The sequence below is a fragment of the Mustelus asterias genome, chromosome 9 (genome assembly GCF_964213995.1).
Source record: "Mustelus asterias chromosome 9, sMusAst1.hap1.1, whole genome shotgun sequence".
NCBI lineage: Eukaryota > Metazoa > Chordata > Chondrichthyes > Carcharhiniformes > Triakidae > Mustelus > Mustelus asterias.
Genome location: NC_135809.1, coordinates 21,191,599 through 21,335,777, shown reverse-complemented (window position 1 = coordinate 21,335,777; position 144,179 = coordinate 21,191,599). Strand labels below are relative to the sequence as shown.

The following is a 144,179-nucleotide window of genomic DNA, read 5'->3' as shown; positions in this document are numbered from 1 at the left end:
AACACTGTGGCTACAAGTGCAGGTCAGAGGTTCGGAATACTGCAGCGAATAACTCACCTCCTGAATCCCCAAAGCCTATCCACCATCTACAAGGAACAAATCAGGAGTGTGATGGAATACTCCCCACTTGCCTGGATGGGTGCAGTTCCAAGAACACTCAGGAAGCTTGACACCATCCAGGACAAAGCAGCCCATTTGATTGACACCGCATCCACAAATATCCACTCCCTCCACCACTGATGCTCAGTAGCAGCAGTGTGTACTATCTACAAGATGCACCGCAGCAATTCACCAAAGATCCTTAGACAGCAGCTTCCAAACCCATGACCACTTCCATATAGAAAGACAAGGGCAACAGATACATGGGAACACTACCACCTACAAGTTCCCCTCCAAGCCACTCACCATTCTGACTTGGAAATATATTGCGGTTCCTTTGCAGTCACTGGGGTCAAAATCTTGGAATTCCCTTCCTAACGGCATTGTGGGTCAACCCACAGCATGTGAACTGCAGCGATTCAAGAAGGCAGCTCACTACCACCTTCTCAAGAGTAATTAGGGATGGGCAATAAATGCTGGCCAGCCAGCGATGCCCTTGTCCCACAAATGAATTAAAAACAAAAATTATACATCACTTCTACAGGTAATAAAGGATTCATGGGATCCAGCTCACAAACAATTTATGCCTGCAGTCAAACTCAAGGGAACAAATCTGACCCAGAAACAGATGCTCAAACAATTAGATGCAACTTTAGCCCTTAACTCCAGGCACGAAAGAGTCTCCAAGGAACCATGATGGGCCCTTGAACTGCAAAGCCAGTTTAACCCTCCTTGAGTGCAAGATCCTGCCTCAGTCAAGAGGTTGAAGTGCATATTAGTAAGAAGCATAATCCCTGCTATCAAGATAGATGCCAAAAAGGACCAAGGCTTAAACCTAGGTAATTTTGTGGGCCTGGGATGAAGGAATGGTGTTCATTCCTGAACCTTCCCACAACTCGCAATTGGGAATTCAGGGGACTTGCTACTGAAAATCCCCAAACCCATTTTGCCTTTGGCAGCACAGGCATCAGCCCTTACTAAAACCCTCATCATCCATTATCTTCCATATTGCCTTCAAAAGCCTGTTCAAAACATATTGGGATCAAGATTCACAACACCTGGGTGTGGTCCTGTCATAAATCTGACAAGAGTTTGGTTGAAGGGCTGGAAGTTAAGTCAGGATGTGAATATGTTGAGTGTTAGTCTTATTTTTAAACAGTGACCCCTTGTTCTAGATTCTCTGACAGGTGGAAACATCCCCTCCGCATTCATCCTGTCAATATCCCTCGAGGTATTGCCCTGTGAGGAGCGATGTGTGGGATGACCAATGATGGGGACATGCCCAAGGCAACTGAAGGTCAGAGGTGATGAAACAATAGAATCAAGGAATGGTTAGAGCAGAGAAGGAGGTCATTCAGCCTATCAGGTCTGTGCCGGGTTCTTTGCAAGAGCAACCTGCCTAGTCTCAGTACCCCCACCTTTTCCTCATAGCCCAGCAAATCTTCTCTCTTCAGATAATTATCCCGTTCTCTTCAGGAATAACCTCCAGGGAAATGTCCAGCCAGTGCGACAAGCCTAACATGTTAGAATGGGCGGGAGGGGGGTGCAGGGGATTCATAATTCACAAATTGCTATCCGTGGCCTAGGAACACATTACTGATCAGTGTACGCAATGCTTGTAGCATTGTTTTGCTTTGAGCTAACATATATGGTGCTCATCTAGGGCTCTAAGCCTGAAATATGGCCTGAACCTCCAGATTTTAAACTTCTTAGAAACAATTTGAAGTCCCAGCCACTCTAGATGAGGCCGTGTTTTCCCAGACTGGGAACCACCAGTCAATGCCCACATCCACACCCATCCCTCCCCACAGCCCCTCCCAGACAAAACAAGCCACCTCATTTTGCAGCAGCCATCGATTGTTGGGGTAGTGACACAGATACTGTTACAGGTTACTGAACGGATTGAACTTTCTCCCTTAGCCACCACACTCTGCTGGGGTTAGTGCTGGTGGTTCCTGTGGACACATCCTGGCACTTTGAGAGCCATTCTTTCAGTCGAGTTTTCGCTCAGCTTTCCTCCCTCAATCCTGACTCGTTTCTCCTCCCTAAAAAAACCTTTGGGATATTTTCAACATTTTGAGGTTCCAAGCGACAAAGCTTGTTATCAGGCCAAGGGGTGTTTGCCATGTTTGCATCAGACGATTCAAATTTTACAGTTAGATTTCAGTCACAAATGTACAAGAAAACTTACCTGCTTCTTGGACTGCTCATGAAGCTCAACTTTTTTAAGTGATTGTGAACTATATCTTCAAGAATGTCTGTGTCCCCGTGGATGATAACAGGGATTACTGATGACCAGTATGCGTAGTAACCTGGGTACAAATAAAAAGCACATTACCGAGCAGAAAGCTTTCAAACACAATGGATGCAGTACACAATAGAATAATAGCATGATGTTTCCAGTATTTGATGCCACACTGAAAATAAGAATAAGTTAAGAAATTGCGACGACATCGTTTATATTTTTAGAACATTAATTTCTGTTTGTCATCGTTTATTAGGATCATAGAATCCTACAGTGCAGAAGGAGGCCTTTTGGCCCATCGAGTCTGCACCAATCACGATCCCACCCAGGCCCTATCCCCAAGACCCCATGCATTTACCCTAGCTAGCCCCCCTGATACTAAGGGGCAATTTAGCATGGCCAATCCACCGAACGCACACATCTTTTGATTTGCAGGATGCAGGCTGAATTTCAATCATCACTCAGACTCGGAAAATGTAAGCATGTTTACTACAGGGAAACTCTGTGAGATTCCAAACAAAAATAAATCTCACCATCCGTACTTCTATTAATAACTAAATTGTGACCTCCTTTTCACATGAATGCGGTTTTACCCTCCGTGACAGACAAGCGGCAGCCAATGGTTGATAATCACAGAGACATGCAACATTTCTGAAGACTATCAGGACTCATGTTCGGACTATTCATGATGTGCCTCAGGTTATTCTGTTGAAAGGGGAATGTTACTGGGTGAGGAGGTGAGTGAAATATTACAATTTGGGCTTGACCCAAAACACTTTATTCATGCTCATCACAAAAGGCAGTTTCCATGGACTGGGCTGCATGTTCTATGAACTGAAATGTATTCTTTACACGCAATAAACAAGATGCACCATGCCTTAGAGCTAACAGCTTACCCTTCACACTGGAAATAATTTCATAGAATAGAAATAGAAATGGAATAGAAACAGAAATGGAATAGAAATTTCATAAAATAGATAATGTAGGATTCCTGTCATATACCCTGATCTCCCGAGTTGTTGTAAAAGCACTGTACCGTAATCTATGTCAGCGCATACGAACACTGAATTAAAATATAGAGCAAGACTAAATTTATGTTGAAACCACTGATACTTCAATCCGTTTTCTGAGAATGCTGGAATTTTACTGTGCCGCCTGCCACGGGAATCGGAGCAGTCGAGGGGTGAACCATGGAAAGGTCTGTTGACCTCGGGGGCGGGATTTTAGAGTTTTGGGACGAGTGAGGTCGTAAAATCCCACCCAAAATGTTTTGAGGTTCATAAGAAATAGAAATAGGTGTAGGCAATTCAGATCATCAAGCTTGTGCCACCATTCAATAAGATCATGGCTAATCTGATTGTGGCTTTAATCCCATTCCCCTGCCTATTCCCCAGAACCTTTAACTGCCTTCTCAATCAAAAATCTGTCTAACTCATCCTTGAATATGTTCAATGACCCAGCCTCCACTACTCTCACTGGGAGAGAATTCCCAAAGGCTAATGACCCTCTGAGAAAATAAATTTTGCCTCATTTCCATCTTAAATGGTAAACACCTTATTGTTAAACTGGTGGCAGTAGAGGCAGAAAGCTTCTAAAACATGCAGTGCATGATTATCCATTATAGGTAGCATGATCTGCGGGGCTACTGCCAAGGGCTGAAAAATGAATCTCTTTCAGCCGGCAGACATCTGATGGGCTGAATGGCCGCCTCCTCTGCTATTATTTTCTATAAATCCTTAGCCAATCTCCTCACTTCATCCAATGAGACCCTCAGAAGGACCATTCATATTAGTTAAATAAGACATCAAAATAAATTTGCCATTGACATAGAGATGATGGTGCAGAATCTTGTCAATTTGAACATTGGCTCATTTGATGTTTCATCGGCTCCTGGAAGCTTCCCAAGTCTGAATTTTGTTGTGGCTCCTTTGGCTTTGAGATTGACCTTAGAGTTATGACAATACCACACTTAACAAATATGTCAGATCCTACATATGAAGACTATGAATTAAAACACACGTCTCTTTCTAAGTGATTTTGCTTTCTCCTCAACAATGTGCACCTTCTTAAGAGCTGTGAACAATATTTCAATGTGATCCATTGGTACTCTGGAACATGATAAGCTGCTATGCCAGAATGCAAGTCCTTTTATGATGGGTTTTCTCATCATTTTCAGCATCTATGAGTGAGATTGTAGGCAGTTGGTCACCATGAGTTGTGTAAGGGCTGCTACTGGGCTAACTCTCCCTCCCTCTGTGGGGAGTAGATACCTTCCAATGATTAGATAAAATTGGAAACTCGCGAGGCTCTATATGTGCTAATCTATATCTCTCTGCCTTATTGTTTACAAGCTCAAACCCCAGTGTACTGTGCCACCTTAATGCTCCTGCACTAGATACAATTTTAGAATTAAACCTCATTCTATTATCATGGATATGTGTGAAAGATAGAACCATTGAGACACAGTTGTCATGGAGAAAACTACAGGTTTGGTTCAGTTACATTAGATATTTCAAATGGACACTGCGTGGAACATCTAATTGGTTTTGTGATGAACTACATTTTTGGGGAGTAGTTCAGTTACTGGCTTCAGTGATTTTTTTCTGGGTTTTTGCTGCAGTAGAAGCTGTCAGAGGTAAATCCACGGTTATAACTCAGAAAGATTGGTCTCATAAAAGATTTAACATGAAATGCTTCCTGCATTAATGTGAGCCTGGGTTATTCTTCCTTCAGTTAACCTAAGAGAAGGAAAAGCAGGAAGCGTTCCTGAATGTCAGCTGGACAGCTGATTGCCCATTAATGAGGCTCACACATCTGGCGTGTTTGCTCCATCGTGATTCACGGGGGGAGCATTTGTTTCTGTTTTAAAGTTGTTGAATCCCACCTCAGTAGCGTTACCAGTACCAGTTGGAAATGCACTGATTCTCCCCCTGGCGGCAGCACTTAAATTTCATTCGGGAGAATCGCAGCCTTAATTATTTTTTCAATCCCATTTCATAAACGTGTCCTCTGAGATCGGTCCAGAGTGGATGTTGGGTGGGTAGCTATTGCAATGCCACGGGGGAGCATGGAGAGGACATGGAGAAAATAAGGGAGCATAGGGATTATAGGGAAAGTGGAGGGGACAGGGAAATGTGAGGAAACATGGGGCATGATGAGCTTTTGGGGTTGGGGTGACAGTTAGGATTTGAGGTCATCATTAAAACCAAGCTGAGGTACCAGTAAACAGAGGAAGAAGATCTAACCTGCCAGCCTGGCCGTTCACTCAACTCCTCAGGCTAGCCTCAGGATGCAGCAGGCCCATCTCCGTTCTGCCCCACCCAGCTAGAGTGAAAATATGGCAGATGGGGAGCTGTTTATGTGATAGTAGACTGCCGGGTTGGTAAGTTTCTCAACTCGATCTTCCCACCTCCTCCAAAAAAATCCTGTCCAGAAACTTCCATTTCTTCCTTTACAGCTGTTGTTTGAGTATCAAAAGACAGGTGTCTCTCTCTGTCTCTCTCTCTCCAGAATGTTCAAAAGCTCTAGGACTGGTAACAAGTAAAAACACATAAGCCTGTTATTTGCTAACTAATTTGAAGAGGAGTTTAACGCTATAGAAGGATTATTTCTTAAATTGGAACTAATAGAGATAGGTTAGCAGTTAAGAATCATGTTTAAGTATTAAATGTTTTATCAATTGATAAAAGTTAAGCTAATTCATTTGTTATAGTTAAACTGTATTGTTAAATAAAGTTTGTTTTGATAAAAAGCTTCCTAGTGTGTCAATAGAATCACACCTGGAGTGAAATACCTTATCCTTACACTAATGCCAAAATAGAAAAATTGTTGGGGTCTGGTCTAACTTCATAAAATACTTGGGTTTTCTGCTCTGGTATTCTAACACTAGCTAAGATTTGCCCTGCTTTTGTACAACAACCTTTAGTGGAGTTGTTATATAATAACCCCAAGCATTTAGAAATGAGAAAATAAAACAACGTGACTGCTTCAGATGTAATTTTTCAGAAGAAATTGTGGACAAATGGAATCATTTTCCTGAATCTAAAGGTTTACATCATTAATAGTTGAGCGTCTTCAAGACAGAAATTGATAAATTCTTGATTTCTCGAGGAATTAAGGGCTATGGGGAGAGAGCGGGTAAATGGAGTTGAAATCAACCATGATTGAATGGTGGAGTGGACTCGATGGGCCGAATGGCCTTACTTCCGCTCCTATGTCTTATGGTCTTATAGTCTTTGAACTTGGGAATCATTTTGGAAACGGCCAAAGTCAAAGGTCCAATGTGAAAGAGAAACATCAACGTATTTCACAACCAACTACAGAAAAATAAGCCATCTTACTCAGTACGAACTTTCTGAATTTTTCACTTCGAATGCCATCAAATGCTGTGTGGTTTTTCAAATCCTTTGCTTGCACGTCACATCCCCATTCAATTAACAGCTGTTAAATGATGCCATAAAATAAAAACAATGTAATAAATAAAATGCAACTAAATTTGATCAAAATGTAGACTATATACAAATAACATTTAGGCATGCTATAATGGATTCATTATATGCAAGAATAACAAATAATTAAGAATTCAAGATAGCCGAGCTGGAACACTGCTCATAAATATGTGAACACACTCATACATCCGCTAAATTAAAAGTAAAGTAAAGTTTATTTATTAGTCACAAGTAAGGCTTACATTAACACCAATGAAATTACTGTGAAATTCCCCTAGTCGCCACACTCCGGTGCCTGTTCGGGTCAATGCACCTAACCAGCACATCTTTCAGATTGTGGGAGGAAACCAGAGCACCTGAAGGAAACCCACACAGACACAGGGAGAATGTGCAAACTCCACATAGACAGTGACCCAAGCCAGGAATCAAACCCAGGTCCCTGGCACTGTGAGGTAGCAGTGCTAACAACTGTGCCACTGTAAATTGGTGATTCCATTCTTGAAATTTTTTTAAGTGTGGGAAAAACATTTTCAAAACTCTTATTTTGATTCAGGTCGTGGCTTTTGGAACTTTCTAAAATATTGCAACTTACTGTGGGGCACAATCCTGAGATTGTAGGATCACAACTCACAAAAGTGTTGGCCTAAATGTAAAATTATTGTAATGACGTTGGGCGGGATTTTCTGGCTGCGCTCGCCCCAAGACCGGAAAATCCCACCTGAGGTCAACGGACCTTTGCAAGATCTGTGTCCTGCCTGCTACAATTGCCGTGATGGGCGGGACGGGAAAATTCTGCCCATTGTCACTAAAATTTAAATTTTAAAGTTTATTTATTAGTGCCACAAGCAGGCTTACATTAATATTGGAATGAAGTTACTATGAAAATGAATAGCAGGTAATGGAGATTCACATGATATATTAAGATTTTGTATACTTCTATCTCATAGTAATTTTGAACTATTTGTTTTTTTGAAAGTCATTGCACTTGTGTGAAATCAGATGCATCCTTTCCATTTGAATTAATGACAAACCACAGAGCATGCAATGAGAGCATTTCTGTAATTACTGCCTTTTATTCTCAGTGGTATTTTAATTATATTCTCTCAGAAAGGTCTTGTTGGTTTATTTTTAGCCTGCACATGATAAATTACTAATTAAAAAAGGTAACGCTTCTTTATTTTATGTAAACTAAAACATCATTTTAAACAAACCATGTCATCATTCTATGGACTTCAATATTCTCTCAGCCTGCCACTTGTAAGAGAAATATCAAAAATCTCAGCCAGTGCATATTTTGGGGTGTTGACCTATTTTGCTGTTTTATTTAATTAAAAAAATCCAACAACTCACATGTCTCTAAAAGTTAACCCTAGCAGAGAATGTAGGACATAGGACATAGCCCCAAGACCAGAAAAGGTCAATATAGAGCTTTGCCTGATCTGCCCCCTCTCGCTACAATTCCCATGGTGGATGGGATGGGAAAATTCCCCCCTTATTGTCCTTCCTATATAATTTTATTGCCAGCAATAAGGTTATGCATCTTACTATGACAAGTAGGAGATTAATTAGCTCAGTTAGCTAGACATCTGGTTCATGATGCAGAGCAATGCCAATAGCATGGACTCAATTCCTGTACCGGCTAGGCCCCAACCTCTCAACCTTGCCCCCTGCCTGAGGTGTGGTGACCCTCAGGTTAAAATCACTACCAGTCAGCTTTCTCTCAAAGGGGAGAGCGGACCATGGCGACATTTCTTTAATTATAAAATGTAAAAGCACATTATTGTACTCAAAGCACTAGCCACTAGGCATTTCACCCTTCAAGTGATTCATGAGGCTTAACCAAGAATTAATATTATACTTATATATTTATATTTTTTATCATTGGCATACTCTGTTCTTGTCACTGATGTGTGTATTTGCAGAAGCTATGATTGATGTTTTTCAGCAGTGCAGATCTCACTTGGTAGGTAAATTTGACGTAAGAAATAGCAACCAGAGTAGACCATATGACTTTCTGTGCCTTCTTGAATTAGATGATTTGAGTGTTCACTGAAAAGAGTACCTTCTTGATTAATAAGAATTAATAAAAGTATTCATTAAATTTATATTTCATAAAATCACAGAATCCCTATAGTGCAGAAGGAAGCCATCTGACCCATCGAGTCTGCACCAACTCTCTCTGACAGATTCCCTTATCCAGGCCCTTTCTCCCGCCCTATCCCTGTAACCCCGCGCATTCACCATAACTAATCCACCTAACCTACAAACCCTGGGACACAAAGGGGCAATTTAGCACAGCCAATCTAGCTCACCTGAGAATTCAAATTGAGAATTGTATTTCCTCCTTGTAATCACCACTTTTAGTCAATACCTGTTAACAGAACTGTTTTACAAAGTTATAAAATATTTCCCACCTGGCATATTTTACGATGTTGTCTCTCTGCTGCAATGAAGAATGGTGTTAATCCATTGGCATTTTTTGCATCAAGGGAGACTCCATTCTCTAACAGTTCCTGAACGATATCCTGTTAACCAAATATAGCATGCATAAAAATCCACTGAACAATTCATTGAAAAGTGAGCAATGTTAACCCTTCAAACATTGAAATACAAATCAGAAATAGCTGCTTTATTTTTGACTCTGAAATTTCTCAGCCATCACACCCCAAATTATTTTGCATAGTTGGGGATGGCAGGGTTTCACTTGATGCTTTAAGGAAGTAAACACCCCAACAGTCAGAAGGATGTGCTGGATGATTGCAACAATTAGGAAAGGAAATACCCTATATATCAGAGACATGTAGGAGGTAAAGCAAGTAGATTCCATAGAAAAAGAGAGGCTACACCACAAAATATTTAGCATGAATGGTTCCAATGCAATTGGAGCCAATATAACACTTGGGATTTGCTGCAGAGTATAACTAAAAAACAAAATAGACAAACTTGTAAGCCTCAATAAAAGGAAAATCATTGCCACTGTCTTTACATTGGATATATGCATGTGGCAGTCACAAACACTGCCCGTACTTATTCATATTTACATATTTTAATCCTTTCATTCGCATAGCTTGAATGAGGTCAGGAGGCACTTTAATATTTACTATTTAATTACAAGCTTCTTCTCATTTCTCCCCAGAGATGACTGACTGATATTTTAATTGCTAAGTGGGAATAGAATCAAAAATAGCCAGATACAGCCTCAGAAACATTTACATCATTCTGTGGTGATAACCCATTGTTAGCAGTTGGATTTTAAAAACAATAGTTAGCAGGCCTTCAGGAAGGATCATGCTGCCATTTCACCCTCCCACAATTCTTTCTTTGCTGGCCAACTCATATCTTCTGCTGATGTGTCCCTTGGTCGGTACAATTTGAGCACCTTCCAACATCAATCCATATTACAGTGACCAGCAGAAATTACAGGGCTAAAACCAGTGGGGAGTGGTTTCACCATCCATCACTTATAGCAGGTAAATTGCATGAACAACAGTGTGCTACAAGCAGTGGGAACAGTATTAAGCTTGTAGATCTTGTTAATTAATACACTTCAGTGTCCAATTCAATTTCAAGTATAAATCAAGTTGCACCTTATTCAGCGTTTACTGTAACTGGTCTGGCACAGGTACAGGGCGGCACGGTGGCACAGTGGTTAGCACTGCTTCCTCACAGTGCCAAGGACCCAGGTTTGATTCCCGGCTTAGGTCACCATCTGTGTGGAGTTTGCATGTTCTCCCCTTGTCTGCGTGGGTTTCCTTCGGGTGCTCCGATTTCCTCCCATAGTCTAAAAGACGTGCTGGTTAGGTGCATTGACCTGAACAGGCACAGGATTGTTGCGACTTGGGGAATTTCACAGTAATTTCATTGCAGTTTTAATGTCAGCCTTACTTGTGACTAATAAATAAACTTTCACTTTAAATATCAATATAATTATATATTCCAGATATGAATGGCAGGTCCCAATCCAATCTCCTATATCTATGATTTAGGAAAAAGAGAAAAGATCACCTGATATGATGGATCAAATGTTATAAACTGAGCATTTTGATACAGTAAGAGTGAAATTGGAAAGAGCTAGCCTACTGATGCAATGTGGACAGAGAACAATCATTTTACTATGGTTAGGCCTCAGGCACGCACAATATCGACACTGTGCCTCATATTAATTAGACTAGAAAGCTGCAAAATCTTGCTTGCGAGACTCGAGCAGCTTGCTGGTGAAAATCAATGTAAATTTCAGGCCCTCGGGTAGGTCAGACAAGGAGTTGGGCCTGCCAGTTTGAGAGGCTGGGTGCACTGGGGAAGAAGAAAAGGTAGGGGATCGAGTCTAGCACTTTCACATTTCTGCGATATGAAATAATTCCTCTGGCTGCTACATGTGCTAATGTCATTTGATAATTTAATAAACAGTAATTGTCTTTTCTGGGTTTAGCTATGATTCAATTGGTAAATAGCAAGTTCCTCCCACTCTGCAGAGCAAGTACCAGTAATGTTTCACTGAAGTACATCAAGCACCATCAGCTTACCGATGGTAGGTGTTAATAGCTTTCAGAAACAAAAGGAAAAATCAGCAACCTGCTTGCACCTGTTAGCAAATGGACTATGCTGGGCGTAAATGGAAACATACTGGTGGAAAAACATCACAGGAAAATATATTTCTAAAGAACATAAGATGCAGGTGAATAGAAACATCATACCAATACTTACAAAATGGCCTTTCCGACATGCCAAATGCAGAGGCCCATTGCTGGAGGCTGTTTCTTTTGAATGGATAACATCAAGACCTGAATCCTTGAAAAACTGAAGCATATTTTTCACAACTTGGAAGTCACTGTTTTTCACAGCTTGGAAGAAAAGTTGCTGCCAGTGGTCTGGGCTGCCAGGAAATACTTGGTACAAAACGCTGTTATAAAAATGTATTTTGTCATAGGAATGTTTTCCTTTAAATAAAGGAATTGTGTGAACTTCAAATCTCACATTCAAATCTCTCACAATACTATGGAGGGTATATAAACTATGAATCTAATTCACAGATACATTTGTTATAAACAGCATATTCATCTATCCCAAGACATTTAATATATTTCCAGACCTTTCAAAAAATAGATAGAAATATGTCAGTCAGGATTCCAAATAACTCGTTGAATAAATGCACTCATTGTATAGAACCAAGCCATAAAAACAGATAGGTCCTTAAATCAATCTATGGAGACCTTCCCTCTTTTTAATCTTCAGATTAAGGATGGGGTAGATGAACTGGTCAGGGTTCCTGCTCTTAGGTGCCACCCAGTATTCTCCTAATGTTGTTGAATACCCGTAAGTGCTGGATGAGGCAGGGTTGGACTAGATTGCAATGTTCTCACAAAAGAATAACCGATCTCCCTCCATGTCCTCACTTAATGTTAAATCACTTATTCACTAGGCTACAGGCTGGAATTCTCTGGCCATTTATGCTGGTGGGATTCTCCAGTGCCGCCAACAATGCACCCCCATCCATGGGTTTCCCGCCAACGTGGAGTGACATCAATGGGAATTCCCATTGACAGCGGTGGGACCAGAGAATCCCACTGCTTGCAAGTAACATGACACCTCCCGCTGGTGGGAAACACGTGGCTGGGAGGCCAGAGAATCTCACCCACGGGCTCTGCTTTGAGTACACACACTATTTCCAGTGCAAACTGTCCCCAGTTTGCACCTGTTTTAAAAAGTATTTATTTTCCCTGAGTTTCTGCTCCAACTAATTTGCACAGTACCAAATACAAAATTTGCCATGAGTCTGAACAATCAGGTAGCATTTTCAAATGTAATCTAAGAAATGCTTTAAAAATATCACTTAAAAATGATGTCTAATATCTTGTGGGAAAGAGAAGAAAATACGCAGGACGGAAACAAAAGAACTAGCCAACTGAGTGCATCCAACCCGAAAAGCTGATCCCAAGTTTGTTTTGGGAAGGAAATCTGCCATCCTTACCGGGTTTGGCCTATATGTGACTCCAGGTCCACAGTAATGTGGTCGATTCTTAAAATGCCCACTGAAATGCACTCACCTCAGGGGCAATTAGGGATGGACAATAAATGCTGACCCCACAAGTGATGTCCACATCTCATGAATGAATAGAAAAACAACATTTTGAAAGACTTCTCTGAACTGCAATACAAGGTTGCGATACAAGTGATTATCAGCATTATTACTGTACTTACCACATGTTCATCTTCAGTTTCTTATTTTTTGTTTTACATTCAAAGAATAACTATCAGCAAAACAAAATGAACTTTAGTCTACGTAATATGACAAAATTAATATACAACACAAAACGAAGTTATCTCAATATTGTACTTACATGATAATCTGGATAAGCATTTGGATTGATCTCAACCACACCAGTTAATGGAAGTTTCAAGATTTTTCGAACTGAAACTAGGTATGAAAACGCAATGAAAGTAAGTCATTGCACATAATCGACTCTTTCACAGAATTCTTACACCATTCCAAAATATACAAAATCTTCATCTTTCCAAAACTTGAAAAAGAAGAAAACGATTCCTCCAGAATTTGCTGGAGCAAGGTATCTTATGGAAATTCTTATCTTCTTTAGCCCTAGTTGATGGAAGTGTGGGGTGATAATGGTGGAAAAGGCAATGAGAAATCTCAGACCTGGGTGAGTGACAGCAGCAACAGTGTATCTTCCAATGACCAGTTCCAATTTTCCAATATAACCAATGAGTTTTAAGGGTTGAGAAATAAACAAAAGGAAGGATTGAGAAAGGGGGTTCAAAATTTACGTCCTTTTCACAGCAAGCTGCTTGAGTTGTGCAACAGGATTTCGCAACTTGCTGATCTAATTAAAGTGAGGCAAGGTGTCAATATTAAATGTGCTTCAAGCCTAATCATTTTGGTGCATTGATTGTTCTCTGTCCAAATGTTCATTGATGAATATGTATCCAAGACACTGGGGATGACTCCCCTACTCTTCTTCAAAATATCGCCACAGGATCTTTTGTGTCTACCTGAGAGGACAGACAGAGCCTTGGTTTAACATCTCATCTGAAAGCTAGTGCCTCCAGCACTGTAGCATTCCTTCAGTACTATACTGGAATGACAGCCTAGATTTCAAATCATGGAATGGAATTTGAATCCACAACCTACAGATTCAGAATCATGAGCGCAACCAACTAAGCAATCACTAACACCATAAGAGTAAGCAGACATCAATGCCCAACTTTCAAAATTTAAGTTGAGATACACTGTACATTTTAATACAATATGAGATGTATAGATCGTTAAGTAAAATTCTTCCGCAGAAATAATGTACAAATCATTGGATCGCGTTGACAAAATATAATATTCTGCTTTTGAACGATGGAAAATTTTCGGACTGGAAACCGGTTACCAGCGGAGTGCCGCAGGGATCAGTGCTTGGTCCTCTGTTATTTGTCATTTTTATAAATGACTTGGAGGAGGGGGCTGAAGGGTGGATCAGTAAATTTGCTGATGACACCAAGATTGGTGGAGTAGTGGATGAGGTGGAGGGCTGTTGTAGGCTGCAAAGAGACATAGATAGGATGCAGAGCTGGGCTGAAGAATGGCAAATGGAGTTTAACCCTGACAAATGCGAGGTGATTCATTTTGGTAGGACAAATTTAAATGTGGATTACAGGGTCAAAGGTAGGGTTCTGAAGAATGTGGAGGAACAGAGAGATCTTGGGGTTCATATCCATAGATCTCTAAAGGTTGCCACTCAAATGGATAGAGCCGTGAAGAAGGCCTATAGTGTGTTGGCGTTCATTAACAGGGGGTTTGAGTTTAAGAGCCGTGGGGTTATGCTGCAACTGTACAGGACCTTGGTGAGACCACATTTGGAATATTGTGTGCAGTTCTGGTCACCTCACTACAAGAAGGATGTGGAGACACTGGAAAGATTGCAAAGGAGATTTACCAGGATGCTGCCTGGTTTGGAGGGTAGGTCTTATGAGGAAAGGTTGAGGGAGCTTGGGCTTTTCTCTTTGGAGAGGAGGAGGTTGAGAGGAGACTTGATAGAGGTTTATAAGATGATGAGGGGGATAGATAGAGTGAACATTCAAAGACTATTTCCTCGGGTGAATGGAGCGGTAACTAGGGGGCATAACTATAGGGTTCATGGTGGGAGATATAGGAAGGATGTCCGAGGTAGGTTTTTTACTCAGAGAGTGGTTGGGGTGTGGAATGGACTGCCTGCAGGGATAGTGGAGTCAGAAACTTTAGGAACATTTAAGAAGCTATTGGATAGGCACATGGAGCACTTCGGGATGATAGGGAGGAAATAGCTTGATCTGGGTTTCAGACAAAGCTCGGCACAACATCATGGGCCGAAGGGCCTGTTCTGTGCTGTACTGTTCTATGTTCTAAATCTGAGTGGTTAATTTAGTAATCTGCATTCCTGGCAGGTATTAGTCGGACCCCCTTTAAATCCATTTGATTCAGAAGTACATAAGGAATACCTGAAGCGCCTTTCTATCTGAAACAAAATTGCGTATCATCAAGATACAATGAAATGTTAATTTTGGAAAGAGAAGTGGAAACTGGACATTCAGCAAATTCCATATCATAAAACTATTTTTAGTGTGCAGATTAATTTGTCACCCAACAGTTATAAATGTGCAATATAGGCAAATGTTGACTTGTGATTATTACCATTAGGTTGATATCCTGAAAAATCTTCTGTAAATTTCTTAGTCTTCTTGTCCTGAAGGACTATTTTCCTGCTTTCTGGGAAGGTTTCTTTCTCGGTTGCAAGATAGAAGCAATTTGTCTGGTTGAAAGCAATTGCCGATGACAAGCACAGACCATTCATCGACATATTTCTGAAAACAAAAGAAACAAAAACACAAAAATAAATTCCAATCACTTCCTCTTCTCTTTAATTCCCATCTCCTATCGTTTAGGCCTTCCCCATAAGGTGAATCATTCCTTGACTGAGGCAGAAAATATACAGATCCAAATGTCACTTCCAAGGTGACTACGGAGGCTGGCCCACTAAGGGATATCTCTGAATGTCAGTTGCTCCTAGGGGGGATAATAGTTGGCCCTCTCCTGGGCGCCTTCCAATGGAGTGAAGAATGGTTCCTGCTGTGCTCACTGTGCATGGATGGTCTTTAAATATGGTGCCTGGATCATCGAAGTGCTGAGTTGATGGAGAGGGGTGGGGGGGCAGGGGGCTTGGGATTGGTGGTGGTGAATCAGAAGCCACCTGCCAACGATATATCACGGAACCTCTGCCTGGCTTCATTTTCAACTAAGTCCCTCAATATATGGTGTAAGACGCCACCATTGCCATTGGCGGCCTCAACGTTGCTTTTCCCGCCCGACATCGGACTTTGCCAGTATTGGAGAAATTTCCGGCCGATGAGTTTCAGCTAAATTGGCTAAAGTCAGACAATATTACAGAAATGGAAATATGCTGCCTTGTCGGTAGTTAGGAAATGGGTTTGAAGTTCAGTTGAGGCTCTGAAGGTGATAGCTTTGATCTTCCCAGCATTCAACTGGCGAAATGTTTGGCTTATCCATTGTGTTGTTAATCAGCAGTAGGCTGAGAGAGTAAACTGGAGATCTGCTTTGCCATCTAATATTTATATTATTGCAAAATCCCATTAACAGGGTGCTTAAACACAATGCAATGTTAATCCAATAATAATAGTGTGAAATGTATGAAATTTCCTGGAACAGAGCACGAAATAAGGTTCCTATCATGTTATTCAAACAATACTTAATTAAAATCTTGTGAGGAATGCCAAGGAGATGAACAGCTGGACCCAATCTGTGAATCTATTTGCCTCTATAATGTTCGTCCATGTATGAATAGATGCATCATCATTACCAAATGAAGACACTTCCCTTTGTAATGCTTGTAGATTTAGCAACACAAAAATCGGCATCCATAAGTTGCTATGAGCCATTGAGAGCAGCAAGACTAGACATGACCATAATTTCACGATCGACCACATCTCTTAATCCTGTATTATTGTCAAACTCACCATCAGCCTTTGTTCAATGGGAAGTATATAAGCGTGTGCCAAAAGCATCATCATCAGATTTACCAACCCATCCAAAATTGCCCAACTATTTTCCTGAATGGGGGCATGAATCTTGCAGGTGTTGCTGCTGGGTTTTTATATGTCTGCTATCCACAGGATGCAGTAAAGCAGCTCAGTAAACATATTTGGACAGCACCTTCCAGACCCATCCCTTCCACTACCAAGGATAAGAACAGCAATGTCATGGGAACAGGTTTGCCTTGACGTTATATATTATCCCAAAGTGCACACATCCTGCTATTCCTTGGTCTCAATCCTGAAATTTCATCTATTATTGATTTGATTTGATTTGATTTGATTTATTGTTGTCACATGTATTAGCATAGAGCGAAAAGTATTGTTTCTTGCGCGCTATACAGACAAAGCACATCGTTCATAGAGAAGGAAAGGAGAGAGTGCAGAATGTAGTGTTACAGTCATAGCTAGGGTGGAGAGAAAGGTCAACTTAATGCGAGATAGATCCATTCAGAAGTCTGATGGCAGCAGGGAAGAAGCTGTTCTTGAGTCGGTTGGTACGTGACCTCAGATTTTTATATCTTTTTCCTGATAGAAGAAGATGGAAGAGAGAATTGTGGGGAGCACCTTCCGCAAAGGGAATGCAGAGGACTAAGGAGAAAGCCTTCCACCAATTCATGAGGATTTTTGGGGATGGTCACAAATGCAGATTTTGCAGCCATGGCCGGAATTCTCTGGGCCATTCAGATCCCACCGCCATTGCTAGCGAGAACGGAGAATTTGGCGCATAGCCAAATCTCCATTCACTGTAGCGGGACTGGAGAATCCCAACTGCCAGCCAGGCCAGGAGAATCCGGTTCCATATCCCAAGTACAAGTTTTTGCATTTCATTTCAGCTCTCGTTACGTTATCGTCAATACACCGACACTGATTTTTTAAAATGTTGTTTGCTACTTGCTAATGATTTGCTGGCCAAAATAGTTTATTTAATTTTAACCAGAGAGAACCCATGTTAAAAAAGCTGTAAAATCATAGAATCCCGACAGTGGCCTCCCTAAGGATGGGATCCCTTGGGTTCATGTCACACTATCATGACTTGCCTGGGCTTGCAAAATCTCACTAACTGTCCTGTCTGGAGACAATACACACCTCTTTAACCTGTGCTTAACGCTCCCTCCACTCATATTGTCTGTACCTTTAAGACTTGATTACCTGTAAAGACTCGCATTCCAACCATTGTTTTGTAAATTGAGTTTGAGTCTTTATATGCCCTGTTTGTGAACAGAACTCCCACTTACCTGACGAAGGGGCAGCGCTCCGAAAGCTCATGGCTTTTGCTACCAAATAAACCTGTTGGACTTTAACCTGGTGTTGTGAGACTTCTTACTCCCTAAGGAGGCCACGTGGCCTTTCGAATCTGTACCGACCACAATCCCACCCTGGCCCTATTCCCGTAACCCCAATGCATTTACCCAGCTAATCCCCTGATACTAGGGTCAATTTAGCATGGCCAATCAACCTAACCCGCACATCTTTGGACAAAGATGGATAAAGATATCTTACTCCAGAGGATAAACAAGTTCTTGGTGTAGGCTTGAGCAGCACTCGACCGCAAAGGGTAAGATACAGCATGGTTTACCAGATAAAAGGCTGGAGATTCAGGGATAAATATCTGATGTTATGCAAAGTTGAATAATTGCATTGTGTCTCAGCTCAGTGCTGGGAAATAGCTCATTGCCAGGCTAGCTGTAGAGTGAAATGTGAAGTAGCACTAATTCAGTGTTGAACAATGGGTTTATGGACAAAATAAACGTCCTGTCGAGAATAGGTGACATTTTTGAAATTGACATTGGTTTCTTGTTGACAGACAATATCGAAAATAGACATAGAAATTGTAAATCCCCATACGAAAGAAAGAATATGAAATGGATTCTCTTGCTTTGATTACAGATGTACAAAACATGATCACAGGCTTTTCCAACCTTAATACATCTATTCAAATGCTTTCAAGCAGCACCAGTTACAATTAACATTCGCCTGCAAGCAAAGTACACCCTTTTACCATCACAATAAACCTGTCTGATTTACAGAAAGGTTTAATTACTGTTAGACTATTACAGTCAGCAAAGCATTTTGTGCTAAAAGATGCATTACACCATCCTTTTTTATTCCAGGCATAAGATTATTTTGACAGTGCTGACAGCAGTTCCTGCTGTTGGGAATGCCCCCAGGAGATCACTGTGACAACCACACACTGCAAGCACGCTGACTCAAATAGGATCTGCCTAAAAGGCAACATTTGTGTTTTGTTTTCTCCAATTATTATTTTCTCTGGGTTTTTTTTTGCCTTCTCACTCCCCATTCCTACACTAAAAATGTGCATCATTGCCCAGAGGAATTTGCTGGAATCTACTTCCCGGCATCTGCCAATCCTGACACTTAAGGAGCTGCTGAAAGAATGATCCAGGTTACTCCCCTCCATTCTGTGGGGAGCCTTCAGTTTTCATTTGTTGCCACCTCCAATCAGCAGGGCTGGAAGTTAAAAACTTGCCACGTAGGACGGGTTGGGGGAAGGGAACTATGTTTTATTCAGTAAACTTGTGCTTTGCTGAAGCATTCGCGACCACAAAATGATCTCATCTGTTCTCTCCACAGATGCCGCCTGACCTATTTATTCTATTTCAATTCCCAACTCCCTCTTGCCTGCCAGGGTTGGGGTTGGAAGGAGTGGTGAGGCAGGGGGAGGGGAGGGGGGGGGGGCTGCTGAAGGGTGTTGTTGATCGTTAAAATTGAGCTGTCTTAGAACCATAGAACATTACAGCACAGAAACAGGCCTTTTGGCCCTTCTTGACTGTGCCGATCCATTTTTCTGCCTAGTCCCACTGACCTGCACCTGGACCATATCCCTCCACATCCCTCTCATCCATGTACCTGTCCAAGTTTTTCTCAAATGTTAAAAGTGAGCCCGCATTCACCACTTCATCTGGCAGCTCACTCCACACTCCCACCACTCGCTGTGTGAAGAAGCCCCCCCCTAATATTCCCTTTAAACTTTTCACCCTTAACCCATGTCCTCTAGTTTTTTTGATGAAAATATTTCCAGAGGCGGATTGGACACGGTTCTTGGAAACTTCCCAGCCTATGGGTGGAATTCTCCTTACTGGGGGCTAAGTCCAATGGCAGGGTAGGAATGTGGAGTGTTTCCCGCTGCGGAGGCTGGCGGGAAAACATGCCAAATCCTCCGGCACCGACCTCATTAATTATGCAGCTGGGGGTTTTATATCATATTCTGTGGAGGGACAGGCCTGGATGACACATGGTCTGACGTCCTATCTGGGGGCCATATTGAAAAGACGCCAACATCACTGACCCACTGTTGAAGAAAGAAGGTGGAGCTCCTGAAAACGAAGATGGATCTCCGGGAGAACTCCGAGGCTGGAGGTTGGACCCCCTGAGAAAGATGAGGGATCTCCAGAAACATTCCAAGGCTGGAAGATGGACCCCCTCCAAGACATCGAATCTGGAAGGTCCACCTGTTGATGCTCCCCCAAAGCCAATGGCTGTTTCAGGGACTAGGTTCGCCATCAGTCTCCATTCTGAATTCCCAAGGCATTGTTCAGGTGAGTCCCGACATTGGCATCCCACATTGTTCTAAATGTGTTTCACACCAGCGTGTTTTCCCGCTAGCGCCGTGAAGAATCAGGCATGTGTGGTCGGATCTTTAGCTGCATCCACTAGCAGGACACAAATGAGTTTCACACCGGCCTACAGAGAGTTTCACGATATGCCACAGTGGGCACCAATGGAAGATCCCATTTTAAATTCACGCTGATATTTGGGCTCCCTGCCTGCTATTGAACCCGTCGCCGGGCTTAGAAGAATTCCACACTATGTTTCCTTCACTCATTTGCAACATGTCACGATTGTGAGTGGACAGGGTCTGGACAAATCCATTTAGATCCTTTCCTTTTCACGTAATGTATGATTGTCTCCACAACTGTCTTCAGTGCTTTTGATCTTTGTAATATCTCATGGAGCTTCTTTGATTTTTACCAAATGCTGTCTTCAGAAAACTGCACCTAGTGTAGAAAAATCTATTTTTTGATCAAGACAATGCCATTGCCAACAGTGAGTTTAATCTTTTCTTTGATTTGAGCAGTGATTGGAAGAGGTGACTATTGTGTTAAACTTGTTTCTTCAACAGAGTTGAGTTTAGAATTTAGCAAGTGGGAGTCTTCAATTCAATGAAAATATATCCTTCATTCCACAATGGCTACTGTACGAGGACACCGTGAATACAGATCAACATTGTTACTGCTCTTCCTTGTAAAACTAATTGCAAATAAGAATATCAAAAGAATGGGGGAAATAATCGTATTGGAGTGTAGAATAGCACCATCTCCTGGTGTAGGAAGTCATTCCTACTGCACAAATGTCCTGTAATTCGGCCTTGGTTTGATGGTGAACTGTTGCCATCATTGCCCCTCTGAAACTGACCGCAATGTCAAGGTGCCAGGGAATGAGCAGATTAGCATGGAATTCCTGAAAGTTGTGGCCTAGTCGCTGAGGGTTCTGACACAGGCTGCACTATTGACAATCTATGAAATCAGCTAGAAATCTCCCATCTTCACATTGCTGTTAGAAACCTCTCAAAAGAGTTCATCTTATTCAATCAGGTATAACTGAATTCTTAATGGTGATGTGATTAATAAACATTGATGAACAACAGCAGTGGGCCTGAAAATTTAATGTTATAATTATGCAGAGTTGTTAAATGATTAATCAGTGGGACCTTTAAGCTAATTGTTTTCAATTTTAAAAAAAATTCCAGATCGTTTTTGGATGACTTATTTTAATTGCTTGCGCTGTTAATTTTTTTTGAACTTTTTTCAACACGTGTCACCTTTTGTAATTACCCCTCCACACACAGCACATACCCGGGAGCAGAGAGAGGCTAAGGAACAATTTCTAGGCCTCTGCCAGTGAAGCTTAATAACCAGCTGCTCAGAGGCACACAACAGTAATTTGAGCCTACTCACCCTTCAATTTTCTATCCATTATGAAATCCAGCGCTGATACTTAAAAAAAAATTGCTGAGAAGAAATATCCCCGTTGAACACATGAAAATGCCATCCCACTCGACTCAATTTTCAATATGTGCACTAATTTTGTTTGAAACAAAGACTTGCAATTTCGGCTGGAGCTAATTTTCCGAAGATTTTGGCATTTTGAGCGAATGTGCTGGGAACTTTGCACCTTCGCATACTGCACATGGCTGGTCCTCAAGGCCAGCCTTAATTATACATTAAGGAATCCTGTTGACAGCCCTTACAATGGGAGAACAACATAATCCAGTTTTGCTGCCGTGAACTGATGTGAGCATTTAATAATAAGAGGCAGCATGTGAAGGGCAGCATTTTATCAATCTGCCCAAAATCACTGTGTGGCAAAAATGAAGGGCAGCGAAATGATGTTGGAGGTCAAAACGTATTCAGCAAGGAGGAGCCTTGCCAATGGGAAAATAAATCGCTGGTAGAAAAAAAGGAAAGCAATAAATGTAGTCCCCGGGCAAAATATAGAGCCGCCCCATTTGATGGATGGTGAACTAGAAATGCCGCCACATAAAATGTTATCAAGTCATAGAGGCACATGGTGGGATTTTCCAGCCGCACACACCCCAAAACTGGAAAATCCTGCCTGGGGTCAATGGCCCTTTGCATGGTCCATCCCAGGCAGAACGGGTCCACCCATAGAGTCATGCAGTACAGAAAAGATCCTTCAGCCCATCAAGCCTGCACTGACAATAGCGACCACTAAAGTCACGCTAATCCCATTTTCCAGCACTTGTCCCATATCCTTGAATGTTATTATATTTCAAGTGCTCATCCAATTATTTTTTAAAGGTTGAAAGGTTTCTGGCCTCCACTACCTTCCCATGCAGTGCGTTCCAGATTCCCACAACCCTCTGAGTGAAAATGTTTTTTCTCAAATCCCCTCTGCCTCGCCCTCAAACTATTCCTCCTTGTGATTGATGCTTCAACTAAGGGGAACAGCTGCTTCCTATTCACCCTGTCCACATTCCTCAGAATTTTATACCACTCAGTCATTTCCCCCCTCAGCCTTCTCTGCTCGAGAGAAAACAATCCAAGCCTATCCACTCTCTCCTTATGGCTTAAATGTTCCATCCCAGGCAACATCCTGACATTAAATCGGTAATTAAAAAAAAAAAATTATACTTGTTTTATCTTTTTATATCTATATTTATATATTTTTAGATATTGGTGCAGACTCAATGGACCAAATGGCCTCCTTCTGCACTACAGGGATTCTATGAGTCTATGGGTGGGATCTTCTGGCCGCACTTGTCAAAAGACGGAAAATCTCGTCCGAGGTCAATGAACCTTTGCATGGTCTGTGTCCCGCCCGCTATGATACCTGTAGTGGGCGGGACGGGAAAATTCTGGTGTGTGAATCTATTATAGAATCATAGCATCACTACAGTGTAGAAGGAAGCCATTCGGCCCATCAAGCCTCCACTGACAACTATCCCACCCAGGCCCTATTCCCGTAGCCCCACACGTTTACCCTGCTAATCCCCCTGACACAAGAATTAATTTAGCATGGCCAATCACCCTGCACATCTTTGGACTGTGAGAGGAAACGGGAGCACCTGGAGGAAACTCACGCAGGCGTAGGGAGAACGTGCAAACTCCACACAGTCCCCCGAGGTCAGAATTGAATCCGGGAGTCTCCAAACAAGTACAGTTAACATAGAACATAGAACATAGAACAGTACAGCACAGAACAGGCCCTTCGGCCCACGATGTTGTGCCGAGCTTTATCTGAAACCAAGATCAAGCTATCCCACTCCCTGTCATCCTGGTGTGCTCCATGTGCCTATCCAATAACCGCTTAAATGTTCCTAAAGTGTCTGACTCCACTATCACTGCAGGCAGTCCATTGCACACCCCAAACACTCTCTGCGTAAAGAACCTACCTCTGATATCCTTCCTATATCTCCCACCACGAACCCTATAGTTATGCCCCCTTGTAATAGCTCCATCCACCCGAGGAAATAGTCTTTGAACGTTCACTCTATCTATCCCCTTCATCATGAGGCAGCAGTACTAACCACTGTGCCACCGTGCCGTCCATATGAGTCTTCTATGACCATATCCCTGGGCTGTAAGTTAACAATCTACCCCTGCGTTTATCATCATGTGTGCTTCATGCAGTGTATTGAGCATCTGATACAATCCCATTGTAATGGACAAGAAATCAGTGCTAGCTCATTTGCAAACAAGGTATTTTGAAAAATTATATAGGAAATTATTTTTGCAACTTCAATAAACTGTTCAATCCATAACTCTGGCAGGATCAGGAAATTTTGCCCATAGTCGACTGGAAGAGCTGCCACTTCAGAAGGGGAAACATCAAGAAGATGGGGCAGAATGTCTCTGTGAAGGAATGGATTGACAATTGTGCTGTAAGTCACATAGACTACCAGGCAGGCATGGTGGCACAGTGGTTAGCACTGCTGCCTCACAGCACCAGGGACCCAGGTTCGATTCCTGGCTTGGGTCACTGTCTGTGTGGAGTTTGCATGGTCTCCCTGTGTCTGCATCGGTTTCCTCCCACAGTCTGAAAGATGTGCTGGTTAGGTGCTTTGGCTGCGCTAACTTCTCCCTCAGTGTATCTGAACAGGTGCTGGAGTGTGGCAACTGGGAGATTTTCATAGTAACTTCATTACAGTGTTAATGTAAGCCTACCTGTGACAGTAATAAATAAACTTTAAGGTCGGCAGAGGGAAACTGAACAAGACAGTGGGCCGACTTCAGCCTGTAAAACCACCTGCTGCTGCATCAGAGGATGCTTTTGCATAAATACAATCCGCGTAATCATTTTGAGGACATACTCATCCACAATATGGAGTAAGTCACAGAATTTCTATTTTGCGGACAGTAAACAACACACAGTAAACAAATTGCAGAGTTTAAATGAATAAATGCATCTGCAAGTAATCAAAGATCAGTAAAGCACATTAATTGTAGAAGAAAAATTAATAAAATACTGGTTGCAATTCATTACCTTGGCACCATAACTGTCTCAAACCGCTCTGTCAATTTCTGAGAAATAGTCTCCTTTGTCTGTTTTTGTACCTTGTAAGCAAGTTCACTCCAATTCTGACAGAAACGCACATCATATGCAGCATGAAGCCATCTCAGCTCTGCAATACAAGTGGTTAATTTTCAATATTATGCCAGATTTTCTGTGCCATTGCTTCCAGAAGTTATTCTATTCTACGTACTATGCAACATATTTTTTAATGGCTCAGGTAAGTGCAGGAAAACACCAGAAGATTTTGTCTCCCACTGCACCTTAAAATCTGGTCGTAATTTTAAGGGACTCTCCAAACAAGTACAGTTAACATAGAACATAGAACAGTACAGCACAGAACAGGCCCTTCGGTCGACGATGTTGTGCCGAGCCTTATCTGAAACCAAGATCAAGCTATCCCACTCCCTATCATCCTGGTGTGCTCCATGTGCCTATCCAATAACTGCTTAAATGTTCCTAAAGTGTCTGACTCCACTATCACTGCAGGCAGTCCATTCCACACCCCAACCACTCTCTGCGTAAAGAACCTACCTCTGATATCCTTCCTATATGTCCCACCACGAAACCTATAGTTATGCCCCCTTGTAATAGCCCCATCCACCCGAGGAAATAGTCTGTGAACGTTCACTCTATCTATCCCCTTCATCATTTTATAAACCTCTATTAAGTCTCCCCTCAGCCTCCTCCACTCCAGAGAGAACAGCCCTAGCTCCCTCAACCTTTCCTCATAAGACCTACCCTCCAAACCAGGCAGCATCCTGGTAAATCTCCTCTGCACTCTTTCCAGCGCTTCCACATCCTTCTTATAGTGAGGTGACCAGAACTGCACACAATATTCCAAATGTGGTCTCACCAAGGTCCTGTACCGTTGCAGCATAACCCCATGGCTCTTAAACTCCAACCCCCTGTTAATAAAAGCTAACACACTATAGGCCTTCTTCACGGCTCTATCCACTTGAGTGGCAACCTTTAGAGATCTGTGGATATGGACCCCAAGATCTCTCTGTTCCTCCACAGTCTTCAGAACCCTACCTTTGACCCTGTAATCCACATTTAAATTAGTCCTACCAAAATGAATCACCTCACATTTATCAGGGTTAAACTCCATTTACCATTTTTCAGCCCAGCTTTGCATCCTATCTATGTCTCTTTGCAGCCTACAACAGCCCTCTACCTCATCCACTACTCCACCAATCTTGGTGTCATCAGCAAATTTACTGATCCACCCTTCAGCCCCCTCCTCTAAGTCATTAATAAAAATCACAAAGAGCAGAGGACCAAGCACTGATCCCTGTGGCACTCCGCTAGCAACCTGCCTCCAATCCGAAAATTTTCCATCCACCACCACCCTCTGTCTTCGATCAGACAGCCAGTTACCTATCCAATCGCCCAACTTTCCCTCTATCTCACACCTCCTCACTTTCATCAGAAGCCGACCATGGGGGATCTTATCAAACGCCTTACTAAAATCCATGTATATGACATCAACTGCCCTACCTTCATCAACACACTTAGTTACCTCCTCAAAAAATTCTATCAAATTTGTGAGGCACGACTTGCCCTTCACGAATCCGTGCTGACTATCCCGGATTAATCCGCATCTTTCTAAATGGTCGTAAATCCCATCCCTAAGGACCTTTTCCATCAATTTACCAACCACCGAAGTAAGACTAACTGGTCTATAATTACCAGGGTCATTTCTATTCCCTTTCTTAAACAGAAGAACAACATTTGCCAGTCTCCAGTCCTCTGGCACCATCCCCGTGGACAGTGAGGACCCAAAGATCAAAGCCAAAGGCTCTGCAATCTCATCCCTTGCCTCCCAAAGAATCCTAGGATATATTTCATCAGGCCCAGGGGACTTATCGACCTTCAGTTTATTCAAAACTGCCAGGACATCCTCCCTCCGAACATCTATTTCCTCCAGCCTATTAGCCTGTAACACCTTCTCTTCCTCAAAAACATGGCCCCTCTCCTTGGTGAACACTGAAGAAAAGTATTCATTCATCACCTCGCCTATCTCTACTGACTCCATACACAAGTTCCCACTACTGTCCTTGACCGGCCCTAACCTCACCCTGGTCATTCTTTTATTCCTCACATAAGAGTAAAAAGCCTTGGGGTTTTCCTTGATCCGACCCGCCAAGGACTTCTCATGTCCCCTCCTAGGTCTCCTAAGCCCCTTTTTCAGCTCGTTCCTTGCTAACTTGTAACCCTCAATCGAGCCATCTGAACCTTGTTTCCTCATCCCTACATAAGCTTCCCTCTTCCTTTTCACAAGACATTCCACCTCTTTTGTGAACCATGGTTCCCTCACTCGGCCATTTCCTCCCTGCCTGACAGGGACATACCTATCAAGAACACCCAGTATTTGTTCCTTGAAAAAGTTCCACTTTTCATTAGTGCCTTTCCCTGACAGTTTCTGTTCCCAATTTATGCCCCCTAATTCTTGCCTAATCGCATCATAATTACCTCTCCCCCAATTGTAAACCTTGCCCTGCCGTACGGCCCTATCCCTCTCCATTGCAATGACAAAAGACACCGAATTGTGGTCACTTCTCCAAAGTGCTCTCCCACAACCAAATCTAAACTTGGCCCGGTTCATTTCCCAGTACCAAGTCCAATGTGGCCTCACCTCTTGTCGGCCTATCCACATATTGTGTCAGGAAACCCTCCTGCACACACTGCACAAAAACTGCCCCATCCGAACTATTTGACCTACAAAGGTTCCAATCAATATTTGGAAAGTTAAAGTCCCCCGTGACAACTACCCTGTGACCCCCACACATATCCATAATCTGCTTAGCCATTTCTTCCTCCACATCTCTATTACTATTTGGGGGCCTATAGTAAACTCCTAACAACTTGACCGCTCCGTCAAAAACTCATTTAAAGTTTTGAATAACTTGAGGACAGATCAATGTAAATCAATTGGGCCTTAATAATTATTTTATGGTTGTTTACAGAACTTGTTGCATTCTGGACAAGAGGCTCTGAAAGAGATTGGGGACGATGTTCCAGGTTGCAAATAGGTAGTAGATGGGTAGCTGTAATGGGAGAGACAGTAACTTCATGTGAGGGGGTCATTGATTGAGGTATCTGTTTACAATGAGTGGGATTGGTGGGAAAGCAGATCATTAGTGGGCGACAGGGTTTAAAGTTTATTTATTAGTGTCACAAGTAGGCTTATATTAACACTGCAATGAAGTTACTGTGAAAATCCCCAAGCTGGCTGGAAATTCACTGGTGGTTCAGTGGTTAGCACTGCAGCCTCACAGTGCCAGGGGCCCAGGTTCAATTCCAGCTTTGGGTCACTGTCTGTACGGAGTTTGCATGGTTGCCCTGTGTGGGTTTCCTCCAGGTGCTCTGGTTTCCTCCCACAGTCCAAAGATATGCAGGTAAGGTGCATTGACCATGCTAAATTGTGCCTTAGTGTTCAAAGATGTGTAGGTCAGGGGCAAATATGTGGGGTTATGGGAATATGTCCTGGGTGGGATGCTCTTTCAGAGAGTAGGTGCAAACTCAATGGGCCAAAAACCCTCCTTCGGCACTGTAAGGATTCTATAAGTATTGGGACATGTTGCAAAGTATCTCCTTAAGTCCTGAGATTTGTGTTTTATTCACTCGCGGCATGTTGGCATCATGGGTGAAACAAACGTTTATTGTTGAACGCGAACCATCCAGGACATGACAGGGTAAGGCCATTTTAGAGACAGTTAAGAGTCAACCATTTTATGAGACTGCAGAAATATGGCAGTTTTCCTTCCCCAAAGGACATTAGTGAAACAGATGGGTTTTTGCAAGAACCCATTAGTTTCAAAGTCATCATTATTGGGCACTATTTTTTTATTCCAGGCTAATTTAACTGAAATTAAGTTATTTAACTTGGCTATATTTGAACTCAGATCTCTGGATCATGGTCTCTGGATAACTAGTTGAGGAACATAACCACTCTGTTACCTTACCCAAATGTGGGAAGCGATTCAAGGATGAGAAGTAGTGGGAGTGATGCATTGGAAGCAGATCATTGTGGCTACAGCACGGGGTAATGTTGGGGTGTGGAACCATAGGGGTTGGCAGTTGTGGGTGTGGGAGGTGGTTGAGGAGGGCTTTATTTGTATGTGGAAGTATTGGAAAGGGAATCCTATAGATGGTAACAGGAAGAGGAGGCAGTTTTCAGGAATACAAAGGGCAGAATTTTCCTTTCCAGGCCTAGGTCCTGTGGCGGGGGCGAGAATCGGGAGTGTTTCCCACCATGGGAGGCAATGGCCTAGTGGTGTTATCGCTGGACTATTAATCCAGAAACTCAGCTAATGTTCTGGGGACCCGGATTCAAATCCCGCCACGGCAGATGGTGGAATTTGAATTCAACAAAAACATATCTGGAATTAAGAATCTACTGATGACCATGAAACCATTGTCGATTGTCGGAAAAACCCGTCTGGTTCACTAATGTCCTTTAGGAAAGGAAATCTGCCATCCTTACCTGGCCTAGCCTATATAAAACTCCAGAGCCACAGCAATGTGGTTGACTCTCAACTGCCCTCCAAGGGCAACTAGGAATGGGCAATAAATGCTGGCAAGCCAGCGATGCCCATGCCGCACGAAAGAATTTTTTAAAATGGAGACCGACGTGAATTTGCGCTGAATCGCACAATGCTGATCTAAATAACTATGCAGTGGAGGGTTTCCCGATGTATTGTATAATGGGGTGGCTGTGTGATGTGCGCCCTGCTATCAAATACAGGCATCATACTTAAAAGGTGCCTGGACATTAACTTCTTTGTCATGTTCCCACTATTGAAGGAGGAGATGGCCTGCTAATCCCAGGGAGCTCCGACCTCCAAATTCACCAATGCTTCCCTCAAAGTGCCACTCAATGCAATGGAGGCCAGAGTGGGTGTCCTCAACTCTGAGGATGGAAGGTGGAGGCGAGCTGTGTGACCAACCCTACATGGCAGAAAGGCGCCAGGATGGTCAGTGCCCATGGCCTCCACAAGAGGGCTGCCCTGCAATGCTGGAAGTGGATGAATGGCCTCATCTGCACTGCCAGTGTAAGTGAACCCTCAACTTCTCATACTCACCTCACTGAATGGCACAGGGAGCATGGGCCTCTGTGACAAGGGCTCCATTTGTGCGGCCAGGTGTAAAAGAGTTACTGTGATAGGGTGATGCCTCATAGCCCCATTACAGTCCAGTCATCTGGAGTGCAGGTGGAGTGGCAGAGGTCAATTCCCATTGAACCTTCATCTGCATCCCATAAAGGGACGCAAGATGGCTTCACAGCAGCCTCTGGGTAAATGATGACTTGCCATGACAGGCAGGAGAATACGTTCCCATCATCATTTCACGCTGGCTGGAAATTGATTTTTCAGCTGCATTGTCCGCGCACCCCACAAACCACAATTAAACCTGTTGTGGGAGGGACTGGAAAATACACGCCAAATAATATTTTGTTGAAGGGCTGGACGCAATGAAAACAGGAGCCTGAGATAAGCAGATTGCTGCTGGATTCTTTGATCACTAGTGAAGAGGATAGTTGTGCTTGGGCTTTCCGTAAGGGGAGTCCTGGGGGGTGGCAATCTTACCTTCTCGTTCCGCTGGTCGATGGGCGGGGTGAGCCAGTAAGATTGCGCGAGAGGCAAAAAACTGAGTTTGCACCTGATTTCTTGCCTCTTACAATCTTACCAGGCCCGATTTCTGGTGAGATCAGCCTCATGCCTAGGAAGGGTGCGAGACTGATCTCAATAATTAGATCCATGGATTTAAATATTATTAGTGATCCTAGGATAGAATTGTCCGGGATTACTTGCCTAAGCAGCCTCACTGGTGGAGGCCCTCACTGGCGAGGATCATGTATGGTCCATCAACAGGGGAGAACACCTGTCGTGATGGTCTCGATGGTGATACCGGAGGCCATTGAGGCTCCCCAGGAGGTCAGAGGAAGGCGTGCCATGCCCCTTAACAGCCTGGCACTGTCAGCCTGGCACACTGGCAGTGCTCACTGGGCACTGGGCAAAGCCAAGGTGACGAGACCTGAGGGTGGCCTAAGGGGAGAGGTGGGTCCTCGATGGGAGTGGAGCCTAAGGGGTCATGGGTGGTGGGGAACCTGCGCATTCTACAACAGGGATTGGCCAGGTGGGGGAGGAAAGCTGTACACTCTGCAACCGGTGATTGACCAGGCCAAGCTGGTGGGGGTAAGGCGGGGGGGGGGAGGGTTTCTGCCAGGCCTGCCACGCCCTCTACTGTGAGCTACTGGCTTTCTGGCGAGCTGAGTATCAGCCCCTCCCCCTGACAGGTGGGAAACAGATTGTGCATTATTTTTTGCACAGAATGGCATAAGATTGGACTTGTGGCCTCACCAAAAAAAGCGGATGTGAAACTCTCCCATTTTCATTCTCATTCAGGATTTTTGGTAAGATCACCTCCTTGGGTTCTGCACACATTGGTGATGGTTCATTGACTTGGGGAAGTCAAAGGATTTGGGAGATTGGGACCGTGGTTCAAAGGGGAAAGTTATAGCAAACAGGGGTGAGAAGAGGTTGCAGATAGGAGTTGGGAGAAAAAAAGTATTTGCATTGGACAATGGATCCAATTTTCACAGGGTTCAAGTGGATTGGAATGTAGAGAACAACATCACCCATGTTGGAGATATATTTTGGGAGCTGAGAAGTAATGGAGCTGCAGTCAATCATATAGGAGCAACAAGCTTGCATATATTTCAATTTGGGTAGGTGTTTTTCAAATCATCCCACGTAACTTTGGCAGGAGACTACGGAAAATCTGGCAAAATAGCATAAAGCTGTTTACAACATTCCTCCGGGGTTTCAACAGATATTTCATCTAAGTTGCGACGAACAATCAGAAGATATCCTCTGGAAACTCATTGTCAACAAATGTAGGCGTGACAGCCTGCAAACGGACAAATTGAATGAAAATATCAGGAAAGGCAAGTATTATTGGGCCTACGCGGCAGAAGCAAGACAAATTACATCTTATTTATCCATGCTTCATTTCATGGACTGTAATTTGTAAATTGCACACGTTGGAATGGGTCCCATTGGCACAGAATCTTGTAAGTGGTCAGCTAGCAAAATGCTCAAGAGCCGTACAATTTAAAACATTTTAACAAACAAACTAAATGACATGCAGATCCCTACATTTCTGTTTGACAATTAGAAATCCTTTGAATAAAATTCACCTCTCTTGCATTATTGAAAGTTAAAATAAATGTCCAAAGGAACAGATAATAAAATTGATAGGCAAAAAGGTTACACACAAGGTGAACAGTTTGTACTTTTGTGATGTAAACAACCAGTCCATTTACCATTTTTTGTTTCCTCCAGTTTCTTCTGTAACTTGTTCTTTTGAATAGACTGATCTGACTCCAGGTCATTGACAGCGAAGGTTTTCAGTTGTGACTCTAGCTTATTCACTAAAAGATACAGCTCTCTCTGACACAAAGAAAGAAATAGTTTATTCCAAAACAGCTCACCAAACGCACCACATCAAGTTTTTATATCGACTGTTCGCACTCAAGTTTCCCACCATCAATTTGACTTAACTGAAAGTAACTTTGCGTCTGGTGAAAGGATGTGGGGTCAAGCGTCCATTCAACAATTGATTGTACAATTTAGGCTGAAACACTTCTGCAATGCTGAATAACTGCTGTAATTTGGATGTGACAATCCCTTCTGCCAGTTCTCATGGCCTAACCTAATGTTAAAAATCTAACAGCATTATATTCAAAGGTGAACAGACATTCACCCACTGGCTTCTAGTGAGGAATGGGTGTTGCATTTTCCTACAATAAAACAGTCACTGCATTAAGTGAAATGAAGTCCAAAGATGTGCAGGTTAGATGGACTGGCCATGCTAAATTGTCTCTTGGTGTCAGGGGGATTAACAGGGTAAATACATGGGGTTGCGGTGATAGGGTCATTGTGGGAATGTTGTCAGTGCAGACTCAATGGGCTGGCATGGTGGCACAGTGGTTAGCACTGCTGCCTCACAGTGCCAGGGTCCCAGGTTTGATTCCTGGTTTGGGTCACTGTCTGTGCGGAATCTGCATGTTCCCCCTGTGTCTGCATGAGTTTCCTCCGGGTGCTCCGGTTTCCTCCCATAGTCTGAAAGGTGTGCTGGTTAGGTGGATTAGCCATGTTAAATTCTCCCTCAGTTTATCCGAACAGGTGCTGGAGTGTGACGACGAGGGAATTTTCACAGTAATTTCAATTCAGTGTTAATGTAAGCCTGCTTATGACAATAAATAAACTTAAACAATGGACTGAATGGCCTACTTCTGCACTATAGGGATTCTAAGTTTCTATTTCAAATATTGCAACATAATAATTGACATTACAAATATAAGCATTATTTATTATGTTTTGTTTGAATGTTTCTTTTTTTTTTACTTATGTATGTTTACAGGGTTGTTAAAAAGGATATTTTTCCAAAGAAAAGCAAAGAATTCCCTGAGCTGGATTGGAAGAAAGAATTGAAAATCTTCTAACTGGTGCATTAAATGTACACATTCCGTTTGTGTGTCTATCTGGGATTTCTGCCAAAGTTACTGCAGAGCCCCGGAGTAAATTCCTAGCGTAAGATTCATAGTGGGAGATATTTAATTCACTGCCTCCATTTTGCATCTGAGAAATGAACAGCTAGGAGTGACCCCTGAAGGTCAAGGCTCATCCAATGCCATAATGAGTGCAGTCTGTAAATAGGCAGGCAGATAGCTTGCCTGAGAAAGAGGCAGAGTTGCTTTCTAATTGGTGTTCCATGGTGGTTGTCAGAACACAATGCTTACATCACATAAATTCTGCCAGGGCTTGAATGACCAAACCAGCAGTCCTTAAAGCTACTACTCTGGACGATGCTCAAAAAATGGCCACAATTTTTTTTTCAAAGCTTTTTTTTGGATTCAAGAGGAGTCCAAGTGTCCCTATGGGCCCTAGAAAATCAAAGTGGGTCAATGGCCTGGGTCTAGCAATCTTGATGCTGCTACCATTTCTCTCTCTGTATCCAGGAGTCTTTCAACCAGCACCCTTGGTGTTAGGGTTAGCTAAAAGTTGTCAGGCCTTGACTGGTGAGCTTCATCAGGACCCCAGTACACTGCTTCCATTCAATTGAACTCAACTGATGGGTTTGGACAAATATCAAAATTTTGCCTCATAGATTAGAGTGACAGAGAGATGGAGGGGTGTCAGCACATTTAGAGCTGGAATAGAGGCAGAAAAGGTAATTGGAAAGGCAAATGGGATTTTGATGTATACAGGCACTGAATGTAACTGCAAGAAAAGGACTTGAATTTTTACAGCTATTTGTTAGGATACAGTTATCGCATTGTGTGCAGCTTTGAACACATTATCAGCAGAATATCAGAACCATGGAGAGGGTGTATTGAAAATTAATTTGAGCACTGAAGAATTAGAGAAGCTCGAAATATTGGAGATTTTCCACTGGAACAGCAGAAGTCAGGGCTGATCGAATATATGCTTTCAAAATTATGAGAGATTTTGTCAGGATAAGTTTCCACAGATTACACGGGGCACAGTTTCAGTATTATCAGCAGTTAACTATGAGAGTTGGGAGTGACCGTTCTCCGACTAATGGTCATTGGAAGAAATGGATACTGATGGAGAGAATAAAATTTAAAAGGAAAGTGAATAAGTATCTGAAAAGGCAAAATATGAAAATTGACAATGAAAAGGCAAGAAAATGGGCGTAGAGTAGATAGCCCTTCAATGAAACCCAAACAGATGCAATGGTACAATGGCTTCTCTCTGTTTGTAATTTCTATGATTCTACTCACAATGCAGTTTGTAACTGCTCTGGATTGTTTGAACTTGTAGCCACACATAAAGATAAAACACATATAGGCACAGAGAGCCTTAGTATCCGCCTTCAAAGAAAAATAAATGAAAATTAATTTTAAAAACATTACATGACAGCAATACAAAGGTAATTTTTCTTGCTTTTTGTTCCCTATGCAATTTTCATGTTGTTACCTCAAGCAGATCTTGTGATGTAAAAGAGGTTGAGGTAGAAATAAGTTCTTCCATTGTTTTTAGTGCAAGATTTGTAGTCCATCTATGAAATTAATCACATTTGAAGGATAAAAAAGGAGTACAGAGAAAAAATAAGTCATGCTGTACTAGGGTGGCACGTTCGCACAGTGTTTAACACAGCTGCCTCACAGCGCTAGGGATCTGAGTTTGACTCCCAGCTTGGGTCACTGTGTGGAGTCTGCATGTTCTCACCGTGTCTGCGTGGGTTTCCTCCGGGTGCTCCAATTTCCTCCCACAGTTTGAAAGACGTGCTGGTTAGGTGTATTGGCCATGCTAAATTCTCCCTCAGTGTGCCCAAACAGGCGCCGGAGTGTGGCGACTAGGGGATTTCACAGTAACTTCATTGCACTGTTAATGTAAGCCTACTTGTGACACTAATAAATAAGTCATCATGAAGAGTCTGACCTGTCATATGGCAGCACTTCCACGATAAATGTGCCAGGCATGAAGGAATTTACCAGATAGCACCAGGCATGACTATCTACCAAGTCACTTAAATCTTTCACAAGGATTGTCTGGCTTGCAGACGCCATCTGTATTAAGGATAGAAAATCAGGAATGAACTTTAATGGATTGTGACGAATTTGATAAAAAGTCATATTCTGAAGGAGGGACTAGTAAAACTTTGGGCCAGAAATTCACAGCATTGAACAGTGTTTCGGAACACTCAGGTGGAGCAAGATCTAAAAGCTTTGAGGAAGAGGAGAGTTCAGCAGCATTGAACAGGAGTAATGCAGCATGGGACTGACAGCAGCCAGGTATTATGTTTGTGGGCCTCCTGCACGTCAGGCCACACAAAAATAAAAATTATAAACATATTCAAACTATGTTTGAGTGGCCTTAAAACAGACGAGTGTTTGGCATCAACTAATATATAGCTATATAAGACCCTCATAGCTATATAAGACCCTCGTCAGACCCCACTTGGAGTACTGTGCTCAGTTCTGGTCGCCTCACTACAGGAAGGATGTGGAAAAGATTGAAAGGGTGCAGAGGAGATTTACAAGGATGTTGCCTGGATTGAGTGGCATGCCTTATGAGGATAGGCTGAGGGAGCTCGGTCTTTTCTACTTGGAGAGAAGAAGGATGAAAGGAGACCTAATAGAGGTGTATAAGATGTTGAGAGGCATAGATCGGGTGGACTCTCAGAGGCTTTTTCCCAGGGTGGAAATGTCTGCTACAAGAGGACACAGGTTTAGGGTGCTGGGGGGTAGGTACAGGGGAGATGTTAGGGGGAAGTTTTTCACACAGAGGGTGGTGGGCGAGTGGAATCGGCTGCCGTCAGTGGTGGTGGAGGCAAACTCAATAGGGTCTTTTAAGAGACTCCTGGATGAGTACATGGAGCGTAATAGGATGGAGGGTTATAGGTAGGTCTAGAAGGTAGGGATGTGTTCGGCACAACTTATGGGCCGAAGGGCCTGTTTGTGCTGTAGTTTTTCTATGTTTCTCTAATATGATGGTATAATCAAGAATATTCAAAAATAAATCTTACGACAGTTTAACATCGACTTGAAATCAACTTTGCTTTAGATAAAACTGGACACTAATGTCCAAATGATGTAATATCATTAATAATACAACAGTAATTACTTTTTATAACATTTCAGTAATGATATTTGCACTATATTCTATGACTATATGAAAAATAATTGCCGCTGTGTTGAATGAAAGCACCTGTAGATGGGCATTAATGAGATCCAGAATACATTCAACTGCAGAAGGATAGTAATCCCAGCCTCTTTTAGGAATCTTCTTGTTAAATATTTTAGCCAGCTCACAACCTTGGAGACAGAACGCATACAATAAAAATTAATTTATACTTTTTAAATCCTTGGACAACTAGCATTTCTCATGAAGAAACATTATGGCAACATTATGGTAAGAGGTTGTGCTCTCGATGCCAACTATTGTCTGGAGACTGAACCCACCAAGGTGCGTGCCAAATATTCCATGCCAGATTCCATTGCAGCAGTGCTTTGTCCCACAAAATTGTATTCACTCATATATAGAAAGTAAAAAGCACTGGAATCACTTAGGAAATACTTTCCCTTCTTCTAGACGTTAGATAATAATGGCTGACATCTTCATATAAAGGGAGCAATCTTACCAGCTCACTGTGCCCGCTTATCAGTGTGGCAGGCCAGGAAAATAGCATGAGAGGCTAAAAGTCCAATTCATGCCGGGAATATGGGGGGTACGCGGGGGGGGGGTACGCAGGAAAGCAAAGTCGAGGCAGAAAGTCAACCATGATCGTGTTGAATGGCGGAGCGGGCTCTATCTACTCATGTTCCTATTTCTCATGTTCTTAATACAGCAGAAACTAGTTAAGGCAATTTATCAATGAATAAAACAATAAACACCGGAATTCTACCGTTCTGCCTGCCATGGAATCAGAGCAGGCGAGGGGCGGACAACAGAAATGTCCGTTGACCTCGGGTGGGAATTTCCAGTCTCACTCGAGCGAGGCCGTAAAATCCCGACCATAGTATTTGTGCTTAAAGTCTAAGATTGTGACAAATTACCTGGAAAAGGCTCAAAGTCTTCCCGTTTTAATGAGTCAATCAGAGAAGAAATAGAAGATATTTCTGTGTCGCTTAATGAGGCTTGAAGATCAGCAAAAAAGGATGGAGGTGCTCTCATTTGTTGCTCAGGCTTCTCTTGGTCTGGTGATTGAACTATTGGGGTCCACTAAATCCAAAACACAAACACAATTTCCTTACCCTGGATCCCTATTCCATAATTATCACAGAAAACAGTGGCAACGTTACAAGGAATGTGTGTCCCATTCAGCAAATTGCTTCTATTTTCTATTTGAATCATAGAATCCTACAGTGCAGAAGCAGGCCATTCGGCCCATCGAGTCTGCACTGACCACAATCCCACCCAGACCCTATCCCCACAACCCCATGCATTTACCCTAGCTGGTCCCCCTGACACTAAGGGGCAATTTAGCATGGCCAATCCACCTAACCCGCACATCTTTGGACTGTGGGAGGAAACTGGAGCACCCGGAGGAAACCCACACAGACACGGGGAGAATGTGTAAACTCCACACAGACAGTGACCCAAGCTGTGAATCGAACCTGGACCCCTGGTGTTGTGAGGCAGCAGTGCTAACCACTGTGTCACCGTGACGCCCCATTTGTGTCAAGAGTATTTTTAATATTAAAAATGGCCAATAGCATCAAAATTCTACATTTCTGTCTTTAATGTGCCTGCTGTTCGCAATGATATTTTAATAAACATGCTAAGTTTGATTCAAAATGAGACCTTCAAGGATTATAGCAAAGTTTATATCAATGATGGAACAGACAGAAATATTGCAACATCACACTGAAAAGCAATTATTTAAAGTGTCCAACAAAATTCCAAACCCCATTATCCCACATTTGAATTTAATATGAATAGATCAGATATTCAAAAAGTAAATAGATTATATCCCTATTCCATACCAACAACATGTCGAATGAGTAGCTGTGAACATTTACAGAATGCCAATAGTCATCTTTGTACCTTGAAACAAACAGAACAGACCAGTTTGTTGTTGTTGAGCTGCAGTTGGCTTGATCTTTCCCAGGTAAATCGGATGTCATACACTATTAATTTCCACAGCAGTTCCGCTATCTGAAGCACAAGTCAAAATGCATTCCTCACAACATATGCCGACATTGTGCAATCTAAGTGTTAATTGTCAAGAATCAGTAAATAACACTGGTATCAGCTGATCCATTTAAGTAAAATAGTCACACAAATACATTAGCCTGGACTTTGCAGTTGTAATGGTGGCACAATTGTCACCATTCATTGTTATAATCCTGGAAATTGACAACAATGTCTGGCGTCCACATGTATGCAGTTAAATGTTCAAATCCAGAAGTAGATGGCCAGATCACCAATAACCTGTCCCAATCCCTTCACGACGCACCATAGTTACGAAAGCCCACTAACACCTGTATTTTCTCAGGAGGCTAAGGAAGTTTGGGATGCCCGCTACGACTCTCACTAATTTTTACAGATGCACCATAGAAAGCATCCTTTCCGATGTATCAACAGCTTGGTATGGCTCCTGCTCCGATTAAGACCATGAGAAACTGCAAAGTGTTGTGAACATAGCCCAGTCCATCACGCAAATCAGCCTTCCATCCATAGACTTTTTTTACACTTCCTGCTGCCTCGGAAAAGCAGCCAGCATAATCAAGGATCCCACGCACCCCGGACATCCTCTCTTCCACCTTCTTCAGTCGGGAAAAAGGTACAAAAGTCTGAGATCGCATACTAACTGACTCAAGTACAGCTTCTTGCTTGCTGTTGTCAGACCCTTCAATGGACCTACCTTATACTAAGTTGATCTTTCTCTACAGCCTAGCTATTACTGCAACATTCCATTCTGCACCCTCTCCTTTCCTTCTCCCCCATGTACTCTATGAACAGTATGCTTTGTCTGTATAGTGTGCAAGAAACAATACTTTTCACTGTATACCAATACATTTGACAATAATAAATCAAATCAAATCAAATCAATAAAGTTGTTATGATGAATCCTTGGACATCCATAGGATGCCCTGTTATATATTTGAACTGATGCAAAATTACTTTTAAAACTGTTAAAAATATGAGAAGTGTACATATGACGAATGCAGTAAAAGTGGGTTTTTAATGGCATACTAAGTCATACATACTGCAAAGCAATCTCTCTGGCCCAGGGGAACTAACCTTATATTTGCATAATGTCCCAATCTTTATTTTGTTCTCTTTACAGTTGATAAGAAGTGAAAGATAATCAGTGCATTTTACTTCCAGGTTTATTGTCTGGGTATTACTTCACTTTCATGACTGCAATCCTTATTACAATGGCAGCAAGAGCAATGAGGAGCAACTTCAGTATTCTTACAGACAACAGGCTTTTTACTCTGCTTGATGATATCACAGTTACTGATGCCTGAAGATCCTTTTGCCTTGGTGCCAGATTAACACTAGAAAAGATAGAAACCATGCCACAGAGATTGCTATATTTTTTGAGGGCAGCTTTCTTTGTGGTCAGCACTGAGCACGACTGATTTGTCGCTGAGAGCAAAATCTGGGTCAATAAATCATTTAAATATTTTTCCATCAATAACGAACTAATACTGAATTGCATTTTCTGCAATGCAACATTGAAGGATAAATGCATCATCATCGGAAGAAGTTTTGGAAGAGAATGGGGGGGATGGGAACAGCAGCAAATGGTCGTGAATTTCTCACCATTGGCCAACATAGCAGCTTGTCAATTCCATCCCACCCCCTGGGCCATTTTCTGGAATGTCACATAGCTTCTTCAATTAATTAACAAGTCAGTTAAGGCCATTGATCAGAGGTCTCCTATAGACCGTCCTGCAGAGAGAGTCCACCTGCCACTCTTAATTGGACAGTGAGTGAGCATTCTAACCATTAATTGGCCAATCAATAATTGATGTCGAGTGACTGCTCTAATATGGTGCTTTTAATCCTGGCAAAGCGGAAAATCCTGCCCCATGCTAACAAGTTGCAGGATCATCACCACACTTGCAAAGTTGAAGGATATGTAACTGGAATATGGAACTGGCAGCAGGGTGGCACAGTGGTTAGCACTGCTGCCTCACAGAGCCAGAGACCCAGATTCATTTACAGCCTTGGGAGACTGTCTGTCTGGACTCTACCTGTGTCTGTGTGGGTTTTCTCCCACAGTCCAAAGATGTGCAGGCTAGGTTGATTGGCCATGCTAAGTTGCCCCTTAGTGTCCCAAGAGGTGTAGGTTAGATAGAATAGGTCCAAAAAATGTCAATTTATAATAGGAATTAATCATAATTTTATTAAAATAGTAACCTTGGAGTTATATTTTTTTAAACTGCAACAGTTCTTGGGGGTCGGGGCAGTTAGTTAGATGGGCTAGCATGTGGATCGGATGAACGCCAATAGTGCAGGGTTCAATCCTTGTTCTGGCTGAAGTAGATTCCGGCGCCTGCCTCCTCACTCTACTCATAGTAAAAAACAACTATGTTTCAGTGAAAATTCACAAAGTACCTGCCCTCAGAGAGACAACTGAAGAAGAAGGCCAGCGGAACGCCTGGTTTAATCTTGGGAACTCTAAGTGGGATGAGGAAGATACTCAATCAGAAAATTAAACAACGCATAGGATTGTGACATGGAACCAGTCAGATAGAAAAATCTAAACAGTGATGTGCAAATAAACATATTTATAAATATCCCACATTTTATTTATCCAATTACTTTTTAACATTATAGAAGATTTCAGATATTGCTGTATGTGGGTTTGGTTGGCAGAATTCTTGCCTGAGTCAGAGGTTGTAGATTCACAGTCCTCCCGTCATAACTTGATCACTGAAAGTCAAGGCTGACATTCCAGTACAGTACTCAGTACTGTCAGGCTTGCTGGGGTTGATTCTCCCAAAAAAATCCTAAGTGTTGAATTTGCGAGAAAACTGGAGTAATTCACACTGGTTTTTTCAGTGGGAGTTCAGACTAGAATCTCCCACACTTCTGTGTAATGCAGAGGCCACCAGCATGAATATTATTCAATTTCAGGGGGCGGGGCCTATTCATGCTGGACAGGTTGAAACCAGCGGGCCTCTGACCATGCGCAGTGGCCCCAAAGTGTCAGCCTCTGGTTTGCTGGCCAGCTCGATCACTGGCCAGCCTGGGATCCCCACATTGCTACCCCCCCACACCTACACATGGCCCAATCGTGGCCCCCTCAACCATTCCCGGGCCAGTCTTGACCCCCCCTCCCCCGGCTCCAGACTACCCCGATCTCCAGCATCCCCTCACCTACCCCTCCCCACCAGTGATGATCCCCCCGCCTTCCCGCAGATGCCGCTGGAAATCTGGGTCAGGGAGACGTAAACATGGCGCGAAACCTCGCGGGAATCCCACAAATCGGCCGACACGCGATTCTCCCAGCCCACTGTGCTAAAAAATTAGCACAGTGGGATGGGAGAATCGCGGCTGCTATGATTTTGGATGAGACATTAACCCGAGGCCCCATCTGCTTTCAGAGGTGGACATGTTCATAGAATCCCTACAGTGCAAAAGAAGGCCATTCGGCCCATCAAGTCTGCACCGATTCTTCAAAGGAGCGTTTTACTCAGACCCATCCCCCTCCACCCACTCTATCCCTGTAAAAACGTGCATTTACCATGGCTAATCCAACTAACCTAACTTACTTGGACACTAAGGGGCAGTTTAGCATAGCCAATTCAATATCTTTGGATAAAATCCATGCCACAGGAATGGTGTCCTGGCCAATATCAATCCTTCAATGAAGATAACAAAAAAAAAATCTGGTCATTACGATATTGGTATTTGTGGGAGCTTGGTGTGTGCAAATTGGTTGGCATGTTTCCATCACTTTGCTGATGGAAGGTATTGTCAACAGTGCTATCAAATAGCACTTACTCAGCAAAAACCAGCTCCCTGACATGTTGTTTGGGTTCTGCCAAGGCCACTCAACACCTGACCTCATTGCAGTCTTGTTCCAAACATGGACAAAAGAGATTAATTCAAGAGGTGAAGTGAAAGTGACTGTCCTTGAATCGAGACAAGTTATTATTGAATGGGTGGCACGGTAGCACATTGGTTAGCACTGCTGCTTCACAGCTCCAGGGACCTGGGTTCGATTCCCGGCTTGGGTCACTGTCTGTGTGGAGTTTGCACATTCTCCTCGTGTCTGCGTGGGTTTCCTCCGGGTGCTCCGGTTTCCTCCCACAGTCCAAAGATGTGCGGGTTAGGTTGATTGGCCATGCTAAAATTGCCCCTTAGTGTCCTGAGATGCGTAGGTTAGAGGGTTTAGCGGGTAAAATATGTAGGGATATGGGGGTAGGGCCTGAGTGGGATTGTGGTCAGTGCAGACTCGATGGGCCGAATGGCCTCTTTCTGTACTGTAGAGTTTCTATGATTGATCATGTGTGGCATTGAGAAGCCCTTGCCAAATTGGACTCAATTGGAATCAGGGGAAAACTCTCCAATGGTTGAAAAAGAAAAATGGTTGAAGTTATTGGCGGTCAATCATCTCAGTCCCGGACATCACTTCAGGAGTTCCTCAGGGTAATGTCCTTAACTCAACCATCTTTAGCTGCTTCATTTCTGACCTCCCCTCCATCATAAGGTCAGAAGTGAGGATCTTCACAAGTTAATATACAAAATTATTTATTGTGACTAATTATTTATTAGTCACAAGTAAGGCTTACATTGATTAACACGGCAATGAAGTTACTGTGAAATTCCCCTAGTCGCCACACTCTAGCACCTGTTTGGGTCAATGCACCTAACCAGCACATCTTTCAGACTGTGGGAGGAAACCAGAGCACCCTGAGGAAACCCACATAGACACGGGGAGAACGTGCAAACTCCACACAGAGAGTGACCCAAGCGAGGAATCGAACCCAGGTCCTTGGTGCTATGAGGCAGCAGTGCTAACCACTGTGCCGCCATGCCATCCAATATTTATGTAACACATGAATTGGAACACCACCACCTCCAAGATCTCTTCCAAACCACACACCTTTCTGACTTGGAACTATATCACTGTTCCTCCACTGTCACTGAGTCAAATTCTTGGAACTCCCTCCCTAATTGCACTGTGGGTGTGCCTACACCAAGTGGATTGCAGCAGTTCAAGAAGGCAGATCACCACAACCTTCTCAAGGGCAACCAGGTGATGCCCAAGTCCTGTAGCTCCTCAGATACTGAAACCGTCTGTTCCCACTTACAACAAGATGTGAACAACATTCAGATTTGGCTGATAAGTAGCAAGTAACATTCACGTCACACAAGTGCCAATCAATGACCATCTCCAACAAAAGCAGCCAATGATTTCCCCTTGACATTCAATGCATTACAATCGCTGAATCCCCACCATCAATGATGTGGGGGTAACTTCCTTCCCAAACAGCACTGCAGCTGGAACATGGACTGCAGCAGTTCAAGGAGGTGGCTCACCATCACGTTCTCAAGGACAATTTAAGGATGGGCAATAAACGCTGGCCTGGCCAGCAAACAAAATTAAAGAACAACAGAGGAGTTATCCCTGTTGTTTCGGCCAATATTTATCCCCCAGTTAAGATAACAAAAATTGGATTATCTGGTCATTATCATGTTGCAGATTTTGGCAGTTTGGCATGTCAAATTGGTTGGCATGCTTCCCACATGACCACACGAGTCACGCTTCAGGAAGTTCATTGTCATTGACTGTTAAGCACTCTGCGATGTTCTGTGGTTAGGGAAGGTGCTCCAGAAATACAGTTTATTTATTAGTCACAAGTAAGGCTTACATTTACACTGCAATGAAGTTACTGTGAAATTCCCCTAGTCGCCACACTCCCGCACACACTTTTCGGGTCAATGCACCTAACCAGCACGTCTTTCAGAATGTGGGAGGAAACTGGAGCACCCGGAGGAAACCCATGCAGACATGGGGAGAACATGCAAACTCCACACAGACAGTGACCCAAGCCGGGAATCGAACCCGGGTCTCTGGTGCTGTTAAGCAGCAGTGCTAACCACTGTGCTAAAATACAAATTTTTTTAAAGTATAGATTTATGCATATCAGGACAAGGATTATTTCTTTAAATGTGAGTTATTTCTAAATAATACTGATTTATTCCAGTGTTTGTTGGAGTTTGGTTCCAAATGCAATCCTGAAAATGAATAAAAAGTCTTGAATCTACAACTCATATTTTCCTATATCAGACAGTTTAGAAGAGGGAACCATCTGTATGATAGGAATATTAAGACATTGTATACATGTCAAAATAAGGGTTCATGAAAAAGGCTATACTGTTAGGCAGATGGAAAATAGTTCCCACAAATGTACCTTACAAATGGAACACTGTTTAAAGGGAGAAAGTCAATTAAGAAGCACAGTAGGTGAGGGAAGCTTGTTGTAGTCTCAAGTTACTTGTGGGAGTTAATTTGATTGGTGACAAATGGATAACATCCAAATATAAAACTACCTAAGGGATTGTAATTGAAGAAACATATTGCCTCTAGTTGAACTGATTGACTGCATAAATTGCAAATACTTAAAAGAAAAACCACTACCTCTGGTTCAATTAAAATAACTATTTGGATTGCATGCACAGATTTGTGTAGCTATTCTCAGCGTTTTATCTTGTAATTGTAATGACCTAGCAATTGCAATTCTGGACACTTTTCAATCTTATCAATCTATTTGTAGGTCTCTTTATTACATTCACCAGTTACAACTGCTCATATAATTAAACATTTGCTCTTTAAAGTCTGAAGGGCTAAGCGAGAGACAGAACCAGCAGCCCTGCAACTTGATTTAGAAGTGAACATGTGAATTTAAAGTATCAGAACTTACTGAGGGAAATAGGATGAAAACTTGTAATATTTGATAATTGTCCTACGATGTGCAGATTCGGTGCATTGGCCTTGCTAAATTGCCCTTTAGTGTCCCAGGATGCACAGGTTAGCGGGATTAGTGGGATAACTATTTGGGGTTATGGGAATAAGACCTGGATGGGATTGATGTCGGTGCAGACTCAATGGGCCGAATGGCCTCCTTCTGCACTGTAGGGTTTCTATGGTTCTATGGTCCTAACTGCATGGCATGAGGGAATGAATGTACAAATAAAAAATGAAGCACAAAATGACTATTTGCTCAGACCCTAATTTTTGTTATAGTTGTTAGCACTGCTGCCTCACAGGGACACAGGTTCAATTCCGGCTTTGGGTTATTGTCTGTGTGGAGTTTGCATGTTCTCCCCGTGTCTGCATGGGTTCCCTTCGGGTGCTCTAGCTTCCTCCCACAGTCCAAAGATGTGCTGGATAGGTGGATTGCCCATGCTAAATTGCTCCTTAGGTTCAATAGATTAGCCATGGGAAAGGTGTGGTGTTACAGTCATTGGGAGGGGGAAGATGGCCTGGGTCAGATACTCTGTCGGAGAGTTAGTGCAGACCTGATGGGCCAAATGGCTTCCTTCTGCAATGTAGGGCTTCTATGATTCAATGATCCTATATGTTACATTTGCTGTGAATCACACGAGAGTCAGCCACAAAGAACACTGCTTGTATATAAGCCAAAAGCTCCATTCCCTGACCAACTAATTTTCAATCTTGTGAGAAACCAGTGTGCACAGGGGGTGGATGCAACATTCACTTTCTTCTAACTGATAAAACCCATTCACCCTGTGTGTTAAACAAGTTCACCATCTGTGGGCATTGTAACGTTTTAAGGCACAGCATTTTCCAATGTTGGTACTGTGGCATCTGGCAACTGACAAGGGTGGGACCTGCTATGAGTGTGTTGATAGTTTGCTCTGCTCAAGAGTCAGTGATGAGCAATTTAGGGGTTAGTCAGTTTGAATTCAAAGGGAAGTGCCCAGAAACATGGACAAGTGTGCCGTGGATTGGCTATGCAACTGGAACTCAGGAGAAGCCGTAGGGGTTATTTGGTGGCTCCAAGTTGTGGAAACATTTAGGGTTAGAAGAAACCGTGGGAGGCATTAACATTGAATGTGTGCGTACCAGACAGCAGAGGCAGAAAGTCTGATCTCTAGAAATAAGGGCCGGAATTTTACCGTCCCGCCCGCCACGAAAATCGGAGCGGGTGAGGGGTGGACCATGGACAGGTCTGTTGACCTCAGGCAGGATTTTACAGTTTCGGGATGAGCGAGGGCATAAAATTCCACCCAAGAAATCTCACAGAAGCCTTGATGAGGAACTGAGTTTAAGGAACTCATGTATTTGCTCTGAAGTTAAAGCAATAGTGAGTTCAGATTTCAGTTTTTTTGTGGGGTCTCAGTGAGAGGTCCCAACTGAATCAAGCTTAGAAGTTTGCCAGAAAAAACTGTATGAAGCAGAATTAACCCAAGCAAATTATGATCTATCAAGCCAAGTATTAGCATCAGCTGGGTTACAACACTAACGTTAGGTTTATAAAATCCAGTGGAGAAGTGGGGTACTTTTAAAATATAGTTTTGCATTTGGCTGGAGTCATAGTGCAACTCATACAGGTGAATATCCGAATTAGGAGCAGGATAGGCTATTTGGCTCCTCATTCCTGATCCATCATTCATTAAGATCATGGCTGATATGATTGCAATCTCAACTCCATGATCCGCCTACTGATAATCTTTCACCTTCCCGCCTTGTTAATCAAGAATCTATCTAGTTCTGCCTTGAAAATGTTAAAAGACTCTGCTTCCACTGCCTTTTGAGGAACTGAGTTTCAGAGACTCATGACTTTCAAGAGAAATAATTTCTCCTCTTTGTCTTAAATGAACAACCCTTATACAGTGACCCCTGCTTTGAGATTCTCGAATAAGAGGTAATTCCCCTCATGGTAACATTACGGTGGCACAGTGGTTACCACTGCTGCCTCACAGCGCCAGGGACATGGGTTCAACTCCTGGCTTGAGTCACTGTCTATGTGGAGTCTGCATATTCTTCTCGTGTCTGCTTAGGTTTTCTCTGGGTGCTCCGGTTTCCTCCCGCCTTTCAAAAGATGTGCTGGTTAGGTGCATTGGCCATGCTAAATTCTCCTTCAGTGTACCTGAACAGGCGCCGGAGTGTGGCGACTCGGGGATTTTCACAGTAACTTCAATGCAGTGTGAATGTAAGCCTACTTGTGACTAATAAATAAACTTTAAACTTTATGTGCTGGCATTTGAACTCAGGTTCCTGGGGCATTACCCTGGGACTCTGGATTGCTAGCTCAGTGACAATACCACTGCATCACTGCCTCCCCAATGACCGAAGGCATGGCCACCAAGTGTGGGGCAAAGAAAACTGGGGATGTACAAAAGGCCAGAACTGAAAGAATGCACAGTTCCTGTAGGTAGTAGAACTGTATTATAGAGGTTACAATAGGAAGAGGTGAGGCCATGGAGGCAGAGCCATGGAGGCAGATGAAAACAAGTATGGGAATTTATGTCTTAAAACTGCTGCAAAACTGTTCCCTGAGGGGAATTTCTTCTAGCATCAGTGTATTCATGAGTCTAGTTTCTATGTCTCCCATCTGATAAATACTGGCTGGAATTTTGCCGCGGGAATCGGAGCAGGCGAGGGACGGACCATGGAAAGGTCCATTGACCTTGGGCGGGATTTTATGATTTTGGGATGAGCGAGGCCGTTAAATCCCACCCAATAAATGTGTTCAAAAGAGATGCACACTAAAGTAAAGCAGCATCTTAATAATAGTCAGCTGTTTTTACAGTGAGGAAAAGCAAAGTTGTTTTAATTTACAATTCATATGTACAGTTGGACTCATGCAACCTCGAGAAGGGAACCCTTGGGGCATTAAACCTTAAAGCAAAGTTACCTTTCAAACTGTTAAATTTAATTAACTTTCATATTGCATGAGTGGTAATTATACTGCAAGAGGTGCAAAGCCAAAATAATGATATATGATCGCCTAAGGTGTTGCCAAGTGGCAACAATCATTATAGTTATGCAGCAGATTCCAAATCTAAGTTGTAGCAAATTGCTGTGAAAGTCTGATGGGTAATTCTCCTGGGGGAAGCCCAGATCACAATGGAGAGAGCTACAGTATTGTAGTCCCCGATTCCCTGATCGCTGGATGCATAGGAAGTGCAATTACCCCCTCAGCATAAATTGCCTATTAAACATGATTTCAATCAACCCAATGGCATTGGAATGCAATTACATGATGATGAGAATGATCAAAAGATCAATTATCAAGATATCAGTGTGGTATCGACCGAGTAGAAAGTTAGCTGAAAGAGACCCTGTTACATACATATTTAGTATTTTTCTTGGCAATCATGTCACAGTCAAATTTGCTATTCTCTGGTATGATGCCAGCTGCCCGCAATTCATCTAAGAGCAACTCCAATTGTGCAGTACGTTGTCGGTGTGAGTGACAGCGGGTCAGGCTATGCATATTCTTAGAAGACTTTCCGATAAAACCTAATCAAAAAATAGATAAAAAAACAGTGAGTCTCAACCAGCAATGAGCAGAAAAAGCAGTTAAATTGGAAATTATAGCATCATAGAATCCCTACAGTGCAGAAGGAGGCCATTTGGCCCATCAAGTCTGCACTGACTGTCCAACAGAGCAGGTTACTTAAGTGGCCTGAGCCCGCCAACCCCCCTCCCCCCGCCCTATCGCCATAACCCCACATATGTACTCCTCTAATCCTCCTAATCTACACATCTTGGGACATTAAGGGGCAATTTACCAAGGCCAATCCATCTTACCTACACCTCTTGGGAACTAAAAGTTTGCATTGGTTGAAGAACAAATAATTCCATCGAGCCAGTCAATGCTACTGTTCCTTACTTAAATGTGTAAAGTCAATTTACAGAGTCACAGCACAGAAAATAACAGCTACAAAACAACTCAAGAATATTGGATATAATATTATACAAACATAAATCATGTTTTTGATTATTCCACTTTAGATATTCCAATTTTGGGAATTGACAGCACATTCTTCCTCTTCACCTGCTTCTATCAGTTATACTGTCACCTGCCCTTCCACTTTACTTTTCATAAAAGCATACATGGTGTACCAGCTATAGACTAGAAATTATAGCAGTCACACAGCAAAATAAAATTGGTTTTGTAGAGTTTTGCTTAACCGCTTTGCAAAGAGAAATACTTCAAATTTTTCATGCAAATATTTGAACAATGAAAGACGTAAAGTTAAAGTTTATTTATTAGTCACAAGTAAGGCTTACATTAACACTGCAATGAAGTTACTGTAAAATTCCCCTAGTTGTCACCTGTCTGGGTCAATGCACCTAACCAGCACATCTTTCAGACCGTGGGAGGAAACCAGAGCACCCAGAGGAAACCCATGCAGACATGGGGAGAACGTGCAAACTCCATACAGACAGTGACCCAAGCCGGGAATCGAACCCGGGTCCCTGTCGCTGTGAAGCAGCAGTGCTAATCACTGTGCTACCATGCCGTCGCAAATGCGATATATATACCAAAACAAACCAAATGACCTACAGTCAAATTCTATGGAGATTATTTTTTAAATGATTTACTTGAACCTACCTTCTAAGAAGGATTTCAAATGAGTGCCTGTGAATATATCTGTAAAGACATTACTGAATGGTCGGTCAAGTGATGGACATCGCACATTGGCCCAGGCTGTGTAGGCTGTTATTTTTGACTGGAGAGGCATTTAATCATATATTTTCCAAATCATTAATCTGAAATGCCTTCAATATCTGCAAATAAATAATAAATGTTAAGAAAAGCACCTACAAAATAGGAGCATAAGGAGCCCATTCGGCCCCTCGTGCCTGCTTGCCATTCAATTATCTGCTTGTGTCTTGAATTTCACATTCCCATTTACCCTGAATAATATTTGATTCCCTTGCCTAACCAGAATTTATCTACCTCTACCTTAAGCATATTCAATGACCGCACTTACACTGCCTTCTTTGGCAGAGAATTTCAAAGTCTTCATAATCCTCAGGCAGAAAACATTTCTCCTCATCTCTGTCCTAAAAGGGTGACCCCTAATTTTAAATCAGTGCCTCCTAGTTCTGGACTCACCCTTGCCAAGGCTGTTCAGGATCTTATAGACTTCAATCAAGTCACCCCTCACTCTTTCAAACTCCATTTGAAATAAGCCCAATCTGTCCAGCCTTCCTTCATAAGTTTCTATGAGTCTGTTTTTTTATTGCCCTTGAGAAGGTGGTGGTGCACCAACTTCTTGAACTGTTGCAGTCCATGTGGTGTCGGAACATCCACAGTGCTGTAAAGGAGGGAACTCCAAGATTTAGGCTTAACCTTAAAGCTCATGGATTTGAAGGTAAATTATTGAGCTGATTGTAAAAGACAGAGAGTAGATAATGGAGGAAGTGACGAGCTGTATGCTATAAAGATATGCGGTGGGGCCTCAACTACTCACTACTTTTATCAATAATTTAAATATCACAATCAAGAGCCATATATCCAAGTATGCTGATTACCTGAAAATTGGTGGTAAATAATGTGGATGGGAACATAAAATTATATACAGATATTGATGGATTAGGTGAGTGGACAGATTTATGACAGATGGATATCAACCCAAGCAAGTGTGAGGCCATTTATTTTTGACCAAAAATTGATATATCTGATTTTACTGAAATAGGGAAAAACTAAAAACAATAGCAATCCAAGGAGATTTAAGGATGCATGTATACTGATCACTAAAATGGAGCAGTCAGGTCCAAAAAATAGGCAAGAATGTTAATGGAAAGTTTGCCTGTATAACTAGAGGGCTAGGATATAAGGGGAGGAAATTTTGCACAAATATACAAAACCTCATTGCAGCAACTCTTAAGTACTGTGCACAGTTCTGGCACCGCACCTTAAAATGGATATATTGGCCATGCAGTTTACATTGGCCTTCGAATGAATGCAGCAATTATTCACCAACATATTCCAAGGGCCCCAGAGATTATATTGTGAGGAGAGATTATATAAACTAGCATTGCATTCCGTGAAATGTAAAAGGTTAAGCGTTGATTCGATGGGGGGGTGTGCAGGATTTGAAATGTATTAATAGGGTGGCTGGAGATAATTCTATGAATAATTAAAACCAGCCTATTCAGGAGAGAAATTTAGAAACACTTGCCCATTCAAAGGGGGTAAATGTGTTGAACCATTTCCGACAAAACTAAGATCAATAGATTTGTTTTCAAGATGTAAGTAAAGAAGGATATGGAGCAAAGGTAATGTTACAATCTTGCTAGAGATCAGTAACTGTTTTTGTTTAAAACATAAATTAGAACTTGAAGTTATTTGCTAAAAGAATGAAGCCACAAGAATTTTTTACTATGCAAGAGTCAAATTAAGCAAACACTAAATGTTATCATAGATAACCTCCTATCCTCTATCCAGAATTGATGTAAGTTAAACGTAAATTAATAGGCAAATTGTGGTTGATTATAAATTACATGTTAATTGGCAGATCCAAATTAGGACAGATCTTACAATTTGGCTCAACAGTCCACTCAACATAACTGCTGTCACTCTCAATCACAAAGTCCTTCAATAGCCTATCTTCCATATGAAGAATTTCAGTTCCTCTCCTTTTCGGATGTTATCTGATCGCCAGCTGAGAGCAACGTAAAACCAACCCAAGGTCCATGAGAGACCAAAAGAGAAAATGCTGGAAAATCTCAGCAGGTCTGGCAGCATCTGTAAGAAGAGAAAAGAGCTGACGTTTCGAGTCCAGACGACCCTTTGTCAAAGATCAATTACTTTGTCAAAGTAATTTGCTTTTAACCAAGATCCATGAGTATGGTCTTCACCACAAAATAGCACATGCCTGCAGAACCTCCTCAACTTGGTTTGGATGGGATAGATCCACCAATATTATATTCCAATAACTTCTCAAGGGCAACTCAGGATGGGCAATAAATGCTGGCCAGCCAGCGACGCCCATGTCCCATGAATGAATAACAAAAACCCAGCTGCAACTGCTTATTCTCAGCTCATGGAGTGAACTCTTCAACTTGCCAGTTACTGCCCCGCTGGGCTTGTCAGCTGTGACTACTGAGCTTGGGTGGCCTCTGTGTCCCCCTTTCTATAGCCTCGTTTTCCGGTTTCCCCTTTCAGTTTCTGTTCCCCGCTTTCATTTTGCGGTAGGGTCTGCCTCAAAAAATACAAATTTTGAAAATGCAAATTCCATTACAACAGATGGATGGAATTGAGATACAGATCAGCCATAGTCTCCTTGAATGGTGGAAAATGGGCCTGAATAGTCTATGCCCTGTTCCTATGATGTTAAAAGCCCTCCATCCATTGACTCTGTCTACACTTCCCATTGCCTCGGAAAAGTAGCCAGCATAATCAAGGACCCCACGCATCTCGGACATATCTCTCCCACCTTCTTCCATCGGGACAAAGATACAAAAGTCTGAGATCACATACCAACCGACTCAAGAACAGTTTCTTCCCTGCTGCCATCAGACTTTTGAATGGACCTACCTTAAATTAAGCTGATCTTTCTCTACACCCTAGCTATGACTGTAACACTACATTCTGCACCCTCTCCTTCCCTTCTCCCCTATGTACTCTACGAACGGCATGTTTTGTCTGTATGACGTGCAAAAAACAATACTTTTCACTGTATCCCAATACATGTGACAATAATAAATCAAATCAAAATTACAATTCAGGGTGTGGTTGACTTGCAATTTCGGAGTAAAGTTTATTTATTGGTGTCACAAGTAGGCTTACATTAACACTGCAATGAAGTTATTTTGAAACTCCCCTAGTCACCACACTCTGGCGCCTGAGTAACAAAGCTACTAGAATGTTACAGAGTCGAAGGAGTAGAGGATAAGTCAGATAAGTCAGAGGAATTAATGATCAAAATATGTGGACCTTCCAGAACTGTGTCAAGTTCAGGACATCAGGAAACAAGATGGGCATTTTAGTGCTGAAAGCATTAAGTGGATCAGAGTGGTGAGGAAAGATTGTAGATACTGGAGCTATTCAACCTCAAAAAGGAGGCGCCTGAGAGTTTAGTTATAAAGCATAGAAAAAAGCAACCCCAGAACATTGAATTAAACTGTAATATACTCAATATATATACATTAAACTAGTCAGAAGGTAATGCTTGGACTGATATCAGGGAATTCTTCTTCACACAGATAGAATAGTGAAGGAAGATACTCCAGAACTACTTAAAACACCTGAATGCTACAAATTTGGCGTGTGTGCTGAGAGAGTGGGTGGATGGTGGTGGTGGCTAGCATCCTCCAGATGGTTGAATTAAGGTGGGCCAAATAACCATCCTCACCTGTGCTTATCTCATGAAAAACAAACTTGCAAGCTAGAGTTTAAGCTTTGAAAGCTGTAGTAGCTTCTATCTGATCTACGGAGAAGGGGTGCACTATGCATCAGCCCCTTGCCTCACAATTGAGAAATGGTCCATCCCCATGTGTCCTATTTCTTTTACAGAGACTGGTACATCTTTCATCATTAAAATCATGGCACAGTGATTAGCGCTGCTGCCTCACAGTGCCAGGGACCGGGGTTTGATTCCCAGCTTGGGTCACTGTGTGGAGTCTACACATCCTCCCCGTGTCTGCATAGGTTTCCTCCCGGTGCTCCGGTTTCCTCCCACAGTCCAAAAGAAGTGCTGGTTAGGTGTATTGGCTATGCTAAATTCTCCCTCAGTGTACCCGAACAAGCGCCTGAGTGTGGCGACTAGGGGATTTTCACAGTTACTTCAGTGCAGTGTTAATGTAAGCCTACTTGTGACACTAATAAATCAACTTAAAAAAACGGTCCATCCCAATGCTTTCTATTTCTTTAACACATATTACTACATCTTTCATCATTAAAGTCCTTAAACGTCGCTTTAACCTGGAATGACCAACGGAGAGAACAGTTACCGCAATTTGACGATCTCAATGAGAAATGTTTGCTTTTCGCTGTTGAGTTCGGCACCTTGACGGAGAAAACAACATTCGGAACCTCCCGGCAACCGCGGCACTTTTGTCCTTGCGATTGGTGCATTGACTCAATGGATTCCGTGTCAGAGAGAAAGGTGCGGCGTTGTTTGAGGTTACTATGACTCCGAAATAATCCGCTCTGTTCTAACTCGCCGCTTGAGTGGAGTTTCACTCATCTTCCAACACCCTTTGTCCCATTCAACTATTGGGCTGGGTGTCCATATCTCCCCAATGCTGTATGGAGTGCATGCAGATGGGGATCATTGTTAAAACGCCCGCATATCCCTGCCCCTTGTTACCAGAACGTGTAGACAAACTTAAAGAAAACAAACCTGCCGCATTCTGGCAGCTGAGTAACTACATATACAGAGTAATACTTTGGGCCTGATTTTAAAGTAGCAATCTGAGGGAGTTCGAAGTGACATCTCGAATGATTAAAGATCCAATGGTTTATAAACTTCCACTGTAAAATCAGAATGTTCACAGACAGAAAGAGGCTATAAGCAAATTCCTGCGGAATCTGAAACAAAAACAGAAAATGCAGGAACATCTTAGCAGGTCTGACAGCATTTGTGGAGAGAGAATAGAGTCAAAGTTTAGAATCTGGATGACCCACTTATGGAATCATAAAATCCCTATAATGCAGAAGGAGGCCATTCAGCCCATCGAGTCTGCACCGACCACAATCCCACAATTCCCATAACCCCACATATTTACCCTGCTAATCCCTCTAAAATCCCTCTAACGCCAGGGTTAATTTAGCATGGCCAATCAACCTAACCCACACATCTCCGGAGTATGGGAGGAAACCCACACAGACACGGGGAGAATATGTAAACTCCATGCAGATGGCCACCCAAGGCTGGATTGAACCTGGGTCCCTGATGCTGTGAGGCACAATGATGCTAACTAATCATTGTGCCACCGTGCTGAAACATTGGCTCTATTCTCTCTCCACAGATGCTGTCAGACCTGCTGAGATTTTCCAGCATGTTCTGTTTTTGTTACAGAAAGAGGCTATGCAAGTCTCACTGCAAGAGCAACCCGGCTATTCACATTTCCCCTGCCTTCTCTCACAGCTTTGTATTTGTTTTTGTTTTCCCCTTTTGAAAATAAAATGGAATCTGACTCTACCACGTTGCCAACTAGTGCATTCTAGAAATCCTTCCAAGATGGCGTTGGAGCGAGGCGACTTCTTGCAAGCTGTGCCCAGCATATCTTCTAATTCTATCTTTTACTCTCGTTACACCCTAGCTATGACTGTAACGTTACATTCTGCACTCTCTCATTTCCTTCTCTATGAACGGAATGTTTTGTCTGTATAGCGCGCAAGAAATAATACTTTTCACTGAATGTTAATAGATGTGACAATAATAAATCAAATCAAATCAAATCAGATTCTAAAAAAGATTTTCCTCATGCCGTCTTTGGTCCTTTGGCTTTTCATCTCCAATCTATGCCCTCTTGTTCTTGATCCTTTCCTCAATTGTAAATTTCACTCTGTCGACTCTATCCAGACCCCTCATGATTTTGGAACCTCCATCAAATCTCCTCTCAACTTGCACACGTATATCCCCACGTATATTGCTGTTCGGAGGCCATTTGGCCCATCAAGTCCATTCCAGCTCTCTCCAGAGCAATACAATCAATTCTATTCACCTGCTCTATCCCCGTAAATTAATTTCTTCCAAGTTCCCATCTAATTTCCTTTTGAAATCATTCACCATCTGTTTCTAGCACCCTCGTATGTAGTGAATTCCAGCATCCCCTTTAGAATTTTATTCATTGTTTTATATTGCCTCTCTTTGTTTTCCTCGCAAAATGCATTACTTCACACTTCTCTGAATTAAATTGTAATTGCCCATTCCACCAGCCTCTCTAAACCCTCTATCACTATCTCCCTCATAAATCTCAGTTTACTATATATACTTGCAACTTTAGTGTCATCCGCAAATTTTGAACTTGTGCCCTGTCCACCCAATGCTTGGTCAAAAAAAGCAGCGGTTCAAGCAGTGGGCAGCACAGTGGCATAGTGGTTAGCACTGCTGCCTCAGAGGGCCAGGGACCCAGGTTCAATTCCAGCCTTGGGTCACTGTCTGTGTGGAGTTTGCACATTCACCCTGTGTCTGCGTGGATTTCTTCTGGATGCTCTGGTTTCCTCCCACAGTCCAAAGATGTGTGGGTTAGGTTGATTGGCTGTGCTAAATTGACCCTAGTGTCAGAGGATTAGTGGGGTAAATATGTGGGGGTACAGGAATAGGGCCTGGGTGGGATTGTGGTTGGTGCAGACTCAATGGGCCAAATAGTCTCCTTCTGCACTGTAGTGATTCTATGAAATACTCACCTCTGGGTAACCCCACTATGTATATAGCCTCCTTCCGTCCAAAAAAACAACTGTTCATCTTTACTTACTGTTTTCTGTCACTCAGCCAACTTTGTATCCATGCTACTCTTGTTCCTTTTTTTCTATGGGCTTTAGCTTTGGTGACAAGCCTGCTATATGGCACTTTATCAAATGCCTTTTGGAAGTCATGTACACCACATCATTACTTCATCAATCCTGTTACCTCATCAGAAAACTCAAATCAAGTTAATTTAAATATTTATGATTAGTTCAAATAGATAATGGATTACTGCCATCACTCCCACATATTTAAAGCATTAGTTATAATTATTATTGAGTAATGTTATTCAATCTTGGGTCTATTTTACTGAAACGGAACTGTGAGCCTACCTACTGCGTTTATCTTCCACCACAATCACAATTTTTGTACTGATTTTTAATTTCACATCCAAATTATTTTAGTGCTTGTATACAATATTAAATATAATCTAATAGGAATAAATTATTATTCCTTATTTCAGATTTCCAGCATTTGCTGTATTTTGTTTTGATAGGAATCAATGGTGGCACAGTGGTTAGCACTGCCTCCTCACAGCTCCAGGGACCCAGGTTTGATTCCTGGCTTGTGTCACTGTCTGTGCGGAATCTGTACATTCTCCCCGTGTCTGCATGGTTCCCCCCCCACAATCCGAAAGATGTGCGGATTAGGTGCATTGGCTATGCTAAATTCTCCCTCAGTGTACCCGAACAGGCGCCAGAGTATGGCAACTAGGGGATTTCTACTGTAACTTCATTGCAGTGTCAATGTAAGCCTACTTGTGATACTAATAAATAAACTTAAATAAATAATTTAGAGGTATAGGTATTTTGTTATGTGGAGATATGCTTTTTGGATTAGCAACTTATTCAGGTAGGAACTGGATTTCATTTAACTTAAGAACTTAAGCAGATTCCACTATTGCCACAAAATGAAGTTGAAATTTATAACAAGTTCAGTCTTAAGACATCCCAATGAGCTACACAGCTAATGGATTACTTTCTCATATATAGTCACTGTTGATTTATCATCAAACGTGACAACTAGTTGTGCAAAATAAAATCTTATACATGGCAGAGATAAATGACTAATCTTTTTCTGGTGTTGGGTGAGATAAATGTTTGCTTGCACACAGAATATCCCTATTTATCTTGGAATAATGCCATGGATTTTTTATGCCCACATAAGCAGACATGCCAAATTTGGTTTAACATCTTACATGAAATATGCCACCTCAGTACTGCAAGTACTGCATTCCCTCAGCAAAAAAAACTGAAGGGCTCATCTAGATCATATCCCCCACTGAGGGAATTGAGCAGACAAACTTGTGGCTCAGAGACAAATTCTACCACTGAATCAGGTCCTTAAAAACTTTCTCCATTGAAACTGAGGCACAGTAGAGTACTCCTTGTAACTATTTGTTTAACTAACATAACTTAACAGATTACCTCATTTATTTAATTGGGCGCAACTTACCGGCTGTTCATGTCGCTCTCCCGCTGCAGCGAGGTCGGAGAATCTGGCAGCCAACCAAATCTCCGTTCACTGTGGCGGGATAGGAAAATCTTGCTGGCGTGAACGGCTGTAATATTCTGGACATTGTTCTTATGTGATATTTTGTTGTATGTAAATTGGATTTCCTCACTTTACTACAGTGACGAAGTGCACTGGACATCTTGATGACCTGAAAATTGCTATAATAAATACAAGTCCTCTCTTTCATGCCAGTATCTTGTCGCAACAATGTCCACGTTGGGCTGAAATTTTGCATGCCAAAACGCAAAACATTTATTGTTTTAACTAGTGGATGTGTTTCTTAGCCAAACAATGTTAAACCCAGTGCCCTTCTGAGGAACACATCTTAACTGCACAGCACCTTTTTGGTTTGCTGAATTTTAAAATTTCAATGGCATCATATCAATCTTAGAGCCTGGAGTTTCAATTTGCTTTCTGTATGGATTAAAACATCTCTGCCTCTGAGTGTTTGGACTTCAGCAGATTGTTCGGACTTCAGCAGGTTGTTCATAACTTATCTTAAATCCATGATTATATTTTGTCATTATTACAAGCTAAAATAAAATCAGAGGACAAAATTAAAGAATGCCAAGATTGTCTGTAATGCTAATGGAGACTGCAGGATCAAAACACTCTATAGCAATGATTTGACCTTTTTCTCAAGTTTTTACTTTAAGCTTTTTTAAGCAAAAGTTTCTGAAAAACTGCTAACAACGCAAATCGTTAATTTTCACAATGGAAAACTTGCAGGTAATATCTGCCAACATTTTTGATGATGTTGGTCTAAGAACGAGCCCAAAGCAAAATTCATTTGGAAATTTTCAATCCTTTCCCCAGTGAATGCAAATTTACAGCACAAAACTGGCAGTAACCAATATTTTCATTCAGAAAAACAAGATTGGTACAGTAAATGAAAATATTATATTGGAATGTCAAGAGATCAGGTAAAACCTCAACTCTTTTTTAACCGTTTAAGTCTAAGATGTTTACCTCAAGAGTCTAATTTAAAGAAAATCTTTTGCTTTTAGAATACTGTAATTATTGTGCAACAGACTGAGGACTCTTTCAAGAATTCTGGTAGGATCAAATAGTGTGCTTTGCTGACTGCAGTGTTCTCCAGCTTGTCATGAACAATTTCAAGGTCCTGTCTGGCAAGACTTCTCAAGGCCTTTGCGTTATGTTTGTGCACAATGTTGTCTCTCTCGGCAAATACTTCTTAGCAGGCTTAAATTTTTCACCCTTTCATTAGTTGGATCAAACCCTTCACATACTAAGCTATAACTTGAAAATGTTTGATGTTGCCAATGGGTAGAATATGTGGAAATGTGTCTCAGTGCCGACCTTATGCTTGCATAGGCACAAAATCAAATCGTAGCTGTAATTTATGTACTAGATTGACAAACGCAGCAGGCAGCTATGAGTATGGACTCTGACAAATCTTAATGATTTGAAACCTGTTTTGAATGTCAACTTTTTACATATTGCTTAGAAAAGGTTGTGATGGGTCTTAAGAAGATAGAGGCCTGAATTCTCCAGCCATTCATACCCCGCCGTCACTGCCAGAGAGGATAGAGAATTTAATGCAGTCAAATCTCTGTTCACTGCAGCGAGATGAGAGAATCCCGTTGGCGTGAACAGCCAGAGAATCCTGCCCAGAATCTGAGCCGATATGAAAAAAGGTGGGGGGCTGGTGTCTTCAAGTTAACTAGAACAGGTACAAGGTGACATCCTGAGCTTTCACATGTTTCATTTCTGTTTCAACTCAAAGAATTGAAATCCATCCCAGATGGAGGGAATGGAAGTACTGCTGCTGTTAGAGTCTGATGAAAAATTAATTTGACTGGACTTAATCAGTTCTTAGTGGACACTTTTCTACAGAAAAAAAAATACTGGCTACAGTTCGGTTCAAAGTGATAATGTGAACCAGCAGAGCTAAATGGATGGCAAAATTCAGACTAATGCACGAGGGAATGTTCTTCTGAGATTGGGCGAAAACATACGTTTGGGTATTCTTCATCTAGCTGCGTTACTTTTGATTTCCAAATGCAACACTGTATAGCAAATGCAGGGTGTTCAGTTCCCCAACTCAAAAACATCATTCAACTTCACAAGTACAAGAATAACAAACTTTTTATTGCATTTAAGTAGTTTAATATCAGATGGCAAAGAAAAGCTGCTTGACCCGTATGGGTCACTCTTTACAACAAAATCAATAATACTTTCCATAGGAAAAAACTCCTTGAGCAAAGGGACAGAAAAACCATTGATCCTTTCGGTTAAATCTTTGAAGCAAATACTTCACAACTTGCAAACATTAAATATATTCTGCACATTTCAAAGTTCAGGCAAGCTATCTTGATGCGCAAGTATTTTTTCCAAGACTGCAAAGGCCAAGTTATTTTTCCAGGAGTATTTTTGTCTTGCTTGGTTAGCAACTTCTTTGTATTGGACCAACTACATTAACTAGCTGCAAACGAACAATAATGCCAGCCGTGTCAGAAGCGACATTGCCAATTAAGGGAAATGTTTTAGAAAAAAAAAAAATCACAAAATGGGATACAGAAGAGATCAAAATGGTGCCTCTGTTGAGGTCAAAAGCATGTTTTCTTATTTTATGCTCTGATTATCTTGTATTTTTTGAAGCAGGTATTCCATCTGTATGTTCAGGTTCGGCTGCCCTTTCCTTGTTTTCTTGCTGAGAATTTTGTACTTCTCCAGTTTTTGCTCCTTGTATTTCCTCTGGGCCTCTTCCTTTGCTCGTTGATTTTTTTCAGCCTCCTTTATTAAAAAATATTTAGAAAGTTAAGTACACTTTGAATGAATAACTCTGGAACATTATTAGTTCAGTGGGATTAAGAGATTTATGACAATCCTTTGCAAGTACTCTCAGATACAGCATGTTCATATTTTGGCACAGCAAGTAGTAGTAATAAATGGTTATAAGTCATAGATAGAGAGACTGATTAAATAGCAGCTGACTAATGGCCACATTTTCTTTTTCTGTTCTTTTATGGAATGTGTGCTTTGCTGGCAAGGTTAGTACTTACTGGCCATCCCTAATTGCCCTCGAGAAGGTGGTGGTGAGCTGCCTTCTTGAACCGCTGCAGTGCATGTATTGTGGGTATGCTCACAGTGCCGTTAGGGAGGGAGTTCTAGGCCGAAATTTTCTGACCATTCGTGCCAGTAGGATTTTCCCATCCCGCTGCAGTGAATGGAGATTTAACTTGCCGCCAAATTCTCCATCTTCGCTGTAGCGGGAGTGTGGAGTGAGCGGTAAGATCACACCCCAAGAATTTTGACCCAGCAACAATGAAGTGGTGGACTATATCAGTGGCGATATAGTTTCAAGTCAGGATGGTGTATGACTTGGACGGGAACTCACAGGTGGTGGTGTTTCTATGTGCCAGCTTCCCTTGTCGCTCTAGGTGGTAGAGATTGCAGATTTGGAAGAGACAGCAGATTTGCTGTTGAAGGAGACTTGATGATTAATAAATTTAACTTATAGGCGGCCATATTGCTGACAATATGCACTGGTGGTGAAGGCAGTGAATATTTAAGGTAGTGGAAGGAGGTTCAAGTGAAAGTGGGCACTGACTTCAGATATGGTGACTCTGTTGCAGAAATACTGATATCTACTCGATCTTTTTGGCAGTGTTATTATAGATTTACGAACTTTTAGGTGGTGAGTTGGCACAAATCAGAGTTATGTGGCAGGTTTGCTTAATGTGTTTGATAGCTATAACAGCAAGGACAACAATAGGGCAATAATGGGTATTGGATTTTGGAGAAGTTAACATCGAAACTAGAAGCAGAGCCTTCTCCGCCATTCATTTTGTCATGGCTAATCATTGAATTCAATATCCTCTCCCCCTTCTCTGCCGCAAGTCTTTCTCCAATACCTTCATGAGAGAGTGTCAGACATAGACTTGCTGTACCTTTGCAAGCGAGCTGCTCGAAGCTGCAGCACCTTGCAAGAGAGAACCTCCAGAAGCTGGTCTCTTCGGGACAGCTACTTTAGTGAGGTTCTAGCCACCTACTACTTAACCTCATCAAGACTCAAGAAACACATTATAGGATTAGGAATACAAATGAGTCAGTTGGTTGACACAAAAGTTAGAAATGATACTAAGAAGTAGCTGTAGATATGGACAACAACATGTTGTGAAGTGTAGCAAATAGTGAAGAGAGAAAAAAAACTGGCTTGAGGAGGACATGGACACACTAAAACATGGGAAGATGCAAGGCAGATAAAATGTAATGCATTTTGAAAAGAACGAGGAGAAGCAACATAAACACACTGGTACAATTTTAAAGAGGATACAAGAACAAAGAGACCTGAGGGTTCACAAACTCAAATCAGTTAAGATTTCAAGACAAATTGATAAGGCTGCTTAAAACTAAAACGTGTTACTTATGGTCCTGCCAATTTCATTCTTGCAGACATTTACAGATCCAATTTTGCCTTCAGAATATTTTAAAGCTCTAGGGATAAAAAATGATTTCAAGTACTTACATGTGCACTGGGATTAAAAAGAAATGCTTGTTAATTCAGAACATTTAAATTCTATTTCTAATTATCATAAAACTATTTCATTAAACCCTTGCTGAAAGTCTGCATTGATTCTACAGTTTAAAATCTTGGCACATTCTTGCATTTTTAAAACCATAATTGGGAAAATGATCTACATGATAGCTCACAGAATCACTCTTCAATTTCAAAAAACATACTGCATGGCACTTACCTCTTTTCGTTTTATATGTTCTGCCCGTCTTTTTTCATATTCCTCTTTGGTCTTTTGATATGACGACTTACTCTTTTTCCTAAAATCAGAAAGTGCAATGGAAACAAAAGATATCCTTTGCATTATGTAAACATCTTCAGCCAAGGGACAACCACCACAGATTTATCTTCCAGAACTTAACCGTGATCGAAATCAGCACACTGTAATTTTACAGATTTGGTACGCAGCTCAATGAGAGAATTATGGATATTTTAGTAGATGGCTGCCAATTAACCCATTCTACCAGCTCCATATCACAGCTACCTATTCTCAATTAATTTTGTGTTCTCTCGAAGTGTTCATCATATTGCATTTTAAATGTTGGGATGTATTTAGTTTCAGGTAGCCACACTGCATATTCTAATAACTCTTGCATGAAAGAAAATCCTAACATTTCCCTTTATGTATGTAGTAATAATCAACAATGTATGCTCCTGGTATCGAGTCATGATGCTATCATTTACTGTTTACCCTCAAATCCCAACAATAGATCTTCCTTGACCATTTCTGATCCAGTGAATTCAACCCTAGTTTCTCATGATGCAGTAGCCCTCACCTTTCAAGTGAGCTCATAGTGCACCTTTTCCAGTGCTTTAGCTTTGGAAATAAGATTGTCCAGAAGTGCATACACTATTCCAACTGTGGCCTGACCAGTATTGTATGTATTCTTCAGATCCTCATAGCTCTTATATTCAGTGTTCCTACAAACAAAATCCAGAATTCTGTTTGCCCTTATGGCTTCCTCAATACCTTTATTCTTTCAGCTTCTCCCACTTTATTTGGGGTCACCAAAGTGTTGGTTGATCACCCTTCTCCATTTTCTTCCATCAGTCACCTATTCCTCTTTCAATCCAGCTGTGTTTCAATCTTGCGCTGCCACATCTTTCCATCTGGTCTTAGGCCTTTCTCTTCTCCACCCTGACAATCTCATCTCCGTCACTCACCTCTCCTCATTTCCTCTCTTTCTCCCCAAAACAGATGCCCAAACTATTTTAATCTCTACTTGGCTACTTTCTTTGCTGCTCCTACAATCTTCACTTACCCCCTGATGTACAGGTTCCTGATTTTATCCTTGACTCCACACATCCATCTCACTGCCCACATCTCATTAATATTCATTCTTCCGCTCGACTTGATGTTGGCCTAGTTTCTGCACTATATAACAAGGTCGATCTCGCAACAGTCTCAGATTCTTCCTTCCAGTCTCAGCAGTATTTTTTTTAACGGCACTTCTTTCTATTATTCCAACCACAGCTAATCTATTGATTATTTTCCATACTTCTACCTTCTGCCATCATTGAAACTACTCACTTTCTCCAAGTCTTCATTCACAATCTTCACACTTCCACTGAGCCTCTTCCATAGGCTTACATTAACCGTCCATATATTGGGTCTTTTGTCTACTAATCTTCATGTCCTTGTCTTCTAGTGTCTTTTCTTCAGTTCTTCAGATATTCAGTCATGTTCCCATCATCCCCATCACATCGCTCAATGTCACCTGCAAACATCATTGACCATGGCACTCCCCATCTCATTTGCTCAGTTAGGACATTCAGGATAATCAGGAACAGGAAGGGCTCACTAACAATCCTTGGTGTGATCCAATTTTGGTTTTCAAACTCTTCCCCCACCCTTGTCTGGCACTCCAATAATACAGTAAGAAGTCTCACAACACCAGGTTAAAGTCCAACAGGTTTATTTGGTAGCAAAAGCCACACAAGAAAAGCTAGCTTTTGCTACCAAATAAACCTGTTGGACTTTAACCTGGTGTTGTTAAACTTCTTACTGTGTTTACCCCAGTCCAACGTCGGCATCTCCACATCATGACTCCAATAATAGCCATATGTACATGTCAGGGGCTCTGCAAACTCTAGCACATCTCCAGATTTCCTCCCTAGGCACCCAGTCATAAGCTATCTCCAGATGAATGAATACAATCTTTATGTTATAATCATAGAATCCCGAAGGTGAAGGAGGTAATTTGGCCCATCGAGTCTGCACCGACTCTGACAGAGCATCTCACACAGGCCCATTCCTCCCCTCCCACCCTATCCCTGTAGCCCGATGCATTTACCCCTTAACCTACACATCTTGGGACACAAAGGTGCAATTTAGCCTGGCCAATCCACCTAACTTGCACATCTTTGGTCTGTGGGAGCAAACTGGAACACCTGGAGGAAACCCACGCAGACACGGGGAGAACGCGCAAACTCCACACAGACATTCCCCAAGGTTGGAAGCGAACCTGGGTCCCTGGTGCTGTGAGGCAGCAGTGGTAATCACTGTCCCACCATGCTGCAATGTTGCATTGGCATTCTGAGTATTTCTACATCACTTTTCTCAAAATAAAATGGCATTGATGGTGCTTCTTCATGGCTTGAATCTGGATTGACCTTAATGGATTCTCACCATTCTTCCAGTCTCTGGTCCATGACTCTCTCCCATCTCTTGAATGTATTGGGAGTTCCTAGATAGTTTTTGTAATCTTGGATGTCTCCCTTTCCTTTGAATATGGGTACCAAAATGTTTTGTCTCCATGCCCTTGGATTTTCTCTTTTATCATAACACAACAGAGTAGCTGGATCCTATATTCACCCAGGCTACCTATTGCTTTGCTGTTTTTCATTCCTTTCAATGCTGTTCTGATTTCTTTCACGTTCAGATTGATGCCAGCTGTCATTCCTGGACTTGCAGCTACCTCTTCTGTCTTTGTTCTCAGGTTTTCTTCATTCATCAAGTCAATTGAAGTATTGGCCCCAGCTCTTTGACTTATTTCTCTTTTACTAAGGTCGCTCCACATGCATCCTTGATTGCGTGCATATTTCCCACATCTCTTGCTCACCTACCTTCAGCAACTCTCTCTCTTTGGTATCCACTTTTATATATTTCCTCCTTGGTCAGGGATCTTTCTCTAGTAATCACTTTCTTTGCATTCCTTTTTGTACTGTTTTTTTTCTTTCAGCCCTGTTTCCACTTTTCTTTTACTGCACTGTTTCCATTCCACTATTGAGTTTATTTTCCAGTTTTTCTCCTCCCTCAAAAATCATACACCTTTCTTTGCTAGCTTTCCGAATCAATTTGCCACCTGGTTCCACCAGCTTCCAGTGTCTGTCGTGACTCCCATTTCTCTTTGCAGGCTCTCCATCTGCTCTCTGAATTCTCCCTTCACTTGCAGATCTTTGAGCCTCCATTAACTGATGTCCTGTCTACCTCTCGTCGGCTGCTGTTTTGTTTTCTTTGCCATCAGCACTCCATGTTGGATGGTCAGTGCTTCATGTTAGTGTACTTTAAGAAAGGTTTTTAAAAAAAATCATGTTCTCTGCAGCTCCCACAGCTTCAGTGTTTTTCATTGCAGCACCAGGTTGTCTCTCGAAGTCCTTTTATTGCTACTTAAATGGGGTTTGTTTATTTATACTTTGGGATCTTTTATGCTGCTGCATTGTTAGGAGGAAGGTCATGTGTTTTGGACAGTTTTTTTTTGCCTTCCTAGTGACTTAAAGGTTTCATTTTCTATTTGGCTGGCAGAGTTTAGTTTTAGAAGGGAGTGGACATCAGTCTGAAATCAGCGTCTCTCTCTCTCCCGGGGGTTTGGAAGATCTGCTGATTCGCTGATTGCAAGGCTTATTGCTTTCCTGGAGTAAAGAATCTGCTATTGTTGGCTTGACGAGAGTCTCTCCCTGGTGTGCTGAGGAGCTGTTCTGACTTCAAACTGTTCTGAGTGTATCCAGAGGACTGCTAGCAGTTATAAGGCTGAGAAGTCAGGTTTTTCAATTCTCCAACCAAAGGACTCAGTTCCAGTATCACAGGAGCATTAGTCTTTGCTGTGTTAAACCTGTGGCAAGGGGTGTTTATGGGATTGGTTTGATTGGAATTGCTCAGATATATTTAAGGGTTATACATCATTCTGGTTGTTTTGCTTTTGTTTCTAGCTGACAAAAGTTATTGCCAATTTTCTTTCCATACATTTAACTATACTCTTAAATAAACTTTATTTGATAAAAGCTCCCTAGTGGATCATTTGAATCACACCTGAGGTGAGATATATCATGCTTACCCTAGCCAAATTCAAGTGCAAAACTAATGATCCAGGCTGTTCCATAAAACACTTTGGAGTTTCTGACCTGAACCATAACACTTAGGAAAGACTTTATAGTTCTTTGCATCCTTTGTATGTTCTTTTCTAACCATGATTATATTTCAGCTGTGTTTCTCTATGACTACTGTTGTAGATTATATGCTGGTTTCTGTGATTTTGCTGCCAGGTGTCATAGAATCCCCACAGTGCAGAAGAGGCCATTCAGCCCATTGAGTCTCCATCGACCCTCCAAAAGAGCACCCTACATTGGCCCAATCCTTAACCCCGTAACCTCATGCATGGCCAATCCACTTGACCTACACATCTTTGGACTATGGGAGGAAACCGGAGCACTCAGAGGAAACCCAAGCAGAGAATGTGCAAACTCCAAACTGACAGTCATCATGACTGGAATCGAACCCGGGTCCCTGGCATTAGGCAGCAGTGCTAACTACTATTGTGTGTAGTATTAGTTGGTAAGACATGGCAAACTCCAGATTCTTGGCTTCTTCTTCACTTGCTTTTCTAAAATAATGTCCACCATGGATAACCTTGTATCTCACTCTTTCTCGCCTCTCATGTCCATTTGGGTCACCTGCCATCACTAGTCTACCAAGCTATGACATTGTTTGAATGAATTGTGCTGCCAATCTGCTCCCAGAATTCTTCTCAATACATTGTCTTCTTTTAAAAGATCTCTCAGCAGCAGCCCCAGATCTTTCAATTCCCTAACACTGGGGAATTTTAATATTTACATTTATCCACACTAAACTGTATTTGCTCTATCAAACATTTGCCTAATTTTTTTTAGGTTCTAGTCTCCCAAAACGGAAAATGTTCAACTTCCTGAATTGCATGGTTTACAAACCTGATAGAAGTCTACAAGATTATGAGAGACATCATCATAGAAATCATAGAAACCCTACAGTACAGAAAGAGGCCATTTGGCCCATCGAGTCTGCACCGACCACAATCCCACCCAGGCCCTATCCCCATATCCCTACATATTTTACCCGCTAATCCCTCTAATCTACGCATCCCAGGACACTAAGGGGCAGTTTTTCGCATGGCCAATCAACCTAACCCGCACATCTTTGGACTGTGGGAGGAAACCAGAGCACCCGGAGGAAATCCACGCAGACACGAGGAGAATGTGCAAACTCCACACAGACAGTGACCCAAGCCGGGAATCGAACCCAGGTCCCTGGAGCTGTGAAGCAGCACTGCTAACCACTGTGCTACCGTGCCGCCCGTAACATGGACAGAGTGGATAGTCAGAAGCTTTTTCCCAGGGTGGAAGAGTCAATTACTAGGGGGCACAGGTTTAAGGTGCAAGGGGCAAGGTTTAAAGGAGATGTACAAGGCAGATTTTTTACACAGAGTAGTGGGTGCCTGGAACATGTTGCCGGGGGAGGTAGTGGATATGGTAGTGACTTTTAAGGGGCATCTTGACAAATACAGGAATAGGATGGGAATAGAGGGATATGGTCCCTGGAAGGGTAGCGGGTTTTAGTTCAGTCGGGCAGCATGGTCGGTGCAGGCTTGGAGGGCCAAAAGGCCTGTTCCTGTGCTGTAATTTTCTTTGTTCTTTATTTATGGATTTGCAGATGACGCAAGAAACTTTAGACAAAATTAACAAACCAGCCATTTTGGGGGAATGCGCCCACATGAGACGGATGCCTTTCAATGCAAATGCAGTATTCTGAACTTAGGACGGAAAATCTCCAAGCATGTTTAATCTACCATCTGGGAAACAATACTCAACCCTCAATGTGTCACTATGGACTACTACTTTATGGGCCGCATGGTGGCACAGTGGTTGGCACTGCTGCCTCAGTGCCAGGAACCCGGGTTCAATTCCGTCCTCGGGTCACTGTCTGTATGGAGTTTGTATGATCTCCCTGTGTTTGCGTGGGTTTCCTCTGGGTGCTCTGGTTTCCTCCCACAGTCCAAAGATGTGTGGATTAGGTTGATTGGCCATGTTAAATTGACTCTGTCAGCGGGACTAGCAGGGTAAATGTATGGGATTACAGGAATAGGGCCTGGGTGGAATTGTGGTCAGTACAGATTTGATGCACCGAATGGCCTCCTCCTGTACTGTAGGGATTCTATGATACTAACAACCACTTATTATATGCTAGTGATTAAATCAAGAATTACAAACCATTCATAAATTACAACAGTGACCACAACTTAAAAATTCTTAATTGGCTGTGAAATGCAAAGATAGTGAAAAGCCTAATGTAAAAGCAAGCTTTCTTTGCACATGAATTTCCTAACTTTGAATGTAAAAAAAAACACCTACTTTTTTGTCTCCTCTTCTTGGGAGTCTGGTTGATTTATTGCTACAGTTTGGTTCTTTCTGGCTTTCTTTGAATGGTTCTTAAGCAGCTCTTCTTCAGCTAGATACAGGTGGCGCAAATGATCTGGGTAATTCTCAGTATACTGTATTTCTTGAGGACGTTGTGCTTTTTCTTTTCTCAGTAACTTCTTGTACTCACGCTTGACTTTCTCCTTTTGTTGGAAAGCAAAGCCTCGCCCTGTAAGAGGACAAGAGAACAATATTATCAGGATATTACCAAAACCGAGAGTCTAGAATGACATAAAATGAATACTAACATGGGATTTGTACTCACCTCGAACTGGTCATTGATGAACAATTTAAAACAATTAACAAAACATTTACCAATTCCCAGAAGATAATTAGAAACTTGGGAGTAGATGATAGCAACATACATTACACAATTAACTCAAGTGCTGCCCCCACCAATAATTTAAATAAGGATGAAAAATTTTGTGTTAATATTTTAAATGGTACTTTTATGTGCAACAATTTGATATTGTATATATAAGTTTCTAGCGGAACACAACATGGATGGACTGGCAGGACAAGTTTTTTTTTACTACAGTACACTTCCTCCCCTTCACACCATCGAGGGCCCCAAATGATCATTCCAAATGAAAGAGTAATTTACTTGTATTCCTTTCAATTGAGTTTATTCACTACTCATGAGGCAATCTCTTCATTCGGAGACCAAACACATATTGGGTGACCGCTTCACTCAGTCTGCAAGCTCCTGGTGACCTATCACTTTAATTGCCCACTGCATTCCCGCTCTAAACATGCTATCTTCAGCCTCCTAAACCATTCCAAGTGAAGTTCAACGTAAACTTAAGGAACAGAACCTCATTTTTCCATAAAGGATTATAATTTGGTTACAATAATTTCAGAATACAATCACTGCCGAATTTGTTCAGACAGCAACTGTAGGTACAGATTCTGCTATTTCCAGTTACAGCTCCTGTAGACCCATCTACTTCTCTACTTATTCCATTACCTTTTGCCTTGTGCTAATTTTTGTCGTTTAACCTTGCCTGCCTTGCACCTTACCATAGAATCATACAATTCCTACAGTGCAGGAGGACGGCATTTGGCCCATTGAGTCTGCACTGACTCTCTGACAGAGCATCTTACCCTAGCCCAACCCCCTCCCTATCCCTGTATGATTCTATGTAGAGAAGCAGATTGGTCTACAGGAGCTGTAACTGGAAATAGCCGAATCTGTACCTACAGTTGCTGTCTGAATGGCGAAAATGGCTCAAATGGCCAATTCTTACTTCTAGTTTCTACGTTCTGAGCTTCCTCTGCCATTGACCAATATCTGCTGACCTCAGGTTCAACTTCCTGCACAGGGGTCAGTTTAGCTCAGTTGACTGGATAGCTGGTTAGTGATGCAGAGTGACGCCAACAGCATGGGTTCAATTCCTGTTCTCCCTGTGACTGCATGTGTTTCCTCCGGACGCTCCGATTTCCTCCCACAGTCTGAAAGATGTGCTGGTTAGGTGCATTGGGCATGCTAAAATTCTCCCTCAGTGTACCTGAACAAGTGCCGGAGTGTGGCGACTAGGGGATTTTCACAGTAACTTCATTGTAGCGTTAATGTAAGCCATTAATAAATAGACTAAACCAGAGATTTACTGCTCTGATCAGGGGAAGCGATGGCCTAGTGGTATTATCGCTAGTCTAATAATCCAGAAACTCAGCTAATGATCTGGGGTTCAAATCCTGCCACAACAGATGATGAATTTGAATTCAATGAAAAAATGTGAAATTAAGAATCTACTGATGACCATGAAACCTTTGTCAATTGTTGGAAAAAATCCACCTGGTTCACTCACTTATGTCCTTTGGGGAAGGAAATTTGCCATCCTTACCTGGTCTGGCATACATGTGACTCAAGAGCTACAACAATGTGGTTGACTCTCAACTGCCCTTCAAAATGACCTAGCAAGTCACTCTGTTCAAGGGCAACTAGGGATGGGCAATAAATGCTGGCCAGCAAATATCCCACAAATGAATTTTTAAAAATGAAAAGTTTACAACTGGGTTATTGACAATGAATGGTCAAAGATGCACAGTGGTTATCACCGCTGCCTCACAGCGCCAGGGACATGGATTCAATTCCCAGCTTGGGTCACCGTCTGTGAGGAGCTTGCACATTCTCCCCGTGTCTGCGTGGGTTTCCTCCGGGTGCTCCGGTTTCCTCCCACAGTCCGAAAGATGTGCGGATTAAAGAACAAAGAACAAAGAACAATACAGCACAGGAACAGGCCCTTCGGCCCTCCAAGCCCGCGCCGCTCCCCGGTCCAGGATTGAATCCTGAATCCAGGATCCCCGCCCAATTTTCCAGCCTATCTACATACCAATATCCTATCCACCGAGCTGTCCCTCACAGCTACGATGCTTTGTTCATTACAACCTATTAACTCACCCCCACCCCCCTATTCCAGACCATGTGATCCCCAGGGAGAGGCGAAAACCCAGAGTGAAAAACCCCAGGGCCAATATGGGGAAAAAAAAATCTGGGAAATTCCTCTCCGACCCCCTGAGGCGATCGAAACGAGTCCAGGAGATCACAATGGCCCTGATCGGAAAATGCTTCCCAACCCTAGTCATTTCCACTTCCATGAACACCATATGAATTCCCTGCCCCCGAGACAGGTTCCCAACTATCCGCAGTCTCGCTCTGTACTGGCACCAGCAAGATGATCATAGAATGAAGCCTTGAAACGAGAAACAAGGAACAATTAGCCCGCGCCGCTCCCTGGTCCAAACTAGACCACTCTTTTGTATCCCTCCATTCCCACTCCGGTCATATAGCTGTCTAGATAAGTCTTAAACGTTCCCAGTGTGTCCGCCTCCACCACCTTGCCCGGCAACACATTCCAGGCCCCCACGACCCTCTGTGTGAAATATGTCCTTCTGATATCTGTGTTAAACCTCCCCCCCTTCAAAGAACAAAGAATAGTACAGCACAGGAAACAGGCCTTCGGCCCTCCAAGCCTGTGCCGCTCCTTGGTCCAACTAGACCAATCGTTTGTATCCCTCCATTCCCAGGCTGCTCATGTGACTATCCAGGTAAGTCTTAAACGATGTCAGCGTGCCTGCCTCCACCACCCTACTTGGCAGCGCATTCCAGGCCCCCACCACCCTCTGTGTAAAAAACGTCCCTCTGATGTCTGAGTTATACTTCGCCCCTCTCAGCTTGAGCCCGTGACCCCTCGTGATCGTCACCTCCGACCTGGGAAAAAGCTTCCCACTGTTCACCCTATCTATACCCTTCATAATCTTGTAATTAAGTGGATTAGCTGTGCTAAATTGCCCCTTAGTGTCAGGGAGATTAACAGGGTAAATATGTGGTGGATGGGGGTCAGGGTGGGATTCTTTTCAGTGCAGGCTCGATGGGCTGAATGGCCTCCTTCGGCACCGTAGGGATTCTGTGATTCACTCGCTGGGCTCCGGCCCTCCAAGCCCAACCGTAGCCGAGACAGACACACAGAGCTCACCTTCTTTCACACTGCCCCAGCCTTTCTTAAAGTGATTGGCTTTCCATTGGTGCTTTCGTTTGGAGATGTTTCCTCCGCCGCCGGGAGCGGGGCGTAGGGAATTTTTCCCTTTGACGGAGCCGCCGCCTCCCCGCGAACCAGGCGCCATCTTGTCTCTCACGTCATCAACAGGCGACCGCTGGCAGGGCGACGACGGAAGCCGGGGAAGATCAGGAGGAGCGGGAAACGCGCCCGAAAGCCGCCGTCCCCCGTTCATGATAGAATCAGGGGGGACATTTCACCGACTGAGTGCGAAGCTCGCCCCTTTCTGCCGGGAGTTTCAGTTCAATCTGTATTTTTTTTTAGGGGGATTCTGAGGCCCCCTCCCCATGTTCGCCTCCGCTGATGTGGCCGTCGAGCTGGTCAAAAGCAAAATCAAAAGCCTGACCGAGTTCCTGGACGTCTACCTCCGAATAGCCAACGTGCACACGGTGGATTTTTACACCCAGGACGTTTGGAACCAGTTTGTGGCCCTGCCGCCTGAGGCTGTCACCTCACATCTCCTGTATCAGCAGCAAGGCAGCACTGAGCCGGGTAAGGAGGGTTTGCCTCACAGTGCATGGAGCAGAGCTGTCAGTAATCTGTACCAAAACAATGATGATGGAAGGAAGGTTATTGATGAAGCAGCTGAGGATGGTTGGGCCTAGGGACACGACCTGAAGAACTCCTGAAGCGATATCCTGGAACTGAGATGATTGATCTCTTAAGCACCACAACCATCAGCCTTTGTGCTTTCTATGAATCATTGAATCCTAACATTCTGGCTATTCTGCCCATCGAGCCTGCACTGACAACAATCCCACCCAGGCCATATCCGTATAATCTCCTATATCTACCCTGCTAGTCCCCCTGACACGAAGGGGCAATTTTGCACGGCTAACCCACCTAACCTGCACATCTTTGGACTGTGGGAGGAAACTGGAGCACCCGCAGGAAACCCACGCAGACACGGGGAGAAAGTGCAAATTCCGCACAGTCACGCAAGGCAGGAATTGAACCCCGGTCCCTGGCGCTGTGAAAAGACCTAAAAAGAGGGCAGCAGTGCTAATCACCGTGCCACCCTGAGCCAATCAGCAGAGAGATCCCCCCCGGCTGCTTGATTCCCATTGGCTTCAGTTTTGCTAGGGCTCCTTAATGTCACATTCGATCAATTGCTGCCTCAATATCAAAGACAGTCACTCTCACCTCACCTCTGGAGTTCAGTGCATGTCTGAACCAAGGCTGTAATGAGGTCAGGAGCTGAGTGACCCTAGCAGAATCCACACTGAGTGTGAATGAGCAGGTTATTGCTAAGCAAGTGCTGCTTGGTAGCATTGTTGATGACCCTTCCATCACTTTACTGATGATTGGAAGTTGACCAATGGGGCAGTAATTTTTTTATTCATTTGTGGGATATGGGCATAGTTGGCTGGCCAGCATTTATTGCCCATCTCTGGCTGGGTTTGTCCTGCTTATTGTGTATAGGACATACCGGGCAAGTTTCCACATTGCCGGATAGATGTCAGTGTTGTAACTGTAGTGGAACATCTTGATGGCAAGTTCTGGAGCACAAGTCTTCTGTATCCTACTGTGATAGTGATTGGTTGTGAAATCAGTCATGCAAAACTAATCTATTAATGGAAGCCCTCAGGCTTATGTTAACAGAAAGGGTGAAATAGTAAACATTTTTTTGCATTCCAGACATTTTTAGTAAAGATTTAAAGGGCAGGTATTTTAAATGACTTGACAGCTTAATAGGTCCTTTTGACAGGTGCTCCTGACAGTTTTGACATTTCTTCTGACAGTTTTGATTGTTAATTTTATCCGTCTGTTGGCAGCTTCAATGAGCTTGACGGAAACAAGTTTATGCACTTTTTACACACATTTATTCCTACCTCGACCAATTCTATAGGATATCTGACCTTCCCCATAGGTGTTCCGTGACCAGATCCAAAAAGGACTGTACTTCTCCAAAGGGGTACCCTGGCTGTCCAAGTGAATCCACCAAGTTCAGACTTGCTGTTACATCGTCTAATCTGCACACTTTGGGTTTTACACTCCCAGCCTACCAAAATTCGACTTCACTTGATGATTTAACTGACCAGCTGCTTTCATTTGTGCATGAACTGCCCCTAAGCCTGCGCCCATGATAATAGAAAGTGCCATGTTCAGGGACTGGGACATCTGATGTTTAGGCATTTCTGCTGTTTTCACCATGGTGGAGAGTCATTGCTCTATTGTATCATAGAATAGAAACCCTACAGTACAGAAAGAGGCCATTCGGCCCATCGAGTCTGCACCGACCACAATCCCACCCAGGCCCTACCCCCATATCCCTACATATTTTACCCACTAATCCCCCAACCTACGCATCTCAGGACACTAAGGGGCAATTTTAGCATAGCCAATCAACCTAACCCGCACATCTTTGGACTGTGGGAGGAAACCGGAGCACCCGGAGGAAACCCACGCAGACACGAGGAGAATGTGCAAACTCCACACAGACAGTGACCCAAGCCGGGAATCGAACCCAGGTCCCTGGAGCTGTGAAGCAGCAGTGCTAACCACTGTGCTACCGTGCCGCCCGTAGTGAAATTCTATGGCTACAGAAGCAGGTCAGAGACTGGGAATTTAGCAATGAATTCACCTCCTGACTCCCCAAAGCCTGTCCACCATCTATCAGGCACAACTCTCGAGTATGGTTATTCACTTAAAGGTTATTCACTTTGGAAGAAATAATAGCAAACTGGATTATTATCTAAATGGAAAGAAATTCCAACATGCTCCTGTGCAGAGGGACCTGGGGGTCCTTGTGCATGAGACGCAAAAACCCAGTCTGCAGGTGCAACAGGTGATCAAGCAGGCAAATGGGATGTTGGCCTATATCGCAAGGGGGATAGAATATAAAAGCAGAGATGTCTTGCTGCATCTGTACAGGGCATTGGTGAGGCCGCAGCTGGAATACTGTGTGCAGTATTGGTCCCCTTATTTGTGGAAGGATATATTGGCCTTGGAGGGAGTGCAGAGAAGGTTCACCAGGTTGATACCAGAGATGAGGGGTGTTGACTATGAGGAGAGACTGAGCAGATTGGGTTTGTATTCATTGGAATTTAGAAGGCTGAGGGGGGATCTTATAGAGACCTATAAGATAATGAAGGGGCTGGATAGGGTAGAGATGGAGAGATTCTTTCCACTTAGAAAGGAAACTAGAACTAGAGGGCACAGCCTCAAATTAAAGGGGGGTCAGTTTAGGACAGAGTTGAGGAGGAACTTCTTCTCTCAGAGGGTGGTGAATCTCTGGAATTCTCTGCCCACTGAAGTGGTGGAGGCTACCTCAATGAATATGTTTAAATCACGGATAGATGGATTCCTGATCGGTAAGGGAATTAGGGGTTATGGGGATCAGGCGGGTAAGTGGAACTGATCCACTTCAGATCAGCCATGATCTTATTGAATGGTGGGGCAGGCTCGAGGGGCTAGATGGCCTACTCCTGCTCCTATTTCTTATGTTCTTATGATGGAAGACTGTCCACTTGTCTGGATGAGTGCAGCTGCAATAACACACAAGAAACTTGAAACCATCCAAGATAAAGTAGCTTGCTTGATTGGCACCCCATCCACTATTTTCAACATTCACCCTCTCCATCATAGATGGACAGTGGTAGCAGTGTGTACCATCTACAGGATGCACTGTAAGACTTATTTGGCAGCACTTTCCAAACCTACGACCGCTACCCCTTGGAGGAACAAGGCCACCAAGCCCATAGGAACATCATCACTTGCAAGTTTCCTTCAAATCACACACCATCCTGACTTGGAAATATATCACTGTTCCTTCACTATCACTGGGTCAAAATCCTGGAACTCCCTGCGTAGCAGCACCGTGGGTGTACCTACACAAGATGAACAATAGCAATTCAAGAAAGCTATCATTGCCGGTGCGCTCACAACCCATGAATGATTTTTTTTTAGAAAATCACCCATTTATGCTTCGACTGTGAATAACTTGCAGCTGTCCTGAGAATCAATATTCCTTCCTGATGTTGTCTGGTAGTTTTGTGTCCCACTGTTATGTGTACTAAAGAGTGGCATGAGCCACTGAATTCTAAAATTACTCTTCATGCCTTTGAAATTGTTTCTAAAGTTTACCACAAATTAAATTTTCTGTTGACATGTACTTTATGTTCTTCATTGGATATGGAAAATAAGTTTTCAGACTCTTATGCAGAAAAAAATGTGGATTTTGGTCTTATGAAATGTATAACAGATCCAGTGTGCTCAAAAGAATTAAGAATTTATTTTTAAATTTTTTCTTCTCTAAGCAACAGTGGTAATTAGAGTTCAGATTTAATTATTGCTTACATTATCTTTATTCATGACCAGAAAGACCGGGTGCCTCCGTATGGGATGAGTCCCAAAGACTTAGTGATGTGGCTGCCTACAAGAGAGTTACTCAGGATCACTCTTTGCCAAACCTTGGAGTGTGCACACCGCTAGATGATCTGCTCCAGGAAATGTGGGGAGATAAGCAAAAAGGTTAGGAAATCGCATGTTCTGTATTGAATGTTTTTTTTAATGCAATGTGGCCTGCTGTGCACATTACACATGTACAGCATAGAAACAGACCATTCAGTTTGGTTCATGACACTTTTTTCTGCACAGATGTCTTCCCCCACCATCTAATCCTAGCAACATGATCTTCTATTCCTTTCTCCCTCATGTGCTTATCTAACTTCACCTTAAATGCATCATGCTATTAACCTCAACTACTCGTGATAATGAGTTACACAATCTAACCACTCTAAGTAAAGAAGTGGCTTGCAGTTGGATGGGCTGCATTCCAGAGAGAGTCACGGGTAATCCCCAACTTTTTGAGGATGGGAGTTGGCCCAATCCTAGGGAAGAGGTGAGGAGTGTGAGGGTGTAATCTCAGGGGAGATTTGACCCCAAAGGAGGTCTGATCCCTGATCCCAGGGAGAGAGGGCCTAATTCCTGACCCCAGGGAAACCAATCTGTTGTGGGGTTTGTTTTATGGGACTTGTGGGGGGAGGTGTTGGCAGGTGCAAGGTCTGATGGTGGATGAACTGGGAACTGGGAGAAAACATACCTGCTTTTCCCAGCATACAAGGAGTGTTGTGATGGCACTCATCTTTTCCCAGAAACTTTCCGTGCTTCAGTGCTGTTGTCTGGCTTCTCGAGGCCTGGGAAACCCAGCTGGCTGCAGGCAAAGCTGGTTAAATCTGAAGCTTCCAGCCTCGTTAACATACAAAAACATCAACTGGCTCTGGAAATGGATTGTTTGTTTATCCCTTGTCTCACTTGGATGTTGGAGAGTTGAAGCCCCTTTCCTGAAACCCTTGGAATTTTTGCCCATTTAACCCTGAATCCCATTCAATCCCATCCTCTCGCTCCATGTTAACATACCTTCTCCGAAATGTTCTTTTGAGAAAAATGTAGAAAAGTTGAGTATGCTTGGTGACGCTACAGGGAACAGACACAGTGCATGGCTTGATATTTAGACATAGGCTCCAAACATATGTATAATACATATATTATATAGTTCTAGAATTACACAGAAGTTGTTAAAAAAAACACAAGAAAACAACACATTAGCCTCAACTGGACCATGTTGATGTTTATGCTGCATGTAAGCAACGATCCTAATTTCAAGCACCCCTCTGTTCTCATATCCTTTTATTGCCATTTGTGTCAATCATCTATTTAAACTCATCTTAAAAATTGACAGTCACATCTTTAATTACTAACTGTGGTAGTACATCCCAAAGCATTACAATTCTCTGTAAAAATATTTCTCTTGCTTCCTGTCCGAAATATTTATACATCCCCTTGTTCGTGACCCCTCAATCACTGGCAACAAAAATTTGTTGCCCACTACCCAGTCATTTGTATTTTCATATATTTCAAAATATGCCGTGATCCATTCTAACAAAAACAGCTGCGATTTTTCAAGCTTTCCTCACGTTTGAATTTCTTCCTACTCAAACATCTTAATGAATCTGTTTTACACTCTCTCTAATACTTCATCGTCCCTTCCACTGTATGGAGGTAAAACTGTGAACCGTGCTCTAACTCCAACCCTAAAAATCTAACTAAACTTTTACATGAATTTACCATTACATTGCAATTTCTTTATTCTACACCTCTTCCATAAAGCCCAGCATTCCATTAGCTTTTTATGTTTTTGTGCATTCGAGGTGATACTTTTATTAAGTTGTGAATCTGAAAAGCTCCCAAATCCTTCTGCTCTTCTACATTACTACTTTTTCCCCATTGGAAGTGTAACTATTGCTTCCTTGAACCAAATTGTACCCATCTCACATTTAACGGGTTGAATTCCTTCCAGCACCATTTTGGCAAGTCCATCAACTTATAAATTTCTACTATTTGCTATGTGGCCTATTTTAGTATTGTCTACAGATTTGGGTCATGTTCCCTCCAGCATTTTACCCAAATCGTTGATGTACATGGTGAAAAGAAGCAGTCCCAAAACAGAACTCTGTGGGGCACTGCTTCCTACTTCAAAACACTCTGAGCAATTGTTCTACTTTGTTCCTATTTTCCAATTAATTTTAAATTTAATTTTCCATAATTTGCTTAATTGCATATGCTTTAATCTTCTCTTGTAGTCTCTTAAATGGTATTTCTCAAAAGCCTGTGTACACAAAGTACATGTATACCACATCCACATTTCCTTCATCTGTATTTGAAGGATAAGACAAGCTTTAGTACCCGCAGCTGCTGCTCCCTGTACCCCCACCCCTGTCTCCCATTTTTCCCCAACTGTCTTCTCACCTCTCAACTAGAATGGCTGATAACCATCTTGAAAATCCTCATAGTGAGAATCAAATATTAAATCCATTGAGAGACAAATCAATCATAAATTCTGCTTTACATCATAACAATAAAGTCTCACAACACCAGGTTAAAGTCCAACAGGTTTATTTGGTATCATGAGCTTTCGGAGCGCTGCTCCTTCATCAGGTGAGTGACTCACCTGATGAAGGAGCAGCGCTCCGAAAGCTCGTAATACCGAATAAACCTGTTGGATTGTAACCTGGTGTCGCGAGACTTCTTACTGTGCCCCTCCCAGTCCAACGCCGGCATCTTCACATCATTAGATCGTCACAGTTATGGCAACCAAAATATGTCTTGATATAATTAGCAAACGTTAGCAACATTTCAAAATCTTTGGCCAGGATTTTCCAGCCCTTCCTGCCAGCAGGATCTTCCGGTCCCGCTGAAAACGACCCTCTGTGGTGGGTTCGCCGGCGGTGGGGCAGGCGAGCAACGCAAATGGCCATTGACTTCGGCGGGATCGGAAAAATCTGTTGGTGGCCAATGGTGAGCTGCCTCCACCGCTGGAAAACATGCCCTTGTCCCAGGTGGAAAGAAGAATATTCTTACTTGTGTGACAGACTCTAGGTATGCTCCTGTTATTGTCTAATTTTAATCAAGATTGCACTTACTTCCTATGGAAATGGTGAGCAAAATCGTTTTGGATAAGTCATTGGCCAGAATTTTCCTGCCCCCACCCCAATCCGTGACAGGGCTGGTGAGCCATTGAAATCTCTGTTCACATTGGTGGGACCAGAAAATCCTGCCAGCATGGACAGCAGGAAAATTCCAACCATTGTCTGTGAATAATAACTGAGAACTGATGAATAGAAAGTAACAAAACGCCCATATTATACAGTATTCCTACCTACTGCAAACATAAGATTTCAAAACAGTGATAGCTTAATTATTAAAGAAAACCTTTCAGTTTTGTACACGTGTTTTTTTTCCCCGATCTCCCTCCTTTCCCCCCCCCACCTCACCCAACCTCCCATCCTTGTAGGCTAGAACCTTTATATCCATGTCATCATCACGTTAAGTGGGAAAGTGCAAATGTAAACCTAGATATTGTAGTTGAGATTCTGACATTGTGGATGGAAATTTAACTTGCAATTAAAAATGGGGGGTGGGGGTGGGGGTGGTAGGGGTGCAGAATTGGCCCACTTAGTGCCAGCCTGCTCATTCAGTTAAATGCCGTTAGTCAGCCGTGGGTGCCAAATCGATGAACCACCATCGGTCATGAGCTGGGGTCGATGGGGTGGGGAACTGAGATGGGAAATCTGCCTGTTCTTGCATTGAGCTGGCAGACTGGGCCTTGGTAGGGGAAGAGCAGCAGGGAGGGGGAAGTGACTGTGGTGAGGTGATCTGGTACATGTCAATAGATTTTTAAAAAATGGGCCCACAGATAAAAAACTGGAAGTGACTTTGTCAATTAAGAACACTGGTATGATCACTCAAGGTATGTTCTAACCAGACAGAGCACAAACCCACGCCCATAAGCACCTGGATTTCACAATCACATTTTCTCTACACCCTAGCTATGACTGTAACACTACATTCTGCACTCTCTCGTTTCCTTCTCTATGAACGGTATGCTTTGTACAGCGTGCAAGAAACAATATTTTTCACTGTATACCAATACATGTGACAATAATAAATCAAATCATTTTATAACATTTTTTGGATCACATTTGCATGGTAACAGCTGTTCCAGCGGGACACTCTGGTGACCGCAAGTCATCCAAGGAAATATGACGTCCGGCACATTTCTGATCTAAATTAGACACAACTGATTGTGATGCAAAATTCGGAAGCTTAATGCCCATTTTACAGTTGGCTGTAAATTGAATTTCTTTTCCCGTGTTGCTATAAGGTTATTGTTGATCTAGATTTTTGTTATATATTGTTGTTATAGCTTGTATTTCTGGGAGGTGATGAGAGTACAGTTAGTCTCCTCTTGGGTAATCTCCAGGCAATTTTTCAGTATTTTGTCTTTCCACTTAGACATGTTCCTGAAAACCAGCACGTTTATGAGTTCAAAGAAGTCCCATGAGGTTGAAGTGATGTCTAAAGTCGTGGCATCTTTTGCCAAATATTGCAATATTCAACAGGTAAGAGAACTTCCCACCATATTTGTAGTGTAGTCACAGGACAATTTCCAAACCTACTTAAAAAAACCATTTTTGAAGATGATACAGTGTCCTTGAAGTTAATAGTCTTGGATCTTTTTAATCCCAACCAAGTTGAGTATGCCAGGAAAATGCGGGTCCTTATTCCTGAATTAATTTCCTTTCACTGAGGTTCTTTCCATATATGGAGCATGAGATGGTGAGAAAGTAGTACTGGTAGAATGCCAGTATTTCAGCTTTAGTGGACATTAATATGTTCTGCATTTTGCTGATGTAGATAAACATGCAGATTTAGAACATGGTGCAAAGATGATTGTATAATGAACATAGAACATAGAAAGCCACAGCACAAACAGGCCCTTCGGCCCACAAGTTGCGCCGATCACATCCCCACCTCTAGGCCTATCTATAGCCCTCAATCCCATTAAATCCCATGTACTCATCCAGAAGTCTCTTAAAAGACCCCAACGAGTTTGCCTCCACCACCACCGACGTCAGCCGATTCCACTCACCCACCACCCTCTGAGTGAAAAACTTACCTCTGACATCCCCCCTGTACCTACCCCCCAGCACCTTAAACCTGTGTCCTCTCGTAGCAACCATTTCAGCCCTTGGAAATAGCCTCTGAGAGTCCACCCTATCCAGACCCCTCAACATCTTGTAAACCTCTATCAGGTCACCTCTCATCCTTCGTCTCTCCAGGGAGAAGAGACCAAGCTCCCTCAACCTATCCTCATAAGGCATGCCCCCCAATCCAGGCAACATCCTTGTAAATCTCCTCTGCACCCTTTCAATGGCTTCAACATCTTTCCTGTAATGAGGTGACCAGAACTGCGCGCAGTACTCCAAGTGGGGTCTAACCAGGGTCCTATAAAGCTGCAGCATTATCTCCCGACTCCTAAACTCAATCCCTCGATTAATGAAGGCTAGTACGCCATACGCCTTCTTGACCGCATCCTCCACCTGCGAGGCCGATTTAAGAGTCCTATGGACCCGGACCCCAAGGTCCTTCTGATCCTCTACACTGCTAAGAATGGTACCCTTCATTTTATACTGCTGCTCCATCCCATTGGATCTGCCAAAATGGATCACTACACACTTATCCGGGTTGAAGTCCATCTGCCACTTCTCCGCCCAGTCTTGCATTCTATCTATGTCTCGCTGCAACTTCTGACATCCCTCCAAACTATCCACAACACCACCTACCTTGGTGTCGTCAGCAAACTTACCAACCCATCCCTCCACTTCCTCATCCAGGTCATTTATGAAAATGACAAACAGCAAGGGTCCCAGAACAGATCCCTGGGGCACTCCACTGGTCACTGACCTCCATGCAGAGAAAGACCCCTCCACAGCCACTCTCTGCCTTCTGCAGGCAAGCCAGTTCTGGATCCACAAGGCAACAGCCCCTTGGATCCCATGCCCTCTCACTTTCTCAAGAAGTCTTGCATGGGGGACCTTATCGAACATTAAATCTCTTCTGCAAACTCACCAAAGTTCATATTCAATGAGGATAATTTTATCTCCTGCGTAGGAAGTATGCGAGGCAGCCTTTGCTGATTTTAAAAGCTGTCCCTCATTAGCGAGCTGCTTCCCAATCTCACACTTTTCCAGATCTGCCACTTTATTGTCCACCCCCTTAGCCTGGTTATATTTATTTGCAATCTCTTTGTGTCCTCTTCGCTGCTTGCATTTCCATCTAGCTTTGTATCTTTAGATACTCTACCCACTGCCTCTTCGTCAAAGTAATTGATATAGATTGTAAAAAGCTGACACCTCAGCACTGATCCTTGTAGGACTCCATTAGTCACAGCCTGCCATCTTCAAAATGCCATGTTTATATCTACTCTCTGCTCCTCTATCCAAGCTAATGTATCACCCCTAACTCCATGACGTCCATTTCTTTCCCCCAGAAGAAAAATCCTGTCCCATAAATTAATTTAGTTTAAAAATATTTTATGTATTTGCTATGGATCCATAATTAACATTTAAATTTGTCTTTATCCAGCCCAAAATTACACCAATAAGTAAAGAAATATCCCTGAAAATTCAAGAGTCGGCACCAGACACTGAGTAGTTTGGATGGTTGCAGCAAAAAAGTTGTACGTTCATCCTGGCTCTCCGGTGCAAAGAGATTAGAGTTGATTAAGCAGAATGATATGAGGTCACTTTAGTGCAGCAACATATCCTGCAGTGTCTGTGTTTAAAATAGTTCCCGTTTAGGTATGCTGTCGTGGAATCTTTTTAAAGTTTATTGATTCGTGTCACAAGGAGGCAATGAAGTTACTGTGAAAATCTCCTGGTCGCCACACTCCGGCGCCTGTTTGGCTACACTGAGGGAGAATTTAGCATGGCCAATGCACCTAACCAGCACATCTTTCAGACTGAGGGAGGAAACCGGAGCACCTGGAGGAAAGCCACGCAGACACGGGGAGAATGTGCAGACTCCGCACAGACAGTGACCCAAATCAGGAATTGAACCCGGGTCCCTGGCACTGTGAGGCAGCAATGCTAACTACTGTGCCACTGTGCTGCCCTAAAGATCCAACAGTAAGTTCGGAGGTTAGAATAGAACCCCTACCGTGCAGAAGGAGGCCATTCAGCCCATAGAGTCTGCATCGATAGCAATCCCACCCAGGCCCTAACCCCGTAACCCCACATATTTACTCCGCTAATCCCTCTGGCCTACACATCCCAGGAATCGAAGTGGCAATTTAGCATGGCCAATGCACCTAACCTGCACATCTTTGGGCTATGGGAGGAAACCGAAGCAGACACGGGGAGAACATGCAAACTCCACACAGACAGTGACCCAAGCCAGGAATACAACTCAGGCCCCTGCTTACTTTTAAGAAGTGTTACTCAGGAAACAGTGAACAGTTATAAGGAGGCTCGGGATGTTTTATGCAATGTACGGCATATAAAACAACCTGAACCTGAATTTGCTGGCTGCACTTACTCTGTATAATAAATAGCTCATGCATGCTTATGAAATTCCAATGTGTGCAATTATATAAGATCCACAAAAATGCCTGTACATTTGTTAAGATCAGTATATTTATGGACCTCTCTGGGGCATTTTACATAAAGGTATCTGACAATTGATTTTTTTGCCCATTGGTTCTGAATAATGCAGAAAAAAAATTCTTGCACATATTTTATCGATTCATGCATTTAATTTACAAAATCAATTTTATGTGCACCCAATCGTTTGATGAAAGTTGACAAATGGATTGACTAACTTTCCAGTTCATGCTTGTTGTAGATAGACACTAGCTAATCCTGAGTTGTTAACTATTGTTGAAAGATGAAGTGCAAAGGGAAGAAATTGGGTGGTGCAGTAAATTAGCACACAGCTCAAGTCTCGGTGGGATTGAGTTATTCTCGATGTCAGCCGTGAAGGCTGTGACATAAAATGAGCTTGAGCAGTATAACCAAAAACTGGCACAAACTGTGAATTTTAATGATGGGATGCCCAAGGGTATCTAGTGGAAATGTCAGTGGTGCCATGAGAGTGTCTCCTCAGACTTTAATGAAGGTACATGGAGCAACTTCATCCGTAATCAGATAATGTTGAATTTGATTCTAACAATGGGTGGAAAGAGTAAGGAAGATGTTCCATTCCACAGCATTGACATACCTCCCATTACAAAGCAAAGTACAATTCACCAAAAAATTACTATTAAACAAAAAAAACCTGTAAATCTAAATTAACTTTGAAACCAATATTAAAGGTCACCAAACTATATCTGATGTATACATGTAAACGACCAAGTATATTGCTATAAGTTTAAAAAAACATTTCAACAAGAATTGAGGCAGTTTATCTTGGCTCCAGATGTTTCCAATGTGGATATTATTCAAATCTCAAAAATCTCCAGATGTGACCTCATCAGTGATATCATAACCATTTGCTAATATGAAACATGTACTATCCATTTAAGAAAATCATACCTCTAATATCATTTGACAGCATTAGTTGTAACTTTGACTGCAGCACTATTGATGTTATCATCTTGTATCTCCAAAGGAACAGTATTGAGTAACATTTGGAGGTTAATGGGGGGGATTCACCGGCCCTGTTCGCCGCTAGCGGGAATCCCGATAGTCCACTGAATAGGACGCCAGGACTAAATCGGGATTGCCATCGGACATCAAGGCATTTCCGATTCACTCAGCTGGCCCTGCAGGTCCCGATTAGCTTCCCGACCAGAGCAAGCAGGAACCTGATGATTATGCAAAAGTATTGATTTAAATGTCAAAAGCGGGCTTGAAGTCCAATTCAACACACTCCCGCCATTCACCCGCCTCCCCAGTGGGAACTGTACCAGGTGGGCTTTGGTACTGGTCAGGACCAGTATGGACCTGGCATGTTGGACCCTAAAGGGGATCAGGGCGGTAAGTGCAGAGTCCATCTGCCCCTCTGATGCTGCCAGGTTACAGAAGGAGGGTCCCCCAAGGATTCTGGGGGTTGAGTGGGTGGGCTTGGGCTGGGAGCAAGGGGTTGACCTTGGCACTCTCCCCTGGATTAGGGGTCTAGTGGCTAGACTGCTCTTTCTAGCTGTGAGCCAAAGGTTCTGGACCCTCCCTCCGCAGCCTGGCAATGATAGAGGGGCACATGAGCACTGCCCTTACCTCCTTGACCTTCTGAGTACAAGGTGCCTGATCAGGACGTCACTGCCAGGCTGGAAGAGGCCAGTGCAATGTTGGCACCGGGAGTTCTGAGTTACGTACAGAGGGGGCTTCTGCCAGGGAGTGGGGGGAGAGGAGGGGGTGGGGAGGGCGGGTGGTGTGGGCGCCTGGCTGTTTCACACTCTGCATTAATTTAAATGGCTAACGTAGGTGAATCCCATCTCACAATCTGTTAAAGACCATAAGACTAGGAGCAGAATTAGTACACCATCTAGTCTGCTCCGCCATACAATCATGGCTGATATTTTTCTCATCCCCATTCTCCTGCCTTTTCCCCATAGCCCCTGATCCCCTTATTAAACAAAAATCTATCTATCTCTGTCTTAAAGACACTCAGTGACCTGGCCTCCACAGCCTTCTGCGGCAAAGAGTTTCACAGATTCACCACTCTCTGGCTGAAGAAATTCCTCCTCATCTCAGATTTAAAGGATCGTCCCTTTAAGCCTGAGGTTGTACCCTCTGGTTCTAGTTTTTCCAACCAGTGGAAACATCCTCTCTATGGGAAATGCTCTGCTGGTTGTCGTTCTCCTGCTTGCGTGGTCACTTAGAGGCGATTTGGGTGAATCATGCCCTGAGGCTCTGTTCAAGTATACAAATGTGTTGAAATTTTCTCAAAAACAAAAACAAAATTGCCAAAGTTTTTTGATGCGGGTTGTGGTCAATCTTTTCTCTGTTTTTGAAGAGTTATAACAAGTAGGTGGATGTACGATGCATCTGCTGCAGAAGGAAAATTAGGATGAGTCGTCATAGACCACTCTTTCAGTCAGCTCAAAAACTGTAATCGATCCAAGGATAACTGATTCCTGTCTACCGAGAAATTATGCTTTGCTTGGGGAGGGCAACAGGAGGGGAGGAAAGAAACACACAATAAATATATGGCCAGGGTGCCCTTTCTAAAAGGTCAGTGGTGAGTGTATCACTCTGATTCAGTACAATGGGAGTTTGTCACAGGAGACAGATTTTTTTTTCACTTGAATCGGTTGGTTTGTTCCAGGAAATTACTCATGTGATAAATTAGTGTGAGACATAAACTTGAAATCTAAACACTATTCTAACTCATCAGTTTTCCTGTGGTGGTGTACAACCATTAACTGTTAACATGCATTTTATACAATGCCCATCCTGAAGAATTATTTTGAGAAAAGACTTTTGATTTCAAAGTCTCAGCTCACATACACAAGGCATAGGATGGACTGAAGCTTTGGGAGACCATTTATATGACATAATTGAACATTGATTTAAAATCTTAAGGCATTTTCTATGTGATCCTTCCAAATTATTTATCCTCCATAATGTTTCATGTTTTTATCTTTGGGGGCTTGGGACCTGTAAGAACATGTTGGGCACGGAGTCTTAATTAGGCGGGAGCTGAAATCTTGGTTTCCCAATGGCGCGTTGAGGTTTAGAGATTGGCGCATGGCAGGGGCAGGTCAGGCCTCTTGCTGTCTGGTGGCTGGTTCCTATTTTGAATATATTTGTACCACATCAACACTCTTTACCTTAAAACTTCTTTGAATTAAGTCCTACCTTCAAGATTAAGGGCGAGATTCTCTGATCTTCCCTCAGCGTTTTTCTGCCTGCAGAAGGCAGCATGCCATTCGCTGGATATGGGATCTTCGCTGGCTGCTGTCGATGGGAATTACCATTGAAGCTACCCCACGCAGATGCAAAACACGCGTCAGGGTGGCTAGAGAATCTCGCCAGCGTGAATGGTCGGAGAATTCCAGTCTACTTGTGGCACCGGTTTCATTGTTATTTAAAAGTAGCATGCACTAGTCGAGTTTGTGGAAATCTATGGGGAGGGAAACAGGAGACAGCCCACTTGGATGGAGGGTCAGAAGGGGTTAGAATGATTTGGGGGTGAGAGTTGTTGGGACAGGGAGCATTTATTAGGCCAGAGGTCGTTGAGGAAGGAGACCAGCTGAGGTCCAGGTGTGTAACAGGAAGGGCCTAGTGTCTCGAGTGTGGTCAGAACAGTTGCAATCTTATCCTTTTGCCTGGACTTCCAGCCTCATAGTCTGCGATCGTTCAACCACCCTCCTCTCCTGCAATCTGCACCTCCGCAGGGATGCGCACCTTCAGTTCAGGCGCTCTACCTCCATTCCTTGCCCTCTCCCTTAAGTTGTGGGTCTGCTTCTCCTGCAAGACAATGGCTGGAATTCTCCAACCATTCATCCCCCCGCCCCATCACCGCCGCTACCAGCGAGATCAGAGAATTTGGCACTCAGCCAAATCTCTATTCACTGTAGTGGGACCCAGCTATGGGCAAGGTTGGAGAATCCCATCCAACATTAGAATTAGTGACATTTCAATTGACACCTCACCCCGTTGTCTGCACACATCCCCATCACACACACTGGCTCATCAATAGTACATTGGATCCAAGTACTCACAAAAGACAGACTGTCACATGCTTTGGCCTCAATTGTTACCCGGGATTGAGGCTGATCATGCATTCACTCACCTAGCTTAGCTTCTCTCAATCATCTCCTCTCCTGCCATCTGCAAAGCCTTTTCCTCTGCAGGGGTGCACACCTTAAGTTCAGGCATTCCAAGTCCGGTCCTTGCCTTCTCCCTCTGCTTCTCCAGCAGGACAACGTCAGATACACTGTTCGATGGCAACTCAAGAACCCTTTGGGAACGCGCGACCTGCAATTTACCCTGTCGGATCAAGGCAGATCATTGAGCCTTTTCCTTCCCTGGACCTGGAACCTTTGGATGGCCCCATGGTTGTGGTTGCTCACCTCCTCTGTGACCTCAGTCCAAGCCGCTTTGATCAGGCAAAAGGGTTTTCAGTTGCCATCTATAGAAAAGAGCACCTCCTGCTGTTACCTGACAGCTTGGAGGTGAATCAGCAGGGAGGTGTTCCTAAACTGTGGTGCTGGTGTTTGTCGAGGCTCCAGCACACAAAAGAATAATTAAGGGTGGTGTGATGTGGGGAAAGTTGGGGGTAGGGGGAGGAGGTTGGTGTGATGAAGGATTGCAACAAGAAATGGAACAAAGTACTAATGCAATGGAAGTGGATAAGCAAGTTGTGACCGTTATGCAGGGTCTTCTTATTTGTCCAGGAGACTCTTTTATAGTGCCCACACCTGTTGTATTGTCACCTGATGGCAGAATTCACCAATGAAAACCTGCCACCATAATGTAATCATGTGTCTCCCCGTGCTTACCGCCAACCCTTTAAATTTTGATTTGAATTGTATGTGCACCAGGTCCCAACACACTTGTGGTGCCCACCTCCGGTTCTGTTGGAACTTGCATGTCTCTTAGCAAATTCAGCCCTTTCTCTTTTTTTATAGCATATTTCAAAATCGAAAAATATTCTACCTTTTAACTTACGGAACAGAAGTAACTATACTACACAAGCACTGAATGGCTTTTCTCTGCCATTTAAGAAGATATTAATCGATTAATAGAATCATAGAATCCCCACAGTGCAGAAGGAGGCCATTCGGCCCATCGAGCCTACAATCCTACCCAACTCCCTTCCCCGCCCCACGTATTTACCCTGCCAATCCCTCTAATTCACAAATCTTGGGACATGAAGGGTCAATTTAGCATGGCCAATCAACCTAACCTGCACATCTTTAGACTGTAGGAGGAAATCGAAGTACCCGGAGGAAGCCCACGCAGACATGAGGAGAACGTGCAAACTCCACACAGACAGTGACCTGAGGCTGGAATTGAACCCGGGTCTCTGGTGCTGTGAGACAGCAGTGCTAACCACTGTGTCACCGTGCTACCTCCTGTGCCACTGTGCCGCCCCTTTCATTTGAACATAAATAATGCTTCCATTAAAATAGCAGAGAGAAGCATTTGGTATAAGCACGCTAAATTCTCATGCTAACAGCATTAGCAGTAATTTTTAACCTTATCTGAGGGAACATGGATTCAATTGCCTTTCCCTCCTCCTCCTCCTGCCACTATCATTTGCTATTTCCCTTAGCTTACATAGCTCTCCATCCAATAATTCTGCCCACTTCTTACGTAATTTTTAATTTTCTTTCCAGTTTTTCTGATTTATCACTCTCCTCATTGCCTGCTTCTTATTTACACTACCTCCATTTTGTTCCATCTGCTCTTTTACCAAACCCCACCTCTGCATTTCTAATGTCTCTCTGCTTTTGATCACATTTCTTCTTTCTCATAATTTCTGCATTGTTTGCACCCTCTCTAACTTCTTGCTCACGTCACCTTTGCCTATATATTGCTTCAAAATAATCAACTGTACATGATGGCCGGAATTTTACTGATGCCCACCATGGGAATCGGAGCGGACGAGGGGCGGACCATGGAGAGGTCCGTAGACCTCGGGTGGGATTCTACAGTTTCAGACGAGTGCGGCCGAAAAATCCCACCCGATGTTACTGATGAATACAGTTTTTGTTTTACCTGCTGCTTGCATCCTCCAACTATAACCATAGCCTCTGCTGGTTCTTGTTTATTCTTTTCCTTGTCACTTACGACGTGAGTTAGGATTATGTTTTGGAAGGTAGAATGCATTTTGTATCCATTAGCCATGTTTGAGGATTCTTTACCAACAACACTTTGGAATGGAAGCTTGCTTTTTTGTGCTCACATCTCTGGTGGGGAACTTAAACCCACAACTTTACAACTTAAGAGGAGAATGTAGCTGACACTCCAATATAGTACTGAGAGAGTGCTGCACTGTTGGAGATACTGTACTTCAGATGAGATGTTAAACCAATGTCTACTCTCGCAACTGAATTCAACTGAAAGATCCCAAAGCAATACTTCGAAGAAGAACAGGAGGAATATCCTCAGTGTTCTGAGCAAAATTTTTTTCATCACATAACATCACAATAAATTCCAGTCATCTGGACAATATCACATTGCTGTTTGAGGGACCTTGCTGTGTGCATGTTGGCTGCTGTATTTCCTACATTACAACAATTGAGTATACGTCAAAACTAATTAATTGGCTGTAAAGCATCCTGAAGTTGTGACGGTGTGAATACTTACCTTCTTTCCGTTCTGGATGATTCCCTGTTAATACCTGCTTCAAGTGGTAGTGAGGGGAGTGGTACTTTGTAACTGCACTCACTCAAATACTGAGCTCTCTTTGCTCTATCATAAAACAATGATGCGATCTTTTGAATCTCTAAATGCATTTACCCATTTGAATGCTGTATTCTCATTCTATGAAATATTGTTCGCTGATGGAAAATCAGGATGCATGCTTCAAGGGCAATTAGGGGTGGACAACAAATGCTGGCCTTACCTGTGACAGCCAAATCCCATGAAAGGATAAAGAAATGTACTGATGTAACATATTATCCAAATGATAGAATACATAGCAGCGTTCAAACCTTGCATCTCCACAGTGTTTATGTGGCACCAATTCCCTGATGTTGCAGGATACACCATCTGTTCTACTCGGTTTCTCCTGTTCGGTGTCAGATTTGATTACGAAAGTAAGAGCTATAGCTATCCAGACAGTGTGATTGACGCGTGAAAATTTCTCCCTGTAGTGTATTAACATTAATCTTTGGAAGTCACTCAGCTCCACAATTTTGTTAGTACATTCTAAAGCTCAGTGAAACCATACTTTTTTCCAATTTTTCACTCAGAGTGAAATTTAGTGTCTGGGTAGCAAGACGTTGCTTATGAATGTGAAATAGGATGTGAAGGGTAAAGGTGGAAAGCAGAGGGAGCCAGGACTGGGACAGTGAAAAATGGAGGTAGCTAGGCATTTTAAGCTGAAGCCAGAAATAAAAATGTTAAAGCCCAGCTACTTTACAGCTGAGACATTCCATGAGGGTGGATTATTCTTTGACAGATTTCATTGTCAGTGTTTAAACTCAACTTGTGTCCAACCGTGTAGTATGGAAACATCAACGCACTTTGATAAATCAATGACTTATTAACTTTCAGTGCAGTAACTTGTAAAAGTTGCCGGTTACTGTTTTAACAATTTAAATGTACTGAAGTCAGATTTTGTACTCCGCTGGTTTATAACATGGTGTCAATAACTGTCATGGTAGGCTGGCCTTGAATAGAATTAGTCCCACACAATGACCCATTATATTCCTTGAGATACTCTTGAAAAAATATACAGGAAGTAATTTGATCCACAAACATTATAGTTAGAAAACATTTTTTTTCAAATTAACGCCCAGACAATCTTCCAAATAAATCTGGTAATATTTATCTCACTGTTATTTGCCTTAAAGATAATGGTTTCAATGCCCACAAATGAAAAATATAAAGGAATCGAAACAAAAGCTGTGTGGTTTCATTATATGGGATAAAAGATTTGAGATCCAGACTGTTTGATGTCAGTGACATACAATATTTCTGTGGATACCGACCTTTGTTTCAACTGTAGTCAATTTTAACTTGATGCAGTGTTGTTCTTCGTAGTCTAAGGTGTTCCAACTTCTTTCTGCACCATCTCCAGACTTTCTGTTTCTGAGTCGTGTCCAAGTTTAAATCCAAATGTACAACATACATTTAACCTTTACAGCAGTTTTCATTTCACTATTTCCGAATTGAACTGCGGATTCCCAAGCGTGGTGGGTTTAATCGAGTTATTTCTATTTCAAAGATTTGTGCAGAAGGGAGAAAGGTTTCGCCATATCAGTACTGCAAACAGAGCAAAGAAAAATGTAGATCAGCATGTTTGTAGTTGCCTTTATCATAGCTAAAGGTCCCAAGAAACTGCCAAATGTATAAGTGAATCATTTGGCATGTGGACACTGATTATTTCAACCATGAACATTATGGAAACATTGTCAGGTTTGCTGACAAAAGTTAGTACTAACTAGGTCCTACTCTCCAGGTGTAGCATCTGCATGAATCCAACCATTGATGGGTGTGATTCTGGCTGGAATTCTCACAAGAGCAGCAATTCATAATGCCAATCTGCAACAGCCAGAATCACTTGCGTTAGCAGCAGGACTCGGGTAGGAGTGGTGCGGAGAACGGGGGAGAAATAAACCGTAAAGAAGGAAAGAGGGAGAGGATAATAAAAGGGGAAAAGGATTAGCATGATGTGGAGAAAGAGGAAAGAATTTGGTGGCAGTGAAAAGACAAAGAGAGGGGATGGCAATGGATGGTGGGAATGCAATGGATTTTTTAGCTTAAGCGTTCAGCAGAACTGTACCCAGAAATTCTGGGGAATTCTAAATTTCCCCCTAACACTGAAAGGCATCTTAGATGGGAAAGGTTTGTGAATAAATCTGTTTCTCTGGCCTGGACCCCTTTCTCGTGCAGCCTTGATGGTGTCCAAGTGTGCCTTGCTTGGAAACTATATTCCTCATCTGACTTTGTGGCTTGCTTCCCGCTCTGCACCAGGTCCCTATTGGCTAGAGAAACAAGAGGTCCCAGTATTAGGTTGAGACCTGGTATATTCAGGTCCTATCCCATTTCTATTGTGTTCTGCTGAATCTATTTTTGAAGTTATGACAGGAGTCTGTTGGACTGGCAGAGAACATTTGACCTACTATTTAGTATCAATTCTGAATCACATTTTGAGATTGATTCAAGGCTGCAACTCAGAGGTCAATCAGACACTTCCGTCTGTGCAGCAGTAATGCTGAATCATTATTGAGGTTCTGAAAGCACATCAGGTTTGCTGGTGCAGGTTTTTGTATAGGAATTAAAGGTCTGAAAATACTTGCACTGTATAAAAAATTAGCCAAAACTTTGCCACAAAACTGCCACAACATTCCATTATTTCCACTTTGAATAGAACCATAGAAAATTACAGCTCAGAAACAGGCCTTTTGGCCCTTCTTGTCTGTGCCGAACCATTTTTTGCCTAGTCCCACTGACCTGCACTTGGAATCTTGAAAATTTCTGAACATTTTGACATGTTGGTCAATATGACAAATGTTCAACTTTACATTAATTTAGATCATTTGAAACCTGTCTATTTTCATTCAAATATTTTTCTTCAATGTGAGGTGGAGAGGCTGGTGTTGGACTGGGGTGGGCACTTTAAGAAGTCTCACAACACCAGGTGAAAGTCCAACAGGTTTATTTGGAATCACGAGCTTTCGGAGCGTTCACCTGATGAAGGAACAGCACTCCGAAAGCTCGTGATTCCAAATAAATCTGTTGGACTTTAACCTGGTGTTGTGAGACTTCTTACTTTCTTCAGTTTGACACTGATATTTTAGTTTAAGGTCTTTATGGTATGTGGGCGTTGCTGGCATGTCAACATTTGTTGCCTTTCAATAATCGTCCTTGTGAATGTGGTGGTGCGGTACATTCTTGAACTGCTGCAGTCCATTTGGTGCAGATACACCCACGGCTGCTGGGACTACCAGGATCTTGACTCAGCGACAATGAAAGAACAGCAATATAGTTCCAAGTTAGGATGGTGTGTGACTTGGAGGGAAACTTGCAGGAAGTGGTGTTGCCATGTCTCTGCTGTCCTTGTTGCTAGTTGGTAGAAATTACAGGTTTGGAAGCCACTGTTGAAGGAGCCTTAAATGAGTTGCTGCTGTGCATCTTGTATATAGTACACACTGCCACTACTGTTTGGCGGTGGTAGAAGGAGAGAGATTTTAAGGTGGTTGGCAGGGGAACTTTGTCTTGGATGATGCCAAGCTTCCTGACTACTGTTGGAGCTGCACTCACCCTGGCAAGTGGAGTGCATTCCATCACACCCCTGACATGTGCCGTGTAAATCATGGACAGGCTTTGAGGGGAGGTGAGTTCGTCATCTCAGAATTCTCAGTGCCTAACCTGCTCCTGTAACCACAGTATTTTTTATGGCTAATTTAGTTTCTGGCCACTAATGACTGAAGGAGGCACATGAAGTTGGCCTCTTTGAGTTTGAACCCTCTGATTGGGCAGGCAATTATGACCTCAATCAGGGAGTTCATACTCCGAGGCCAACCTCATGTGCATCGTTGAAGTTATTACAGTCACTAGTAACCCCAGCGTTGTTAGTGGGGAATTCAGTGATGGTAATGCCATTGAATGTCTAGGGGAGATGGTTGGATTCTCTCTTATTGGAGGTGGATGTGTTACCTGGCACTTGTGTGGGGCGAATGTTACTTGCCATATATCAGGCCCAGCTCAAATGTTGTCCAGGTCTTGCTGCATGTTAACACAGACTGTTTCAATATCTGAGGAGTTACTAATGATACTGAACATCATGCAATCTTCAATGAGCATCCCCCTTCTGACCTATGATGGGAGGGAAGGTCATTGATGAAGCAGTTGAAGATGGTTGAGTCGAGGAACTGCTGCAGTGATGTCCTTTGTCTGAGCAACTGATTATATTTAGCAGTGGGCGTTGACAAGCAAAAATTGGATTGTTAACCTTCTGTGAAATGGCAGTATAGATCAATGGCAAATGCATAAAACATTCATTTCTGTTTAGCTCATGGTGTAATTTCAGATCCCTTATATTTAGTTGCATGCGTGCTTCTCTTTATTTTTCATCACCAATTTTCTATTTGTAGCAAATTATGTCTTGCTCATTGTAGTAAGAAGTTTAACAACACCAGGTTAAAGTCCAACAGGTTTATTTGGTAGCAAAAGCCACACAAGCTTTCGAGGCTCTGAGCCCCTTCTTCAGGTGAGTGGGAATTCTGTTCACAAACAGAACTTATAAGACACAGACTCAATTTACATGAATAATGGTTGGAATGCGAATACTTACAACTAATCAGTTGTAAGTATTCGCATTCCAACCATTATTCATGTAAATTGAGTCTGTGTCTTATAAGTTCTGTTTGTGAACAGAATTCCCACTCACCTGAAGAAGGGGCTCAGAGCCTCGAAAGCTTGTGTGGCTTTTGCTACCAAATAAACCTGTTGGACTTTAACCTGGTGTTGTTAAACTTCTTACTGTGTTTACCCCAGTCCAACGCCGGCATCTCCACATCTTGCTCATTGTAGTCAGTGGAACTGAATATCAGCTGCCGTAGATAACAGGTAGCTGATCCAATAATGCCCAAATTTGCACCTGAGACAAATTTCTGCTGCTTTTACTTAGAAATATGTCTTCTGACATACATTTGTTTATGGACTATGGATGTGAGCTAGACACAAGACTTGTTTATATGTATTGATAGAGTTCCTATCTTTGTAATCTCCATCAGCCCTAGAATGCTCTGAGATCCAATTCCAGCTGCTTCTCTGTCTGCAATTCACTTTGACCTGCCAGTTATTTAGGGCCAAAGTTCTGGAATCCTCTTCCACAACCTCTCAGCCTCTCTACTTGCCCTGCTTTAAGATGCTCCTTAAAACCAACATCTTTGACCCAGCTTTTGTTCACCAGTCTTTATATCTACGTATGCATTTGATGTCACGTTTTTCCTTATAATTCTGCTGTGAAGTGCCTTAGGTCATTTTACTCTGTTATAGACACCATGTAAATGCAAGTTGTTGTTGGTGCTTCTCTAAGAAGTAACATACAGATACTTCCTTTTTGTTTTCTTTTAATGAAAGTCAGTTTGCTGATTCCTATTCCCAAGAATGCACCCGATACAACAAGTAAGAGGGTGACCAGTCCGAAAGTTTCTGACAGTGTTATTCTGGAAAGTAGCCTACCTGAGATTGTCAGCATCCTTTCATCATTTCAGCATGTCCATTCCTTTCCTTAATCCTGCTTTTCACTTGCTCAAATTTATGCTCACCATTCATTTACATCAAAATGTACTTCAATGCAATATGCTATTTTGTTTTTAGTTATTTAAAAAAAATATTTATTTACTTTTGTAGATTAAAATTCTTGTTCAGGTTAAGGAAAGTTTAATATCATGAAATAGGTTAAGGATTATGAGGTTGCTTTTAGGGCGAAGAGTTCCTTTTTAGTAAGTCAGCATAGTATGGTGGTTTCTGTTCTTATTTATTTACCACTTAACATCCTGCTGCAGGAGATTATCACGTCCTCCTGAGATCCACTTGTCTGTCATTAACCCCATTTCACATGTTCTTACCTTTTCGCGACAAATTTGATTGTCAAAGTCAATTTTTATTGGACCGAGCTGTAGCTTTATTCGTTCTGAAAAAATATCCAACCAGCTGCCAAAGAGGAAGCAAGCGTGGAAAGTTCCTGCTGTGAACAGTTTTGTGAGGGAGACTTTTCATGCTGCTGTTTGTCATCTTTTTGATTCTGTAGGCTTTCATTGCTGATGAGAATCAAAACAGCATTTCGTGCGACTCCACAAAGTACCTTCGATAAAGCACGCAATGTTTTATTTCCCAGCAATCTGTCCCTGCCCAATTCCACTCCGTGATCTTATAGAACCAGTCATGTGGTGCTACACAGCTTCACGTCTTGCATCCCAGTTGATTTGGTTACATTTACTTACCTTATAGCTTCTACCACTTTCCATGGACTCTCTGAAAAAAGAAAGCTGAGAACTTTTTGTCAAGACATTTCAATATGTTTTATGAAAACGAATTCAATATAAAGCAGTAATTCAATCTCTGAGACTCTGCTGAGAATCAGAAATGCTTAAGCTTCACCCTTGCGGTTTATGATGTGATTAGAATGGCTTGATTGAATCACTGCCTTGTAACTGTGTTACATGCAATGAAATAAAACTTGATATCACTGCAGTACAAATCATATAGTATGATGGAACTGTAGTTCAATTTCAGCTTAACTGCCTTCAATTGTCAGCTGCTTTTTGTCTGAATGTTCCACAACTGTCTTCACCAATGCCATGTTTTCTTCACAAAACTTCATAATACAAAAAAAAATGTCATGTACCATTTATGGCAATGGGATCTGGCATATAGGCAGCTTTAGTCTGTAGTCATACTAAAGAAATTACAGATTGGAGATATAGGCTACATACTGAGCTGTTCTTTAATGCACACTCTGCAAATGAATACAATTTACTCTATATAATTTAAATAGTTTATACATTTTTACTTAATTTTTTCCATTGCCTACTGAATTTCCTCCTCAAGCTCTCCCCGATTTTAGCAGTACAGTATATCACCCAAATTATGTTGGGGATACTCCGTGAGTGGCCCAGGTTTCCATTTTATTCAAGATCTGGTCAGCATCATAAGAGTGGCAGAGACTTTGTGCAGGATATCTAACATCATAAAATCTTCACAGTGCAGAAGGAGGCCATTCGGCCCATCAAGCCTGCACTGACAACAATCCCACCCAGGGTCAATCCCTGTAACCCGACGTATTTACCCTGTTAGTCCCCCTGACACTAAGGAGCAATTTAGTACGGCCAATTAACCTAAACTGCACATCTTTGGACTGTGGGAGGAAACCGGAACACCCGGAGGAAACCCATGCAGACACAGGGAAAATGTGCAAACTCCACACAGACAGTGAGCTGAGGCCGGAATCGAACTCAGGTCCCTAGCGCTGTGAGGCAGCAGTGCTTGCCACTATGTCACCCCATGTTTTATGAACTTTCTGAACGTTCTTTTCCATCAATAATTCTTTGAATAAGAAATTTTAGATGAAAAAACTAAGAATTGCTCTGTTATTGCTTCAAACTTGTATTTTTTAATGTATAAAATAAATTTCATATCATTCAGTTCCCACATAGAAGGTGCTTTTTTACATATAAGTTTGCACCATCTCCTCAAGAATGCATTCTGTTAATTTTGCATATAAAGACTTGCACCCAAACTGGTTTAAAATTAATTCAATTATACAGTTTTTTGTGTGTTAAAATAACCCAACAGGGAACATTTGACAGTTTACACAAGCAATCCCTACTTTGAGTCTTCTTACACAAACGAATTTTGGAACATGGATCCAAACCATCAAACTGCTGCAATGTCCTCTAAGATGGCTGTGCTATATATAAGAACAAATGGTTTAATATACATTACATTGATCTGCTGTAATATTCTCAGTTATTAAAGGTCAAAACAATAATGAAGGAAAATTTAAAAGGCGAATTACTGTGCCAGCTGGCTGCCCCAAAGTGTGCCTTATCCCCCATATTTGTTTGCCTTGATCTTTTATCCCTATTCCTTTTTATATGTTGATGTTATCTCAACAGAAGACACAAATTGTTCCCTTTATTCCATTGACTTTGAAGGAGAGGACAGCTAAGTTTTGGTTGATAGTGCTGATTGTAACATACTTACAATCCTGTCACTTAATTTTCCTTTGCAGAAGAACTAAGTCACTTTGAGCAGCATTGGAGGGTGGGCAGGTGGACACAAACATTTGTGCCAGTGCCGTGACCCCCATTTGACCCCAACATCAGGGTCCCATCCTAAAAGGCAAAATCCTGCCCTTTTTGTCAGCTCATTGTTTGGTAAGGGTTAATATTAAAAATGTTCAGTTTATTTATGCTGCAGTCCAAGGGATGACATTGCATAGCACTAATTTCTCTGTCTCATTTCCAACACGATGTATTGAAAATGCTGTTATAATATTATTGCTCCAGACATGAATGAAGTAAAGTTAATACCATTTCCGCCTCCACCACCCCCCCCAGGTCATTTTCCCAGAGGGCATGATTGGTTCACAAAAGGCTGGAGGTGGCCCAGCTGCTGGGGGCCATTTTTTAAAATAAAAGTTTAAAAATTTGGGCAAGGGTACCTCAAAATGAAGGCTCCTGCTCTCTCTTACCTGAATTACAGGTTTATTCTCCTGAGTTGGAGAGACTCTTACTGGCCTTCCAGCTTTGAGAGCCCAGTTGATGTCCATAATTGGATGGTGGGCTCGCCCATTGGCCGCTAATTGGCCAATTGGGGGAAGATCATTGCTGACTAACTGTTTCCCTCATGGTGTGTGGTCGTGACCTCCATTTGACCCCAACATCGGGGTCCCATCCTAAACGGCAAAATCCTGCCCTATGAATCAACTCATTGTTTGGAAAGGGTTAATATTAATAATGTTGAGTTTATTTATGCTACAGTCCTAGGGATGACATTGCATAGCACTAATTTCTCTGTCTCATTTTCAACACGATGTATTGAAAATACTGTTATAACATTATTGCTCCAGACATGAATGAAGTATAGTTAATGCAACATTTTTAGATAGTTCCAATTTTCTTAATCCGAAGTGTAATACCCCACATTTCAAGCCCTGATTACAGTATTCCCTTGTGTCCAATATGGATAATAATAAGAAATGAATTATATTTTAAAAAAACATGAAAATGTTATTCCGCTATGAATACACATTTGGATTGCAATTGAGAACTGTTTACCTTAGGGTATTATAAATGTGATTGGTGCTGTTGTAAATTGTGATAATGAGATTGAACCTTTTGTTTTGATTTCCTGTAGGTAATTGATATAGGATCAGGAAAGGGCTATTTGAGTTCTTACTTGTCCATGCAATATGGGCTAACTGTATATGGCATCGATTCTTCCAGCACCAACACCAGTGGGGCGAATGAGAGGAACAGAAAATTAAAAAGATACTGGAAAGTTTATCAACGTCAAATAAAGCATCTGAACCAAGACTCTGCATCAGAACATCTGGAGGAAGAGCCAGTGAATAAAGTGGAAAGTTTTAAGGAAATCAAGGAACAGATTGGTCATGGCAGTGAACAGGAGAGTAGTCCTCAAAACCAGTCTGGCCATATACAACCACCTGTGCAGACTCCTATTTCTGCCACATTTTTAGAGGCGGAGACAAATGAGGAAAAGAATAGAGATGTGTCTGCCCAGATTGTGGGATCAATCGAAGATGAATTTAATGACTCTGAATTTAATGAGAATCTGTTTCTGGAATTTCTCTCAACTGACGCTGTGGAAATGAGTTCACTGTTGTGGAAAAAGAAAGATCTGGATGAAGAAGAGAAAGAGAGAAGGAAAACTGCAAGCTTGGAGGCCAAAGCAAAGCGAATTAAAGAGGCTAATCTGTATTCCCCATTAACACTGCATGTTACTTCACAAACAGAACTCCAAGACATTATTTCCGAAGTAAAGGTTAGCCCTCCTTAGACGAAGTGCAATGTCTTAAGATGTATATTAAGATTGTGTGAGTGACATGATGGGTTAATTCACACTCCATTCACTTTTGTAACCCAGTTTAAATTAAGATGATGGCTTGAAAGTCACCTCTTTCAGCTCACTGTAAGTGTGAATTATGATAGCCATCCCAGTTCTGAGTGTGCATGCGTGCATTTGAGTATGTATGTGTGCCCTCCTATCAATGAATGCATATGATGGCTGTGGATGTTGTGAAACATAGAAAGATTCATATGGCTACAATCAGAAGACAATCTTCTAAGATTTGGAAGTTGGGATCAAAACATATTGTTGAGTTGTGAAAGGTGAGCTAAGCCTGCATCAAGTTTTGTTGTACTTGACTTAGGAGTCCACTATAGGAACCTTGAATAGTAAATATAGAAAATAAGATTTCCTTTCCTTAGCATTGTTATCCCTCAAACTGATGAGCTCCAAAAATATACCAGCCAAATAGATGTGGTGTTGAGGTCCATTTTATATGTCTTTGAGGCACTAAAGCTAATTTGTTAGTTCTATATTTTGTACTATTTCAAAAGGTGAAAATATTTTTACATGATGGGCTATTTTATGCATCATAGTGTGACTGCCACAAGGTGGCAGGCAGCCGACTTGCCTTTGTTTTACAACTCTAAGCAGCATCCAAACAATTTATATCAAATACTTTTGAATTGATTTTAAATGGGTCATTTAATGAAAATTGAGATGTTTAACAGCTGTTCTATTACAACATAAAGACAATATTTTAGTGGAATTTAGTCATTGAAATGTTACCAAAATTAGAATAAATGCATTATAATAACATTACTTCCACTCACTGCAATCTAAAATATGGTTGAGATCATTGCGAGCAAGAATGAGTTTTTTAGATAGTAAATGCTTTGTGTGGTGTAGTCGTGATCAATACAGCCCTAGGAAATTTCTTAGTTAGCAGCCCACTATGTTCTCAGTTACCTGGCTTCAGCCAGGGAATTGGTGAGGTTACAGCGGTTGACTGCACTGTGTCTCAGTCTTAAAGGAAAATAAATTGGGCAGTGTTCCTACTCCTGTCCAATGATTGATAAAGTGTACAATGATAAGTATAGATGAGGGAGATTTTAGACCATTTAACTCATCCTTTCATGGAAACCTGTGCTTTTCCAATCTCACCATCTTAACTGCCTGTTAAATGATGAGTGAGTGTATTTTTGAAATTGCACTCACTAGAACGTGACCATGTGGGATGAGCACCTAGAAGGACTGCACTTGTTGAACTGTAATTAGCACATGAGGTTTGCTGAAATTCAACATATCTTTTTATCTATGGTACTTAAGAATCGATCTTAAGGGGGCTGCTCCTCAACAGAGGCTCCAAGCCGTTTCTGTTAGGTTTGATTTGTCACATAAATGGAACAAGGACTTTACTGCTTACTTTCCAGGATTCTATGATGGTCGGTCTGCACACCTGCGGTGATCTTGCCTCAGATACTTTGCGCATTTTCATGACTAAACCGGAGCTCAAAGCTGTTTGCAGTGTGGGATGTTGCTACCATCTTCTTTCGGAGGAGTTTGAATTATCAGGTGACAGCAAAGGTAAGCAAAGGACTGCCAAGCAAAATAAGGTGTGTGATTTACCAGTAGAGTGTTTCAATTGGAAACTCCTGAACCTAATGAACATACAGAGTGTGCTGTGGGAGTTAGATTCCTGGTGGTGCTGGTAGCAGCAATATGCAGCATTGTGCATTTTGACAAAAAATATTAAAAGCAAGATGGGAAAACAAACATCAAGGTATTAGAAAACTAATGGATAAAATTTATTTCCCTGGAATAAAAATGTTTATTTATCTTGCCCATTGCTGGACAAACGGAATGAGGCCGGGGGGGGATGATGTAAACGTGAGGTTGGGAACTTAAAATTGCAGCATTGGACTAAGAGCCAATGTAATGGCATGGACAAGGATGGTGGTTGCACAAGATAGGATGCAGGCAACAGAGAATTTTGATGAGCTGAAATTTATGAAGGTCAGAGCTTGGCAGGCTGACCAGGAGAGCATTATCAGTCAAGCTCGGAAGTAACAAAGACATGGACGAGGATTACAGCAGCAGATAGGCTAAGGCAAATATGGAGTGGGACAATATTACGGATGTGGAAGTAGGTGGCTATTATGATGGAGAAGTGATGGTACTGGGTGCCCAACGTGGGATAGAATAGGATTCTAAAAGCTCTAACTAGTTTGACTCAGCCTGAAATGGTAGCCATGGAGAGATATATAATCATTGACAAGGGGGCAGAGTTTGTGAGACAAAAGCAGTGATTACAGTTTCCTGATACTTAGCTGGAGATAATTGCAGTTTATCCAATGCTGTCTGTTGGACAAATCAGTCTGACAACACAGGCACAACTGAGGTTTCAAGAGAAGTGGAGAAGTGAGTAGAATTGAGTGTTATTGGTATATTTGGATAAATTGATTTTTTTCTGCATTTAAGTGCTGCCAAAACCTAAGCCAACCTCTTTGGCTCCTGCTGGTACTTTTGGCCCCAACTTGTAACATCCCCAGTGCCACCCGAGTCTTAGTTTGGAGATGAGAAACCTTAATGCTCAGGATTCAACCTGAGTCCTAATTCTGAAGTTATGTGGCTGAATATCATACAATGTGGTACATTTATCACTGAGCCATTACAAGGAGCGAATGCAACATTTACCAGAAAATCTCCAATTCACAGCTGAGAGGCTAAAAATCGTAGATTCATGATGTATGCCTAAAAGCAACCTTTTGTTTTTCAGAATAAATTATCTGAGAAATAAGCTGTGTAGCAGAAAGTGGTGAGTGAGGCCAACATAATTTATGTGAAAATATGATTTGAAGTTGAAGTTGCTTTCAGGGTGCTAAGATATTTCAGGACAACCACATGCTGGGGATTTTCATCCCAAATTAGGCAAATTACCTGTCCATTTGCCCTGAGGCAATGGAGGTAATATCCCATCGAGCATTCATGTAATTGGAGTTAGAATGTCTCACAATTCTGATCTTTGCAAAAGCTGAACAGTGAAATTAGCTGGTTTAATTGGCAACACTACTGGACAGACCCAATAGAGAGAATGTATCATGGATCAACTTTGCACATTTTGCATGCCAATTTGTAAGGCCCGTTGAGAGATTGGCACAGTAAAACCCAGCCCGTAATTTTTAATCTATTCTTTCAGGGGGCGCGAGGGTCACTGGCTAGGCCATAATTTTTACTGCCCATCTCTAATTGCCCTTGAGAAAGTGGTGGTGAGTTGCCTTGATGATCTGCTGCAGTCTATGTAGTGTAGGTACACCCACTTGCTGTTAGAGGGGGAGTTCCAGGATTTTGACTCAGTGACAGTGAAGGAACTGCAATATAGCTCCAAGTCAGGATGGCGTGTGACTTGGAGAGTAACCTACAGAGTCTGGTGTTCTCATGCATTTGCAGCCCTTGTCTTTCTAGATGGTAGAAATCATGGGTTTGAAAGGTTCTGTTGAAAGAGCCTTGGTGAGTTGCTCTAGTGCACTTATAGATTATGATACTGCTGCCACTGTGCATTGGTGGTGGAAGGAATGGATGTTGAAGGTGGTAGATGGGGTGTCAGTCAAATGGCTGCTTTGTCCTGGATAGTGTCAAGCTTCTTGAGTGTTGCTGGAGCTGCGCTCATCCAGGCAAATAGAGTATTCCATCATAGTCCTGTAGATGGTGGACAGGCTTTGGGGAGTCTGGAGGTGAGTTACACGCCATCGTCATCACAGTATTTATATGGCTGATTCAGTTCATTTTCTGGTCCATGGTAACGCCAGGATGCTGATAGTAACGTCAAATGCTGATGTCAAATGCTGCCTTGAACTCAAGGGCAGTCACTGTCAAGTCACCTCTTGGATTAAGCTGTTTGGTCCATATTTGGGCTAAGATTGTAATGAGGGCAGGAGTTGAGCGACCCTGGTGGAACTGAGTGTCAGTGAGCAGGTCATTGCTGAGTAAGTGTTGCTTGATATCATTTTTGACGACTCTCTTCATCACTTTGCTGATGATTAAGAGTAGATTGATGGGGTGGTAATTGGCCGGATTGGATTTTTCCTGCTTTTCGTGGACGTCACATAGCTGGGTAGATGACAGTGTTGTAGTAGTTTTGAAACAGCTTAGCTTAGGACACGGCTAGTCCTGGAGCACAAGTCTTCAGTACTATTACCGGGATGTTGCCAGGGCCCATGGCCTTTGCTGTATCCGATGCCTTGGTGTTAAGTGGAGTGAATCAAACTGGCTGAAAACTTGTAGCTTCACCAGGTTGACACCTCATTTTTAGGTATGCCCCTGGCATGTGCTCCAGCGCTATTCATTAACTCTTAGGAACCAATGGGCCCAGACCAAACCTTGAACTGATCTAGTAATAGGGCTATCCAAAAGGAAGTGTTTGCTTTGGCAGCTAATAGGAATAGAGCGGTGTGTTGCAATTTTCTTTATCGAGGAAGCAACAAAATTACATTGGAGTAAGGTAATATATTTGCTGTAAGTGGTGTCCTGTACATTTACCAGCAGCTAACAATTGGGAATTTTGACCATATTCCACTGATGTACCAATTGGTCCCTCCTGCAAAGTGTTGGAGAAATACACATCATTTTTATCAGGGGGAGGAGAGCCAGTGAGGTCGGGGAATCCAATGTGAGTCCCCAAACAGCTTTAAACCCCACCCCTCATATGAAAGGATGGCATCCCCATTATCCTGGCTTCCCTTCTGTATTATCCCCCCCACCAAGTAAGGGTGACAAAAGAAAATTGTTCTATTAATCATTTTTAACTCCTCATCTTCCCTCTCTCCACCCACCCCCATGGGCAGGTTTTGGTGTCGATACACATAGGATCCTTATAGTGCAAAAAAAGACCATTTGGTCCATCGAGTCTTCATCGACTCTCCGAAAGAGCATCCCACTCAGGCGATCCCCTGCACCATATCCCTGTAACCCTGTGCACCTACCATGCTAATCCACCTAACCTACACATCTTTGGACAGCTAGGGGCAATTTAGCACAGCCAATTCAACACTAACCTGCACATCTTTGGACTGTGGGAGGAAACCTGAGCACCCGAAGGAAATCTGCGTGGGTTAAGGCTTTTGATCAGAGGTCAGCTGTCATTTACCTGTCAGCCTGTGATGTTGGGAACCCAGGAAATGCCAGTAGGTAGCCTCCTGGGAGCAGATCGGAGGGCCAGCACTCCAGGATCATTTTCAGGCCCCCCCTCCCCACACCTCCTGCAGCCGCAGTACTTACCTGGCTACATCTGTGGCTGCAGACCATCCTGTGAAGAGGTTTCTCGCCACAACAGTGGTCCAGCCGCTGAGGCCACTTCTTTTCCTCAATTCTGTACAGAGTGCTGAGAGAGCACCTCAAAATGGAGGCTCCCTCTCCTTTATCTGCAACAGGAGGCTGTAGCTCCTATTGGCCCTCCAGCTTTCAGAGTCCGCCTGCCATGCTTAATTGGATGGCAAGCACCTATTTGATCAGTGCTGCAAAGTTGTTGTTGGAAGCTTGTTCCTGACATGAACGCTGGGTTGGGACCTGGATTTGGTCCCAACATCAGTATTCTGACCTCAGACAGAAACTGCTGCTCCACGTTTTGCTTCATATTGGAAGAGCAAACTCCTGATCATGAGGCGTGTAGGCCCGCGAATGGGAGATACCCAGACAGGCCAATATTTGGAACCAGCCATTGTACTCATGAGGACCACATCACAAGTGGTTTATTTTCTCTAATCTTTCCATCCTTGAATGTTTTATTGGCACTACACACTTTTTTAAGCTCTAATTTTCTTCTGAAGTACACTTATAAAGATTTATTTGCTTGTTTTGGCTAGGCATACTTCTGCACACTGGTTCCCAGTGATGTCATGCCGAGTGTCACGGTTTGACTGCTGTTTTACAGCCCAGATCGAGTGTTTGATGTAAGCTTCAGCAGTGATTTGCAGAAGGCACAAAGTACTGGTCAGAAGCCACTGTTAAAGCTTCCCATGTTTATAATATAGGCTCAAACCAGCCAAAGTGACAGACCTGATTAGTGCCTAAATTAGATATTTGCCTGTCTTCGCAGAATATCAGACTGCAAAGTCAGTATAATGCTCAACAAAGGCACTGCAGAGTGCCCAGTCTGCTTTGATGAGATGTATTCGAGAGAAGAAAACACCCTAATGTGATTATCCCACTGACATGACATTAAGATTATGCGGGCATATGGCTTAATTGAAACCACCCATACAGTCCTCTTGTGCTGTTGATTAGTGCTTAGCTGATACAAGAGCAAAGCAATTTTAGGTTTTTTGTCAAATATCCAGTGCGGCAAACAAAAAGCTTCTGTTTTATTTGTGCCCTTTGTTTTGAAGATTGCGATACCTGATAGGGTGCAAACAGATATATTTGGGGTGACTTGAAGCTTCCGACTGATAACCATGATAAATTTTGAACACGTTCTTGTTACGCTGGAGTGACATCTGACTGCTGGGGAAGAATTGGCCTCACAAAATGCAGGAAGTTTTAACAGGCTACTTCCTCCCCAGGTGTAGGCCCAGGAATAAAACTGAGGCAGGAGGACCATTGGGGAACCCAGTCCTTTGGGATTAGGGGTCCGTAACTTAAAAATCATGTTCATTTTCTTCCTGTATTTCTGAATGTCCCACAGTGTTGCCCACCCGTCACCATCTAATCCCAAGCTTCTGCTTTTGTTGCCAAGGGGCCATTTGCCAGCCTTATGCAGGACCAATCTAGGGTAACTCTACTCAGCATCTCCTGCGATGGCATGTTGCAGGTCAATAGCTCACTAGCAGAGCAAAGTGTGCAGAGGACGCCGAAAGTCTGCAAAAGGATATAGATAGTCTAAGTGAGTGGGCGAGGGTCTGGCAGATGGAGTACAATGTTGGTAAATGTGAGGTCATCCATTTTGGTAGGAATAACAGCAAAATGGACTATTATTCAAATGGTAAAAAATTGCAGCATGCTGCTGTGCAGAGGGACCTGGGTGTCCTTGTGCAGGAATCTCAAGGAGTTGGTTTGCAGGTGCAGCAGGTAATTAAGAAGGCAAATGGAATTTTGTCCTTTATTGCTCGAGGGATGGAGTTTAAAAACAGCAAAGTTATGTTGCAGCTGCATAAGGTGCTGGTGAGGCCACACCTGGAGTACTGTGTACAGTTTTGGTCTCCTTACTTGAGAAAGGATATACTGGCACTGGAAGGGGTGCAGAGGAGATTCACTGGGTTGATTACGGAGTTGAGAGGGTTGGCTTATGGGAAGAGACTGAGTAGACGGGGACTATACTCATTGGAATTCAGAAGAATGAGGGAGATCTTATAGAAATATATAAGATTATGAAGGGAATAGATAAGATAGAAGCAGGGAAGTTGTTTCCACTGGCAGGTGAAACTAGAACTAGGGGGCATGGCTTCAAAATAAGGGGAAGCAGATTTAGGACTGAGTTGAGGAGGAACTTCTTCACACAAAGGATTGTGAATCTGTGGAATTCCCTGCCCAGTGAAGCAGTTGAGGCTATCGCATTGAATGTTTTTAAGGCAAGGATAGATAAATTTTTTAACAGTAAAGGAATTAAGGGTTATGGTGAGCGGGCGGGTAAGTGGAGCTGCGTCTACGAAAAGATCAGCCATGACCTTATTGAATGGTGGAGCAGGCTCTAGGGGCCAGACGGCCTACTCCTGCTCCTAGTTCTTATGTTCTTATGTTGAGAGTAAGGAGCGCGAATCACTTTGTTGCCTTATACCAAGCGTAACGAATGTCCAGCATACTGTAGAACAGTGGTTAGCACTGCTGCCTCACAGCACCAAGCAGCCAGGTTAGATTCCTGGCTTGGGTCACTTGCCTTGATAAAGAAATAAATAAAAAAGAACCTACATGTTTATAGCGCCTCGTACCATATCTGAGAAACATTCAAAGCACTTTGTGTACATCGCATTGTTTTGAAGTGTATTAACTATTGGTAGTATTCACAGCTGACAGCTTATGCCTTCTTAATTACCTGCTGCACCTGCAAACCAACTCCTTGAGATTCCTGCACAAGGACACAACATTCTGTGCCAGTAACTGTAGACAGGGTAGATTCAGAAAGAATGTTCCCAATGGTGGGGGAGTCCAGAACTAGAGGTCATAGTTTGAGGATATGGGCTAAATCTTTTAGAACGTAGGTGAGGAGAAATTTCTTCACCCAGTTTCGGACAAAGCTTGGCACAACATCGAGGGCCGAAGGGCCTGTACTGTGCTGTACTGTTCTATGTTCTATTAGAGGGTGGTGAATGTATGGAATTCACTACCTTAGAATGTAATTGAGGCCAAAACGTTGTCTGATTTCAAGAAGAAATTAGATATAGCTCTTGGGGCTAAAGGGATCAAGGGATGGGGGCGGGAGGGAGGATCAGGATATTGAACTTGATGATCAGCCATGATCAAAATGAATGATGGAGCAGGCTCGAAGGGCCAAATGGCCTACTCCTGCTTCTAGTTTCTATGTTTCTACAACTAGAGCTCATGATCAGCATTGAGAAAAGTGAGGAATTAGACTTCTTTTGGTACTCACAGTGTAGGGTATACTGATTGAAAAGGCTTGCCATGTTACTTTTCCTCAACCTGAATAATGGGGGAGGAAGAAGAGTACTCTACTTCAGATTTATTACACGTTGAAGACTAATTATAGTTATGGAGAGAATAGTTCAGAGCTGATTTTGGGAAATATTTTTATCTTTCCCTTGCGTTATTTTCATCATAACTGCTGTCAGATCAAAAAAGCATCCTAATGTTTGGTATTGAGCTAACGATTCACCAGTGGTGATATTACTTTGGGACAGGATTTATGAACCTTATTTATGAGCATTTAGATTGAGCTCTAATGTTGTCGACCATCTCCATTGTGACTGTAATCACAGCTACATCACTTCATTTAAGGTCTCAAGATGGAATCTACAAATATACATCAAAGCATCACATTGCGCTGACAGAATTAAATATTACCCCACACTTAAGTATTCACTGATTGCTTACACACTGTACCAAAACCATAGAACTCACCATTTTCACATTATCCCAGTTACCTCCAAAGAATTCTTTGTTATAATTAAAGAGCAGAGAAAACTACTTGATTCCAGTCTTGTGGATTCAGCTGCATTCATGCTTTTCCACCCTCTCATATTACTCCCCATAGTTTGAATTTGGCTTTCGTTCCAACATAATCCCTGCCAGTGACTGGATTTAATGATGTACTGAGTCTTGTACTACTACCTCACTTGCAGCTGTGTCTGATCCTTGGTTGGTTCTGCTTTGCATTCATTTTTCTTTATTCCATTTATCTGGCAGCAATTTAGCCATTTTCTTTCTTTCTGTAGCTGTCTTTGTGCTGTTTCATTGGCTCCCATCATCATTTATTTCCCACAAGGTGCCTTCAGAATAGGCAGTAACTTGACTGTGATATCTTACCTTTGATATAATTTTGACAAAATATTTACAGTCTGCATTGCACATATAGTTTGAACTCATCAAGATGTGTTTTTATATTAAATACTATTATCACAGAAAATTGATATGGTTCCTACTGTCATCAAATATGTAGAAGTGTATTTCACTGAGAGGTCACACGACCCTCAGTAATAGGAAAGGAGATATATTACTGTCTTTTAACAATTATTTTGTGTTTTATCTTATGCTTTAAACTACTAGTTTGAGGCAGCCTCGGAATAAATGTATACATTCTCACTGACATCTAATGAATAGTTTGGTTGTTTCCAATTTTCTCCCCAAAATGATGATTTGTGGTGGACTATAGAAGAATCAATACTAAGTCCAATATAGCTTCTAGACTGCACCTACGGCAGGTGCTGAGGGAAGCAACAAGAGGGAGTAACTTTCTTGACCTCGTCCTCGCCAACCTATTTGTCACAGGTGCATCTGGCCATGACAGTACTGATGTGGAGATGCCGGCGTTGGACTGGAGTAAGCACAGTAAGAAGTCTCACAACACCAGGTTAAAGTCCAACAGGTTTATTTGGTAGCAAATACCATAAGCTTATGGTATTTGCTACCAAATAAACCTGTTGGACTTTAACCTGGTGTTGTGAGACTTCTTACCATGACAGTACTGACAGGAGTGACCACCGCAGAAGCCTTCATGGAGATGAAGCCCCGCTTTCAGATTGAGGATACCCTCCATTATGTTGTGTGGTAATATCAACATGCTAAATGGGATAGATTTATAAAAGCACTTCAACTGAGCAGAGAGCGGTGTGGGCCATCAGCAGCAGAAGAATTGTACTCAACGAAAATATTCTTCACTTTACTATTACCATCAAGTTGAGGGATCAACCCTGGTCAATGAAGACTGGAGAAAAACATGCCAAGACCAGCACTAGGCATGCTTAAAAGTGAGGTGAAGCTACAACACAGGACTACTTTCATGCCAAAGAGCGAAGGAGCGTGTGATATAACTAAGCAATCTATAACCATCAGATCAAATCAAAGTTCTGCAGTCTTGCCACATCAAGTCATAGAACATAGAACATTACAGCGCAGTACAGGCCCTTCGGCCCTCGATGTTGCGCCGACCAGTGGTACCAATCTAAAGCCCCTCTAATCTACATGATTGATGATGGACAATTAAACAACTAGCTGAAGGAGGAGGATCCACAACTATCCCCAACTTTAATGAGGGGGATGGGGGCAGCAAATCAGTGCAAAAGAAAAGGTTGAAACATTTGCAGGCATCTTAAACTAGAAGTGCCAAGTGTGAACGATCTATGTCAGCCTCCTCCTAAGGTCCTCTGCGTTACAAATGGCAGTCAGCAAATTCAGTTCTCTCCACATGATATCAAGAAATGGCTGAAGACTTGGGATACTGTAAAGGCTGCATGACCTGACAACATTCCGACAGTACTGAAGACAGTTGCTGCAGAATTTGTTGCGCCCTTAGCCAAACTGTTCCAGTACAACTACAACACTGGCATCTACCCAACAATGTGAAAAATTGCCCAGGTATGGCCTGTCCACGGAGTAAGAAGTTTAACAACACCAGGTTAAAGTCCAACAGGTTTATTTGCTAGCAAAAGCCACTAGCTTTCGGAGCCTTAAGCCCCTTCCTCAGGTGAGTGGAAATTCTGTTCACAAACAGGGCATATAAAGACACAAACTCAATTTACAGAATAATGGTTGGAATGCGAATACTTACAGCTAATCAAGTCTTTAAGATTAGGAGCCGTTGAACTTCGGATCTGATAAAAGCTCTGTCTCCAGCACTGTACCGTCTGCTCTTGGTGGCGATGGGCTTGCAATCGGGGGTGAGATTTTCAAACAGTGAGGGAGGGGCGACTTTAAGGGTCGAGAGGCTGCAGGTGGTGCGCGGTGGGCGATCAGAGAACTGCTGATTGCAAACGGAGAGCGGGGGGAAAAAGCCCATTATACTCCATGGTGACGCTCGTAAGGTGACTCAGGAAATCTAGCCCCAGGAGTACGGCAGCGCAGAGTTGTGTGGATACAAATACCTTAAAGACTTGATTAGCTGTAAGTATTCGCATTCCAACCATTATTCTGTAAATTGAGTTTGTGTCTTTCTATGTCCTGTTTGTGAACAGAATTCCCACTCGCCTGAGGAAGGGGCTTAAGGCTCCGAAAGCTTGTGGCTTTTGCTAGCAAATAAACCTGTTGGACTTTAACCTGGTGTTGTTAAACTTCTTACTGTGTTTACCCCAGTCCAAAGCCGGCATCTCCACATCCTGTCCATGGAAAGCAGGACAAATCCAACCTGGACATTTACTGCCCCATCAGTCTATCCTTGATCATCAGCAAAGTGATGGAAGGTGTTATCAACAATGGTACAAAGCGCATTTGCTCACTACACTAAATTTGGGTTCCATAGGGCCACTCAACAAATAACAACATCACAACCTTGGTCCAAACATGGATAAAACAACTAAACATAAGATGACGTGAGAGTGATTGCTCTTCACCTCAAGGCAATATTTGACATCAAGGAACTCTAGCAAAACTGGAGTCAATGGGAATCAGGGAGGAAAACCTTCTACTTGTCAGAGTCACACCTGGCACAAAGGACGATGATTGAGGTTGTTGGAGCTCAATTATCTCCGACCCAGTACATTACTGCAAGAGTTCCTCAGGCTGGTGTCTTAGGCCCAATCATCTTCAGCTGCTTCATCAGTGATCTTTGCTTTAACATAGGTCAGAAGAGGAGATGTTTGCTGATGATTGCGCAACGCTTGGTACAATTTGATACTGAGGCAGTCTGTGTCGATATGCAGCAAGACCTGGACAACGTTCAGGCCTGGGTTCATAAGTGGCGAGTAATGTTCATGCCACGTAAATGCCAACTAATCTCCAACAAGAGAAAATCTAACAGTCTTGCCACGGCATTCAATAACTTACATTTGCTGAATCCTCCACTATTAACATCCTGGGGTTACCATTGATCAGCCATATAAATACTGTGGCTACTAGCGCAGGTCAGAGGCTAGGAATTCTGTGGTGCATAACTCACCTCCTGATTCCCCAAAGCCTGACCACAAGGCACAAGTCAGGAGTACGATGGAATACTCTACTTGCCTGAGTGAGTGCAGCTCTAACAGCACTCAAGAAGCTGAACACCATCCAGGGCAAAGTAGCCCACTTGATTGGCACCTATGCACCACCATAACCATTCACTCCTTCCACTGCCAACGGAAAGTAATAGCAGTTTGCACAAGTTGCACTGAGGTAAATCACCAAGCCACTTTCGACACTTCCAAATCCACAACTACTACCTGCTAGAAGGACAAGGGCAGAAATTACATGGGAACACCACCACCTGCAGGTTCTCCTCCAAGCCACACACAATTCTGACTTGGAACTATATCGCTGTTGCTTCATTGGCTGGTCCAAAATCCTGGAACTCCCCTACCAACAGCACTGTGGGTGTACCGACACCGCATGCACTGCAGTGGTTCAAGAAGGCTGCTCATCACCACCTTCTCAAGGGCAATTAGAGATGGGCAGCAATTGTTGGCATAGCCCATATCCTGTGAATTAAAAAAAAAAATCCTGGCCATGTGCTTTGTTCCATGTCTGCAGTTTCCAACAGACTATGTTGATGAGAGATTTATCCTTTCCAGTCTAGGGACAATCAGGCCAATTATAAAGCTGTTACTATTGGCATGGCTGAGATTAGTTAACTCGGGCATAACCTGAAGATAAACAGTTGGCCTTCCTAGTCTATATGGTTCAGTACCCCCAGAAATTGTACTTATATCTATTTTACCGTATTTGGAGCCACTAAACAGCGGCTTTGAAGCATACAACACAATACAGTAGCAAGGACCAGATAAAATGTAAAAGGAGGTGTGTACACATTTCCCTTTGAACATTTAGAATTGTAAGACATTTCAATTTCAGTTTTCCTTGAAGCAAAAGGATTTTCCAACTATCTTTGTCTTTAATTCAACAAATTTGAATACAAACCAACGCTTAGGTTAAATCAAAATCAGTGATAATGGGGGGGAGTTTTCCTGCCCCCCCACCTCTGGATTCGTCGTGGGTGGGGGGGGCTGACTGTGCAAAGTTCCGTTGACCTCAGGTGGGATTTTCCCATTTTGGAGCGAGCGAGGTTGGAAAATCCCACCCTGGTAGTCCTGTCATCACTCCAATTTTATTCTGCGACTTTATTGCATTGCTGCATAAAAAAGGAGAGATTTCATAATACTTAAAAAAAAAAGAAATGTCACTGCAGAATAGTTTCTAAAATAATCTTTAAAAATCTGCCTTTCTATCTCAAAAGATCTGTGTTGGAATCTAACCCACACCGATGGAATAAATGTTCACTCTGACGAAAGAGTCATCCAGACTCAAAACATTAGCTTTGTTCTCTCTCCACAGATGCCGTCAGACCTGCTGAGATTTTCCAGCGTTTTCTATTTTTGGAATAAGCGTTTATTTTTTTCTGCTGGTTGCAAGGATTGTACTGAAATAAATTTGGGCACTCTCAGCCCATTGACAGTCCATACCACTAAACTTCCCACAACTCAGCAAAGATTGGTACCAAATTTGATATCTCCCTGAAAGAGGCAAAGGAGAAGGCTTTTTTGAGAAATGGCAAGTTGCCACTGTAATGAGCATTCTTCTCAGGCTAAACTTAGGGCATATTGATGGGACACAGCAATGTTTGATACTGGCATTGGGAGGAAGCTATAGGGAAGTATTGCATTCCATGGTGTTGACCATCTTTCATGCTGTGGAACACGAAAGTAAATCTTGTCATATATATTATACTGCAGAAGATTGTAAATGGCATTGTAATAACGTTAACTGAAAAACAAGCAGGGTCAAATAACTTAATAACCATGGACGACCATATAGTATCACAACACTGAGAACAAGCACCTTTTAAATTTGAGTTATTGCACTGTCTTCAAGTACTAGTTTGTTGATTTCTTTTTTTTTTGGATTAACTGATGTAATAGCAATTACTTATCCAAAACCAGTATTTTAAAAATACTACAGAATTTGAATGCAAATGAAGAATAATGAGTTCTTCATTTTTCTTTCTCTGCAGATTGCTGTCTGGGACCATGGGGGTTTCCTATGAGCCAGTACTTAAGAAACAGCGTCTGGCATTGTGGACGGAATGCTAGAATGTCTGCATGTCTGGTACACTTTCACATCAGCCTTGCAATTTACTGCATATGATGCATCAATTTTAGTAAATTATAGGTTTATATAGTCATCCAATTCAAAGCCTAAAAATCTTGTGTTCATCTCACTTTGTAGCCATTGGAAAGAGTGACAGTTGGCCATCGGGTAAGTGTATCCATTTATATTCTACCTTTGACACCAACGAATATGGTAATTTCATTTTAAACTTCACTGTAATTGGGATTTATGGAACTTTAATTGCCCTTCGAGTCAAACAGTATGCAACTTTGAATACTAATAGCATTAGAGAATCTCTTGGACATGGGAATAATTTACCAGCTTTGGAACAAAGTACACATGTTGTGGACTGACTGCAGGAGTTCAGAAAGAATAACTACTCTTTCCATTGAAGCCATTGATTGCACAGTTCCTTTCCTTCTGCATAACAATCAAGGATTGAAATTCTCGTCATGTGAGATTTGTCCAGTACTCAGGTAAAGCCCAAGCAAATTTTTTTGTAAAGAAAACCATTGGAATTGACTGATTGATATAATGCGTGGGTTCACGAATTTAACATCAGGGTTGCTACTACCCAACATACATTAAGGACGTTCCCAGATTAGCCTTCTGTTCAAGGCTTAGTTATCTGATCTCAGCTGAACCAATGGTGGGCAATTTTATTATTCACAGACTGGAGGAAGAATAGTTAGCCAGGGTTCCTGCTCCTGATCATTATTCATATCTCCTGCAGGAAAGAAGAAATAGCATATACTTGAGCAAATGTGGTGCACAACTGGTTTGGTCACCCATCAGCAGATCTAGCTGACTAGATCAGACACTCTCAGGCCTTGCCAAGCTGTTCACTTCTCCAGGATCATCCTGGAGAACAAAGATAATTCCACCACTTACAATCCCTTTAAACTACCTCTTTCCTTCCCCCTGCATCCCCACCTCCAACAAAAGGTGTGATGAGCTTATGGATTTCCCTAATGATAAGATTGAGACCATCCATTCAACTGCATGTGTCACATTTCCTTCCTTCTCACTTGTCCACCAAACATGTTTTCTTCCTCATTAACAGGCTGCTCCTTCATGGCATTATCTGAAAACACAAGATTAGGCTTTTTCTGTATGTTAATGACACCCAACCCTGCCTCACCATTAACCATCTTGAACCTTCCTATGCAAGTACATGTCTGACATTCAGTCTGGGATAAGCTACAATTTACTCCATCTTATGAAGAAGAGGAAAGCCATCTCCGTCTCTGGTCATTCGGAATCCATACCGTGGCACAGTGGTTAGCATTGCTGTCTCACAGTGCCAAGGACCTGGGTTTGATTCCAGCCTTGGGGGACTGTCTGTTTGGAGTTTGCACATTCTCCCCGTGTCTGCATGGGGGATGCTCCGGTTTCCCCCCACAGTCCGAAGATGTGCAGATTAGGTGGATTGGCTATGCCAACGCGCTCCTTAATGACACAAGATGTCTAGGTTTGGGGGTAAATGTGTGGGGTTATGGGGATAGGGTGGTGGGTGGGCCTGGGGAGAATGCTCTGTTAGAGGATCGGTGCACATTCAATGGGCCAAATGGCCTCCTTCTGCACTGTAGGAATTCTATGATTCTATATATCCCCATCGCAACAATTGCCTTCTTCCACCTCTGTAATATCACCCATACCTTTGTCAATTCAGTTTATCACAATGGTTTCCTGTCTGGCCTCCAGAAGTTCCAGCTCATCCTAACCACATGTCCATATCATATCCTGTTTCAAGTTCCACTCACCCCTGTGCTCACTGAGTTGTATTAACTCCCAGTTTCCCAATGCCTCAATTTTAAAACATCAATTTCATCATTATCTCTTATTTTTCTTCATGGTCTCACCACTCCCAATCTTTGTAGTCTACTGCAGCCCAACAACCCACCAAAAACTCTGTTTACTTCTGCCTCTGGCCTTCTGTCTGTCACCTATTCCTTTCACCCCGCCATTGGTAACAGTTACTTGAGTCATCTATTCTCGATGCTGTGGAATTTCCTCCTTGAACTTCATTGCCTTTCCCTCTCCCTCTGAAAATCTCCTCCTTTGATCAAGCACTTCCAAGACTTTTGAAACACTGAGAGATATTTTTCTTCAGTTTCATTTATTTATTTATTAGCGTCACAAGTAGGCTTACATTAACACTGCAATGAAGTTACTGTGAAAACCCTTAGTCGCCACACTCCGGTGCCTGTTCAGGTACACTGAAGGAGAATTTAGCAGGACCAATGCACCTAACCAGTACGTCTTTCGGACTGTGGGAGGAAACCGGAGCAGCTGGAGGAAACCCACGCAGACACGGGGAGAACGTGCAGACTCCGCACAGACAGTGACCCAAGCCGGGAATCGAACCCGGATCCCTGGCGCTGTGAGGCAACAGTGCTAACCACTGTGCCACTATTAAAGCCACTGTGTAAATGAGCAATCTTTGTTGCCATTTTATAGATGTTGTTGTAGAATTGGTTCAAGCTTGAGAATAAAACATCTCCTATTGTTGAATTGTGTGCATTTGTGAGGAATTACTTTTTAGTGCGATTCTACAGAGCTGCCAGTGCCTTTGGAACCATATTCCAGCATAACTCTGAGAGGAAAATCAGAGGAAGAATTATCTTTGGTTGTGTGAAAGTGTTGAACTCCTTGATTTAATTCAAAATACTTTCATCTTAATGAGATTTGAGAATACTGGACAAAGCTTTTTTTATTTTATGTTCGAATTTTCAGTTACATCAGGGGTTCTGCTCTTAGAATTCTTAAAGGACGAGCTAGTTTATGTGTAAGTTCTAAAGAAGTTCCTCTCCAACAAGGATCGATATAATTTCTGTCATGGCGGTACAGTGACACAGTGATTAGCACTGCTGCCCCTCAGCGCCAGGGACCTGGGTTCGATTCCCGGCTTGGGTCACTGTCTGTGTGGAGTTTGCACGTTCTCCCCATGTCTGTGTGGGTTTCCTCCAGCTGCTCCGGTTTCCTCCCACAGTCCAAAGATGTGCAGGTTAGGTTGATCGGCCATGTTAAATTGCCCCTTAGTTTCATGGGGACGAGCTAGGGTAAATGTATGGGGATAGAGCCTGGGTGGGATTGTGGTCGGTGCAGACAAGATGGGCTGAATGGCTCCTTCTGCACTGTAGGATTCTAGGATTCTATGACACATGTTCCACATTATTTTGTGGTAGAAGGATGTGTGATTCCTTTAAATTGGGCATTTTGTGGTCCCTTTGCTAATGTGATGAACACATTGATAAGGAATTAATTTGACCCTTCCCTCTGCCCGTCCTTTCGACTGTAGTTTGGTTCTACGTGCATAGATATGTAGTGAATTCGAGAAATGTTTATATGGTTTGTGATGTCCTTCACTGCGAGTGGTAAAGGAAATGTTTTGCAACATAAAAGTAAAGATAGTGTCATGAAAGTATGCTTTATGTTAAATGATTTTTAAACCTCTGGCTGTAAACTCGAATAGGTAATTTTAAAACTGAGTATAAAGGTGACTTGAGCTCGCAGACAAAGATGGCTATGCAATTTGTATCACGGTACCTCTCGCATTATAATCCATTGCACTGGAGACACCAATGTCCTAAATTTTCACAATAACGCAGATCCTCTCCGTTGTGGTTAAAATGGTGAAAGAGGCCTAAATCTGAACTCCCAAACACAGCACCTACCATTTATGTTGGTGAGGAAATGGACCCAGGTCAGGATTCATGCGTGCACATTTTGCGGAGGAAACTGCCCATAGAAATCAGCTGCTATCTTCAATCATGTCTGATTCAGACGTGTTCGGTGCCTGAACCCATTGTGTGCAGATTAGACCTGGTAGGAGCAGGTCTAAACTTTGTGGGATTGTTTGGAAAGTCAAGGTACCCTTTTGGAGAGGTAAGATACCCCTTTAGATATGATTGCAGGACACCTTCGGAGAGGTGAGATGCACTTTGGGAGAGATGAGGTGAACTTTGGGAATGTTAAAAATTAAGCATGAATGTGTATTAAAAGCACATAAACCCCTTGGAACTGTGAAGCTCAATGGAACTGTCAAAAACAACTGTCAAAAGTGTCATGATGAACTGTCAAGAGGAGCTATAAAGATTGCTGTCTACTGTGTCAAGATGAATATCAAAGGGAGTTGTCAAGGCATTTAAAACTCCTGCTCTTTAATTCTTTGAAGAAACTGCAGTGCTTAGAAAAATTATTGCTTGCTATTACACTCTGTTATTGACACATGCCTTCGGGCTACCATTACTGGATTAGTGATGCCTGACTGATTTCACAACTGTCCATTTTAGAGTGGGGTGTCTGCCATTTAACAGCTGAATGACAGCTTGAAGTAGATATGGCCTCTCTGAAGGGTTCCTGTTAATTCTGGTGCTTGTTTGTATCAGGGACGGTCTTGTCCAGTTTCAATACGAGAGGAAGCGTGATTTACCCATGCTCCTATTTCTTGTGTTCTTAAATTATTTCAAACCTTCTTTGCTGACCGTGACCACACAGATGGAGCTATCTTGAAGGAAATCTACACTACTGTCTCCAAATGGAGAGCCAAATCAGCCGGCTACATTTTAAAATCACATCCACGAGGGAAACAGCAGGATCAGAATTCATCCAGAAGCCAGCCAAGTCACCAAACTCCACAAACTCTTAATTTGGAGTGTATTTTATTATTTTTACTAAAGCCAGATTAAGTGCAAGCCAATTTCCTCCCACAGTCCAAAGATGTGTGGGTTAGGTTGATTGGCCATGCTAAGTTGACCCTAGTGTCAGGGGGATTAGCAGGGTAAATATGTGCAGTTACAGGGATAGGTGGGATTGTGGTTGGTGCAGACTCGATGGGTCGAGTGGCCTCCTTCTACACCGTAGAGTTTCTATAATTCTATGAAAAGCTTTATTCTCTCTTTGTTAGAATTCAAGAAAACCTGCCAGATTGTGTATTTTATAACCACAGCACCTGAACAGTTAAACACTCGAGAATCAAACGATCACAGAATCCCTACGATGCAGAAGAAGGCCATTCGGCCCATCAAAACTGCACCAACAACAATCCCACCCAGGTCCTATCCCCATAACCCCACGTATTTACCCTGCTAATCCCCCTGACACTAAGGGGCAATTTAGCATGGCCAATCAACCTAAGCCGCACATCTTTAGACTGTGGGAGGAAACCGGAGCACCCGAAGGAAACCCACACAGACACGTGGAGAACATGCAAACTCCACCCAGACAGCCACCCAAGCCTGGAATTGAACTTGGGTCCCTGGCGCTGTGAGACAGCAGTGCTAACCACTGCGCCACCCACTGAATTGCCAGATATATCTTTTTCAAAAGAAAACAGTTGCGGTCAAACGAGGGAGAGGGAAAAGAGGGGAGCGTCTAACCCCTCTCCACCTGATTGTAACAGTAGATTCTGATTTTACTTGCTGATGAATAGTGATTTAATTGTCTCGTTGCTTATCCAGAACATGAATTGTTGCCCAATTTTGCACAAAAGCACTTTGCACAATTTACTGTTGCTCCCATCACTTCTGTGGGCGTGACGCCATTTTTAGAATTCAGTTGGCCGCTCAGTATTTAATATGAATATCCCAGAATTCCCAAAGCGATTCCAGCAGTGTGGATGTTTTATAAAAAACAGCAGCAAAAACCACAAAAACAGAGACAGAATGAAAACTCAAAATGGTGTTGGCTTTCGGCATGATGAAAAGTTAAATGTATAAATAAACACCGCGCTGTAGATAGTTGGCACTCCTGTGATTATGCAATTTTTATAGTATTTTTACCAGCTGTTGAGATGACTGGGTATTGTTATTATCAAACCCATTACACTCTTAATCCCTTTACTGTGTGAAGTGCTGAATTACATTTGTCCATTTGTTCTGAATTGACAGTGATTGTTCTTTTGTTGTTGGCAGCTTCCTTCTGAATCCTTATTTTATCGTGCAGTTCTGCAAGTTATCATCAAAGAACACTTTGGAAATGGAAAGACATGCGCCACATTGCAAAGAACAAAGTATGTTTTGGAAGTTAGCATCTCTTGGATGTTTTCTGACATAGACTAGGGAGGACATAGTTCATTGCACAGCATCTGAGGACAATTACTTCGAACAAAACTAAGGGTCTGGGTGGCATGGTGGGCTTGTACGTTCTCCTTTCATCTTTAATTAAGTTTCAAGTGATGGGACAACAAAGCTTTCCTTTCTGATGGTTGTAATGGTCCTATGTAGGAGGAGTTTGGAAAGTTTCAATCTAGCTCCAGTGAGGATGTGTTCACAATTTGGCGGTAGATTAGTTTATTTCACAAATAAGTGAACATTTTGTAACAAGGGTGGTCTTCTGAGCTGGGCACGAATGTACATCTTTGGATCATAGTGGCAGTATAACTTGATCTTGCTAGCAAATGCAAATTGCGAATTTCACACGACACCAAACTATCTCACAATTTTAGAAACATAGGGACAGGATTAAGCCATTCAGCCCCTCTAGCTGTTGCATCATTTAATCATGACTGATTTTTATTTACCTACATATATATGTTATATATATATTCCTGCCTCACAGAAATCTCAGTTTTGCAATTTTCAATTGACCAAGCCTCATCAAATTTCTAGGGGCAGAGTTCCAGATTTCTATTAATTGTTACATCACCCTGAACAGTTTAGTTCTAATTTTAAGGTAATGCTTGTCCTTTATGGATTAATTCACCAGAGCAAATTAGTCTACCTGTGTCTATCCTTTCATATCCTTTAATCAATTCGATCACCCTTTCCTGTCTCTCTCAGTATCATAATAGGGTTCTCCTTGTCCTAACTTTCCATTCCATAATTTTTCACATTCAAAGAATTATTCTCCACCATTTCCACCACCTCCAGCATATTGCCACCTCCAAGCACATCTTCCCCTCTCCTCCTCTATCAGCATTCTGAAGGCACCTTTCCTTCCTCAACAACCTAGTCCATTCCCCCATTCCTCCACCCACGGCAGCTTCCCACGGCACCTTCCCATGCAATTGCAGGAGGTGTAACACCTGTCCTTTTACCTCTTCTGTCTTCACTGTCCAAGACCCCAGATGTAACAGCAATTTACTTGAACCTCTTTCAGTTTAGTCCATGGTATTTGCTGCTCACAATATGCTCACCTCTGCATTGAGGAGACCAAATGCAGATTGGGTAACCACTTTGCAAACAGCTCTGCTCATTCCATGAGCATGACCCATGTATCCGGTTGCTTGTCATTTTAATTTATCACCTTGCTCCCACGCTCACATTTTTGTTCTCGACCTGTTGCACTGCTCCAGTGAAGCTCAATGCATTTGAAGAACAGCACCTCTTTTTCCCATTAGACACTTTACAACCTCTGGACTCAACATTGAGTTTACCAATTTCAGACAATGAACTCTGTCTTCCACTCTTTGTTTTGCCATGTGCTGGTTTGAATCTTGACTTGCATATTTTTGCTTTCGGACAGAGCTGTCCATTTTTCTGGCATTTGCCCTCTGGACAAAATGCCTTGTTTCTTTACTACTTATCACTTCTTTTGTTCCATGACATCTTTGTCTCTCCTGCCCTTTATCCTATCCCAGACCTTTCCTTTTGTTCTTCCTCCCCACCGCCCCTTTTGACAGTATATAACCCATCACATTTCTACCTTCACTTCTGAGAAAGTCATATTAACTCTGTTTCTCTCCCCACAAATGCTGCCAGACCTATTGAGTATTTCCCACACTTTAGATCACCCCTTGCATTGTCCTACATTGATACAGGACATTCACTTTTAGAGTTTATCCCTCATTGTCCACAGGATGAATTACAAGTCTGTGTGCCTCATCCCATGTTCCAAAAAATTCCCACGCAGCCTATCCTTGTGGTTTCTTGTAGAGAGATTGCTGAACTCTCAACTCATGCTAAATTTGAGAATGTTTCTTTTCGGGGGGCGGGATTCCATTGGGAACTGGCTTGAGATTAGCTGAAATAATTTCACATGGAATCCATTGTAATACTCTGAAACAGGACAGACTTTCATCTCTCTGGGCGGAATTGGATCCAGAGGGTGGTCAGGCATAGTATTCTTATTCTAATAGATTGCACCGCTTAGTTTCCTTAGGTTATGTGGATTTTAATGAAACAAGATGAAAAATGAAATAGCTGATAGTAAGAGTTGTTAAACACATTAAACTTGAACATAATATTGCTCTAAAATTGATACTACAGTTTGGAAGTATTTCAGCTGGAAGAACAATTTTCCATTGTGTGCATGTGTCAGCAGTAATGAAAAATGTTTTTATGGGCTTTGATGGGCTTCTTTTTCCACAGCTTGCAAAACTAATTTTTAAAAAAATGTTTTATATATAAAAAATGTGAACAGCTGAACTGCACGCTAATTAAGGAAGGCCTTTTAAAGATATGCTTCTGATCGAATGCATGACCCATATGAACTTTGTTCATCCAAAAAAGTCCTGTACAGTAGTAAATTACTCATTTCTGTTAAACTAATGAAAATTTACTTAAATAAGGTTTCCCATGTCGAAATGAATGACTGCAATTAAAATGTCTGCAGCTCTTTTAGTCGTAAATTCAACTGAAAATGATTTGTGTTTTATGACACTTGATAATTTACAGCAGCAAGCATGTTGGCAAGATCTATTCTAAGTCTTCATCCTTTGTGGATTACACCAGAAAATCAGTGGAAAAACTGGGAATGGATAGCTCAAAGGTTGGTAGTTTTTGTTTATTAATTCAAGCTATTCCTTGGATTGAGATTGGCACATTGCACCAATTTACTGTCAGGCAAGATACTATTTTCTTCTATAAAAGCAAATCACTGTGGATGCTGGAATCTGAAACAAAAACAGCAAATTCTGGAAAGTCTCAGCAGGCCTGACACCATCTGTGGAGAGAGAATAGAGCTAACGTTTTGAGCCTGGATGATCCGGTTACCCACACTTGAACAATTAGCTCTATTTTGATTTGAGTTGATTTATTGTTGTCACACGTATTGATATACAGTGGAAAGTATTGTTTCTTGTGCGCTATGCAGCCAAAGTATACCGTTCAGAGAGTACATAGAAGAGAAGGAAAGGAGAAGGTGCAGAATGTAGTATTACAGTCATAGCTAGGGTGTAGAGAAAGATCAACTTAATATAAGGTAGGTCCATTCAAAAGTCTGATGACAGCAGGGAAGAAGCTGTTCTTGAGTCTGGGGTATGGTTCAGGTGCATTAGCCATGCTAAATTGCCCTTTAGTGTCCCGGGATGCATAGGTGAGAGGGATTAGTGGGGTAAATATGTGGGATTATGGGGAAAGAGTCTGGGTGGGATTGTTGTCGGTTCAGACTCGATGGGCCAAATGTATTCCTTTTGCACTGTAAAGTTTCTATGGTATGTTTTTTGTATCGTTTCCCCAACGGAAGAAGGTTGAAGAGAGTGCATCCTGGCTGCGTGGGGTCCTTGATTATGCTGGCTGCTTTTCAGAGGCAGAGTCAATGGATGGGAGGCTGGTTTGCGTGATGGACTACGCTATGTTCACAACCCTTTGTAGTTTTTTGCAGTCTCTATTCTCTCTCCACAGATGCTGTCAGACTGGCTGAGATTTTCCAGCATTTTCAGTTTTTGTACCATTTTCTTCTGCCACTTGCTGTTGCTAGAATGTTAAAATGCTTTGTTAGTCTTGCACAAATACTTAATGGTCTGGTAATAACTTCCTCTGTATGGTTTTAAACAAGGTGTTAATCTGTTTAAAATCAATTGATTAATGCCTGTGTTCAAAAAGCACACAGAGAAAATTAGTACAGGCACAATAAGTATTAGTGTGGGAACTGGGCTGGTTAGAATGGGTTGGAATCTGCACCTCTGCTGTGACTGAATTGGACAATCTTCTGTGAATGAGTTTAACTGTATCAAATCTAGTCATGGACACAGTGCATCCGCAACAATCAACAGAGGAATGTATTCTACTTTGAAGTTCGTGCCATCGTGGGCCATTAAAATTTACAGGCCACACAGACTTCTGCACTTTGTACATTCCTGGAGGACAGTTGGAAAGTGGAGATCCTGATAAGAGTACATGTAGAACTCAGCAAAATTGAAGGGAAAAATAAGTAATTTGCACCCTGTAGCAATAACATTTCAACAGGGAAGTCTAATAAATCTTTAGATTGAGTAGCAAGAAATTATAAAATATGACTGGTTATTTTGGCTAATCTCCAAATACAGCAATCCATCAAATGTTGCCAATGAGAGATTGGACTACATGATGAGAATTATATGTTTGCAGTTTCTTCAACTGGATTGTAGGCTTCTTAAAGGCAAAGTATTTTTTAATATATTACATAGTTCTTCTTCATGGCTCTGACTGTGGTTCTTCCAGGGATGACCAACTCTCTCTCAGCTCATGATGCAAATAATGGCCAGAACTTTACCGGCACACCCGCCCCGATTCCGGGCGAGGCTCGGAGAACGGCATTCTCCAATGGCCTCGGGCGGGATCTTACGAACCTCGGGCGGACGTGCCGGTAAAATTCCGCCCAATGCTTCACAAACTTCTGGAATTTAAAAAAATTATTTACTCACTCCGTGATTTGAAGAACTGGTAGTAATATGCAAGTGAATTACCTTTAGTTCAAACAGTCTTTTTTAAATTTTTTCCATGAGAACTCCACTTTGTGGATTAAACATGAAGGAAACAAAAACTGACAGGAGAAGAAACATCAAACTTCAAGTTGGCCAGCTCCAACCTATTTCCAGACATAGGGTGAAATTTTCCCAAAATGGCACAGGGTGCTGGATCAGACAGAAAAGTTGTGTGCAACTCGCTGGTTTCACAGCTGCATTTTCTCACCTGATCACACAGCACCCTGTGCAATTTGTGTTGTTGCAACAGTGTTAGCGAGGATCATGCAGCCAACTGGGGGAGCAGGACCTAAACTCACCGGCAAAACTGGGATCCAGAGATTGGGTACCATTTTTAAGGAGAAACCTGATCAAAAGTTAAAAGCCTCCCTCCAACCCTCCACAAGAACATCGGGATCCCTGGCTAACTTGGGGAACACCCCCAACCCTCACACACAGAAGGACAACTCTTCCCTTCCCGCCCAGCCACTGAAAGATGGAGGCACACCCCTAACACCAGGCAAGTATCAGAGCATCAGGGTGACTCAACCATCCACTCTTACATCACCCACTCCCATAGTCTTGGCACTTCACCCCCAGGCACAACTGCCCCCCCATGGTCCATTGGCCCTCTCCTTCCCCCCCCCCCCCCCCCCCCACACACACACACAAAAGGTATGAGGGAACCCCCCCCCCCCCCCATAATTGGGAAAACACCAAGCCCGCCCCTGCCCTACATGTCCCTCACCACCGGGGGCTATATTCACCTCTGCCCCCAAAGTGGTCATCATAACTGGTTTTCATTTTTCCAAAAACAGTAGTGAATCCTGCTGTCATGACATTATGCCAGCAGCAGGGGAACATCTGATGATCCCGGTAGCAACGGTGTTAGGCCCTATAATGATATTAAAATTCTTTTAAATTCATGGAAATCAGGTTCATGCCCTTTTGGCTCTCTCATGAGAGTTGGCAACCATGACGGGATTTGTGTCCGCATCAAACAAGCCCCGTGCATTGCGCCCGTGATGAATGTTTGCAGGGGTTTCATGAGGTTTTTCAGGTATTTCTACCACTCCCCTGGTGAAATGATGATAAATGATCAAGAGAGTCCACACTGGAACTCACTCCAAGGATCTGATTTTACCAGCACGGCCACCCTGAAACTGGGGCGTGCGAGGCTTGTAGAACGGCATTCCCCGTTGGCCTCGGGCGCGATCTTATAAGCCTCGGACAACCGTGCCAGTAAAATCAGGGCCCAAGTGTTTGTTGAACTCTTTGCCTGAAATTTTACGAGCCCTCTGCTGTACAGATCTCACACATATTGTATTGAGGAGTTGCTCATCTGAGGTGCTCATCAGGAGGGCTAGTGTGTGTTTCCTTTCTAGTCCTGAACGCAAGAGTTAAAACACATAGTGACAGTCAAGTAGAAATGATTTGTCAAAGAGATTATATAAGCATATTTGCTAAGGTGAAAAGATTAAAATGCTGCAGGATAGTTAGGCGTCATCTTTAAGCCAAGTACTGGAATCCACTTATCTGGTATGTTATTTATTTTCCCTTGTGCAGAAATGAATTATACAGATTGAATTGATCAGAACGGATGTTTGGTATGTTCCCAGTACTGTGAAATAAGGCAGAGCAGTGATTTATATCTGACTTTAGTCTCACTAAATGTTTGCTCTTGCCTTCGGAGAGATTGAAAAAATATATGTGCAAGAGACACAACTGTTCAGTCTAAGGCATAGGCAGTAACGTTGCACACCCACATTTTATTATTGTGCACGCTGATCCAGGGCAGGGCGAGTCAGCACCAATAAAAGTAAGATGCACAGATTGTTTATGCGAGTGACTGATGCCACTGAACTGTGGTGGGGGGGGGGGTGGCTGGTAGAGTAATCATTAGATAGGAAATTTCCTTGAAGGTTTGAAAAAAAATTCAAACCAAATTATATGCTTAGAATTTCTATGTTGGATGCACTTTGTCCCAGATTTCCTGGTTTAAATTATGCATTGAGGGATTCAAGTTCCTGAATATCCCCAGATTAGAACTGAATGAGTTAATGGTGATACAAATTCATGTTGAAAAGCATTCAGAATTGTCGGCTTCTTAGGCGTTCTATATGAACTAATAAATAGATTGTGTTGCAGCTGTTTTTAATGGGAAAAAAGACCAAAAAAAAGCTTTGAAAGCAAATCTGAAATGCTCCTTATGCAGATTATTCAGGATTTGTTGAATATGCAGTGGTTTGTCGAATGTAATTTGTTGTAGAAAGCATTCTTTAATACAGAAGTAAGTCTATTCACAGCTAATTTACAAGAAAAAGAGTCTTCAAAAACTTCACATTTTATGTTGTCTGTTATGACAGCTAAGGAGGATAGATATTTGGGTAGATATGTGATTAAAGTTTTGATGCCACCAGCAGATAAGAACATTGTCAGTATGTTGCCTGTAACTTTTCAAAAGATGCAAAGAGTCTGTTATGACCCAGACTATCTATCTCTGAGTGACAAACATCTCCTTTTGAATTCCTTTTCGGTGTAGTTGTTCCCTGTTGTGAGTGATGATGACGGAACTACATTTGTCCTTCGTTGTCATAGGTTGGAGTTTATGATGCTCTGCCAATGAGTTTGAAGGTAGGGGAGTCGGGGGGCTTCCCACTATCTCCCCTCACCTGTAAGAAGTTTTATGGGGGAGACATCAGGCAGCTCTTCTGCCCTTGGGCCTATTGGTTGACCACTTACGGCCGATACTGATATGATACTAATGATGGGGGCTGAGGCAATGCGGGACGTCTTTGGAGACCTCATCGTTCCATCAGAGACAACTGCAGTCAAAGGTCATTCACCCAACTTTAGCCCTCCTCCTGGCTTCTTAAACCTCTCTCTGCACCCTCACTCATCCAAAGAATCCCTACAGTGCAGAAAGAGACCATTCAGCCCAGTGAGTCTGCACTGATTCCCTGAAAGAGCATCCCGCTCAGGCCCTCCCCTCCACCCTATCCCCGTACATTTACCATGGCTAATCTATCTAACCTACACATCTTTGGACACTAAGGGGTAATTTAGCATGGTCACGCCGGCGCCCACTGAATGTCTGTTGAGGGGGGAAGTCTTGGAGAGAATGCTCATTAATTACATGCTAATGTGTTAAAATTAGCTTTCTGAGGTCCCGTAGTGTGTTTCACGCCACTCCAAAAGCGAGGAGCAGTAACATCGGGACTTGGAAACTTACCGGCAGAAATCACACTCTCTGGATTTTGAGCACGCGCCGCCATTCCTGCAGACGGAAAGTGTGGTCTTAAAATTATCTCCATTGGGTTTAATGGAGCCAGCCAGCATGGGTAGTGAACAATAGGCTGAAACCAGGAATCTGCTCACTGGCTTAGGTTACTTTCCCTGAGGCCACCAAGATTTAGTGTTGACTCAGGGATTCTCAGCATGGGTTACCTGTGCCTCCTGAAGGCTGCCCAACAAGCCCTATTGTATTTGGCAGTGATATCCCAGGGGGTCGCTCTTTCCAATGCACTCAGTTAGTGTATGATCAAGGAACCTGGCATCAGGAAGGGAGATGCTTGCTGAGAGTCAAGTCGCTGCCCTTGCATCAGACCATTCTCTTTTTTCCAGCATCCTCTCCCTGTGCCACCCCCATCCACCCTCACTCACCTGCGACCTGGGTTGCCTGTTGAACCGAGGCATGTGGTGTGTTTATTACTAGCAGCAGCCACTGCTCCCAGTGGCGCTGATGGAAAGATGGAGAGCTGCTGCCTCAATATTGCAGGTACTGATTGGCCGGCAGCTCTCACTGGGTGGGATTTTTGCCACTGGGGTCCTAAACCCTCACTAAGGTCCCATGCTGGTCACTTTAAATGCCTGGTCAGTGGGGCCTGCCACCCAGAAGCAACGTAGATCTCCCACTGCGTCTCCAACCAATGGGAGGGACCTCCATTAGGGACCCTAAATCCACCCCAACATTTCAGGTCAATTTCATCAGATGCTGCTGACCAACTTTGCATTTCCAGCATTCTCTGTTTTTATTTCCGGTGATTTCCAGTGTCTGCAGTATTTTGCTTTTGTAGAAATGTGCTGAATTAATGCCAGTTGCTTATCCATAGAGAGGGAACATAAGTCCATTCAGGCTGCCTTAAAGGACCTCCAGGAATGCAGTTTAAGAACCTGGAAGCAGAAAGACTGGTCCCTTCGATAGGATTTGTAGTATATTCTGAGAAGCTGTGAAAATTGGCTAGAAATTAATAAGTATCTTTCGCCCTTCCTAAGAAAACTGGAATACTAATCTACTGAATTTGATCATGTTTTATGTTTTAACACTGTAGCTTGTTTCTCATTTTCAATTTGAGATATTTTTTTCCCCAGCTGCCCGCCCAACTTAATTGGGAAACTAACAAAAGATCTTTTAATATAATTTTGGCAGACTCCTTAATAACTTTACCGCAAATCTAAACTAAATTAATAATATTACTTTTTAACTTTTCTGTGGTGTTGCAAATGAGCAAGTAGCTGTTCTGATGCTGAGGGGTTTTTTTTGTTTCCAACTTTTGCAATTAGCCAAACCCTTATCAACCATAATGGAAGAGCTGGAGAAACCAATTAGTCCTCAACAAATAGAAAATGCTATTAATATACTTCCATTATATAAAGCTCCGAGTTCAGAATGATGCTCATCTGGATTTTATTTAAAGAAAAAAATTGGCACCTTCCTCTGTACCTCTCTTGTTACAGAATTTTAATGAAGCCAGCGGCAAAGGCTACCTACCGGATATATTGCATCCAGCTATCCTTCCTCATTTTTAAAAAGAAAGAATATAAATTGGTTCAATTGTAGCCACATGTCACTCAACAAGAACCACCTGCATTTATATAGAGCCTTTATTGTAGTAAAACATTCCAAGGTGTTTTACACATAAATATTGATCCAAAAATCTTCTTAAACTTGGTTATTGGAGTCCTTAATGAGTGTATTTTGTTCTAGTCAGATGCACTGCTGACAGAAGTAGGACAAGTGTAAATTGTGCAGGGAATAAATGATATCAGTATCTGTGGTTTCCAGTAATGGCAAAAGATTACTTGGCATAGTGGAGTGGACTTGTCCGTTTTGGGTGCTGGAAATTTGGGTTTTCCAAATAAAGTTTGAAGTTGGATTGAAACAATGGGAGAGACCTTTGTTGATGCAGGTATTGTGGTAGAATGCTAGAGAATTGCAAGACCTATCTTTGATCTTTGTTCACAAACAAAAGGATGAGCTGCATGGATGGCTGTAGAAGCATAAACAGCAGCTGTTAAAGTTCACCAGGGTACTGGATATGGCAAGATTAGAGATAAAGAACATAAGGGGCGGAATTCTCTGGCCGTGCTAGTCTAAAAGCCAGAAATTCTCACCTGACTGTCAATGGGCCTTCACATTGTCCACAACCCACCTGCTACCATTGCAGTGGCGGGCGGAGTGGGAGAATCCCGGCCCTAGGTAGATCTTCCTGTATGTTAATAAATACCTCTTGTCCACATCTTACAATTCTGATTTCTCTGTCGTACAAAATGTTTAACGACTTTTCAAGATAGCAGATTAAAGGGTTTGTGGTCTTAAGCTTGGGATTCTGAATAATTTTTAATGTTATTTTCCTTCAGCTATACCCTCTAAATTGTCTCTGGAAGGACTAATGTATCTGGTGTATTAGATTCCTATAATATTAATGAGCTTACTCACTTAAATCTAAACCCCATATTCTGTCAAATGGAACCTGATCTCACTCGGTAAGAAAGGCTGAAGCATTTAAAAAATCTTTTCCACTGCTCTATATTTAGTAACATTTTCTCTTTGCTCCTGTTCTCCGCGTTACTTTTTAGAATCTTTATAATTTTCCGAAGAAAATCTGTTTATTGTTTAACATGCTCGACGGGACATAATTAAACAAAGAACTGAGCATGGTAAAGTTACAACCTGACAGAACAAAAGGACCCAGGCCTCTTATTTCAACTGTTAGTAGTTGTAGGTTTTTTTTATACCTCTTCTCCCAAGCACCAATAAACCACCTGATTATTTATGGGGTAGTTGCAGCTCCAGCTCTTGCACTATGCTACTTGATGTATCAGCAAGTATTATTTAGGAAGTAATACAATCAATTTGTCGCATTGAATACTGGGTTTTTCAGAAAACTGCAAATTAATAAGACGGATTGTTCGTCCCAGGCAAAATAACTTGAAATGGAGGGAATTGTACGAAATGGCCTGGAGCTCCTCGAACAACTAGCTATTTGTGAAAGGACAATAACATGTTAAATATCAGTAATGTAAATGTGTCTACATCGTTTAAAGTCTTGAGTCCCGTGTGTATCCATAATTTGTGGGAATTGGTCCTCAAAGCATAACATGTGCAACAGACCTGTCAGTCTTGCATTTGGTTGGTCTAAATAGCCATTATCTGTTTAATTAACCACACATATTTGCTGAAAGACAGACAGGTTGGAAATATTACCCAGCACAAATCAACACACTCTATCTGAAAGGAAACAACTAATCAAGTTTACTCAAATATTTTCAAAGTTGCCGGTCAGCAACCAGCAAGTGCACATTTTTTTTCAAACTGGCCATACTATTTCCCTCAGTCAGCTGATTACGTATAACAAATAAAAGTTATAATATAAAACAACCAGTCATTACCAATCATTAAACTAAGCCGTAAAATGACCAAAGTTCTGTTGGATATCTGTCCAATAGACCTACCTTCAGGGGCATGACTTCACTGGAGTGTGTCCCATCTGCAAGTATCCCTATATCTCGTCTTCCCGTGCCCAGACCACACGATCACTGATTATTCCCAGTCCCTGCCCTTCCCATGTGCTCCAATGTCCTGCTTCCTCTAGGCCACAACTTACACCTCAGTTCCTCCTGGCTTGAACCTGAGTTCCACGTGTTCACCTGTTTACCGCTCTTAACAGCCTCCTTTTGCCAAATCTAGGTATTCTCTATAAATCCAGCATATACTGCTTATTGCTGCACACCGGCCGTTCCCGCTGGCAGCGAACGCCCATCCCGGGTTCCGCAGCAGAGGAGGGTGCACACCATAAGAAATCCCATTGACCAGAAGATCCTGCCACCAGCCAATAGTGGGCCGCGTCTGCTGTCACAAAACATAGTAAGAAGTCTCACAACACCAGGTTAAAGTCCAACAGGTTTATTTGTCTGGAGACAATACACATCTCTTTAACCTGTGTTTAATGTTCCCTCCAACCACATTATCTGTACCTTTTAAGACCTGGCTGGCTATAGAGATTTGCATTCTAATTAGTATTCTGTAACTTGATTTCTGTGTCTGTGCACTGTTGGAGAACAGATAACCACTCCATCTGACGAAGGAGCAGCACGCTCTGAAAGCTTATGGTATTTGCTACCAAATAAACCTGTTGGACTTTAACCTGGTGTTGTGAGACTTCTTACTGTGCTTACCCCAGTCCAACGCCGGCATCTCCACATCGTCACAAAACATGCAAGGGATGCAGAAAATCCCACCCCACCTCTTTAAGAAAGATGACATACTAAATACACCAGCCATATAAATACAGTGGCTACAAGAACAGGTCAGAGGCTGGGAATTCTGCAGCAGATAACACATCTCCTGACTGTCCCCCATCTACTAGACACATGTCAGGAGTGTGATGGAATGCTCTCCATTTGCCTGGATGAGTACAGTTCCGACAACACTCCAGAAGCTCGACATCATCCAAGTCTGCTTGATAGGCACCCCATCCATGACTTTAAACATTTCACTTCCTCCACTACTTGCACACACTGGCAGCAGTGTGTGCCACCAACAAGATGCACTACAGGAACTCACCAAAGCTCCTTTGACAGTACCTTCCAATCCCATGACCTCTACCACCTAGAAGGACAAGGGCAGCAGGTGCATGGGAATGCTATCAGTTGCAAGTTCCCATCCAAGTCACACCCATGCTGACTTGGAGCTTTTATCACCTGGATTACTGTTGCAGGGTCAAAATCCTGGAACTTCCTGCCAAACAACAATATGGATGAACCTACACTGGATGGACTGCTGCAGTTCAAGAAGGAAACCCACCACTACCTTCTTCAGGAAAATTTGGGATGGGTAACAAACGCTTGCCTTGACAGGGATGCTCACACCCCCAGAGACAAATAAAAAAGCATTTCGTGGGTGCCCTGCTGTTGTGAATGAAGAATTGAAAAGAATAAATTTTAAAGAGTGATATAGACGTGCAGCAGCAAGAAAAAGAGTCAAACATAGTCAACGTGATAGCTTCTTCAGCACTTATGCCATTGATACGTTGATATTCTGCGAAAAGGATCCAAGGATAATTGCATTTTGCCACGTTTGGTGCATTTGTGCAAATGTGCTAAATACTGGTTTCTTGATCTTTTTAACTGAAAGCCTTCAGTCTGTCACAGTCTCTCAATAAGAAGTCTCACAACACCAGGCATCTCCACATCAAAGTCTCTCAAGACTCATTTCATAGAATCATAGAAACCCTACAGTGCAGAAGGAGGCCATTCGGCCCATCGAGTCTGCACCGACCACAATCCCACCCAGGCCCTACCCCCACATATTTTACCCGCTAATCCCTCTAACCTACGCATCCCAGGACTCAAAGGGGCAATTTATAACCTGGCCAATCAACCTAACCTGCACATCTTTGGACTGTGGGAGGAAACCGGAGCACCCGGAGGAAACCCACGCAGACACGAGGAGAATGTGCAAACTCCACACAGACAGTGACCCGAGCCGGGAATCGAACCCGGGACCCTGGAGCTGTGAAGCAGCAGTGCTAACCACTGTGCTACCGTACCGTGAGTAGCTGCACTGTTTTTAAGCGCATAGAATATTTTTGCCTTGTTACAAACTATACTCAGTATATGTTTACAAACCCCAAAATTGATTTACCAGTTTCCCCAATTCCTTCAACAAAGTGTAAGTGAGGGGTTAGTGAGGTGCAGATAGCTCCAACTTCACTTACTGATGACAACATTCCAATGAACTTACTTTTGAACTATTTTTTCATAGTTTCTAATCTGTTCTGAATTTCACTGTAGTGCTATCTTCTCTTCCCAGTAAAAAGATACAGGATTCCAAACTTTCCGCATCTCCAAACCCATACCCAGACCAACTTCAGCCATGGGTTATCTTTCCCTGTAAGCACACAGTTCAATGCCATTATAATGGAGGAGGAGTTGCAGTATTACACCAGGAGAGTCAGGCAGGATGGCTATGGAAACTGGTCCACCATATACTGCACATACATTGCACCAGTCCTATGGGCCCTCTTCAAGGATCTGTGCAGCCAGCTGCACCTATCGCAGGATGTCATGGAATGACCCTGCTAACCTCATCACGAAGATTATCAGCTGCCACAACTGTTTCATCCACAGCAGTGAGTGTGGTAGCAGCCTTCAATGTTTGCAATTTTGCCTTTTTTCCAGCCTGTTACCAGGCATCTGTACAACATTAGCCAGGCAGCTTTTCGTGTCATGCATGTGTAGGAATTAGACGCCCTCTTTCATTGAGCAGCCTAATTCCTCCACTTGGGCATCACCCTTGGGCAGCCGAGGCATAAAGCCAGGGACCTCGACAGAATAGCTGCGTTCCCCAGGGTGCATAATCGTGTGAGCTTACCTCCTTGATGTAACCTTACACCACTTGTTAGAATGTGAAGTGCAGCCAATTTGGCAACTTCTCTCAAGTTGTACTGCTAGGTTTTCAAAGTGGCTTTGGAATCAATTGGTGGTATAACCTGACCTTAAAAGATAACCAAGAAAATGTCAACATTCTGTCGTTTGGCAGAATCATACTTGTAAAAGTGTCTTTTATTTCCTGCTGCTCCTCACTTTTCTCCCTGTCTTGCCCAGTTTCACTCTGAAATATTTCTCCATAAATTACTTGAGGAAACACGGAAACTTTGAGGTCTTACAGAATGAATCAAGGATTTTGATTTAGTAGCTAAAAACACTTGGAGACCCGTCTAAGTCATTTGTCTACCTTTTGTTGTGTTTAAATGGAGTCTTCATATAAGCATTTTCTATTGTGTTTGGTTTCTATAAAAAAAACCTATAAAATTATACAAATTAAACTGTTTTGAAACTGCCAAATATTCCCTGTCACTAGTCTGCAAGAAATGTGCATTTAATGTGCTGAGGTCATTTTGTGGTAATAAGATGCTCCAGATAATTATTCCTTAAATAGAAATATTACAAAACTAGCACCGTTTATACTTGTACATGTTTTTTTTTTAAAAATCATTTATAAACACTGAATGCTATGAAATAATCTCAACTAAATAAGTGAATCTGTAAGTGAAATAATGTGATTAAAGTGATAAGAGATTGTCTGGAATTTTCCCAGGCAAGATTTTTTCCACAAAGCCAGTGCCCCTAAATGCAAGTTGACATTAACTATATTCTGTTGTGTCTTACTTGACTAAATGTGGCAGCGCATGGCACCATAGAAAGGAAGGCACGTCTGCAAAAATTTACTTGACCTCTATCAAATCAAATTGTTTAAGCAACAAGCTTTAAGCCAAAGCTATGTCTTATTATCTCTATGGGGTACACCAACTACATATTGTAACAATTGTACTTTGACAGGTATGTTTATGACATTAGTTGGAACAATGCCAGTTGATCGCATGGTTATAATTGGACTTAGATGTGTGCCTTTTTTCCATTTTTCAGATGTCAGACAGTTTAATACAAGGTTATTATGACAGATACATGCCCCGAATGAAAGAGTTGGAAGCATTTAACCTGGTAAGCTTTGGGGAATAGACATAAAAAGACTTTGCACATGAGAAATAAAGGAAGTATGCTTATTTCTCCAGAATCACTGCTCCTATCGCTGCTGGCCTGACAGTGCAGCCAAAACAAAAGTTTGTTGTGATAGCAATATTTTTCTAACATTGTAAAGATCTGCAATGAGCTAAACACATTGCAGAACCATCAAGCGCAGAGAAGGGTTTTTAAAATATCTTCTGAATAATGGTTCAGCAGTTAATTTCTCTTCAGCAAGAATTCCTGCTGTCTGTAGAAAGGAGACACTATCCTTTTAACATTGGTTTCTGGAACTGAATCAGCCCATACTGTTGGGATAAAAGCCTACTCGCTTTGATGGCTGTAGGAGGTCATAAGTCAATGGAATTTGGACCTACTCGAGCTCATTCACATTGAGCACGGATCCTTGGTACAAATTTGTAGTTTGACCTAAAATGCTAATCCCATTCCATTAAGCCACAGGGTCTGAATGAAAGACAAACCTTGTGGGCTCTCTGGTGCCAAAGTGTACCAGATGCAAGACTGCTTAATGCTGACACTGGCTGCCAGAAATTAAGAAATCTTCCATCACTGACATCTTTTACCTTAACCAGAACAAAAATAAAATCAGCCAAAGAAGTCTTTTTTTAATTTAATCTGAATGTAAATGGCACAGAAACGGATAATTGAGCTAAATTTGCAACTGCTGTGACAATTAGCGCTGCTCGGGCACCTTGATCATGAGAAACTTATTCATGAGAAACTTACTCATTACACATACAAGTAGATGTCTTCAATCCTGTAATATCGCTGGATGCACTTATAATTAAACAGATAATTTCAGTTTGCCTATTGATCTCACAATGTGGTCTGACTTAATGACGTCACTCAGTTCTTGGACTTAACTAGGAAGGTTTTGAGCTACAAAATGTAGTTAAGTAGAACTTGTGTTGTTGAGAAAAAGATACATGTTTTAAAACATTGGCTATTATACATTTAAGGCATCAAAATGTCTGTAATATTTAGTTTTATTGATTGTTTGCTGCTGTCCAAGGATTCACCTCTAATCCATCTTGCAGTACTGGTGAACAAGCCATAAATTTTTCCAGAATTTCTAATGACCGATTGTTGTCCTTGGGAGCTGTGTGCCAGTAGATTCTGCTGGACAGAGTAACAAACAATTTCACGTTCCTGGCTGTCCATCTGAAAACAGTCCTAACAACACATATTATTGCTCAGACATTCTTAATAGCGTAAAGGGAACACTTTAGCAGCTATGCTACAGTGCCTCTCTGCACAGACTTTATTTGCAGCTTTGTTGGCAGCTAGTCTAAGGAATCCAACAAAGAGCATACTGTGTCTCTTGGTAAAACATATTGTGTCTTGTATATTCCAGAATTGTGTTAATTAGGACAAGGAAAAGGAAGAGGTCATTTTCTCATATAATGTGTTGGCATATTTATGTATAGCATTCTTAATTAACTTTTACTAAGACCTGCTTGATGCTCAAATACTTTGGAATTTCAGAATATTATATTGACATAAGAATCTATACCATATGAGCAAAAGTCGTGAACCTGAGTGAAAAATACTTTCTATTAAGTACAATTAGGGACAGCTGTTTAAATAGATTAATAATTAAAACTATTGAATACGTCATTCAACTTGGGTATCTGAGGAGCTGATACTTAGGAACTACTTAACCAGGCAATTGAAACTGTTTTATGCATCTTTTTTTCAGCTGAAAGTAGCCTTAGCCCCTTGTATAGAAGGATTGATTCTTTTGGACCGGCTTTGCTACCTCAAGGAACAGGTAACTGTGCCTCTCACTGGCTGGTGCATGTAGGGTAGCCAAATTACACCATAGATTTCATTCCCATAATGTAATTACAGGGATTTTCAGAAAATGCTGTATTTCTTTGAATTGATCTCTATAACTTTGTATCCTTTAAAATGTATGGCTAACAGATGTTCTTTATATTTGATACAGTTGCATTTGTTTGTCTCACTTCATCAAAAATGCTGGCAAATGAAATAAAGCCATTAGACAGAGAACAGTGCATAATCCTATTGCGATAAATACTTTACAATGATGAGGTAGAAACAGAATAAAATAGTGAAATTACAATACCTTAATTGCAGTGAATTACCTATATTAGTTACAACAAATTATTTACACATGGTAACTACTATAATTACAATATGATTTCATCATTAAATACAAGATTACATGTGCAGGGACACACATGTATTCAATGTAAAATGGCATGTGTTTTTGCTGATGCCTTTTAATGAACCATCTGAGAGATTTCTAAAACTTCCATCTTTTGCAGGACAACATAGCTTGGTCAGCACTGGTACAGCTGTTTGATCCCCTGAAGTCCCCAAGATGTTATGCAGTAATTGGTGTGAAGAAGTAGCACTGTTCCAAGTTTACTTATCATATTATTGATACATGATAAATCTTCATTCCATGTCTTTTGGTTTATCTATTCCTTAACAACTTAAATTCCTGAAAGTAAGAAGTCCGAAGATGCCAGATTTTCCATCATATTTTTAAACCGTTGATTTACAAATTTTGCACACATGAGAATGTAATGAACAAATGGAAAGCATTTGAGCGGGAAAGTCATTTTTCCATGTTCTTGGCAAGACTTGCTCGGCTGAAAGAGCAAAGTTGCAGTCAACTTTTCATAATACAAAAAAAATAAAGATTTTAGTTCAGAAGCAGCAAGATTATATGGGCCTCTTCACTCTGTGTAAACAGAAATGTGTTATTATTCGTTCCTAATGGAAAATTAATTCAAATCTACTTGCCTGCGTGTTTTTGTTAGAGAACTTAAATGATGCTGAATAAGTGGTAAATGGAGGTGCCAGTTAGCTCAGCTAGTGTGTGATTCAGAATAATGGCAACCATGCAGGGTTCAATTCCCATTCCAACTGAGGTAGACTTTATCTAATCAAACCTAGCCATTGCTTTCCTCATTCCTATGAAATTTGCTCTGTTTGGCACTCTTATTTTGGACTCGGGTATGTCACTTTCCCCACGGGGTGACACGATGGCACAGTGGTTAGCAGTGCTACCTCAGGGCCAGGGACCTGGGTTCGATTCCTGGCTTGGGTCACTGCCTGTGTGGAGTCTGCACATTCTCCCCATGTCTGTGTGGGTTTCCTCTGGGTGCTCCGGTTTCCTCCCACAGTCCGAAAGACGTGTTAGGTGCATTGGCCATTCTAAATTCTCCCTTAGTGTGCCCAAACAGGCACCGGAGTGTGGTGACTAGGGGATTTTCACAGTAACTTCATTGCAGTGTTAATGTAAGCCTACTTGTGACACTAATAAATAAACTTTAAACTTTAACTTTAACTTAGTGTGGAATTAAATTGTCTTGTGGTCACTTTTTCCAATTTGTTCCATGAGGATCTTTTACCATGTGATTGCTAATTAACCCTGCCTCAGTACACAATACACATCCAAAATAGCTTTATCTCCAGTTGGTACCACAATGTATCTTTCAAGGAAACTGGCAGAAGTGCATTCTACAAACTCATCTTCCAGATGCCTTTGTCAATTTAATAATCACAATCTATTTGAAGATTAAAGTCTCCCACGTTGGAACCTCCAATTATTTCTTGTTTAATGCTCTCACCAGCAATGAAAAAAGTGGAACTTACTATCAGAAGGAGTGTTTGAGATGACTTGCATAAATAAGCACGAGACTGTGAGGAATAGAAGAATCTGTTGAAAAAGGGTGGATGGTCTTTCATGGGGAGCATAACACAGACATAGATTGTTGGGTTGATTTGGTCTGTTTTTGTGATGTACTTTTAGAAATATATTTAATTCTTGTGGAATTAAGTAGGATGTGTTGAATCTTGATTCTTGGTGCATCCCCAACGGAGAGGTCGACAGCCTGCTGACTGCTATGTCCTATTGTCTGTGATGACCGAGACTTGGAGGGCCCCAGCCTGCTTTTGGGGCCCTGCTGTGTGGCGGTACCACCTTCCTTGCCCTGTGAAGCTGGAGTTGAAGCGGTCACAGGAAGAGGGAATTTGGATGGGCAGGACAATCCTGGAGTCACCTGGATAAATGACCCTGGGGCGTGCACCAGCTGATCCTTTTCCTTGTGGATGTCCAAGGGCCCCAGGCTGCCTCCTTAAGGGAGGGGAAGCTGGAGTGAACTTGAGAAGCCCTGCTCCTCCTTGGTGTTGACACTAGCGGATGTCAGTAGGAGCCTCTGCATGGAGTGCAGCTCCTGCAGCAGGGAAGGACAGAAGTCCTGGACTAAAGTCTCTCTGGTAGCTGCCACCCTAGCGGTGTTGACCTTGATGCATTTATCTGTCAGTGCAATCAGCTCAGTCTGAAGGTGGACCTCCTCTATGGAGCCTTGCAGTCTGAGGAGTGCAGAAGACATCACTTTCTAATTTTCCCTACCTTGCCTTTAGAGCTCTAGCAACCGAAGCATGACCGAGTCCAGAGGCTCGTCATCTGACTGGGACTCAGTAGATTCCTGATCTCCAGCAATCTGCCAAATGCCAACACCCTTGGATGCCCCTTGCTGCTGTCTGCTGCAGATTTGAAAGTGCAACGTGTTCACCAGATTGTGACCCCAAGGCTATTCTCGAACTAGGTCCCACCGAGCTGTGTGTCTCTGTGCTGGTGGAGGGTGTAAATGAACGCTGTGACGGTTCATCCACTTCAGGATCTGTGAATTGATAGGAACAGGAATGGTTCATGTTCTCAGTGACTAGCTGAATGGCTCTCTCAAAGTCCATGAGGACATTCAGTTCTGGCATCCCTCCACCTATTTGGGAACTCTCCCTCCTGTTGTGAGCCAATGTTTCCTACATGAAGGCAGATAGAGAGGGTGTATGCAGGACACGTGCCAGGGCAGATGATAAGGATATCTGGCATGTGTGGTCGGTGAGTGGGACCAGGGAGGTGATGAGGACACGACCCGCAGCGAAGATGAAGGTATGTGTGGAGAGTTTGTGGTGATGCCCCTTGAACTGGCATTGAGGGAGATCCCTGTAGATGTGTGATGGGTCTCCATTTGTGAGTTGTAAGTGGTAAGAATAGCGACTTGGCAGAACGGAGATCATTCATCCTTTTGTGGCACTGGATGGCTGTTCTCTTCTGCAGGGCGTTGGCACTGACTACTGCTGCCACCACGTTCCATTCTCAATTTGTCTAATTGGTTGCAGGTCTTTGCCCAGACCGTGGGTACAGTACATTGCGGTGGGCCTCCACTGCATCCAGGAGACGTTTGAGGGAAACGTCAGTAAACTTGGGTGTCAAATGTTTCCTGGGTCTGGCAGCTATGACTTCACAGCAAACTCTGAAGTGTGCTAGCTGTGCGCCGGGGTGGCCTTTAAATATGGCACCCGGATCATTGAAGCGCTGAGGTGGTGCTGGGGTGGGCAAATCAGAGACTGCCTGCCAACGAAATGGCATGGAGCCTGTCCCTGGAAATCTCTTTCACCATATGGAGTTGTGCCTATCTGATGACAGATAATTGCCGTGGTCTGCCATAAGTACCTGCGGCAGTGGGAGGAAAAAGCACCTGGTGATGGGGCCTTTATATGGCTATGTTCTGCCCACTTATGAATGGGCACTGGGTGTCTAATTAAGACCCCCAGCAGTAGAATCAGTGCAGAAGAAGCCCATTTGGCCCATCGAACTTGCACCGACAACAATCCCATCCCGACCCTATCCCCGTAACCTCACGTATTTACCCTGTTAATCCCCCTGACACTAAGGAGCAATTTATCATGGCCGATGCACCTAACCTGCACATCTTTGGACTGTGGGAGGAAACCGGAGCACCCGGAGGAAACCCACACATACACGGGGCGAACGTGGAAACTCCACACAGACAGTGACCTGAGGCTGAAATTGAACCCAGGTCCCTGGCGCTGTGAGGCAGCAGTGCTAACCACTGTGCCGCCCCAAGGTGTGCCCCTTCAGAATAGAATCTTGTAGGTTTCAATAAGATCACCTTCTGAACTCCTGAGAGCATAGGCTCAATGTACTTACCCATCAATACACATGACAATACACATCTCTTTAACCTGTGTTGAATGCTCCCTCCACCCACATTGTCTGTACATTTAAGACCTGGCTGGCTGCAGAGATTTGCATTCTAATCAGTATTCTGTAATTTGATTTCTGTGTCTGTGCCCTGTTTGAGAACAGATATCCACTCCATCTGACGAAGGAGCTGTGCTCCGAAAGCTTATGGTATTTGCTACCAAATAAACCTGTTGGACTTTAACCTGGTGTTGTGAGACTTCTTACTGTGCTTACCCTCTCAACACAGGGCAACAGCCTCATCCCAGGGATTGACTTAGTGAACCTTCACTGTTCCACCTCCAATGCACTTGTTTCCTTTTTTTAAATATGGAGATCAAAACTGCACAGACTATTCAGGTTGTGGTCTCACCAAAGCCTTGTACAATTGTAGCAATACTTCTTTATCCCTGGACTCCAATTGC

General features: G+C 42.5%; 2 protein-coding genes across 5 annotated transcripts; one reads left to right on the top strand and one right to left on the bottom strand.

The window, feature by feature from the left end:
* Positions 1-60,440: 60,440 nt before the first annotated feature.
* On the bottom strand, positions 60,441-73,202 carry ccdc59 (coiled-coil domain containing 59). Its single transcript, XM_078219787.1, has 4 exons — positions 73,035-73,202; positions 69,493-69,727; positions 63,074-63,152; positions 60,441-61,109 (listed from the first exon to the last, which is right to left on the bottom strand). Exons 1-4 carry the CDS (start codon positions 73,180-73,182, stop codon positions 60,939-60,941), a joined length of 633 nt encoding a protein of 210 aa, XP_078075913.1. The 5' UTR covers positions 73,183-73,202; the 3' UTR covers positions 60,441-60,938.
* Positions 73,174-143,956, top strand: mettl25 (methyltransferase like 25). 4 transcript variants are annotated; one of them, XR_013498724.1, is made up of 13 exons: positions 73,174-73,607; positions 77,436-77,588; positions 81,912-82,018; positions 100,946-101,593; positions 103,051-103,204; positions 116,199-116,293; positions 116,414-116,443; positions 122,212-122,309; positions 124,915-125,008; positions 137,613-137,687; positions 139,429-139,500; positions 140,021-140,777; positions 143,591-143,956. XR_013498724.1 is itself a non-coding variant. In XM_078219784.1 (12 exons), the coding sequence occupies exons 1-12, from the start codon at positions 73,403-73,405 to the stop codon at positions 140,105-140,107; spliced, it is 1,818 nt and encodes a 605-aa protein (XP_078075910.1). In that variant the 5' UTR covers positions 73,174-73,402; the 3' UTR covers positions 140,108-141,043. The 4 variants fall into 4 exon arrangements, 3 of the variants coding, with proteins under 3 accessions (XP_078075910.1, XP_078075911.1, XP_078075912.1); XM_078219784.1 differs by lacking the exon at positions 143,591-143,956 and having other exon boundaries at positions 140,021-141,043; XM_078219785.1 differs by lacking the exons at positions 116,414-116,443; positions 143,591-143,956 and having other exon boundaries at positions 73,188-73,607; positions 140,021-141,043.
* Positions 143,957-144,179: the final 223 nt, after the last annotated feature.

Excerpts from the sequence above, each read along its gene's own strand:
- ccdc59 (XM_078219787.1), bottom strand. The coding sequence starts at position 73,182 with ATGGCGCCTGGTTCGCGGGGAGGCGGCGGCTCCGTCAAAGGGAAAAAT. Across the intron at positions 69,728-73,034 it reads CTGGGGCAGTGTGAAAGAAG|GGCGAGGCTTTGCTTTCCAA; the intron begins GTGAGCTCTGTG and ends GTCCTCTTACAG. Across the intron at positions 63,153-69,492 it reads CAAGAAGAGGAGACAAAAAA|GAAAAAGAGTAAGTCGTCAT; the intron begins GTAGGTGTTTTT and ends TTCTGATTTTAG.
- mettl25 (XM_078219784.1), top strand. The coding sequence starts at position 73,403 with ATGTTCGCCTCCGCTGATGTGGCCGTCGAGCTGGTCAAAAGCAAAATC. Across the intron at positions 73,608-77,435 it reads GCAAGGCAGCACTGAGCCGG|AAAGACCGGGTGCCTCCGTA; the intron begins GTAAGGAGGGTT and ends ATTCATGACCAG. Across the intron at positions 116,444-122,211 it reads GAGTGACAGTTGGCCATCGG|CTTCCTTCTGAATCCTTATT; the intron begins GTAAGTGTATCC and ends TGTTGTTGGCAG.